Here is a 140,554-nt window from a genome sequence, read left to right on the forward strand (position 1 = left end):
AAAGGTTTAATTAGATCTATTACGCGAAGCATTAGTTCGTTAAGGATTAGCTCCTTTATTACTTAAAAGGCGGTTCTTTCCGCTTTCGTTTATTTAAATAGTTCGTTCTTCTTTATTAAGTTCGTAAAGGGTATCGCTAACTTATTAAACTCGGGGACGAAAATCCGGTAATAATTAACTAGTTTTAAAAAGGATCTAATTTTTATAATACTTATAAGCGTAAACTATTCTTTTATTATTACGATTTTTAATTATTTTATTTAAATTTTTCCGAGGGATATTATATATTTTACGAACGTAACCGTTTATTAATAAAATTCGCTCTTTTTTAAGTTTATTAATAAATTAGCGTTTTATAGCTTTTAAAATATTAACTTTATATACTTTTTATATTATTTATCGTTTTTAAAATAAATAAGGATATTATTAAAATATATAATAACGAACTTATCGAGGTATTTTTATAAAATATAATTAATTATTAATTAAAAACTAATTAATACGTTAATTAAATTAAACGGTATAACTTAATATTTAAAATATTTATATTTTATTTAAAACACGGTCTTTTATTCCTTTCCTTTTTTAATACGAATTAAGTTATATATATTAAAAAGGTTAAGTATTATAAAGATTTTAATATATAATAATTTATCCCGTAAATCGCTAATTAAAAATAAAAGGTACCGGTTTTTAATAATAATTTCGTTAAGCTTCCGGTAATCGATACATATATACCACTTAGGTTTCCCGTCCTTACTCTTTTTTAAAACGAAGAGGATAAAGAAGCCCGCCGGTAATGTGGATAGTCGTATAACTCTTTTTTCGAGGTTCTCCGTAATATACTCTTTTAAGGCTTGTTCGTACTCCTGGTTAAGTTTATATATAAGTATGAATAAAGGTTTTTCTTTATTTTTAAAGGGTATTTTATAATCTTATTATATATAAAATAGTAAACCTATTTTTAATTTCTTATTAAAAAAAGTTTCGAATTACTGATACTTTTTTAATATAATCGTTATAACGTTCGGTTTAAGTTTTTTAATAATAATATATACTTTAAATATTTTAAATTTATTAAGGGATCGCTTTTTAAATTATTACTTATCGATTAAACCTTTTTTAATATATTTTATTAAAATTAACCTATTTTTTAATTAATTTTAAAATTATTTACCCGTAATTAAGATATTTTTAAAATTATATCGTATTTTATAACGTCCGTAATATTATACGAAATTCGTTTATAACGTCCTCCGATATCGATTAAAAAGTTCGTAATTTCTTTTCATACTTCTCTATTTTTATAGGTTATAAATCCTTTATTAACGGTCCTAAGTCGGTATAGGGCGTTTTTCTCTTATTATTCCAGTTTTAGGCGGTTAACGATTTATAGTGAGATATAGTTTCTTTACGTTTCGTTATCGAGTAACGCTTTAATATAAATTTTTTTTACGTTTATTATTAAAGTAATATACTTATAAATTTCTTATTTATCCGTTATTTAATATAAAAACCTCTTTTAATTCGCTTAGTATTATCCCTTTATATTTAACGGCGTTTATTTCTTAACCGATATCTTTTTAAATAAGTAATAAATTCTTACGACTAATTATTTTATCGTTATTATCGTTCCTTCCTTTCTTTATAAAGAGCTTTTTAATACGCCGACGGGGGTGTTTCTATATCCCTCCTCGTATATAATACTATCACTAATACTTAAAATTCGGGTTTTTTAAATAATTCGGAAGTTTATTAAGTTTATTAAAATCTATAAACGCTTTATAAATCTTTAATTATAATAAAGGGGTTTTTTTATTAAACGTATACCTATACGTCCTAAAAGTATTAAGCGTTTTCTTTTAAACGTTTATAAGCTCGCGATTTTTTTTAAACGTATTCGAAATATTAATTCTTAAAATACTCTTTTTAATTCCGTCCTTTTAAATAATATTTTTATAACCACTTTAAATCTTTTTATATTAAAAGGTATACGCGTTATTTATTAAAAATCGATATTTTAATTTTCTTAATTATATAATTAAAGTAAAGGTTTATAATAACTCGTTTATTAATTTATCGGGAAAACTATTTATTTTTAAATTTCTTCGCGAAATATTTTATATAAACGTCGTATACGTATAAAATCTATAAAAACGTAAAGTATACTTCGCTTACTATATAATTACCGCGAACTCTTTAAATAAATCTTACCGTAATAAATACTTAGCGTAAATATTTTAAATCTAAATAAAGAACGCTTAAAATAGCTAGCTATCCGTCGTCCTTAAAATTTCTAAACCCGGTAATCTCGTTTATAAGTTCTTTTATTAATATATTAATTAATCGTTTATAATTAATAAGTTATTCTTTTTAATTAATAATTTTATTACTATTATTAAAACTATTAAAAACGAGATTATAAATTAAAGCAAAATCTTTACTTATTATAACGACGCTTCGCTTAAGGCTCCTCTTCGTTTTTAAAGCCTTAAAAAACTATCCGGTTTCTTTATTATCTACTAAGTAAAAAGTACATCTATCGTCGTAATAAACTATTTAAAATAGGCTACCGTATTTAGTAATAGCGCTACTTCCTTTAATAACTAATATAGGGGCGTCCTCGCTCGTCGTAATATTAACGTGTTATCCGTCTAAAACTTTCCGAAAATCCTTCTTCGGGGCTCGGTATTCTCAAAAATAATGCCCCTTTTTCTAATAATTATAATAAATAATATTTTACTTTTTATCGTTTTTATCGTATTTAATAGCGTTAAGATTTATCGGTTTATTATAATAACTATATACGGTAATATTTCTAAACTATATATTATAATAATAATATAATCGTCTTATATTAACTTAAATTTAATTAGTTTATCGTTATTATCCGCCTTACTTTTCGCGGCGTTATTCGTATATACGAGTATCGATTTTAATCGTGAGCTCTATATACGAAAAGAAATTATCGGGGGTATCGAGCCGGCTAAATTTATTCTTAACGTCCTCCTTTAGTCCTTAATAATATATTATAATTTTAATAGCTTCGGTATAATTTAATCGAGCCGTAATACGTCGGAATTCGGCGGTATAAAAAGCGGCTAATCTTTTCTATTTAAAAGTCTTAAGCTCTTTTTTTACTTATCGTTTTTTATCGAGGTCTTAAAAAAGTGACTTAAAAGCGTCCTCGAAACTATCGTAACTTTTAAAGATACGTTATACCTCCGCGCGGCATAGTTCGATTTACTAGTCGCTTTTTACGAGTTTATTAAGATAGGGTTCGAACTAAGCGAGTATTTTACCTTTAAAGAACGAGGCGGCGTAAATAATTTATTAAGTAGGGTTTTCGAATATTTTTTTATAAAACCGTTAATAAGTTTTAATTTAAACTAGGAACCTTTAAAAGTTTCTATTCGTTCCGTCGAACGGCGTAAATAAACTAATCTTTATTCTTTTTTTTAAAACGATAAGGGTTTAAATAATATTAGCGGCGGTATAAAAGAGATATACTTCTTTATATAATTTATTAATATTAGGTATTTATCCTAGGTTTTTTTTATTAAAAAAGTATTACGTTTTTTTTCAAACTTAGCGTAATAATATTAATAATTAGCGCTTTTTTATTTAAATTTTTTAATTCGCTTAATTAACGCCTAGCGGGTAAAACCGTCGTCGTTATCGTCGCTATCTACCTCTATAGCGGGATCTCGTTAAAAGGTATTTATAATAATAATAACGGCTTTCCCGTAACGAGGGGTATTATTAAGTCTAAATATAAATATAATTCTTATAAGTATTATTATTTAAAAGTTTAAATAATAATTTATAAAAATAAGAATAATTAAAATATAACGAATATTATTAAAAGTTTAAATAAAAACTTAATAAAACGTATTAAAAGGTTTATATTTAATAATACGAGAGCGTATTTAAATATATAATAAAAGTCCGCTTTTATTAATATAATATATAATAACCGTAAAAACGAAAAATAACGGAAATACGTTTAATTTAAAAGTATTTATAATAAAATCGTTAAAGCTATTACTTTATTAATAAATTAAATTAATATTTAAATTAATTATTAAAATAAAAAGTATTTATATAAAATATATAAAAAACGTTCGTCGTTTATATATTTAATCCCTCCTTTATTAATTCCCTAGATCTCGCCGTGATCCTAAGATCCGTCACGTGACCTCCGTCCTTGGCCTTCCTCGTCCGGGTACCCATTCATCTCATAGCCCGTCAGGGAAGTATCGTGTCGGGTAGTAATCGGTCGTGGAGCGTAGGTGAGTTTATATTAATATAACTGGCGGTCCGGTCGGTACTGGTGGTGTCGTAGCCTGGTCGAGGCATAGTATCTCCGCGCCGGTAGCTTCTATGGGTCTAGGCCGTATAATTAAGCTAGGTCGTAATAATTTAGCAATAAATAATTTATTTTTATTAAAAATAATTATTTCGGGTAACCCGTATTAATTAACGATTATTTAGAAAAACGTATATATTAGGTCGTTAATATTACTCGATTCTTTATATAATAAGAAGTAAGTATATTTCGTAAGTTTATCCGTAATTATTAAAATATTATCGTTATCGATCTTAATTAAAAGTTTTTTTAATAAAGATAACTTAATAATAAAATTAAATATAATAATTTTTTATACTTTATTTAATAATAAAATCGGTTATAATTCTTTATATAATTAATATTTAGCGGCCTTAGCTTTACTATAGAGGTCATACTTACTAATCACTTTAACTATAATCGGTTTAAGGTTTTTATAATCGAATTATTTAATAATTTTTCTCCAAGTTTTAAATATTTTTTAATATCTATATATAAAGTATTTATAAAATCTTTAAATAAAATCTTTACGGTACTATTTAAAAATATAAATCTTATTTTAATAAAAAACGAAACTGTTATAGTTTTTAAAATAATCTTTAAAATAATTTATAAGGTCGAGGTTTTAATTAAATTATTAAAACTTAGTAACTTATTTATTATTATATTAAATATAGTTCGTAACGTTTAATTATTTTAAAAATATAAGGTTACCGTTTTAATTATAAATAAGAATTATTCGCGTTTTAAGCGGGACTTCTTTTTAATAGTCCGGTTATCGGTTTAATACGTTAACGCGACCGTTCTTATTACTTTTTTAATAAATAATAATAAGGTTAAATTTTAATAAGAATTTAAACTATTATATTTATTATTTACTTAATTTTTTAATAATAATAAACGTTATAAAGTTTTTATAATTAATATAAACCTTAATTAGCTTTATTATTTCGTTAAAATAATATTTCCATTCTTTATAAGTTTTAATAATAACTATTAATTTTTTATTATAAATTTAATAATTTAATTCTAATTCGTTAAACTTTTTTAAAAAGAATATAATAAGGTACGACTTTCCGTTATTATTTCGTTAATTTAATTACCCTTTAATCATATAATTTAATACGTCGGTTTTAATTTTAAAAAGTTTAAACAGGTTTATTACGCGAAATATTAATTCGTTAAGAATTCGTTCTTTAATATTATAAAAAGCTTCGTTTTTTTTCTTTATTTATTAAAATAGTTCGTCCTTTTTTATCAAGTTTATTAAAAGTATTATTATCCTGTTAAATCCGGGAATAAAAATCGGGTAATAATTAACTAGTTTTAAAAAGGATTTAATTTTTATAACGCTTATAGGCGTAAACTATTCTCTAATTATTAAAATTTTCGAAGGTTCTATTTATATTTTGCCTAAAGATATTACGTATTTTACGAAAGTAACGGATCGTTAATAAAATTCGCTCTTTTTTAAATTAATTAATAAATTAACGTCTTATAGCTTTTAAAATATTAATTTTACATACTTTCGATATTACTCGTTATTTTTAAAATAAATAAGGATATTATTAAGGTATATTATAATAAACTTATCGAGGTATTTTTATAAAATATAATTAATTAATATATTAATTAAACTAAACGGTATAATTTAATACTCGAAATAACCGTACTTAATCCGGAACGTAATCTTCTACTCTTTTTTTTTAATTTAAATTAAGTTATATATATTAAAAAGGTCGAGTATTATAAAAATTTTAACGTATAATAATTTATTCTATAAATTACCGATTAAAAATAAAGGGTACCGGTTTTTAATAATAATTTCGTTAAGTTTCTAATAATCGATATATATATACTATTTAAGTTTTCCGTCTTTACTTTTTTTTAAAACGAAAAGGATGGGGAAGCTTATTAATAATATAGATAGTTAAATAACTCTTTTTTCAAAATTTTCCGTAATATATTCTTTTAAAGCTTATTTATACTTGTTACAACCCGACCTAACCATGCGGCCAAGACCCCACCCGCCGGAACGGAACTACTATACCCCGACTAAGCTATAACGTTATAGCTACCGACCGCACTGCTAGCTATACTAATATAAACTCTCCTATATTATAAAAGCGCGTAAATATAACTATAAAGATATCTTAAATAACGAAAGGATAGACCCGACCCGGGAAAGTAACTAAGAAAGAGCTACGGGACGAAAAGCGACTAGACCACTACTTTAATAAATAAGCTAGGAGCGACGGGATCACGACGCCCCTAAGTGAGCCACTAGAATGGATCACCGTGATCTAAGGGATGGATCACCGTGAGCCAGTAACGGGATCACCGTGAGCTAATAGCGGGATTATTATGAACTAATGGACGTTTTAATAAATTAATAAAAAGGAGATTAAATATATAACGATAAACGTTTCTTATATATTTTATATAAATATTTTTTATTTTAATAATTAATTTAAGTATTAATTTTAAATTATAAATAAAATAAATAACTTTAATAAAATTATTATAAATATTTTTAAATTTATGTACCTTAATTATTATTCGTTCTTATAAATTATTACTTATTATATTAATAAAAGCAACTTTTATTATATGTTCAAATACTTTTTTATATTATTAATATAAACTTTAATACGTCTTATTAAGTTTTTTTTAAAACTTAAATAGCGTTCGTTATATTTTAATTACTTTTATTTTTATAAATTATTACTTAAGCTTTTAAATAATAATATTATAAGAATTATATTTATACCTAGCCTTAATAACACCAACCGATAAAAAAAAGCACTTATTACCACTTTTAATACCTCTTAACGAGACCTTACTATAAACGTTAATAATAACGAAAATAACGACGAGCCTATATAATAAACGTTAATTAAACGAATTAAAAAATTCGAATAAAAGAACGCTAACTATTAATATTATTACGTTAAGCTCGAAAAAGAGCGTAACGAGCTCTTAATTAAAGGTACCTTAGAATAAACGCCCTATAATATTAATAAGTTACGCGAAAAAATACGTCTCCTCTGTATAACTATTAATATTATTTAGACCCCTATCGCGCCAAAAAAGGGTATAAAGATCAGTACGTTAACCCCTTTTAATAAAATAAGCGAAAAACTCTAAAGCTTTTTTATTTAAATTAAAACTTATTAATAATTTTATAAAAAAACGTTTTAAAACTTTACTTAATAAATTATTTACGTTACCTCGTTCTTTAAAAATAAAATACTCGCTTAGTTCGAACCTTATTTAAACGAACTTATAAAAAATAACTAATAAATTAAACTATACCGTATAGAGGTATAACGTATTTTCGAGAATTATGACGGCTTTGAACAAGCCTTTAAATTGTTCTTTTAAAACCCCGACAAAAAGCGATAAGCGGAGAAGGAATTTAAAACCTTTAAATAAAAAAAATTAGCCGCTTTTTATATAGCCGAATTCCGGCGTATTATAACTTGACTAAACTATACCGAAGCTATAAAAGTTATAATATATTATCGAGAATTAAAAAATAATATTAAAAACGAATTTAGCTAACTTAACGCCCCTAATAATTTCTTTTCGTATATAAAACTTATTATTAAAATTAATACTTATATATATAAATAACGCCGCAAAAAATAAAATAAACCTTAGTAATAAATTAATTAAACTTAAATTAATACGGAGTAATTATATTAATATAATTATATACCGCTTAAAAATATTACGGCGTATAGTTATTATAATAAACTTATAAACTTTAATATTATTAAATATAATAAATAAAATAAAAAGCTACGCGGCATTTATTATAATTATTAAAAATTAGGATATTACGCTTAAAAATATTAAATATTAAAAAGAAATTTTTAATAAGTTTTAAAAAAACGATATATTAATATTATTAAAGTAAAAAATACCTTTATAATAGTTATTAAAAATAATAACGTTATTATTAAATACGGTAGTTTATTTTAAATAACTTATTATAATAATAAATATACCTCTTATTTAGTAAATAAAGAAAGTATTGGATAATTCCTTAAAGTCCCGGAAAACGGGGAGAACCACAGCCAAAGCATCGTAATAATGCGAAAGGAATAACCCCTTCTTTACGACCGAAAATAGCGATTTAATAAATAACATTACAAACCAGCTAAAGTAACCAATAAGCCACGAACGCTTAATAAATATATTAATAAATAAGTTAATAAACGAAATCGCTAAATTTAAAAACCTCAAGACCGACAGATAATTAATTATCTCTAATATTCTTTACCCCGACTCGAAATACCTACGCTAAATATTTATTACGGCCGGTTTTAACTAAAGAATCTACGGTAACTACGTAATAAGGGATAACTTATAGATCTCCCTACCTATAAAAAACACTTTACGTTTTTATAAATTTCGTATATATATAACGCTTATATAGAATACCTCGCGGAGAAATTTAAATACGAATAGTTCCCCTAAAAAATTAATAAATAACCTATTACGTAACCATACCCGGATTATATTATCAAAAGAATCCGAACGTTGATCCTAAACGGACGACGGGCGTACCTACTAGTATAAGAAGACCCACGGTAGCTACGATAATACCACTTAGAAGGACGAGATTAAAAGGAATACTTTAAGAACTAATACTTTAAGTACGCTTAAAAAAAATCGCGAATTTATAAACGTTTAAAAAAAAGCGCCTAATACTTTTAAAACGTATAAATATATACCCGATAAAAAAACCCCCTTATTATATTAAAGAATTTATAAAGCGTTTATAAACTATCGCGGACTTAATAAACCTTCGAATTATCAGAAAAACCCGAATTTTAAGCATTAAAAACAGTACTTTATATAAAAAAGAGTATAAAAACACTTCCGCTAACGTATTAAAAAGCACCTTATAAAGAACGAAAAAAATAACGGCAATAATACAAAGATCGATCGTAAAATATTATTAATAACCTATAAACGTAGCGTTTAAAAAATAAACGCCGCTTATTATAAAAAAACGATAATAAACGAACTAAAATAGGTCCTTATATTAAATAATAAATAATCGAGTTATTTATAAATATATTATATTAATACTAAACATAAAAAGAGTTTATATTAAAGCGTTACTTAATAGCAAAGCGTAAAAAAACTATATTTCACCACGAATCATTAATTACCTTAAACTCGAATAATAGGAAAAAAAACGCCCTATACCGACTTAAAACCGTCGATAAAGGATTTATAACTTATAACGATAAAGAAGTATAAAAAGAAGTTACGAACCTTTCGATCGATATCGAAAAACGCTATAAACGAATTACATATAATATTATAAACGTCGCAAAATATAATATAATTTTAAGGATACCTTAATTACGGGTAAATAATTTTAAAATTAATTAAAAAAAAGGCTAACTTTAATAAAATATATTAAAAAAAGGTTTAATTAATAAATAACGGTTTAAAAAACGATCCCCTAATAAACCTATAATTTTTAAAGTATATATTATTACTAAAAAGCCTAAACCGAACGTTATAACGATTATATTAAAAAAGTACCGGTAATTCGAAGCATTTTTTAATAGAAAATTAGAAATAAGCTTACCGTTTTATACACGGTAGAATTATGAAATACCTTTTAAAAATAAGAAAAAACCCTTATTTATACTTATATATAAACTTAACCAGGAGTACGAATAAGCTTTAAAAAAGTATATTACAGAAAACCTTAAAAAAAAAGTTATCCGACTATTTATATTACTAACAGGCTTCTTTATCCTCTTCGTTTTAAAAAAAGAGTAAGGACGGGAAACCTAAATAGCGTATATATATCAATTACTAAAAACTTAACGAAATTATTATTAAAAACCGGTACCTTTTATTTTTAATCGGCGATTTACGAAATAAATTATTATATATTAAAATCTTTATAATACTCGACCTCTTTAATATATATAACCTAATCCGAATTAAAAAAAAGAGTAAATAACCGCGTTCTAAACTAAATACGGCTATTTCGAATATTAAGCTATACCGTTTAACTTAATTAATATACTAACTAACTTTTAATTTATAATTAACCACGTTTTATAAAAATACCTCAATAAATTTATTATAATATACTTTAATAATATCCTTATCTACTTTAAAAATAACGAGCAATACCGAAAGTACGTAAAACTAATACTTTAAAAGCTATAAAACGCTAACCTATTAATTAACCTAAAAAAAAGCGAATTTTGTTAACGATTCGTCATCTTCATAAGATACGTAATATCCCCGGGCGAAATCCGAATAAAACCTTCGAAAATCTTAACAATTAGAAAGTAGCTCACGCCTATAAATATTACAAAAGTTAGATCCTTTTTAAAACTAGCTAACTATTACCGAATTTTTATCCCCGAATTTAACGGGATAACGATACCCTTAACGAACCTAATAAAGAAGGACGAACTATTCCGATAAATAAAGAAAAAAAACGAGGCCTTTTACGATATTAAAAAATAAATCCTTAACGAACTAATATTTCGCGTAATAGACCCGTCTAAACCTTTCGAAATTAAAACCGACGTATTAAACTATACGATCGGAGGATAGCTAAATTAACGAAACAATAACAAAAAGTCGTACCCTGTTACATTCTTTTCGAAAAAGCTTAACGAATTAAAGCTTAACTATTAAATTTATAATAAAAAATTAATAATTATTGTTAAAACTTATAAAAAATAGAGGTATTATTTTAATAAAATAATAAAACTAATTAAAATTTATACCGATTATAAAAACTTTATAACGTTTATTATTATTAAAAAACTAAATAAATAATAAATACGATAATTTAAATTCCTTTTAAAATTTAACCTTATTATTATTTATTAGAAAGGTAACAAAAATAGTTGCGTCGACGCGCTAAGTCGATAACCGGACTATTAAAAAGAGGTTCCGCCCGAGACGCGAATAATTCTTACTTACGATTAAAACGGTAACCTCGTATTTTTAAAATAACTAAACGTTATAAACTACGTCTAATATAATAACGAATAAGTTATTAAGTTTCGGTAATTTAATTAAACCCCCGACCCCGCGAACTACCTTAAGGATTACCTCGAAGACCGCGACGGTCTCGCCTTTTACCGAAATAAAATTTATATCCCCGAGCAGTATCGCGAGGATTTTATTAAAGAATTCTATAAATACCCTATATACGAATATTAAGGGATATTTAAAACCTAAAAAAAAATTACTAAGTAATTCGATTATAAGAACTTCAAACTAATCGTAACTAAGATAATCGGTAAATATAACCTCTATAATAAAGCTAAAGCCACCCGACACCGATTATACGGAGAATTATAGCCGATTCTACCGCTAAACAGAGTATAGAAAATTATCGCACTTAATTTCGTTATTAAGCTACCCTTATTAAAAAAACCCCTAATTAAAATTAATTACAATAGCATCTTAATTATTAAAAATAAACTTACAAAATATACTTACTTCTTACTATATAAAGAATTTAACGATATTAACGACCTAGCGTACACGTTCCTCCGAATAATCGTTAATTAGTACAAATTACTCGAAATAATTATCTCCGATAGAAATAAACTATTTATTACTAAATTTTAAAAGTTACTTATAACATAACTTAGAGTTAAATATAAATTATCTACGGCTTACCACCCCTAAACGAATAGATAAACCGAGCGGATAAATTAAACCTTAAAATAATACCTACGCTGTTATATTAATTACGAATAAAATAATTAAGTATAATTATTATTAATAACTTAATTCGTTTATAATAACGTAAATAACGAAGCTACATATATATTACTATTGCGAATAAATTACGGATATAATTTAAAAATTAATAAAAAAAGAGTTAATACTAATCGCGATTATTTAAATCGAAAAATTAAAAAAACTCTAAATTACGCTATAATAAAACCTTACCTTCCTTTAATAATAAATAAAGGAATACGCCGATTAAATAAAGTTAAAGGGATTAACCTTTAAAAAGGGAGAAAAAATTTACCTCTTATAACGAAATATTAAAATAAAACGATTAAGCGATAAATTAGATTTTAAAAAGATAAAACTATTTAAAATCGTAAAAGTTATTTTAAAAACTAACTACCGATTATTACTATTTAAAATAACGCGGATATACCTTATATTTCATATTTTATTACTCGAACTAGCGGCCGAAGAAACTCTAATTAATACACGGCTAAAAATCGAAACAGATTAACATAAGTACGAAGTTAACGAAATTATTAATAAAAAAAAACGAAGCTTTTAATACCTCGTTTAATAAAAAAGTTATTTATTAAAAGATAATACTTAAGAGCTTAGAAAATATTTAGCGAACGCCGCGGAGAAACTTCAAAAGTTTAAAAAAAAGCTTCCCCGCAAAGACCGACAGCCTAGGATTGAGGAAACCTATTAAACCAAGAAACGATTAATTAATATTCCTAAAAACACCTAAAGAACGTAAATTATTAAAAACGAAGTTCTCTTAATTAATAATTAAAGAAGAAATATTATTTTCTTTATTTAACTCCTATATTCTTTAACGAAACGCCTCCGAACGCTTTTTTGTTACAACCTTCTTTATATAATAAAAACAGGCTAAACGACTTAAGGCGGTAAATAACTACGTTTATAAAAGGAATAAAGTCTTTTTTATATTTAACTTTTCCGCCTTTAACTTTTTTTATTAAGTAGCTAGTTTTATTAAAGCCGACGTAATAAAAGTATTATTATAAGAACGACCAACCCGAATATACTCCGAACAGCGAAACGACTTCTCGTTTATATAATAAGCTAGGTTTTAGTGAAAATAACGAGTATAAAGTATATTAATTAAGTTACCCGTGGATTCCACGTTAGCGGTAAGGGCTAAACGCGCGATAGTTTTCTTAAACCGAGATTTTTCGATACGATTAGTTATAATAAATAAATATTATAATAAAGAATAATAAAAAAAAGAAACCTATTATAACTTAATAATACGAGTAACTAGAATACTTATAAAATTAATACTTTAAGGATAAAGCGGTTAAAAAAAAGGAGGGTAGTATTATAACCCGACCTAACCATACGGTTAAAACCCTACCCGCCGGAACGGAACTATTATACCCCGACCAGGCTACGATATTATAACTACCGACCGTATTACTAATTATATTAATATAAACTTTCTTATATTATAAAAGCGCGTAAACATAACTATAAAGATATCCTAAATAACGAAAGGATAAACCCGACCCAGAAAAGTAACCAAGAAGGAGCCACGGAACGAGGAGCGACTAAACCACCACTTTAATAAATAAGCTAGGAGCGACGGGATTACGACGCCCCTAAATAAGCTACTAAAATAGATTACCGTGATTTAAAGGATGGATTACCGTGAGCTAATAACGGGATCACCGTAAGCCAACAGCGGGATCACCGTGAGCTAGCGGACGTTCTAACGGATTAATAAAAAAAAGATTAAATATATAACGACGGACGTTCCCTATATATTTTATATAAATACTCTCTACTTTAATAATTAATTTAAATATTAATTTTAAATTATTAATAAAATAAACAGCCTTAACGAAATTATTACGAATACCCCTAAACTTACGCACCTTAATTACTATTCGTTCCTATAAACTATTACCTATTATATTAATAAAAGCGACTTTTATCGCACGTTCGGATACTCTCTCGTATTATTAATATAAACCCTAATACGTTTTACTAGGTTTCTTTTAAAACCCAGATAGCGTTCGTTACAATATTCTTAATTAAGTTTATATATAAGTATAAATAAGGGTTCCTTCTTATTTTTAAAAAGTATCTTATAATCCTACCGTATATAAAACGGTAAACCTATTTCTAATTTCTTATTAAAAAGTGTTTCAAATTATCGATACTTTTTTAATATAATCGTTATAACGTTTAGTTTAAGCTTTTTAATAATAATATATATTTTAAAAACCTTAAGTTTATTAAAAGGTTGTTTTTTAAACCGCTAACTATTAATTAAACCTTTTTTTAATATATCTTATTAAAATTAACCTATTTTTTAATTAATTTTAAAATTATTTACCCGTAACTAGGGTATCTTTAAAATTATATCGTATTTTACGACGTCCGTAATATTATACGTAATTCGTTTATAACGTTTTCCGATATTAACCAAAAGGTTCGTAACTTCCTTCCATACTTCTTTATCATTATAAATTATAAATCCTTTATTAACGGTTTTAAATTAATATAAAGCGTTTTTCTCCTATTATTCGAATTTAAAGTAATTAACGATTTATAATAAAATATAGTTTTTTTATACTCCGTTATCGAGTAGCGCTTTAATATAAACTCTTTTTATATTTAATATTAATATAATATACTTATAAATAACTTAATCATCCGTTATTTAATATAGGGACCTATTTTAGTCCGCTTATTATTATCCTTTTATAATAAACGGCGTCTATTTCTCGAATACTACGTTTATAAGTTATTAATAATATTTTATAATCGATCCTCATATTATTATTATTATTCTCTCCATTCTTTATAAAGCGTTTCTTAATATATTAATAAGGGTATTTTTATACTCTTCCCTATATAAAATACTATTCCTAATACTTAAAGTTCAGGTTTTTCTAATAATTTAAAAGTTTATTAAGTTTATAATAATTTATAAACGTTTTATAAGTTTTTTAATATAATAAAGAGGTTTTTTTATTAAGTATATACTTATATATTTTAAAAGTATTAAACGTTTTTTTTTTAAACGTCTATAAGCTCGCGATTTTTTTTAAGTATATTTAAAGTATTAATCTTTAAAGTATTCCTTTTAATCTTATCTTTTTAAATAATATTATTATAATTATTATAAGTTTTTTTATATTAATAAGTATACGCGTTATTTGTTTAGAATTAACGTTCAAATTTTTTTAATAATATAATTTGGGTATAATTACGTAATAGGTCGCTTACTAATCTTTTAAAAAAATTACTCGTATTTGAGCTTCTTTATAAAGTGTTCTGTATAAACGTCATATATATACGAAATTTATAAGAGCGTGAAATATCTTTTATAAATAGGGGAGATTTATAAGTTATTCTTTATTATATAGTTATTATAAATTTTTTAATTAAAACCGGCCGTAATAAGTATTTAACGTAAGTATTTCGAGTTAAGGTAAAAAATATTAAGGATAATTAACCACCCGTCGGTCCTAAAGTCTTTAAATTTAATAATTTTATTTATTAGCTCGTTTATTAATATATTTATTAAATATTCGTAATTTATTAATTATTTTAATTAGTTTATAATATTATTTATTAAATTACTATTTTCGTTATAAAGAAGGGGTTATTTTTTTCGTATTATCGCAACGCTTCGGCTATAATCCTTCCCGCCTTTCGGAACTTTAAAAAACTATCCAATATTTTCTTTATTTATTAAATAAAAGGTATACCTATCGTTATAGCAAGTTATTTAAAATAAGCTACCGTATTTAATAATAACGTTACTATTTTTAATAACTATTATAAAAATATCTTTTACTTTAATAACATTAACGTGTTATTTTTTTAAAACTCGTTAGAAATCCTTCCTCGGTACTTAATATTTTCGAATATAATATCTTAATTTTTAATAATTATAATAGATATTACGTAATTTTTTATTTTATTTATTATATTTAATAATATTAAAGTTTATAAGCTTATTATAATAACTATACGCTGTAATATTTTTAAATAATATATAATTATATTAATATAATCGCCCCGTATTAATTTAAGTTCGATTAATTTATTATTAAGGTCCGCCCTACTTTTTACGGCGTTGTTTGTATATACGAGTATCGATTTTAATAATAAATTTTATACACGAAAAAAAGTTATTAATAGTATTAAGCTGGCTAAGTTTGTTTTTAATGTTATCCTTTAATTCTCGGTAATATATTATAATTTTCGTAGTTTCGATATAATTTAATCGAATTATAATACGTTAGAACTCGGCTATATAAAAAGTGGCTAACCCTTTTTATTTAAAGGTTTTAAGCTCCCTTTCCGCCTATCGCTTTTTGTCGGGGTCTTAAAAAAACGATTTAAAGGCTTATTCGAAGCCGTTATAACTTTTGAAATACGTTATACCTCTATACGGCATAGTTTAACTTATTAATCGTTTTTTATAAGTTTATTTAAATAAGGTTTAAATTAAGCGAGTACCTTATTTTTAAAAAACGAGGCGGCGTAAATAACTCGTTAAGTAACGTTTTAAAACGTCCTTTTATAAAATTATTAATAAACTTTAATTTAAATAAAAAAACCTCGAAAGTTTCCGCTTATTCCGTTAAAAAGGGTTAACGTATTAATCTTTATACCTTTTTTTAATATAATAAAGGTTTAAATAATATTAATAATTATACGAAAAAAACGCACCTTTTCGGGTAACTTATCGATATTATAAGGTGTTTATCTTAGGGTATTTTTAATTAAGAGCTCGTTACGCTCTTTTTTAAATTTAATATAATAATATTAATAATTAGCGCTCTTTTATTTGAATTCCTTAATTCGTTTAATTAATATTTATTATATAGGCTCATTATTATTATTATTATTATTAACGTTTATAACAAAGTTTTATTAAAAAGTATTAAAAGTGGCGATATAAACCTTTTTTTATCGAACGGTATTATTAAAGTTAGGTATAAATATAATTCTTATAATATTATTATTTAAAGGTTTAAATAATAATTTATAAAAATAAAAATAATTAAAATATAACGAATATTATTTAAGTTTTAAAAAAAACTTAATAAAACGTATTAAGATTTATATTAATAATACGAAAAAATATTTAAACGTATAATAAAAATCGTTTTTATTAATATAATAATTAATAAAAATAAATAATAATTAAGATATATAAGTTTAAAAATATTCGTAATAATTTCGTTAAAATTATTTATTTTATTAATAAATTAAAATTAATATTTAAATTAATTATTAAAATAAAAAATATTTATATAAAATATATAAAAAACGTCCGTTATTATATATTTAATTTCCTTTTTTATTAATCGGTTAAATTACTTAGCTCACTTTTATATTTTAATAATCCGGGTAATCCCTTTATAAGTTAAATTACCGACTTACTTCGCCGTTTTTAGTAATCCCCGTAATTTATTACGTAACGTTATCCTTACTGCTTCCTTGGGCCGTGTCTAGCCTACTACGGTTTAAGATACTGTTATTGTGGTTGCCGTACGCTTTTATAATATTAATACGTTTATATTAATATAGTTAGCGGCGCGGTCGGTGGCCGTGACATCGTACCCTGGGCGGGGTATCGTAAATCCGGCCCGGTGGTTTTATAGGTCTTAGCCGCATAATTAGGTCAGGTCGTAATATATACTTTATAATTTAATTAATTATACGGTTAAAATAATAACCTTTAAAAACTTTATTTAATAAAGTATAAATTAATTCCATTATAACGTATTTAATATTTTAAAATTTATCGGAATTTTTATTTTTAAATATTTCTATATTATTTTAATAAGTACGAGTATTATGTCCGGGCTCTCCGTAGATTTTATAACGCTGTGAACGCGTCTTAAACGTTCTCGTACGAATATTCTTTTAACGCGATTCGTTTTATAACTATTTATTATTATTTTTTTTAAAACTATAAATCTTTTTTAGCTTATATATAAAATAATCTTTTATCTTATAGCCGTTTTTTTTTCGTACGGCGGCGCCGGCTAAACATTTTATTCGCCTTTCGTAGTGCGGTTACTTTACTTTTTAATAGAACGAGCCGGTGTGTAACTTATATTATACTTTTCGTAATTTAGTTAAGCTTAATTAAAATTAATATCGGAGAGTTATTTTAATATCGCGTGATTTAATTTCTAACGTACTCGGTTTAAAATTAAGCTTTAATTAAGTTATTTAAAGTTCTTAATTCCTAGGGTATAAATAAATTAAAAGAAGTCGCCGGAGGCGTCGTGTTATAGTGTGTATAGACTAACTACTACGCCATAAAGCAAAAGCTTCGGAAATAACTCTTCGGGTCATTTCTGTCCAATTCTACGCCTTAAGTGCTACCCCGCGGGGGACTAACCCGCCGATCGTAATACGTCGGCGTATATAGCTTTATATTTAATTATAAAATAATATATGCCGGATTATACGATATAAGTCCTACTTTTTAAAAACCTCTTTAAATATTTAAAATAATAAAAGTAGCTTAGAACGCTTTTAAGAACGCTGGTAAGAAGTCCTCCGTTAAGATATAAATAATATACGCTCGTATAAAACGCTCGATTTCTTTTTTATATAAGCTTTTTAATATACGAAAATAACCGATATTAAAAAGTTAAAGCTTATATAATAAATAAATAAATATATAAAATATAATAATCGAGTTCTTTTTATAATAAAGTTTAAAAGTTATTAAATAGTAGCTCTTATAATCGTTAAAGATTAATAAGCGATAAACACATTTTATATAAAACTTCGTATATTTATTAAAATATCGAATTTAATCCTCGCTTTTTTCGTTCGTAATTTAACCGTTTTTAATAATTATAATTATTTAATCCTTTAATAATAAGCTGTTTTCGTAATAAAAAAAGAGGTACGTTTTCCCGGTAAATATAATATACGAAGGGATGGCGTAACTATATAATCCGACGCCTTAAATAATTATAACTTATTCCCGGTTCTTTTACTAAACTACCCTAGGCTTCTCGTACTAATCGAAGGTTATAACGATTATTTCGAACGAGATTTAGCTTATAAAAAAGCCGGTCTCGTCGAAATTATAAATATCCTCTGTTTAGATCTTATATTTATTAATTATATTTTATACGAAGGTAAACTACGCGCAATACGCGTTAAGATTTTTGTAAAAAACTCTTTAATAATCGATTCTTTAATTAAAACGCGTCCGGAGGTCTAATTATTATTATATAAAGTTAGATGCTTAATTAATATCGACGCGTCTCGCGTTACATTAAAGGAATAATTAGTTCGCTATATCTTTAATATTACTTGTTTAAAAAAAACAATTACGTATTTAATTCGATTATATATCGAATTATTATATTTTTTTCGAAAATAATAAACTTTTATATTAATAATTATATATTTTATTATAAAATACCGCCGTAATATTAGAGACGTAAAGTTATATAAAAGATATTATAAACTTATACTATAGATTAAAAACTTAATTTAAGACTATTTTAAAGCGTTTAAAGTATTAATTATAATAAAATAATAAAAAAGAGATAAAATAAACTTAATTATTAAAAATTATAAGAAAATAATTAATTAAATTATATAGTTAATTAAATCGTGGGGTATATTAATATAAAGTTAAACTTAACTTAATTAATAGCTTAATATATTAATTCGGTTTTTACAAGTGGTAATAAAACTTATTAATTCTTATTAAACTCACTTTTAATAAATATATCGACGAGACGGCGTTAGATATACGATCGAGGGGCTAATTATTTACGGGCGGATTCGTAAGTAGCTGCTCGAGCTTTACGTCGCGCACGGTAGCCTGTGCACGTTTTTAAATATCGAATAAAAATATCGTTATAAAGAGTAGAAATAAACGAGAAAAATAAGGGTAATAATTACTTTAAAAGATAAAAAGTAATAATTAAATTAAATAGTCTTCTAATTAAGATACACGGTAAAAGACGCGTTCGTAGGGTAAAACGCGGTGGTCCGTAACGGGGTGGCCCGTGAGGGGGTACTTTAGCTTACCGTTCTGGAAATGGTGCAGTGATTGGGTATCATCGTAGTGAGCGACCCCGGGTAAGGGGTGTTTCATACGTTCCGAAAACTTGTCTACCTGCCCCATCACGTGTATGTAGGCGATCGTGCGGTCGAGAACAAGAACCTTGGCGGTATACTTAACGGAGCCCAAGCTTCGGGAAAGCCCGAGGATGTCGAAACCTGACAGGAAGCAAGGCGATTGGTCTTTCGCAGGCTTAGCTGCATTACTATAGGGCAGCTAGTTCATCTCATTCACTGGCACGGCCACCTGGCCTGGAACTAAAAATGACCTATCGCGGTTGCCACTGACTCGCGACCGCGACCCCTTTACCAGCATGTCCCAGGCTGCCAGGCAGCTGAGGATCATGCATCAAGGCGCAAGAAACACGAAAGTCAGAAACCCATGCCATAGCACTACCACACGTTCGGCATCACCTGGTCAAGAACGTGTCCGAGTGGAACAAGGCTCGCGAGTAGTTCAACAAGGCCACGGTCAAGGGCATGATGGACGCCAACCCGGACCCGACCCACCTAATCGCCGCCGCCTGCTACAACATGCAGTACAAGCTCGAGACGCCCGCCAACGTCGACTCGACGGCCAGCTTGGAGTTCAAGCTGGGTGCCCTCAAAACCAAGTGAGTTTCCTGTTTACTTATCCGTTTGGCAGTGGCTTCTTCTCTCTTCCCCACACGTCCGCCGGAATATCGTTGCTGCTACACTGAGGCCACCCCCCAATTTCAGGTTCAAAGAACAAATTTCTGACCAACTCGTTGCTAGCTTTGACTGCATGTACATCAAGGGCCCCAACAACTTTTACACCGAAGGTGACAACGGATACGTCAACGTAAGTCAAGACGATCAACTCGACCCTATGGGCTCTTGACTAACACGTATAACCAGCTTGCTTACGACTACTAAACCGACTGATGCACTTTCGACAAGGCCACCAGCGATCTGACTTGCAAATAGAAAGGCTCTTCCTTTCTTTCTGGTGAACAAGCTAGTGCGATAAGTGTATTATATGGAGTATAGCAATGGGATCTTTTCGTATCGATATTTATCCATCGTGTTTAAGGGGTTCCTGGTTTTGATGGATTGGGAGTGGTGTTATCATTTGTGTCTTCCGGTTGGTGCGAGATGACTTTCCTAGAAAAAGGGGCGCTATTTCTGTAGCTAGGTTATTCAAGCTTCATCTGAATTCCCACTCCACTCTTTTCATGACCCACGTGCTTATTGTGCTCATGAACATGCCTAAGGGGGCGTTTCAATTGAGCTGGTTGCATCTGGTGAGATGGTGCGTACGGCCCTGACAGCCACCGGGACTAGCCGAGCCGATTTGGCTGGTTTTTGGCTGGTTTTCCCGTTGATCGTCCCGTTAGTTGTTTAAATTCCGCAGCGTGTTTCAAATGGGAACAGCCCGGGGGGGTCCTGGAAGTGGCCTGGGGGAAGGCTTGGAAGAGCCCTAGGGAGAAGCTTAGGGGAGGCCTGGGTGAGGCCTACCCCTTTTTAGCTAGTTAGTAGATTATGGGCACACTATTTGCAATTAGCCGTTCCTAGTGATCTGATTGGATAAAGGCTTAGAGCCCGAGCGTTCTACTGATTTAGAATGTAGCTGATTCCCGAGCGTGGTTTTGAAACGCGTTACTAAAGTCTGTTGCTTATATGCTTTTATATAAAAATCGGCTAAAACTTATGTTAGTCAGCTCGGATGAAACGCACCCTAATAAGGTTTCGGAGTATCCGGGCATCGCCAGGGCTGAATATACTTACCTACCTACCTTATAAAAACTTAAACTTACTCTTTCCTTTTCTGGCCAAAACTTTCTCCCATAATTTAGTCTCCTCTTGTATGCACTGATCCATTACTTACATTTTTATCTTTATCCTGTCTTTTACGAACTTCACAACCGCTAAATAGCTGTCTTGTGCGCCATGGCTACGTCCCTCCCACAAGACCTGATCAGAGATGATCCCCAGCTAGTATGGCTCAACTCCATCTGTCTCCCAAGTTGGAAAGCACGTTCAAAGCAACGTCACATCGCGCGGCCAGAGAGACCCGAGTATACGCGTGGGTCTGGTACATAATCGTCCTATTCATGAACTTCCTTATCCATAAAGGGGCCAACGCGTTCTACGATTCCTAGCGGCAGCTGCACCCTAACGCCAACTATCGTATAACCGCGCCTGGCTATGCTGTGTAACAAACGTAGTCGCGTACGGAATCATACAGGCATCGGTCGGGGCGATTTAAGCCTCTTAGACTTATGATCCATACAGAATCAAAAAGAAAGAGCTGCAATTTTCCACTGCGATTATATCATTAGGCGGGCATGCCTTCGTCGGTCTGTGAACGTCCACACGACCCATACTCGGAGGGCGTATCTATACCCCATCAGGCGTGGGAGGCAAGCCAACTCTGTTTCGGCTGCTGGTGGAAGCGCCAATGCCGCGTTTGCTGTAGGGGAGAACCAACATGGTGTCTGGTGCGGAAGGTAGAGCCAAAGTGATTACCTACAGAATCACCGGGGGGGGGGGGAGGGGGAACTTCTAAACATTGCACCTTCCGAAGGAGCTTGATTTGGTCATCGAATGGCTCTGAGGGTGGCCTATTATGCGATAAATTGAGGCAGGCGTAATCAAGGTGTAAATCCCATTCTTAAGGAAGCAAGCGCAGCAAGTGCACCTAAGTATATAGTAGCGACTTCCCCAATAACACGTCGTTACCACTTTCGAACTACCACGAACCGAAATCAAGCTTTCCCAAAACAACCTTCAATTTTACCAAACTAAATTTGAAAATAACAAAAATACTTACGAACATACCTAGGTATACTGAACCATCAACGAACCTATCTTCGTACTCGACATTAGCACATCAGTTGTCGGATCGATTGGCATGTGGCTCTGAAAATGGAACATGATCCAGTTCCTCTGGTACACAATCTTCCAGTGGGCGGCCCGTCTCTTTCTCTAGATGCTACGGACAACCATTTCCAGACTTGTCAATTACATCTTCCGGTCTTGCTTCCTCGCGGCTTCTGGGTCTGGTTGGGGGAACGCCTCGGGAAGTCCGCTCCAGTGGCGCAAGTCTAGGGAACATCTAGCGGTACCGTTTGTCTGGTTTTAGGCCAACTGGGTCAATGTCTCGCTGGAGGGTACACATCTCTACTCCTCCCGTATAAGGGTGTGTAGTATTCTGGCATAGTCCCCAGTCACCAATGGGCGGCTGGCGGCTGTCCTACCAACCCATGCCAGCAATTTTTTATACAGAACGGTTGCATTATACTGTTGTGTTGGGGTCCAACAGCGCCCAATATCACATGTTTCCAGCAGTGTTTGTTCAATATCAGTAGGGCTGTTACATGCAGGCAGTCGGGCCATTGAACAATCACATTCCTCGGCAGTCAACGGTCAAATGAGGGCTGCCAGAAGCAAATCCAACGCCTGCATGGTAGGACAAGAGTGCCCCCCAACATCGATAGCCCCCACACAGTCGCACCCCAAGAATAGACCTGGCAAGGTGGATTAGGCGCGGCCTGCATATCAGCACGCCGAAAGCATTCACACCATCTCAGACTACACGTGAGATTCGATGCAGTAGGCAAAACATCCCACACATGTAGGTGCTGGTTTAAAGACCAGAGTGAATCCAGCTGCCGTCGGTAGCTGGCATCACGGCAACTTGCAACGACCCCTCACTAGATAGCAAGCACTCCAAACGTTGTTGCCCCCTCTTCGCGTATATGCGCAAACAACAATGGCTTATTCCAATTCCGAACTCACTGCCAGGGACCTTGGCTCATCAGATCCTGAAGCGGTATATGAGATGGCTGAGAAAGCCGACAACGCCTTGGACTGGAAGCCAAACATCCAGCAGCTGCTCACCATCATCACGCTGGCCATTGTCTGTCTCGTAGTCGCACTTGATGCCAGCATCATCGTCACCTCCTTAAGCGTAAGTTATTGTTCTTAGTAGACCTCAAGGGCGACACGACCGAGGGCTTCTGGGTCGGCACGTCGTACCTGCTCGTCAACGCCGTCACCATGCCCGTGATCGCGTCCATCAGCGAGATCTTCGGCCGCCCGCTCTGCCTCGAGTTCTCGCTCGTCATGTTCACTCTGGGCACCATTCTCTGCTGCACCGCGACCGATATCGCCGTCATGCTGGTCGGCCGCTCGATCCAGGGCGTCGGCATCCAGGTCCTCAGCGGCGTCATCATGACTGACATCGTGCTCCTGCGGCACCGGCCAAAGTGGTACGGCGTCGTCCTCGCGGCGTGGGCGCTGGGCACCTGTGTGGGGCCCATCATTGGCGGGGGTATTGCTCAGAACATTACGTGGCGCTGGGTCTTCTATCTGATGTAGGTTGCCAATATCGCTGGCGCATGAGAATCGCTTGGAGGCTGACTCTTGACCCTTCCAGGTTCCCAATTTGCGCATATGGACTTGTTGCCGTCCCCTTACCCCTGAAGTCGAAGCCGAGGACTGAGAGCCTGAGCCAAAAGCTCCGAAGAGTTGACTGGGTGGGCATGATATTATTCATGGGATCTACCACATGTAAGTTGATGAAGACATAATCATTCTCAGGAAACTGTTATGCTAATGAATCCTAGCGTTTCTCATTGGCATCTGCTGAGGTGGGACCCAGCAGCCTTGGGGTAGCGCAGCTACCATAGCCCCGTTGGTCATCGGGTTAACCGGTCTGGTGGTGACAATGCTTTGGGAGATTTACTTTGCCTCCGAACCGATCCTCAAGCCATCCCTTTTTCACAATGCCTCATCCACTGCCACCTACATTTGCGGCGCTGCGCAAGGATTTCTGGTAGGTCATTCCCTTGCACGTCTTAACCCAATTCGAACAACGATGCTGACCGGATTCTAGATATGGTCTTCGTTCTACTACTACCCTTTCTACTTTCTGTCAGTGAAGATGACCAGCCCGGTAATGGCCGGCGTGAACATGCTCCCAGCCGTTCTTGTCTTGGTCCCCGGATTCGTTATCACCGGACGCCTAGTAACCCGCTTCGACAACTACCGGCTCGCCATCTGGCTTGGCTGGGCCTTCGCCGTCGTGTCCGCCGTCGTGTCCGTCGCGTGGCAGTTCCTCGACGTGAGCACGGCGGTCTGGGTGGTCACCTTCATACTCCTCGGCCTCGGCCACGGTGCCGTCCTGAACGCGCAGAACTTCGCCACCCAGGCCATGTGCCAGGAGGGCGACGAAGGGCACGCGGCCGCCATGTACCTGTTCATCCGGCAGATCGGCGCTGCCATCGGTGTCGGCGGCGTATTCCAGGTGTATCTCGGCGTCGCTGTGTTTTCGCTCATCATCAGTCTCGTCTTCATCAAGCACTTCACGCTGAACAAGGCGTTAGTCAGCGAGCATGTTTTGGAAGGAAGTCCCAATGGCGCCGCCTCAACGTCCAAGGTCTCGTGGGATCAGCAGACGCTGGAGAGCCAGGCATACTCCGGGGTATCGACCCCTTTCCAGGGTCACCAGATGCTGCCTGAGACGACTGCTCCGGAATTTGTCTGCGCACCTGTGATCACAGTACAGCAGCACCAATCAGAGCGAACGGTGGAGATCCCGCTCCGAGAAGAGCATACCCAGCCGGAAGCCCGGCAGCCAGATGTCTCACCGATGTCTCAGTACCAGTACCCACCAGAGCACAGTTGCCGGTAGTTGCAGACCGAGCCGTGCATGTGACTAAGGGTCTCGGTAGTTTTCCCAGTATGAATGGGTCTCGTCGGAACAAGCCTATGATATCGCAGTCCGGGATGCAAAAGTTGCGGAGGAGACTAGCGCCACGGCTGAGGTGGTTGAGCGAACGCAGGATGTATGAACAAGGCAAGGCGTAATTATATATGTTCTGGAAGGTTACACAAGCTTGAGTAATTATTACATATGTCTGTCAAGCAGCAGCCTTGGGCTTCTCCGCCGTGTTGAATCCCGGCCACACGCTCTTCTCATCGTTGACCCCCCACGCCGTCGGGCTATCGTCATGCACCGTAGTCCTCCGAAGATCCCTCTTGAACCTGCCCTCAAAGGCGCCGCCCCCGGCCCGGTGCAGCACGCAGCGGTTGTCCCAGATGATCATGTCGCCGACGTTGTGCCACTCGACGGTCGCCTGGTACTTCTTCTGCGTCGCGTGCCGATTGAGCTCCTGCACTAAATCCCAGCTGTCCGGGATCTCGGGCCCGCCGTCGTCTTCGATGTGGTGCAGGTGCGCCCCGATGTAGAGGTTCATGCGCCTGCTGGGCCCGTGCTCCTGCACGATCGGGTGCCGGTGGAGCGGCATGGCCGACACGTCCATGTCCCGGAAGAAGTCCGGGCTCCCGAGCTTGCGGCTGTGCGCCATCGAGTGCGCCCCGACGTACGCATGCGCCCGCAGGTTTTCCTTCTGTCCATCTGGCAGCTCCGCGAAGGCGGTGCGGCTGTCGGCGAAGTCGGTGTTGCCGCCGTGGCCCGGCGGCGGCAGCGCGCAGGCGCGCAGGAGCGAGAAGCTGGCGCGGCGCGGGTTGAAGCTCGAGTCGACGTGGAAGAGACCGTTGCCGCGGTTGCTGTGGGCGCGCGGCGAGGCCGGGTCCAGCACGTGTTCGCCGTCCTCGGTCAGGTTGCCCGCGTCGAACAGCTCGGGCAGGCCGCAGCGCGGCTGGCGGCCCCCGACGAGGTAGCGCCGGATGTTGTCGAGCTCGCCGAAGCGGCGGCTGAAGGCGACGTGCGACTCGTCGGTCAGACCTGTGTTGCGGAACACGCAGACGCCGTACTGCGATTGCGTGGGAAGGAGTGTCAGCATGTCGTCATATGCTCGTGTATATATATTGGGATTCCTTTGGAAGTACGGTTGTGGGAAACACACCTTGGCCATGGCGGCGAGAATCTCGGCGAATTGCTCCTCAGACACATCTGGGAAGTCGACTCCCGTTACTTCAGCGGCAAATGTAGGATGCAGTTCTTTGACCTTGATGGTCTCAAACGAAGGCGTTTCAATAATGCCCGGCATCCTGGTTTCGTGATGATTTCTTGTCTGTAATACAAATTTGAGACCAATCTCCACATGTCATCGGTAGGGAGGGATGAAATTATTATTCCGATGAACACCTCCATCTTAGGTGCTTATATCGCCTTTGCTTAGGGTCAAATGACACACTTGCCTAAGCAAGGTCGTGGGGGTTGTCGTGCGGGGTCTTTGCTGACGTCGGCCTTGTCGACCGACAACATGTTCATGGACGGAAGGGGCGTGCCGTCATCCCGCGTCCAGTGGCGTGCGCAGCTCTCCGCTTCTTCCAGGCTTTGTACCGCCTCAGCTGCAAGCAAGCAGTCAGTGTGACACGCATAGCAGCAGAGGCATGCATATCGGCCCAACGAATAACTGCAGTCCTGAAGGATACGGCGGCTAAGGGGTGAAAGGACGTCTGAAGGGTACCAAACAAGGTGTATATAGGCCTAACGAATCACCCTCCCGAAAGGAAAGAAAGGATAGACAGACCAGAGCCCCTAGAAGTGCCATAGTTAATTATTAGCTGAATCAGAACCAAGCCCTTACTGCCCTTGTCACAGTTATCAACTCGAGCGATGCTTCATTAGGAAGGGGGTGCTAAACCCAGGAGGTGCAACAGTGTGTTCACGACTACATAGGCATCTTTAAGAGAATTTATGTACCCAATCTTGGCGATGGTGAATTATCTACACATTTGTGCCATATACTCTGCAGCACATCAACCCAAAGTAGATAGCTAGAATGGCCGTGTGTGAATATAGCAGCTTATTTGGCCTGAAGGCCCTCCCTGTCTCTCATAATCCGGCGCACAAGTTCGTCTCTCTCGTCACAGGCTTCGGCCGGAACCACTCGTATGGAACCTTGCTTCCGAGCAGCGCTGGTTACCAACCATACATGCGGTTGCTGTTTTTCCGTATATGTCGAAAAAGCATCCTGTAGCTGTGCGTTGTTGAGTCCGGCTGGATCGAATACGGGAAGTTGGTCAACGAGGTAGTAGCAGTCTTCACAAGGGTAAGTTTTTCCAAGTCAGTAATTAGGACTGAACAAAAAGGGGACTTTAGGAGTTCAGTTGTCTTCATCATGCTAAAACGAAAAGCGGAGCTGATCTCAGGGGTAGTGAGACATACCAAGCTTGATTGGCGCCCTGTCCAACATGCACACTCATTGGGTGCACCGCATCCCCTACCATAACGCATCGGGAAGAGTACTACTGCTTGGGTTCCAGAGAGGGCCGGTCGAAGATGCCATACTTGATCAGTCTCTGGGCACTTCCGACCAATTCAACCACGACCTCGTCCCAGCCCTCGCTCCGCAACCGCTCCACCACATGCCCCAGTATAGCCTGGCGTTTGTCGCTGTCAAACAGGCCCCAAGAAGCCTCTTGTCCACTGTCCTCCGGCAGGGTCAATTCCCAGCTGGTGTGTTCGTGCGTGATGGGATAGCAGACAAGATGCATATTGACACCGTACCAATTGCGGAGGCTCGGTCGAGCTCGCAAGCTTACCGGGGTCGGGGATATACCCGACGTCTATGGCGGTGGTCAGCATTATTTCCTAAGGGAACATCACATGGATCAGACGTCACCTGAGCGAGTCCAGTGAAGGATGGCAAGCCGTCGCTTATCCCCTGTTTACCCAACAGCAGCCTCCGCGACGTTGCTCTCAGTAAGTCGCATCCTACCAAGAAGGCACCGGTCTCGGAGCGCCCGCCGGCAAAATGGGCAGTGACATCATGGTCCATCTCGTCGATGCTTTCCAACGACCACCCTTCCCTCAGCTCGATCCCGTTATCTTTGACCATGTCCCTGAGCCAAGAAGCCAGGAGAGTCCGCTTCACGCCCACGGCCGGCTTCTTGTACAGGGTCTTCGAGTTGCTGGGAATGTCGGAGCAGCCGAGCTCCTCGCCGCCCGCTCTGTAGTCGAGCAGCCACTCTATGCTGGGGCCGTTGTCCAGCAAGCGGCGACTAACGCGGCCCACCAGGTCCAGTACTTTGAGGCCGTTGGGGCAGATCAGAAACGAAGCACCAATGTCCCCGAGGGCCTCGGCACGTTCGAAGATGATGGGGTTGTAACCTTTCTTCTTCAGCAACAGTGCCATGACCGGCCCAGCAACCCCGCACCCGATAATCAGGACCTTTGAAGAAGCCATACTCGGAATACCCGATGGATTATGTATCCTATTTGACTTCGTGCTTGAACGATCAATATCAAATAAGAAGCGTTTCCGTGATCCACCTCAGGGATCACGGCTCCCACGTTAATTATGGATGACAACAATTTGCAAAGGAGCACCAATCTTCATTCGTGGCTCGTGAAAATGGGCTTGTTATCTAGATAACGACCATCCTTAGGTAGCGCGTGATGAGCGGGGTACGACATACGACGATCCTGGCGGAAGTGTTTCTCGTTCCGATCAAATAAGGTCACTCCTATTGGTACTGCGTGCATATGCAGAAATCAACCTAGCTTAAACGGAGTATTGAGGTTATTTACCAGAACTGGTCTAGATCGTTTCTATATTAATAGTATTAATAGTTCGGACGAACATATCTGATCCACGAGCATGGTTAGAACTTGGACATGCCCAAGTTCCAAACACTGTCAACCTTTCATCCGAAAGTATATAGATGAATTCATGCATATTATGTCTCAGACAGGGCAGAACTCAAAATTGACGACATCAAGGTTGCTAGGAACGCACGAATACAAGATCCCTACTTAAAGGAGACTCTACTCTACTGCTGGTACCTCAACTAAACCTCGGATTCTTTCTCAGGATCGACGCTCTCAGATTCGAGTATCACTTTTTGCCTTTGACTGACCGATTCTGGTGAGTTCCTTGAATTTAAATGACGGTCAAGCTCTGTTACCGAGCTTGATGAATTTCCATATTGGCGACGAGGTGCAACTCCTAGTAATTTCATATAGCCGCGCCACACTGAGGGCTAAGCGGCAGTAGTGGGTGAACCGGGCCTCATCTGCAAGAGAACCATGGCCATCAGGTTGTCTTATCCCCTGCAGGTTATTATTTCACTAGAGCACAACATGCCGGGATTGGCCCGTTTTGGACGGGGATTCTACTCGCCACAATTAAGGAGGAGAAAAGAGCTATCCAGAATCTCTCAAGGGGATACAGTCCAACACAGATTGAAACTATTTGCAGTAACTGCATTCAACTAATTATTAGGGATGGGGTTTTATTATGGTTTATATAAGCTCGGGTTCCTTGATTTAGCTCACTCTTCAAGCTCGCCTCGACGGATGGTCTACATACCTACCATTAGTGATTTACGATGTTTCTCCGGGTGGCGAAGTTGGCCTAGGAATCTTCGACACAGCCATGTTGATCCATTGCTTTTCGTCACCCACGTATACGCTACCAAACCCTGTATGGTTGACCACAACGCTCCGATCGCTATACAAAGCCATCTTTGCAAAACCGTTCGCGTCGTCACCCCGGTAAGGGTACCAGTGAATCCGAGGCTCGGGGTCGACATCGCTACTAGATCCGACTAGCGCGCGGAGTCTAGTCATCAAGGCTCGCTGGGCCTCGTAAGAATTCGCTGTATCTTCGAGGTTTTCGTCATCCGAGGTCTGAAAATCCGGATGTATGGCTACGATGTGGACTTGCAAGTCGTGCAGACCGATATTCTTGGCGGCCTGAATTAGTCGTTCAAGGTTTCCATAGTTTTCTTCCCGTAATTCTTCGCTCATATGAACCATGAATCTATCATACCGCACAACTGAAGGATCATCGGTTGCGTTTAGTGGCGGGCATAGACCACTGACGGCAATGCCGTTGCAAGTAGCGAGCGAAGTAGTGTATAAGTATCTGACATCTCCCTCAGCAGTTCGAGCAGGTTCATCGGGGTCCATCTCGGCCTCGATATACTCTGCTGCCGGTGGGTACCTCGGGAGTATCCCGTTTGGAGGGGCAGCGGGCGTTGCGGCAGTGAGCACCGAGGCAGCTGGCACCGAGGCAACAGCTACAGGGGCAACGGGTACGGGGGCAACGGGCATTGGGGCAACGTGTACAGGGGCAGCAAGGACCGGGGCGGCGGGGAACGGGGTAGCAGGTGCTTGGTCAATCTGGTTTTGAAGTAGAGGCGCAACAATAATGCTCCATGATGCCTGGTATTCCGCTGTAGGGCGATTGTTGTCACCTACTGGAATGCCCAGTCGCCTTAACTCCCTAGGAATAGGCTTAGTCATGTTGTAGAACGTTGTGAAATGTGTAAACTTGGTCTGTGCAAAGCTAGTCTCTCCTGTGAGTTCCGATCCGAGAATACGTTATTAAGAGGGTCTTGTGAGTGCTGGTTAGAATTTAGGATGGGAGGGTTCGAGGAGAAACCAAGCACATATATAGTTGAAGCTGGCCTTATACTTCATTTCTTTACACATCATGTGTTTTCGACAGGAACAATGGACACGATACAAGACCATGCCAACAAAGATGGTGAAAGAAAAAGCACATGATAGTGAAAAGCTTGCTAAGACCTTGAATACCATTGTCCTCAACACTCAACGGGCTATGATGCTGATGGGGTCTGGGGTACCCGACAAAGGACTCGGAAGACTCGCAATAATCAAGCACTTCGCACTATCGCTTTATTGAGGTGGTCCTACCCAGACCAAAACTAGTCTCGCGCTTGTACTCAGTGGGACCAGCAAGAAACGACAGCGTTATGCCGAAGACTGTTTCTTTCAACTCCTCGGTAGCGCGTGGTTTGCTCCCTTGCCCCCATTACTAGAGAATCGAGCTCCCCGAGGTCGGATAGCATAGAAAATATCCGATGAAGCTGTATAAGCGCCGGGGCTGAGCACGAGTGGAACGGTTTTAGGTGGTGTGCCAATCCGTAGCCACATATGGGAAAGCAGTTAGGTGGCATCCCGACTATCAGATACTGCTCCGTCCGTCACGTGTGGTCGACGGCCCAAGAGCATCGGTAGTAGTAATGCCCCTGAGATAGAGGTAGTGTAAACTCCGAAACAAGGCGAAGAACGCATGACTGTCTTGTGGGATAGGGTCTGCGTTGACTCTACGGTTAGATGTAGCAACATGGGGTGACGAGAAAAGAGTCCTCTGCCGGCTTGTTGGTCGCTCAATATTGGCATTCTTCAACTTAGAGCATTCAGCTGTTGGATAGACATGCTCAAAGCCACACAAATGGCATTTTGATTGCTCAACAGTCGGATTGCGGCGCCGAAGGAAATCAAGCTCTTCGAGCATTGCTGCCAGAGCTCGTGGGTAACGGTACAGGCAGCCGAGGTGGTGCTGGAGTAAAGGGGGCTACCGAAAAGGTAGAGCTATTACCATCCGCTGTTTCCTGAAGTAGGTTGTCGAGACTATGTCCCTCTAGCAGCGTTGGGGTCCGATGTAGTGGCGAGTGGCGGCGTTGTTGCAGACATCTCTGCAAGGCAGACTTTCAACCAGGCATGCGGAACAAATGCTAAGATATAGCATGAACAAAGGCGTCAAAGACGGAATGCCTGACCATGAAATTGATACAAATGGGAATTTTGTACAGTATACTATTTCATTGCAACTGTCTCCTGGACGGTGATGCTTCTCACAGTTGAACCAACAAATTGTCCATTTCCGAGCACTATCAAACTGGGTTTTCAGGATAAGCTTACCACCAGCTCTAGCCCGTTCAAGACAGATTGCGCAAAAGGTTTCCACCATTCTGTAGGACTTGAAAAACCTTCTCTGGGTCGTACTTGTCCGAAGCCTCCTCATTCGTCTCAATTTGTCAGCGCCATGTCCCCCCCAACACTGTTTGCGTCGGGCTGGCATCGTTCATGAAGACGAAGCCGAGATGGTCACCGCTCGACTTGGCGAGCTTCTCAACGCCGATCCGCAGATTGTCGACGTCCCGGATGGCCTGCTTGTCTAGGCTCGGATCTTGCCACGAGCCGGCAGCAACCCACCTGAGAGACAGTAAGTCACGTTAGTTGATGGTGGCTGCTCTGTAATACGAGGAAGCAGGGCCTCGCGCAAAAATGTAAAAACAACATACAGTCTTGGGAGAGTTCCTCTATTCCCATGATGTTTCCTCCCTTTTCCTCTCCCTTCTGTACGGCGCCTGGGGGGACGGGCTGGATTGTGTAAAATACATCTGCAGCCGAAGTCTTGACGGTCTCGTAGAGCTCGTGGGACTTTATGTACGGATCCAACGAAACCTTTGTTGCTGTCATTGACTGTGTGCGTCTTTTTCGGGAGAAGTAGCGATGTCAGATGTGTCCAGAGGAACGAGAGAGGTTGTAGGGCTTGGGTACGCGCCGCGCTCGACATACCTTGCCCTAGGTGCGTTATACTGGATGCTCCCCACCAGCGACTTGATCGTCCCGTCCGTCCACAAAACCGCCATGTTCAAGAGGCTCGTGAGATCGAGGAAGGGCTTGAAAGCCGCCGGGATCTCAGTCGGCGCATCGGCATACAGAAGCCCCACCGCGACGAAAGTAGGGTTGAAGCTGACGAACAGACCAATCTTGGAGTCGGATTCTATGGACTCCTGGACCTGGACGGTGGCCTTGAGGATACTGACGTAGTCGGAAGGGTCGTATATGTGCACTGCATACTTGGTCTTGATCAAGGGGTATGTCTCAAGGTTAAATCTTGTCACGATTCCTGTGAACGGAGTATTACCATGCTGGCGGGAGATGGTGGTAGAAAAGAGAGTTGGGGTGCAGCAAGAAAGGAGTCAAGCTGTAGCATCTGCAGGAACCGAAGTTTGTCCCTCCCCCCTTAAGCGCTTTCCATAGATCGGGGTTCGTGTTCGCGTTGGCATTGACAATGCGAGAGTCATCCAGAACGAACTTCCATTGGCCAAGAAGTACCAGGTGTCAGCATCAGAGGGTAGGTGCGTCTTCGTCAAGAATGGGGGGTCATCCTTACCTCGAAGTTCTTGACGCCATCCGCCGGTAGCCCATGAAGATTAGGGAAAGCCGACATGCCACCTGTCAGAGCCATAATCAATCAGAGTCTATTACTCGATAGAAAACGAGGAAAGGAAAGCGACGGTCCCGACCAGGCATCACATACCGCCGAGATTGAAACCACCCAGCCCGACACCAAAGTTGCGGGCGCCGACGATGGAGCGACCGCGCTCCTGAGGAAGATGTACACGTCGGTCAAAGTACTTCCTCCGCCGGCGCGGAGGATGAACTTCCCGTCCATGTCTTCGTCGAGGGAAAGGGATTTGATGTCGCGCAGGTCAATGACGCCGCCCGACTGGTCTACGCTGCTGAAGTCGGCGTTCGGGTGATGGCCGGTGCTTCGCACGGCAAACTTGGTGTTCGCCTTCTTCGAGGTCGCGAGCACGGCGGCCACCTCGGCAGCGTCTTGGGGCCGTACATAGCCCGCTGCCGGAAGCCAACAGGCTTGGGACCTAGACGACGGCGGAGGCTGGTCAGTAATGCCGGGCCCTCCTGGTGGGGATTGGACGCGAAGCGGCAATCTCCTTTACGATCCCCTTCCTGGTCTATACAGCACTTACCAACGGCGCTCCTGCTCAGCCTCATAGCTCGTGTTCTGGGCAGTCGTGATGGTAATGGCAGCATTTTGTTGCTGCAGAGCCTGGCAAGCAAGGGCAGCGCGCTCCGCCGCCTCGGAATCTACGGTCAATTCCATTGTTCAATCACTGGCTAAAACCGTACCTACTCAGTACAGAGGCTGTCGCACGCGACAGAGAGCAACTGATTGGCTTGGGAATTGTAAAGTAGTCAGGTTATTACCCAATGAATAGAGGCAAGGTGCTGTTCAGCTATATATAAGGAAGGGGGAAAGAGAAACCATCTACAGTGCTAACAGGAGAGAGATGGGTAGACTAGGTAGGTAAGTAGGACACCCCAAGTGAATGCGTCACTTGTTCTATGTACGTGGTGGCCAACTACATGGAGCTTACGTCGTTGCTGTGCATTACATACCTTCGGAAGGATTATCACGGAGGAACTCGGTCGGCGGTCTGGTGATCCATCCTCGAGCATACCTACCTATTTGAGGACCTAATCGTCCTCCCCCCCTGCCACTTCACAATACTCCGGACTAACCGGGTCTGTCAGACAATGACACAACAGTCGAATACACGCTGCAGATGTAATAGCTCGGGTTTGTAGCCGTTATTCAATTAAGGGCTGACTGTTTTGCTTGGGTAGTGAATTTGATTAGCCTGATGGCTTCCTGTCAATGGCCTAACCGTGATGTGTGGACGTCCGCCGGTCGGACCAACGCATCGTCTATCAACAACATACCAGATCTTCACTGAACGAGGAAGCAGCGGCAGCAGCATAATGGCAATCAAGGCAACGATTAGGCTTCCTGCAGAGCACTTATGAGTTTCCTTTTCAATTCCTCTCGGTACATGTCCACGACTTCCCCTAGAGACTCCTGCACTTTGTCGTTGATGTCGTCGATTAACGCGTCTCTTGACATATCGCGTATCTCGGCCAGCTCTAGCCCAATCCTGCTACAGTCCGCGTCCAGTTCACCTTGATGGACATCCAGGTTGGCAACAGTCTCCTCAAGTACCTCATGCTGTTCCCCGAGTTGGTCAACCCGACACTCCAGCCCTTGCAGTTCTCGTACGCAGCCCTCCAGCTCCGCGACACGACGCTCAAGCTCCACATTCCGGCTCTTGCACTGCCTGTTCTCCGCCTCGAGCTTCTCGATTCGCTCGTCCTGCAGTTTCATTCGCGCTTCGATGGCACCCAGTCGGCTTTCCGATTGATCAAGGTTGGCTGATGGTGATGGAGACTCAGTCTCGACGAATGCCTCCGCATCAGGCGACCATAATCGGCCTCGCTTTGATATCGTTCCAAGGTTACTGGAGCCTTCACTACTGCGGCGAAAGTAGCGTTTACGGTTACCTGAGACCAAAAAATCAGTACGAAGTTGGGGTAGGAGCAGGAGAAGAGGATATGGCTGTACCCTTAAAAGTAGACGCGGGATGTTCACTCTCGCTGTCAGGATACCCTGGAAGCTCTTCGTCATCGCCCGGCGGCCCGTAGCCCGATGGCGTAGTGACCGCAACCGTATCATTGTCAGACTCATGTGATTGAGGCGTGCGTCCCTCGTTTTCATTCACATACTTCGGTGGCGAGCTGGTGTGTCCTTCCTGGTTATAGTCCTCGTTATGGATGCGGCAGTTATCTTGTCTGACGGTTGGCAACAGCTCGGGTCGCAGCAGTGCGGCTGCGGAATCGAGATATGGCCGAACGGCCCTGTAGAAGATATTATATGTCGCTTTCTGCAAGGCGTCGTGCGGCATGTACACCGAGAAAACCGAGGTACCGGCGAGCGACGTAATGGCATCAGCGGCGCCCAAGTTTCGCAGCGAAAGTGCAACTCCTTCAACAGGATTGACGAGGTGGCCGTGGGTTCGTAGCTGGAAACGGAGGCGGGTGAGATTTCGCGTGGTGCCGAGCTTTTGGCGCACGAGATCTATGCATGGTGGGGAGCGGGAGTCGATCAGCTGGGTGATATGGTCATGTACCGTTCGGGTCAATGACGAGATACGGTCGGCAGTGATCTGGAGGGAAGGCGCTCGCGCTCTGTCGTCAGGAGTGTCGATGCTGAAGGTGAAGAGAACCGATGCCGTTGGACTACTTGTTGCCTCTACATAAAGAGTAATGGCGTCTCTTGCCATCGAATTGCCGGGGACCTCGCAAACAACGACGACCGGATGTGTGAAACGCGTCTCACCAGACATGTCAGCGGCAGACCTACCTGTACGTACTGACCTATCACACCTGGGTAGAGGATTAGCGTGGTCCATAACCTACTCCGACAGCATCACAGATACCCTTAGACCAATCGTAGCATGACCAGGGCGCCGAGCGACTTCTGTAGTGTGCGATACAGACAAGACAGGCTCGGTTGTGACCACTGGTCCGACTGAATCAAGGAATACTATGAGCTGCCAAGAACAGAGGAATGGAACCACGATTACCTTCGTGCTGATTCCCTCCCAAGTTTCAACGTGGTCCAGATCCTAGCCTCGGAAACATCAGAGATACCCTTAGACGAATCGTAGCATGACCAGGGCGTCGGACCGTAATCTGTGATGTGCGATACAGACAGGTTCCGGCGTGATCCGTTGGTCCGATTCAATCAAGGAGTACTAAGAGCTTTCAAGGAAGGAAGAAATGGAAACAGGAGGAAGGAAAGGAAGAAGGAAATAGAGACGCGATGAAGAATAAGGTGGATGAATGTGTGTGGGGGTGTTTGTGATGCGGATGTTGGGTTGTGGCTGTTGAAAGTGATGTTGATTGCATGGAGGCTGGAGATTGGGAAGGTTGAATTGCCCAGTGACTGTTGATGGGTCTGCCGAACATCGGAAGATTAGTCGGGCCACGGAGGTGGGGCTAATATATTTATTGTCTTTGGTAGATCAGTCCCACTTTCCATTGTCTGATTGTCTTGCTGTGGGGGTGGGGTAGGTATGGGCCGACCCGTCAAAAACCACAAGCCACATTAGTAGAGGGCTCGGATGAAATAGTTCGAGTTGCTAAACCCAAAAATTAGCATAATTGGACGCCACGAACCAGTTTACCGTCTTGGAGGAGGCGTACAGCTCGTTCTGGTTCATCACGCTGTCGGGGTTCTCTAGGAATGTCTTCCGGATCCATGGGGGCGGGCCAGACCACGCGAACGCCAATTCTTCGGGCTCTGCGCTGCCGTCTTCAACAACATAGGCAGTCGCATCAGTGATTGGGCGCAGATCGAGCTGACGCAGAAGTGGTATTCGCATTCTTGCTTGGACTTCGGTGTGTAGGTACTTACCGGACCGGTGTCTGCATTGTTAAGTATATCATCGAGCCGCACTTTGCGGCCCGCGGACTAGTGGGGTGAAACTGCTAAGCGGCTGCTGGAACGGTCGTGAAATCCCGAGCTCTCCAAGATCAACACCACCCCTCTCACCACGCACCCGACAGTCTGGAAACATATCCAACAAACAGCCATCAATGGATTAGTGCCGGAACTACCTTACTCAGGTAGGCAGTGTTGCCCACTTGATGTTGGACGGAGGGTCAGGGTTCCATTCACGTTCAGTAATGTCTTAACGACTACCGCAACTTCTGCCACAAAGTCCTGTCACGCGTGATGAGATAAATGCTTAGGTTAGAGGGGTTGGCGGCACTAACCCCTCGCTGCTACGCTGCTTGAGTTGAGTAGTGTATTGAATTTCGTCATCCCCATCGTCTTTCAGCCTGTCCCCAAAACTGTATGGATCGTTGTATTGAAGGTGCCGCTTGCCGAGAGGCTCTTATCTATGTCTCCATCCTTCCTGTGGATCATGCCAACCAACTCGCGTTGGAAATTGGCATGTAGCGCCATCACAGGTGGATGCACGGGTGGGATGACTTGGCATACCATTGTAGCACACAGCCCAGTTTCGTGATCGATGAACCACTCAACACTTGGCACACCACCCCAGATGCCCATGCCCTTTGCAAATCTCCCCGTCTCGCCTTCCTTGACCACCATACCAGCAAAGCTCCAAATTCGTCGGATTGACAAGGGGATGGCCATGCCGAGGAACGAGGTGTGCATAGGTGATCTGGCAATGTACTTGTTGAACTCCTCCTCTTGGCGCTCGTCGAGCTGCGGGCGGAACAGCTCCTCATACGATCCCGGCTTGAGGAGCCGCGAGTCACGCCGGAGGACGGCGGAGACGAATGTGTGGTATGCTTCCGTGGAGCCGAGGAGGCCACCGCCCCCAAGGCAATCAGTTCCACCGTAGAGGATGTCGAAAGTCGCCGCGTTCACCGCCGGCGGCTCGCCCTTCTCGTTGAGCGTGCTGATGTTGGCGATCCTGTCCGTCATATATTCTCGCGACTTCAGGAAGAGCTCAGGTCGTTCTCAATCCCCAGCGGCTTCCAGATGCGTGCCCGCGCGAAGGCATCAAGAGTATCGCCTGTCGCTACTTCCACCAGCTTGCCGGCCCAATCGTGCCCCGCACCATACGCGAAGCTGGTGCCAGGACGAAAGACCAAATGGAGGACCGATTTGTTCTCGACCGTAGGGCCGGTCCATAGTTCCTCGGCTCGTGAAGCTCGCCACTTGGCCAGTAGCGGGCCAAACCAGTCGTATTCGTGGCCGGAGGTATGAGAGAGAAGCATCCACAGGGTGATGGTCGCGGTGCTCTCCTCCAGAACGGCCGAGTTCTTCTCGTCGTCAAATCCGGTGATGATGTCGTACTTTCCTATTTCGGGGAGTAATGGCTTGACGTCGCTGTCGAGATCTAGCTTCCCGTCCTCCACGCACTGCAAGACGGCGACTGATGTCATGAGCTTGCTCATAGACGCCAGAGCGCAGACGTTGGATGCGGTGAATGGGAGGTCGCGGCCCGCCTTCTGGCTTGCTACACCAATGGATTTGGAGTAGATAATGTTACCTGTGGAAATCGTTAGCCCGTTGAAGGACATTTGACACTCCATCGATGGTACTGGAGGTGCTCATTTGATCACTGGGAGTGCTCAACCAAACAATCAGCACTAGGGAACACTAACCATTCTTGTCTCCTGCCATCACAGATATGCCGGGAAGTAGGCCCGAGTCAACCGCCTCCTGGTATATCTTGTCAATATTGTGTGCCATTGTTGCCGTGGGTAGTTGGTAATCCAGACGTGGCTATCACAGTAAGTAGGTTTAATGTGACTGATGTACTGGTTGGAAGCCAACGGTGTGTCCTTTTATACACGACACAATGCATATATGTAACTAGCACTTGCGGAGTACTGGAATACAGCCAAGAGAGTTGAGGTTGCAACTCGGTGGGATCTTATGCAAGGGACTTATGTACATACGAATGACGTAGACGCGATCCTCCGAGAAACACCCCAAGCAGCCAAGTGCGGAGATATTGGGCACGTACTCGTCCCTATCGTCGTCCAGACAGGACCGGGGCATTCCAAGATAGGTAAGCAATCATGGAGTAGCAGCGAGTTTGGTGGAGAAACAACATGCAGATCAATTGCTTAAGGTAACATTGAACATGCCCAATCCACCAGCAAAGAAGTACACGACGATCAGATTGGCTGGAGATACCTAACTTCCATGCATCTGATTTCCAACAGCGAAGTCCATCAGGCCACCTGGGTACCGCCGGGGAGTTCAGTGATCCCTAGTAGCAGTGTCAGCTGGTTGACTATGCACGTCAATTTCATCCTGTACTCACATTCACCAGAGCCAACGTCTTCCTTGGCTTGCTGCGACTTGGTGCATCCAATGGCGTCCTTACCATCTTGGATCGTAAGGACTTGGTCGCAGTACTCGCTACCACAAGTCTTTCCCATGCTATCCATGGCACGCTGAAGAGCATCGTCTTTCCAGCCGAAAAGATAGTCACCATGGGCGCCATAGCCAGTGCTACAAGAAGAGGGGAGCTTAGCTAAGTCATTCAACACATATAGGGTGGTGTCGGCAGGGGAGGGGTTACGGGTCACCAAAGCTGTACACAAGCGGCTGCTTCCCGTCCTTCCAGTACTTGGCGTCGTTGAACTCCGTCGTGTCGAACATGATCTCGTACATGACCTGCGGAATCCGTACGGGGTGCGTGCTGGGGCACCGGTCGCCTGCGAGCGCCATACCCCCCGGCGCGTACGCCACGTGGCTCTGGTGGTCGGGACTATCGACGTTCTTGCCATCCCAGCAGGACGGGAAAATGATGGTGGCGCGGATGCCCCCCGGGCACGGCGTCGTGGGAAAGGTGGCGGTGTCGCTGCGGTCGCAGGGGGCACCGGCGCCACCCGAGGTACGGTCGGACTTGGCCAGGCAACGGTGGCAGATGCCGGGCGCCATGCCCGTCTTGCTGCGAAGCATCGGGTTGCCTGCGAGCATTCGGAAGCCCTGCAGTTGCATTGTTAGCGGGTATGGCTACGCCACAAGAAGACAAAAAAGGGGGGTTGGAAGGGACTCACCACTGGGAATGCGGTGACTTTCATGTTGCGTCCGCCAAACGGCAGCATATAGTAGATCGTGAGGCCGCCATCTTGCGGCAGGAGGGTCCCGTTCAGGCGGCCGTTCGCCATCTGAGGGACGCGCTTGAAGGTGCCGTTCTCGGGGGACTGGAAATACATCGACGCGGTCCAGTAGTTGCTTGTATCTTCCTTGTAGATGCAAGATGTGCACGTGGACTGAACCGGCGGGTCGATTGTGCTTGGGTCCATCTATTAGAAATGTCGATATCAGCTATTGATCGCGTCCACCTCCTTTTTGATATGACCAGCATACAGTGACGTTAAAGGAGTTGCCTCCAACCACCTGGTGCACGTGGGGAGACGGGTTGAGGCCCGGCGCCACGAGGGGATCAACACGCTCGACGACAAGCTGGGAGCAGCCGAAGCGCAGGAATGATGCGGAACCCAGGCTCTGGCCAAGGGCACCCTCCGCGAGGAGCGCCGTGGCTGCGAGGTACTGCCACATCATCATCAAACTACCGATGTAATGAATCCAAGGGAGATCTACTGGTGTATAAGGAACAAACAGAAGCTTGACTCTTGAAAATCGCAGGAAACAAAGGTGATCTGCAGGCCCTCGACCAGGACCTTGACATTAAGCCCGGGTTCGGTCATTTGTAATATAGCAATCTGGATGCATACACGGCCAGTAGCCTGCTCAATGGTGCATGATGGGAAACATAGACGACCGTTATCAGTTTAGAACTCCCGATATCCGCGGCTCCTTGGCATCTTGGTACCTCCAACAGCAGAGTCCATTGCTGTATATTGCAATATTGACCTTGGATTGCTATTGGCTCAATCCGCTGATGAGGAGACAGCTCCAGTATGGTCCGACCAATGAATCAGCCCTGAAGTGCATTTAGCCAGTCGACTCCAGCATATCTGGAATCTGCACGCTTTTATCAATTTGAATAATACATCTTTTCGGCAGTTGGTCCTGCATCTGAATTGCGCTAGAAGGCCAGTGGACGCTGCAGCAGGGCACCAGTTTGCCGCTAAAGGCATTACAACGTACGGCACCAACTCTAGTAAGTCATGCTGACCCAGGACGTTTTACTGGAAGGGAAGCGTGCGTTTCAAGTTAGTAATTGGATTGTCAAGTAAGGACCCAGGCCGCATGAGTCTGTTCTTAAATTTGGCTCCCGGGACATACATCTAAGGGCATCGACAAGTGATTTATCACAAGTATGAATTCTATAGGATATAAGTATCGCAAAATCGGGCATCTAGAAATATGGCATGTGGCACCAATCATCGCTGTTCATGTTGAATGGGCTCTTGTACGTACGGTGGTTCCGGTTTTAATCGGGGTTCAATCGTTCTTATTCTATTGTTCATATCTATTTTAAGTACGAGCTGCGAGGGGTATCGTATGCCCCTCTTAATAAAACAGGAAAGGGGTTCGTACGCGTAGGCACGTAGCACCCCTTTTAGAGTAATATGGACAGCTTCAGTTCCAGCTGTTCTAACACTGGCAGTTTTCTATTTTGGCGATAGAATCAGCCTGTTTCCCCTTTTGGATACGAGTCTTCCCTCTACGAGGGTCTCGTACGGTTGGGTTGCTCCAATCCGGTATTAGGTACCTGCCTGAACCGTACAGGTGATGCTGTACCTTCTTGACGTCGTTTTGGTCAGGTGGCAGATCTACTCGATTGGTTATTCCAGTCGTTCGTCCGAAAGTAGTAACAGTAGTGGGGGGGACCGTCGTATATCCTGATGCGTCACACCTCGTAAGGGACTAGTAAGAGCAGTCCTATAAGTAAATATTCCTTCGTACGATACCTAATAGATAAAATATATTAGCAGTAACTGTGTAAAGAAGGATTGATAAAAGAAATTTCTCTCTCCTTTTATATCTCTTCTTTTTTAATTACTCGCCGTGCGAGTCTAGCCTCTCGATATACGCTTCCGTACGTACGGTGAGGCTGTTCGTCGAGACTAGCTACTCGAGGGCCTTATTCGGGGATACCTTAGTGAAGGTATCTACCGGATTGTCTCTATTATCGATATAGTAGACCTTTAATATTTCCCTTTTTTCGTACGACTCCCGGAGGGATATAATATCGATTATAAGCCTCTTTTCGTTTATCGTACCTAGCTTAATTAAGTAGTTATAAAATAATTTCGAGTCTATATAAAAGGTTATCGAAATATCTTAAAATCTTAGTATTTATACGATTCTTTTAAACGTAATAATTAATATAATACCGCTATTTATATCGGAGGTTATGTTATATAGTTCGTTAGCTAATATATTCCTAGTAACTCTTTTATATTTAATCGAGCTCTAGTGGATAATATTACCCTAAATTTAGAATTTATTTTTCGTACGATAAATCTCTTAGCTTAATAAGATTAGGTATCCGAGTTAAGAGGTCAAGTCTTCGTTATTTATAAACGAGCCGTCGGTAAAGATATATATCTTTATATAATAAAGGTTAAGCGAGATATTTCTTAAGTTACGTGTCTAATTTTAAATCTATTAATTAATCCGTATATTTAAGTTTTCGATATCTTTATCCTTTAAAGTTTATACTTAAGCGGCGGTAAATAGGTTATACGCTATTTTTAATTAATAAATAAATACGAGATATACCCTTTTCGTACGTTAAAAGACGTACTACTAGCCTTTATCAATAGTTTTTAAGTCGATAAGCTTTAATTAATTAACCTATCCTTTTTATTTAAAAAAAATATCGTACTATTTTAATTAAATCTTATTTCCGTTAAACTCGCTCGGCGTATTTTTAGTTAAAATATTTTTTAGTTTTATACGGAATTATTCCTCTATTAACTTTTTTTCCTCTTTTTAAAAAAAAGGGGTTATAATAAAACTAAACGTATCGTTAATTTATATTACTATAATGCCGAAGGTATCCGGTCCCTTTATAATAATAACAAATAGGCGTTATATATTAATATAATTATTTCTAAATTTTATATATAATAATTATAATACGTTTTAAATTAATAAAATCCTGACTTTATTAATCCGTATAGGGGTAATATAATTTAAAATAATATCCTTTCGAAGTATTAAGTTTTTAATTTTATTAATAAACGTATATAAATTATTATTATTATTATTATTAATAGTACGCCGTAGGCTGAAAGCCTTCGGTATATCTATTTAGTCCCTCGTATAATAAACCGTGCCGAAACTAGACTAAAAATATACGCTGCTGATATCGAAAAATCTACCTCACGTGCTCGACGTTACCGTGCTAGTTCTTACTTATTAGCCTAGTAACCCTTGTTTTAGGGCTTGAAGAGATTATCCGGGTTTAAGTAGTTCCCTGATCTCTATTACTAGCTTATATAGCGGTAGTTAACCGGTCCGTAGGAGCTATTTTATAATTACCCTTATTATATTTTTCTTTATAATAAACGCCGCTAGATCGCGGCGAGTTCGTAATAAACTAGGTGCTAACTATTTAATTAACTATTTTTGCCTTTCCTCGAGGTCTTTATAATATAGAATTAGGTATTTAACTATTTCCCGCCTTTTACTATAATTATATAGCGGCGTTAGGACGTTTAAAACCCGGCAGGTAAACAGGAACGACCTAAGTCCTATTTTTCCGGTACGTGCTTATATTAAAACCGACGCTTCGTGCTTAAGTATATCGTTATAACAACGGCACGCTCCCCAGTCTAGCGGCGACTTTATAGCTAGTTCGCGGCGGCCTCGCGTAAAAGTAACGGCGTGGAACCATCTTTATTTTTATTTTTTTTAAACGTTTATTCGACCGTTTAACCGCCTAGCTAATATTTAATTAACGCCAGTTAAGCGTCGCTTAGCCATAAAGTTTTAAGGGTTTCGCTAGTAGCCCTTTAAGGTCTCTTTTATCTCCTCCTCTTTACGTTACATTCTCTATTAATAATCTTTGCCGCCTTTATATAAGCTCCACGTAAGAGCTGTAGCTTCCCGGTAGCCTCCGTGCGTACCTCGAAGCTAGCTGCCTTCGTACTTAGATAGAGGTCGAGGGGAGGAACCGCCGCTTTAGTCTTTAGGTAGCATTGGGGGGTCGCTTTGTATCCCCTGTCACGGTCCGGAGACAGGAGTTCTGAACTATTGTGAGGTTACGGACTAGCCCCTTTTCTATATCGGCCACTTTGTACCAAGCCGACGCTCCGTATGCGAGTACGCTGCGTATTACCTTCGTATAAAGCTTTTTCGCCCTTCGTACTGAACATCCCACGTTGATATTACGAGCCTGGTAAGAGCTAATGTTTGGGTTACCATTTTCGCTTTAATTTTAAAGATATAATCCTTCTATTATAGTTTCCGATAGAGTTATACGCCGGGGAATCTCGTAGAGCTTACCGGCGAAATAGTAGCGTCCCCGAGTCGTACTTATAGCGTACAAGCTTTTCGCGCTCGAGTAAAATGGATAAGCTCGCTCTTTTTAAGTTCGAACTCCATCCCTCTCGTACGTGCCCAGCGGTTACAGGTCTCCTAGGCTCTTTCTAAGTTGCGGTGTATATAAATTAATCGGTTTAATTTATCGTGTAATTAAGTATACGTTTATATAATATCGCGTAACTCGCCTCGTATATTAAAATCTTAGATTAAGGTCGGTCCGAGGGCTAAAAGGAGTCTTTAGCTCATCCGCTGAATTATTAATAACTAAGTTAAAATAGTCTTTTTTTTTATATCTTTATAGCTTTATATTACGAGCCTAGACTTCTCGTATAGCTTCGTAGTTTTATTTTTAATTTCTCGTATAAGCCGTGTTTTAAAGATTTTCCGGCCGGTATACTTATTCGGGTCGAATCGAATAAATTCGAAAACCTTTTATAAGGCGAGATTATTAATCTCCTCTACGTCGAACTTTTAGAACGGGTATCCGGACGAAGTAATAACCCCGTCTTATTAAAGCTTAATTATTAAATCGTAATTCTTTTATTCTTTTTAAATAAGGAATATAGCGGCTCGAATATTCCGGAGTAGATATTTTTTTAGGTTATTCTCGGCCGCGTCGTACGGGAGTTACCGTAATTTCTTCGGCTATCGGTTCGGTATTTAGGGTATTTGCCGGCTATTCCGAATCTATTTCTAATTCCGGTTAATCGTGTAGTTCTCCGGCTTCCTCCTAGTAGTACGGCTTAATTTACGTTACTTAAAAGGCTTTTAAACCGTTTAAGGTGTCTACCCGGATTGTACGGTCTTTAATAACTGTTATTTTATATAGTCCGGTTTATCTTTCTTTTTCCCGCTAAACCAGGACTTTATTCCGGAGCAGGAGTATTAAAATATTATAAATAGCTGGTATATTTCGGGTATTTAGAGCTCGGTAGATATTAATATTTATACGTATTTTCCGAAGTATCTTTATTATTTTTTATACGGTTTCTCTTCGTACTTAGATTTTTAGTAATAGTGGTGAGTTCCCGTCGATACGAGGGTATATTCCGAATATAAGCAGGGTAGGAATTAAACTATTAGGGCTAGCCGTATCGTTTAAAGCTTTAATTATTATTTAAAGTATTATCTCGGTATTTATATAATAACTATAATTTTTTTATAAAATATTAAAGGCTTTACGTAACGAAATATGCGCTCGTTTAACCTTACTTATTACTTAATAAGTTTCGATAAATATTTATTTATAAGTAATTCTTATTATTTATATATAATTTCGAAATTCTTTTTAAAAATACGTGCCCGGATTATACGAGATATAATTAAAAGGTCTTTAATATATATATATTTAATACTTATAAAGAGTATTTTAAGTATTTTATATATTAAGCGAATATAGGAATATAACCGCTTAAAAAAACGTATTCGAATTAATTATATAAAGTACGTTTTATTCGTTAATATAACGTATCCTATAAGCGAATATCCTATTCTTTTATACCCTTTTTAATAAAATATAAGTTAATTTCACTATAACGTATTTAAAATATTAAAATTAATCGGAATCCTTATCTCTAAATACTTTTATATTATTCTGATAAGTGCGCGTATTATGCCCGGGCTCTCCGCAAATTTTATAGCGTTATAAGCGTGTCCTAAACGTCCTTATATAATTACTCCTTTAACGCGATTCGTTTTATAATTATTTATTAATATCTTTTTAAAACTATAAGTTTTTTTTAGTTTATATATAAAGTGATCCTTTATTTTATAACCGTTTCTTTTTCGTACGGCGGCGCCGGCTAAGTATCTTATTTACTTTTTAAAATATCGCGTTCTTACCTTTTAAAAAAGTAATTCGGTATATAATATATATTATAACCTTTACGATCTAGTTAAAACTAATTAAAATAAACGTTAAAGAATTATTTTAATATTATATAATACGGTTTCGAACGTATTCGGTTTGGGATTAAGCTTTAATCGGGTTATTTAAAGTTTTTAATTCTTAAGGAAGAAGTAGGCCGAAAGATGTCCCCGGAGGTATTAAAGTACGTAGCTTTACATTTAATTATGAAATAATATATTCCGGATTATATAAAACGAGTCCTATCCCTCGAAAGCCTCCTCGTATATTCGAAACGGTAAAAATCGCCTAGAACGTTTTTAAAAACGCTAGTAAGAAGTTTTCCTTTAAGATATAAGTAATATATGCCCGTATAAAACATTTAATTTTTTTCCCGTACACCCTTTTTAATACACGAAAACAGCCGATATTAAGAGGCTGGAGCTTATATAACGAATAAGAAGGTATATAAAGTATAATAATCGAGTTTTTTTTATAATAAAACTCGAAAGCTATCGAGTAGTAACTTTCGTAGCCGTCTAGGACTAAGAGGCGATAACGACCCTTCGTATGAGACCTGGTATATTAATTAAAGTATTAAATCTAGTCCTCGCCTCTTTTATTCGTGGTCTAGCTATTTTTAGTAACTGCGATCACCCAATCCTTCGGCAATAGGCTGTTTTCGTACTAGGAAGAGAGGTACGTTTTCCCGGTAAAGATAATATACGGAGGGATGGCGTAACCGTGTAATCCGACGCCCTAAATAATTATAACCTATTCCCGGTTCCCTTACTATATTACCCTAAGCCTTCCGCGTCGATCGGAGGTGGTTATAACTATTTCGGACGAGATTTAACTTATAAGAAAGCCGGTTTTATTAAAGTTATAGATATCCTCCTTTTAAATCCCGTATTTATAAATTATATTCTATACGAAAGTAAACTACGCGCGATACGCGTCGGGATTTTTATAAAGAACTTTTTAATAATCGATTTTTTAATTAAAACGTGTCCAGAGGTCTAGTTATTATCGTACGAAATTAAAGGCCCAATTAACGCCGACGCGTCCCGCGTCGCGTAAACTAAGTAATCGATTCGCTATATCTTTTATACTACTTAGCCGGGGAAAAAACGATCGCGTATTTAAATTAATAATATATCAAATAATCGCATCTTTTTTAGAATTTAAAAGCTTTTAAGAATTCGTAAATATTTCGCGTCGTATAGGTTAGTTATTTCGTTTACACTATAAGGTTTTCAATAAGACGTAATAGATTAATACAGCCTTTCGTACATTTAAAGTTGAGTCTTTTTAGAGCGCTTAAAACGTTAGAATTATATCACTCTTTTTCTAAAGTTGTAGCATTTTCGGACGTAAAAGAATATAAAAAAAGGTTAAGGCTATAAGGAAATTTATAAAAGTGGGATATTCGCTTATATAGGATATTCGCTTGCGGGATACGTTAAATAATATTTATAATAATTTTATAATTAAAGTCGTATTCGTTTTATAACGAGAATTTAAATCTTTATAGTAATAGATCGTGTATTTAATATTAAGAGCAGAACTTCTAAATCTCGTCGAAAATAGTAAGGTTAATATTATTATAGCCGGCGTTTTTTAAGAGAGTATAAAGCTTCTCCGTGCGAGGGTATTTAAAACGTTAATAGAAGTATTAAAGCTATCTTTCGATAAAATATAACGTCGTTTTTATACGGCCGGTATTAAAGAACGGGTGTCCTTATTTCTTAATTATAAAGAGTATTTCGCCGTATTTTTATATAATAAAATTAAAAATATTATTACAATACGTTTTAAGCCGGTTAATATTATATAATAAAATTAAAAAAAAAGTTATAATATTTAAGATATAATACCTTATTATTTTTAATAAATTTTATATATTAATTATTTTAATTAACGAAATAAGATTTAAGCTTTTAAACTTAATTTTAATACTTTTCGGGCTTTAATTAATTTATACGTCTAAGTTCTTTTATATATAAACCTTTATTTAAAGCTTTCCGATTATTAAAAATAAGGCGGCGCCGGTATTTTAAAGCTCTTTTTAATAAGTCTAGTTATACGGGCTGTTAAGGTTAAATTAGTTAGCTTATACGGTAGTTTTTAAATAAATATCTTTATTAATAAGCCGGTAATAAAACGCAACGTTTATTAAATAAGTAATACCTTATTATATATTTTCTAGATCGAGGTAGTTATACTTTTTTTTATTGTTTTTTAGCTCTTCCTTATCCTTTTCTTAATTTTAATCGAACGTTTTATATTTATTTTAAAAAAGGAGGCCTTGTCTAATATTATTATACGCTTAGAAATATTAATTCTTTGCTCGGGACTACTTTTCGGCTAGGTGGTTTATTAATTAATAGCCTTACTTATGGCAGATTCGGTAAGTTCCTCGTTCGAATTTCCGGTTCTTATATAGTCATCTTAGTCGGAAGGTGCCGGCGGGTCGCTAGATCCTTTCTTATCCTAGTAATTAGCTATTATATAATAATTTATTACCGTAAATTAGTTAGTTTCTTTTCGTATAGTTATTTATAAACCGTTTATTAATTAAGTACGTATTTATAATTAAATTTCGATATAATTCCTTCGTTAAATATCGTTCCGATAATATTTAGTCCGTTATTATATTTAGCGATACGCGAAAGTTCGAAAATAACGCTTCGTATATTAGCTTTTAATTAATAAGGGCCGGTATAAATTCCGGAACTCCTCGATAAGCTCGTATAATTAAGGTATAGAGAGCGATCTCTTTTTCGAATCTTTTTTCGAGAGCTCGTTATACGAGTTAAAGTTTATTTAATAAGATTTTTAAAACCTCGATAAATTATTTCTCGGCGTTTTTATTTTTTATTTATATAAAAGAAATTATTATTTAATTTATAAAATATTATATATAATTTATTATTATATTAAAATACGAGTTTATTAAATAATATATTTCGTTTTATCTCTTTTCGAGTCCGATATAGTTAAGATAGAATGCCTCGTACGGCCGGAAAAAATATTTAGGAAAATTATATAATATTAGTTTTTTAGTATATCTAGCCGTCGGCATATTCTAATAAATATCCGTACTTTATCGTAGAAGATGTCATACAGCTTATCGGTATAGTTTTTTTCCTTCTTCTACACCTTTAAAAAAGTAACGACCTTATTTTGATCGATTTTGCCGTTATAGATAGCTCGGCTTAAAGGGATATTATATTCCGTAACGTACGCTGGACTAGATAATCGTACGGTCTGGTCCGGCAGTACCGGAGTTGAAGAAAGAAAAGGGACGATGTCTTGCGACGTTTAGGTGCTTAGGAATCCAGGGTTAGACGTCGGGCCTGGAGTGTCCTGTTGGTGTACGGGAGCGGCCGGTGGTACTAGTCGTGCGAGCTTGCTTTTAAAGGATCCGCCTATCGGTATATTAACTCCGTTTCTTTCGAGGTAATAATAAAGCTCTTTTTAAAATATACGGTTAATTTAATCGAATTAGTATTCGGTTTATTTTTTAAATTTTATATTAAACGTTTTTTAAAGGAAAGTTCCTTTTATTTTTAATATATAATATTTTAAAAAGTATTATATAAAGTACGTCGTGAATAGTTCGGGTATAGTTTCTTCGAAAAGTATTTTTAAAAGTTCGAGTTCTTAAAAAGCGAGGTTAACGTTCCTTTTCTAAACTATTAAAGGGATTCTAATATTTTAGGATACTTCTTTATATATAAACGGTTCGGGGTTTAAAATCGTCGATCTATCTAGGTTCGGTACGTCCGGGCTCGGTCTCGATTCGCCGACCGTAATTAATTCTATTTTTAATAAGGGTTATTATTTTATAAATTATACGATAAAGTTATTTAAGTATATAATTATATATAGCTTAATTAGTTTCGCGTATAATTCGGAACCTAATCTCTTCCTTATAATATATACTCGGGAAAAAGGGTTCCTCCTCGTATAGTTAATTTAGTTCGGCTCTTCCTCCGAATTTCTAATAGGCGGAAATTTTCGGGGCTCTTTAACACGGTCGTTTTTACATTAATAAAGGCGTAAAACCGTTTCTTTACTCTTATTAATTTATAATCGCTATAAATAATTATTAATTAATATTAAATAAGCTCTCGTATATACGGTAATTCCGGTTTTAATCGGGGTTTAATTATTTTTATTTTATTATTTTTATTTATTTTTAATACGAGCTACGAGGGGTATTATATACCCCTCTTAATAAAATAGAAAAGGAGTTCGTACGCGCAGGTACGTGGCACCCCTTTTAAAGCAATATAGATAGCTTCAGTTCCAGCTGTTCCAACAGTTCATTCTTCTCGTAGACAGAAGAACACTAAATGTGAGTTAAGGATCGATCCTTAAGGCCTTCTGTATTTCCTTCTGTTAGGCGTTGAGCTGCCCGCCAACAGGAGGGAGTTTAGTTGCAATTCCGTGTATAACTTAAGACAGTCTATCCGAATACCATATTACACCCGATCTATGGGTCTGATCGGTTGAAATAAGAAAGTAATGTGATGAAGCTATGACCGGTACACGTGATAGTGAATAGGTAATATTATAGGGAAGTCAAGGGGCAGTGTACCGATCCCCGACTAATAAAAGGAGAACTTCATAGTCAGAGTGTCTAGTTTAGCTGACGATTTGCTATCCTTTCCACGATAATATAAATCGCCGGGATAGAGTGCCAAAGAGAAGTTGATTCTCCTGCACCTCACGACGAATCATTCGCATACGGGGCCCGGGTACCCCTACACTAGAAAAGGGGCTGAGGAGTTTGTGTAAATGACTAAACATGTCCTGGATCACTGGACATCCAAAAATGATGCAAAGATCTACTCTTATGGTTAGCATTAGTTTTTTTTGTTGGGTATCAATCCCAAATCTGGTGGGCGGTAGAGGTCTAGACTTTCAAAGAAATCCCGAGCATTCGGAAGCGAAGACCCTAGATCAAGAACTAAATCATTGTGGCGGCAGTGTGGAAAGCTTGATGCAGCCACTGGGACTGGAAGCTATAGTTCTACACATTGTTCGGTCCCTAACATTGTACCGGTAGATCTCCCAGGTCACGCACGCTACTTGACTTATCAAGCTTAGGGGATTGACCCCTTTACCGCGAGACAAATTCCAAAACAGCTACCAAAGAGGAGGAAGCATGCCAGTCGACCAAACGACGACTACCAGAGAGCCTCCAGTATGTATGGCCGGGTGGCTCATACCTCTAAAAGCCTCCGGTTCCGGATTACATTAAAGGTTAACCTTCGTACTGCCTCCTCCGTCATCCTCTAGGCATTCTAGGCATTCTAGGCGCTCGACGGGATATACGAAGAGGCATGTATCTAGTGTTACTTGGTGCAATCTGATGAATATGCATAATATTTACTTCCTCACCCCGTAGGTTTCTCTTCAACAAGTCCCTTCCTCTCTTTGGCCATCATGATAGAACATCTGCATGCGCATCGTACCAGAAACCGTGATCTATTTGTCTCTCTGCTTACTTCTTCCAGATAGCAATAGCCCATATTGTTTTACTTGGCCCGTTCTAATAGGCCAGAGGACACCTTCTGTCACATTCACCTTCTCAAATCACACCTACGGACCTATCGCCCGGTTTCGGGCGCCACCTATACCAGCGGTCCGCAAGAGCTTTCCAAGATCCCGGGAACCAACGGCTGGCAGGTCCAGAACCCCTCGAGTCCTCCCCCCGGTCGAGAGTAGTGGATATGGTGTTCCTTCGCCACCGCCACCACAAGAGCTTTCGAATATTCCGGGAACGACCGACCATCAAGGAGTAGTGTACGAAATGCATGGTAATAGCAGGTGATTTGCAGGATGTATGCGTGTGATTGGCACATGATAGTTTGTAATATCCCCTTGCACTATGGAATAGTTGACTTGTTCTTGTCTGCAAAACTATACCAATTGTAATGATCAATTAATGTCCCATATTTTTGATCGTTTCAAGATGAGCGTTTTCAGAATATAGCAGCGTATCGCATTTCAACGACCAACTTTTCAAAGTTGTTTCGTGAGCAGCATTGGTGCGACGGAGCAGGCAGGCGCAAGTCCAGGGCAAGCTGTGGTGGTTGATGGATTGGCAGGCGCTGTGCGGGGCATAATTTTAGCGAGAAGTCGCCTAAGGCTAGGTGTTGAGCACCACACTTGTGACGCGCTCTTCCCTAATAGAAACAACACGTCGCGACCGCCAGTTCCACCTCACGGACTGGGGCACGCCACCCAAACCTACATATGTACTTAGGTCTGCGAACAGAATGACCCGGAAACAAAAGAAAGCGAAAAATCTCCCACCGTCCTTCTAAGGAGCAGCACCAGAAAGCCCGACCAGCTTGCTCTTGATACACACCGCTTTGGCCAAGGTCTGGATAGATCCACTGGACAACAGCTCAAGCACTTGCAGCGTCGCCTCAAACTCGCGCGTGATGAAGTTGCGGATCTCGATGGCCACCAGCGAGTCCAGTGGGTAGTACGACAGAGACCGAGTCACGTCAAGATCCTCTTCCTCCATCATCATGACCGCCGCCAGCTTGTATACCAGCCCGTCACACACCACTTGCTCCGCCTCGGCCGCGCTTTGGGCCGACTTCACCGCGGCATTGTACGAGACGATTTTGGAGGACGCGCCCAGCGACGCGTCGGCGGCCGCTGCTGCCTCGGCCGCTTCGCGGAGATGCTTGAACTTGGCGTCCGTCGTCCAGAATGGCTGCGCGCTCGGTGTGATGCGCATGCCCGTTACTGTATGGTTGTTGCATAACGCGGCCATGCGTCCATCAATAGCGGTGCCAAGTAGTGCAAGTACCTCGGCCTCACAGATCGTGTCACCCCCGAGATTCTTGGCGACTTCGGCTGCCTTCTCCGCGTCCTCCGCGAGGTATCCAGTGTCGGAGATGGCAGTCAGATCCATGGACGACGCCGGCAATCCCTGCGACAGTCGGTACTGGACGAATGCGTTCAGGAAGCAATTGGCGGCTGCGTAGGCTGCCTGGCCACGGTTGCCGACCGCGCCGGCGGCTGATGAGATGGCGACAAAGAAGTCCAGCGGTGCGTTACATAGGGCACGGTGGAAGTTCCATGCTCCTTGCACCTTGGACTCGATGACCGTGGTGTACTGGTCGTAAGTCATCTTCTCGAAAAGAACGTCCTGCAGGGGTTTCACATTAGCCTTCTGTCTACCACCTCAGTGTGCAAGCCAATAGACGAAGAACTTACTCGCAAAACCATGGCTCCATGAATCACGCCTCGCACCGGAGGCATCTTGTCCAACTCACAGGCCACCAGGTTCTCCACATCCGCGGGATTCGCAACATCGCACCTTTGCACCACAATTTCGGCTCCAAGATGGGCGACCTCGTCAATCAGTTCCTTGACTTTACCGGTGGCGGAGCCGGTCCTGGACAACAACACGAGGTGTCTAGCACCACGGCTGACCAGCCATCTGCTCATGCTACGGCCCAAACCACCAGTGCCTCCAATGAGGATGTATGTCGCGTCAGAGCGGAGGATTTGCCGCGGCGTCTTGGGCGGCGTTGCCTGGTGCACATTAGCCCAACAATTCATCCAATGCATCTGAGAAGTTACTCACCTTGACATTGTCACTTGGTCCAGGAACCACAACAAGTTTTCCATGCGACTTGGCGCTCTGGAGTGTCTTCAACACCCCTTCGATCTCCATGATTGGATATGTGGTAATAGGGGATACGGCCCGGATCTTATTGTATTTGACGAGCTTTGACACGTCAGTAAGCAGTCGCTGCATGATCTTCGGTCTCTCGGCGGCCAAGGACATCATATCCACCGACGTAAAGCTTGCGTTGTGCTCAAACTGGACCATCTCTAGGCGAGTGCTCGCGTCGGTGTCCCGTGTGCCGATGTCGACAAGCCTCCCAAACTTATTGAGACACTGCCAGCTTTCCTTGAGGGCATCGCCGCCAACGCAGTTCAGTACAACATCTACACCCCGCCCGGCCGTCACCGTTCGCAACGAGTTGCCAAATGCAAGGTTGCGGCTGTAGAAAATGTGATTCGCAGGAATGCCGTACTTGGAAATCAATAACTGCTTCTTCTCAGGGCTTCCCACGGTTGAGTAGATGTCGGCGCCAACCACCTGCGCCAGTGAGATGGCAGCCTGTCCTACCGCACCCGCTGCTGCATGAATCAGCACGCTTTCGTCCTCGCTTAGCCGACCGAGCTCAATCAATGAGTAGTAAGCTGTGCAGTACGCTAGTGGAAGACTTGCACCGGCTTGGAAGTTCATGTCCGTGGGCAACTTGAATGTGAAGCCAGCTTTAGTCCGCAATTTGGTCGCAAAGGCGCCGCCTTCGATGGCGAGAGCGGCTACGCGGTCACCTGTTTGCAGACCTGTCACGTCGCTGCCGACGGCTGTGATGACACCGCTTGCCTCGAACCCGAACTCGGTATTAGCGAGCTTGCCATGAGCCGCTGCAAGATCTCGGTGGTTGACACCAATTGCCCGAACCTGCATCTCGATCTCATCTGATCCCACTGATGCAGCCAGTGTTTCATCATCGGTGAAATGTAAGGTCTCGAGTATGCCAGGGTCGCCAATGGTCAGCTTCAAGGGCCGGTCTGTTTGATCGAATGGGGTTGATCGCAGTGCTGTTGAGTTGATCTCATTGTGCACGATCTCGTTCATATCGGGATCGTTAACAATACGCGGGGTTAACAGCTGGTCGTTTCTCTCCATAAACTCCAGTTCGCCGGTGGAAGCCTTGCTTGCTGCAAAAGCAGTTGAGAACGTCTTGACTATGGTTTTCTGCATCTGGTCCACTGACAATATGACCTGGCCGTCGAGATCCAGAGTCGCGAAGGGCAAGAGAGTCTCGGAACGAATTGTACGGCTAAGTCCTGTGACCATGTTCAGATCGGGCGATGTCGCGTGGTCGTATGCACCGCGTACTACCCACAAGACGCCCTGTACGGCTGTCAAGATCTTCTGCAGGGCCGCAAACTGGTCATCGCGAAGAGTGGAGAGCAGGGGCTTCTCGAGTTCAGCCAGAACGATGCAAAGCTTGTCATCGACGCTAACATTGAATAGGCTACCGGTTGCTGGGCGTCTACCGGTAACACACCGTAGAACATCGGCCAAACTCGTGGCGAGTTCGCGTTGAAGTGGCGTGTCGGCGTGGATAATCACTACGTCAGTTTCCGGTATCTTGGGCTCGCTACCTCCGGCGTTATCAGACTCAGTGACGATTGGCTCCCAGTCAAGCTTGTAGCACAGTTCTCGGTGAGGTTTCAGTGCTTCCGCCTCGCGATCCAGGATAGGTGTCACTGTTAGGCCATCCAATATGATCAGGGATTCGAGCGGATCCATAGGCGACGCAGCGAACATGGTCAATTTCATAGGCTGTGTGCCATGACTCGATTTGGTGCCCTGACAAAATGCCTGGAGTTTATGGCCTACGACATTCGTGGCTTCGGTAATATCTCTCGAGATTGAGATCCGGTCGACAGAGGAAGGCAGATAAACCATGTCGAAACTCGGCCGTGCCTGGCCGACGACGAGCCAGTACATGGATATCAATGACTCGAGGAATGCGGGCTGGACCACAGCGCTGCTTATGTGGTGATTCGGCATTTCCTTGGCCACATCCGGTACGATGAGGTCGCTCTTGCAGCAAGTGTCGGATGCCGACCCGTCAGCGATACCCTGGAAGACTGTGCCATACGAAACACCCAGTTCTGCCAATTGTTCATACATGTGCGCTGAGTCGACAGCTTTCGAGGCACCTTGGTTGACGGCTTTGATGGAAGCCTCCCGCAGTTCGCTAGTGTCCTTGGCCCGCTTGTCGCCATCGACGTCGTTCGTGTCCCGATCAACAACTACCACAAAGCCCTTGCAGTGTTCCTTCCAACCTTGACTGCTGGTCCAGGAATTGATATGGAACTCCCTCCACGTCTCGGAGGCCACGATTGGGGTACGCTCTTGATGCGGCCGTAATGTCGTGATAAGCTCAACATCCTCGTCTGGGATTACCAACGGCGCCGTCACAACTACGTTCTCGAGCTGGTAGTGGTCGAAATTTTCACCGGCCTCCAGCGCCAGCTGCCTAACGGCCTCGATTGCCATAGCGATGTACCCCGACATGGGAAATATGGTGAGGGATTGGATCTTGTGGTGCTCTAACCATGGCAGATCATCAAGTCGCACGATATTGCGCCAGGTCGGCTCAAGGTCGCTGGAGAAGTTGGCCTCAGTACCTAGGATATCATTCCGAGGTACACTTCGGTTCTTGTGCTTAAGCGTCATGCGTGACTCGTGCCAGTACTTGGACGATTTATTCCATGGGTATCGTGGCAGATCCGTCAGCAGCACAGGCGACTTGGTCGGCTTGGGGTAGTTGATGGCCTCGAAGTTTAGTACAGCGCCCTTGGTGAAGAGAGTGGCCGCTACTTCCAGCACTGTCTCGACTGCGTCTTTCTTCCGCGCCAACATGGAAGCGTACGGTATCTTGGCAGCAGGCCCACCTGCGGCTTTCAAGATCTGCTTCAGGGGTCCCTGGAGAGCGGAGTGTGGACCAAGTTCCACCAGCATGTTGACACCGGTTCGATGCTCACCCATTGGTTCAACCATGCTCTGGACCGCCTCGCTGAACTTCACCGGACACGTTAGATTCTGCACCCAGTAAGAAGGCTCCAATTCCACACCATCAATCTGTCGACCAACCAGCGATGAGTGGAAGCGTGTCTCAGTGGACACCGGTGCGTCGACCATGCGGATGGACTGCATGTAGTCTTTTCCAATCAGACCCATGTGGTGTGAATGGTACGCCGTATCGATGAAGAGCTTGCGATTGAACAGTTGCTTCTCCTCGACGATAGCCTTGAGCTCGTCAATACCAGCCTCATCCCCTGAGATGGTGAGGCTGCTCGGGCTGTTGTAGCACGCGATCCTGACGTTCCCGTCCTTGATATCCGACAAAAGCGGCTCAAACTCTTCCTTGGTTCCGCCCACAGCCATCATCGCACCGCGGAGCTCAGGGTGTTGTTCTTTGAGCACCGGAATCAATCGACCCCGGTGGTAAGCTATCGCGACACATGCCTCGAAGGTCAGGACACCAGCGGCATATGCTGCACCAATCTCGCCGCTGGAATGTCCGGTCACAGCCGTAGGTCGGACGCCCCAGGAGAATAGTAGGTCTGTCAGAGCCAGCTGGATTGCAGTGCATGATGGCTGACTGATGTGAGCTGCGCCCACCGCAGTGCTCTTCTCGTCCTTGTGCAGTTCTTCGATCAGAGACCATGTGGCACCTAATGATACTAAACACTGGTCCGCGTAGTCCATCGCTTTCGTGAAGACTGGGTATTGGTCATAAAGTTCGCGGCCCATTCCATACCATTGCGCTCCTTGGCCTGTGAAGATGAAGCCAATGCGCAATGGGTCGCTCTCCTTGCCGGGCACAAACTTCTGGCTGTTGATAGCGTCGATCAAGTCGAAAGAGCGCTTGGCCGGGATGGCTACACGCCACTGTAGGAGAGACCGCCGCTGGCATAGTGTATAAGCCACGTTGCTCATCAAGTCCTTCTGGAACATCTCCGGGCGCTGCTCTAGGTAGATGACCAGCTGCTTCAATACAGACTCAAGTGAGGTCTTGTCATTGGCTGACAGCGCGAATAGCATCCGCCCGGGATCTTCATCCTTCAAGTCCGCGTCGTTCTTCGGCCCCCCTCGCTGCGTGAAGGGAAGGCGTTCCAGGACCACGTGCGCATTGGTGCCCCCGAAGCCAAAGTTGTTGACGCTCACGTATTTCTTATTCCGCGGCCAAGGACGTTGACTGACGGGGACCTTCATGTGCCACTCCTTGAACGGGATCTTCTCGTTCGGGTGCGTGAAGTCGTAATTGGGCAGCACGAAACCCCTCTCCAGCATCATGGCTGCCTTAATGACGGCGACGATTCCCGATGCCCCTTCCAAGTGGCCGATATTGGACTTGACGGATCCCAAGAGTAAGGGGTCTCTTGCTGAACGGTTCGCGCCGAAGACGTTGTGAATGGCTACCAAACACCGGGTTAGCTTGATCTGATTACGAGATGCAGGATTGGGATCTGTACCTGTCGCCTCTATTGGGTCACCAACTCTCGTTCCTGTGCCATGTGCCTCGATGAACCCCGTATCCGAAGGGTTGATGCCCGCATTCTCATATACTTGTCTCATAAGGTTATCTGTCACGATTGGTCAGTGAGCCATTTACAGCTTCTTTGATGTCGGGGAACGCCAACCTTGCGCTGTCCCGCATGGCATTGTAATGCCGGGTGTCTTCCCATCTTGGTTGATGCCACTCCCCACGATGACGGCGCGAATCGAGTCGTTATCCTGTCGCGCCTGCTCGAGGGGCTTCAAAATGATCATACCGCAGCCCTCGCCCCGTCCAAAGCCTGTTCCTCGATTATCGAATGAGTAAGACCTCCCAGAATCTGAGAACAGTCTGGACTTGGCAAACGAGATCCAAAACTCAGGAAGCATGTTCAAATGGCAACCACCGACAACAGCCATGCTGGACTCGCCCGCTCGCAAACTCTGGCAAGCAAGATGCAATGCGACTAGACTGGATGAACAAGCTGTATCTGTGGTGAAGCTGGGTCCTTTCAAGTCAAAGAAATGCGACAGCCTATTGGATTGCATTGCGTATGCGCAACCTGCATGTGTCATTTAAACATCAGCTCTCATTCGACGTATGCTTCTTTCGCCTTCTCCTCCCCGTACTGACCTGTAGCTTGATGCATTGGGATCCGATCCGTGTCCCTAAAGCAGTGGGACTCGTACTCGGGGAACGAGCCACCTACGAAGACACCCACGTCTTTGCCGACTATTGTATGCTTTGGGACACCAGCATTCTCAAGGGCTTCGAACGTGCACTCGAGCAGCAGGCGCTGTTGCGGGTCCATAGAGATAGCCTCCTTCTCTGTCAAACTGAAAAAAGGGGCGTCGAAAGCCGCAAGGTCGACAGACTCGTCACTCAGGAAGTGTCCGCCCACTGGATTGTGGCACCCGGCCTTGCCTGGGTTCGGGTGTTGGAAGCTCGACGTGTCGAACCGAGACTTGGGGATGGTCGTGTAGCCCGACCGTGCCCGAGCGCAGAGCTCCCAGAACTCGGCCGCGCTGGACACGTTCCCCGGAAGGCGGCACGACATGCCAACAATAGCCAGGGGCATTGGTTTCGTCTTCGGCTCGGGAGTCTCCATCTTCACGCCATTGGTCGGAGAGGGTGTCTCTCCTGGAAACGCATCACCAACCCGATGGTGGCCACCGCCGCTGGTGCTGCTCCCATCCATGTTCGTGTCGTGACCATTGGGTGTTCCATTCATGCCATTGGCGCTGACACCATTGCCCAAGCCATTGGTGCGTCCATTGGCTTGTTCAAAGGAGCCATGACCGTTAACGGCTGAAGGCGCCATGGTGCTTGTCCGCTCTTACGTGACGACTTCAGCAAAGATAAGGTCCGCAAATTGGCCAGTGGGTAAAAAGATAAGTATGGGTGGCGGCACCAAAAGACATCACCACCTGCGACTTATATGGTTGCGCGGGTGGACTTGTATCAGATATTGATGATGCCAGGTAAGTGCCCTTTCTCCTTAAGGATTTGAGCTGATTGCCATGTGATGCTGCAACGAATGATGTAGCTATTACATCTAATTAATTTTTCAGAAGCTGGCTTTGATCTACAGCCAAGCGGATGATCATTCCGGCCTCAGAACGGAGTTTCTACGCCTCGGCCCTTTAGGCAGTACTCAGACATTACTTCCATTCTAGTCTATCCGAAACTATTTGGCAACGGATAGAAGGAGAAACTGCTGCTGAAATGGCATGTTCATGATCCCCCAGCACATAAAGACCGTCCCTATATCCTGGATCGCTGCGGGTATCGATAACGCGGGCAGTTGAATTCGGCAACCCGGCCGTTGATCTCTCTGGTCTCATTGGTCAGAGTCACCGTCTTCGTACCTGGGACGCTACATAATCCCAGAGCATATCATATATGTTGTCATGTCTGGCGCGTGGATTGTCGATCCTATAACCCGCATTTTATTACCACTAGGGAAAACTTCCTCGCTGAAACGAGACGATGGCAAGCCTCATCCGGATAAGAGCCTGAACAGAACATCCCCGCCAATCCAAAGTCTTTCCGTAACCAGGCTGTGATACTGCAATGCAGCATTCTAGCCTGGCCTTGATTTCCATTCAGATCGAAGCAGAGAACGCTCGCAGATTGTAATCTCGGAGGGCGGTTCCCAGAGGCCGGAGGCCCTTAATCGGATCTGACTTTTGATTAGTATATGACCCGGTTTCTGCTGTAACTGGGGTATACGCAATCGCCTGGGAGTTATGGGATCTCGCGCCGAATATGAAGTACCGCACATGTAACCACAGGAGTCAAAAATCACAACTGCATGATCATATGGATTTACAGGTTACGCAAATCGTGGCTTGCGCTTTATCAAAAGGTTCCTCTCGGGAATGCTACGTTACGATCTACATGAGAGACGGAGTTTTCCGTTCTTCTCGAATTGCAACACAATGAGCCTGATACGTTAATATCGACGGCCGCGACGGTGGTGACAGACTACGACACTAGAGTGTCGTTTGATTGCGACGTTTGATATGACGGCCTTGGCGCGCGGCACTTGGAGCTCAAGGATGCAGGGCATATTGGTGGGGGTAGACACGCGAAAGGCTTGGCCTAGCTAGCCTAGCAACTTACACTAAACGTCAATCCCATCTATCTCGTGCAGAAATGGCGCACGGGTATCTTTTGGCGGCTTCGGGTGGTACAGCCGGCTGTCTGTCTTGTACTGAAATCGTCACCCTGCAGCGGCTCCCCACCCCCTTTCTCACCTTTATCCGGGACCGAGACCGGGGCGAGGGTGGGGCCCCTTGTGCATGGCTGGATAACGATCTCTGGGCCCTTCACGCTGTATTGCCATCCCAGAGGCTCCGGGGGAGTCCAATTAGGCTCGGCGTCAAGCTCCCAACTACCCTATCCGGATGATAGACAGGCCACTTGCAGGAATCAGGGAACCTTTCCCCATGTAACCAAGTGCCCGATGTTGATTGCATGAATGCCTCACATGAATGGCTTTGCTTATTACCTTACCCTTCAGATCACGGAAGCTCCTAGCTACGGAAGCAGCTGGACATGCAGCATCATACGAATCTCTCAAACCACCCCTTTTTGCCCTTTCTCTCCGCCACCTGTATTATGCGTTTTCGAACGTCTGCGCCTTCGTGAGCTGCATATGTGGCAGCAAACTTCACTGCGTCTCTTCTTGCCAAGCAAAACTTATCACGCAAGACAGATGAATGAGACCGCATTGCAGAGCTTGGCTTGATCGTGGTGGGAGCACAACCGCAGATATACCCTCCCAGTCGTTTCGTTTTCTAGATTCCCTTATTACCAACCACATACAGAGTCGCATCATTCAATCCTAGACCACCATCATCTAGAAATCCCAAGATGAAGTTCCTGTGCCTGCCAGGCGCCTATGGAAGCGCAGATGTGAGTTTTGGTGAGGTTCTGTTCTACTCGATCTTGGCTCTGTTGACTGATTTCCACCTAGAAATTCCAAATTCAGCTCGGTATGATTGTGCACAAGTTTATTAGACGTTCTCGAAGGTGGTGAACTGTATGACTGATTCTTTCTCGCGAACAAGCTCCTCTAGTCAAGGAGCTCATGTCCGATGACACAGCGTCTTTCCGCTTCATCGACGCGCCATGTGAAGCCGTGCCGCCCAAGGGCTTCGCCGACTTCTTCGGCAACCCGCCCTACTACCGCTTCATCGAGCCCGACGACAAGGACACGGCCGAGACGGACGTGCTGTCGCGCATCCGCGACTTCCCCGAGTGCGACACGGCCGAGGACACGATGCGGGAGCTGATGCGGGAGGGTATTGGCAGCAGCGTCCTGAGCACCGACCGCGCTATCCAATTCTTGTTTGACATCATGGAGCGCGAGGGGCCCTTTGAGGGCATCATCGGCTACTCCGAGGGCGCCACCGTCGCGGGCACCCTGCTGCTGCACGAGCAGCGCCGCCGCGAGAAGGCGGGCCGGAAGCCGCAGATCAAGTGCGCCGTCTTCTTTGCGGGGTGGCCGCCGCTGGACCCCGTAGTCTACAAGATGGTGCTCTCGGACGAGTCTGATCTCATGATCGATATTCACACTTGCCATATTAGTGAGTTGATTAACACTCCGCTACTCAATGTCGTTCTCTGTTCCTCCTGCTTACTAACGGGCTGTTATCACCAGTCGGTTCTTTGGATCCTTACGTTTCGGGATCGATGGCGCTCTACAACACGTGCGACCCGGATACAGCCTACATATTCGATCACGGCAAGGGGCATACCTTGCCGCGGGAAAGGGGGTGGTCAAGGAGCTAGGCGATGTCATCCGAAACATGATCGCCGAGGTGTCCTCTTGATTACACGACGAAGATCGTAGCCCGTGTTTGTTCGTTATGCATTACCTCAATAGATTGTTTACTGGCTCTTACCTTGATTCCTTCCTGTAAAATGAGTTCTGGCACGTGTCAGTTGTGAGTACCACCGAATGTGACCACATGATCGCTGAAGAAGAAAAATCTGTCCTTGTCACCAAGTAAATGATGGTGGTACCACCGATGATGAAAGGGTGATATGGTCTGGCCCTCAATCGCCCCCTCGTCCTGCAGATAAGTAATGTTACACGAACATGATACCTGCCTGTTCCCGGTGTATTTGGGAAAAGCGCGTACCCGCCGCAGGTACCCTATCGAACCCCCTTCTCTGGGAGATCTCCCGGGCCCTACCTTCATCGGGCTCAGGTTGCGTGCTATAGCCTTCGTTATACCGTCCAGGGTTCGTTCATTCATTTCGTCAAAGATGCCAGATTCATGCGTCGGTACCCCAAGTGCCGCGGTGCCAACTTGCTTTTGTGCCAGGCTCGGTTTACCCGGAGTTAGGCTCCGAAGTTCCTATCGCATTTCCAGCATATTTAGCCTGCGCCGCACGTAAGGAATATATGGTTGCAGTGCATCCATGCGCGAATCCAACGCCAAAGCCCGGCTTCTTCCGTTGAACAATTCCTGCGCAGGCGATTGGCAAACCACGTTACGCAAGGTTCTAATCATTCCTCAGCACATTGCTCTACGCTCTTCTCTAAGGTTTGCCCATTGTGGAGGTATTGCTGGTGCAGTCTCTGCGCGCCTCTGTAGTTGCATTACTGGGGGTTGCCTCTAAGCATAAACCGTCTCAATGAGAGCTTGTGTGTCCAGCAGGTCTGAGGAATGCCACTTGTATCATACTGATCGCATGTACTGGGAGCTGCAAGTTAGTCTTTGCTAGGCAGATATGGCAAAGTCCAAAGAGAACAGTCGGCTCTACACGCCAAGGCCAACGCGTGTCGGCGGACGTATGTCGGAGAACGGAGCCGGTTACGAGATAGTGACGGTGCCGTCGGTGGTCATACTGTCTGGGGGCAATGGCTCCTCGACGGACCTGGTACACTCTGCCCCGCCGCCCGGACGGGCGGCCTCGGTGGCATCTAAGGTGTCCTCGACCTCATTGTCGGACTCGGGTCGGCACCCCAGCAAAGCCGTCCACGCACCGCCGTAACATATTACTGAAAGCATCGCTGGGCTCCATCTCGGTAGTGGACGAGACAGAGCATGGGGCCTCTTCCTCTCATGGAGCGCCGTTGGCTACCATTGAGTCTGCTTCACACCCTCCGCCACTCGGAGGAGATGGGCTCCCACCACATCTTCCAGGGGCCACCTCCTCTGCCGCCGCCGCTGCCGCCGCCACCGCTGGTGCTGGTGGTTCTGCTGCACCCCCGGGCCGCCCAATGACCCAAGACTGAAACCCCCAAACGTGGCGCGCCGTAAGAAGACACTGTCAAGCTTTCTTGTAAGTCACCATTCCGAAGTCGGGCGGTTCGATATTGTACTGATACCTTACATGAAGCGTATCTTCTCCTATACTACCACGAGCGGTCGGCTTGTTCTGGCCTCGTCGATTGTTGCATCAACTTGTGCCGGGATTGCCTTCCCATCCATGACCATAATCTTCGGTAGGCTTTCCTATCCCCTTTTTGCCAGTCGTGAGAGAGCAGGATTGCTTCACCATTCCTTTTAATACTGGCGTTTCCTGACTTTGCCTACGATAGGTCGGTTGGTCGGCAACTTCGCATCCGCAAGGGCAACATGGGAGGGCGAAACCGCCCAGCAGATCATGAAGCACACCATTGATCAGAACGTGTAAGATTCCCCCCTTCCATCAACATGACCCTGAACGAGTAAGGGTAAGCACTGAATCTTCTTGTAGACTTTATATCGTGTACATCTTCATAGGGCGCTTCGTACTAGGGTACATAGCCACGGTACGTCCCAACAATGTCCCAAGACACATATGAAGCTTTTCTCGAGCCCGTTTTCTTCATTGATATCTAAATAACACACACACGTAGCTCGGGTTCCAAACCATGAGCCTCAGCATCTCCTCGGCGATGCGCCTGGCGTACCTCCAAGCCCTGCTGGGCCAGCGCGTCTCGCTCCTCGACACGCAGCCGCCGGGTCAGATCGCCGCCATCATCACGACGACGGCCAACATGCTGCAGAGCGGCATCTCGGACAAGCTCGCGGCCGTGCTGCAGAGCCTGTCGCTCATCGTGTCGGCCGCCGTCATTGCTTTCTTGCACAGCTGGAAGCTGACCCTCGTCACGGGTAGCGGCCTGCTGCTCATCACGCTGTGCTACTGCATCACCATCCCGTTCATCACGCGCAACATGAAGGAGGTCGAGGACGCCAATATCAAGGCGTCGGCCACGGCCAACGAGGCCCTGGGCTCCATCCGTATGATCGCCGCGTGTGGCGCCGAGTCTAAGATGGTGGTTAGGTATGCGCGCTGGGTGGCTGAGTCGCAGCGCCGGGGTATGAGTCTTTCCAAGGTTATCGCCATTCAGCAAGCCACGAGTGAGTCGCCCTAGTCAATCACTATTACCTACTTCTACATTTGCTAACCAACCACAACAGTCTACTTCAGCGTATTAGCGTGAGTTTCAATTTCTATTAAGCTTATACAGTCACTGGGGAAATGCTGACGTGAAACAAGGACATTCGCTCTGGCTTTCTGGTTTGCGGTGAGGATGCTTCTCAGTCTCGAGATACCTAACGTCGGAACGCTCATCATGTAAGTATGGTAAAGAAGGAACCACCCCACCCAGAACAGTGCCCTTCTCGCTGACCTTTCCTATCAGCGTCTTGATGTGCGTGATGATGACCGTCATGACAGTAGGCAACATCGCGGCGCCCCATTTCGGCCGCGGCCCGGTCTGCAGGGGCCGCCAGCATCTTGTTTAACGGCATCGACGCACCGCTGCCCAAAACCAGTGGGCTGAAGGGTCCCGAGGTGTCAGCGTCCCAAAATATTGTGCTGTGGAATGTGAACTTCGCGTACCCGACCCGGCCGATGAAGGTCCTGGACGAGCTGAAGCTCGTCCTCCCCGCGGGCAAGGTGACGGCCATCGTCGGGCCCTCGGGATCGGGCAGAGTACCATTGTCGGGTTGATCGAGCGGTGGTATGAGCTCGATGGTGACCCTGACAAGAACAAGCTGGTGAGTTGATGTCTGGGCCCCTTAGCCAGTTTAGGACCTACTGTCTTTAACGCTGAATCCCCCCCTTGACAGATTGCGTTCTTTCGCAATGGCAGCATCACAGTCGGCGGCAAGAAACTTCATGACATCGACTTGAAGTGGTGGCGGTCGCAGATAGGCCTTGTGCAACAAGAGCCGTTCCTGTTCAACGACACCATCTACAACAACGTAGCCAATGGTCTCGTAGGCACGGAATGGGAGAATGCCACGGAGGCCAAGAAGAGGCAGCTCGTCGAGGTGGCCTGCCGCGAAGCGTATGCGGACGAGTTCATCTTGCGTTTACCCGAAGTAAGAAACACCGCCTTCGTTACTACTGCCCTTTGATTTTCACTCTCCGTACCCGAGTACCGAACCCTTTAACTACCGACTCGTCTCCCACCTCCATCAGCCATTGCCATTGATTAACAGCGGCTAACCGCATATATGCTACTATCATAGGGCTTCGACACCTCCGTCGGCGACGCAGGCATCAAGCTGAGCGGAGGTCAGCGGCAGCGCATCGCCATCGCGCGCAGCATCGTGAAGCAGCCGGCGATCCTCATCCTGGACGAGGCGACGAGCTCCATCGACGTGCGCGGCGAGAAGGTGGTGCAGGCGGCCCTGGACCGCGTGTCGCGGAACCGCACGACCCTCATGATCGCGCACCGGCTGTCCACCGTCAAGAAGGCCGACCACATCGTCGTCCTCAGCAAAGGGAAAGTGGTCCAGTGGGGGAACCACGAGTCACTCATGGCCCAGCACGGCGGGCCCTATTGGCTGTTGACCAACGCCCAACAGCTGGGCATGGGGCATCATCATGGGGCTGGTGGTAATGGCGAGGAGGTGGAAGAAGGGGCAAGTGCCAGCGCTATGGCTGATGAGTTGTCTGACACGGCTTTCACCGAGGCGGACAAGCGCACAATGGATCTCATGACCCTGGATCCTGGGACGGCGCGGAAACCATGACCGGGGCTAGGAGGGAGAAGGCCTACAAGCCTAAAGGTGCTATGAGGAGCCTTGGAGGCATGCTGTTGGAGCAGAAACCACTCTGGCCATGGTACCTGATGTTGCTGGTCGGAGCCCTCATTGCTGGCGGTGAGTCTGCTCATTCGCTCCTGGTATGATGTCACTAACTCTGGCTGTCAAAGCAAGCACCCCTGTCCAGGCCTACTTATTTGCGACATTGATATCATCCTTCGCGTTCTGGGGTGACACCTTGGTCCAAATCACCAACTTCTGGTGCCTAATGTTTGTCGTGGTTGCCGGTGCGGTGGGCTTGGGATACTTTGCGTTGGGCTTTGCCTCGACAAGAATCGCATTTGTAAGTTGAAGTTTACAGAAAACGTTTGTCAACTTCTGACCACGACGCTTCGCATTACTGACGAGTCTCGGGCAACTCCCACAGCTGATCACCTCGGTCTACCGACGCGAGTACTTCGCCAACATCATCAGCAAGCCCGTCTCCTTCTTCGACGGTGAGGGCCACTCGGCGGGCGCCCTGACGGCCCTGCTGGCGACGGACCCGGCGCAGCTGCAGCAGCTGCTGGGCACCAACATGGCCTTCGTGACCATCTCGCTACTGAGCGTGGCGGGCTGCCTCGCCATCGCCTTCTACTTCGGCTGGAAGCTGACGGCCGTCGCGCTCTCGTGCGCCATGCCGTTGGCTTTGGCCGCGGGCTTCTTCCGGATCCGCTGCGAGAAGGCGCTCGAGCGCGACACGCTGCAGGTCTTCGCCGAGAGCGCTCAGTTCGCGACCGAGTCCGTCGGCGCCATCCGCACGGTCACGGCGCTCACGCTCGAGGACCGCATCGCGCGCAAGTACGAGAGCTTGCTGCAGGAGCACGTGGGGCGGGCTTTCCGGAGGCTGCGCTGGGCGACTATTGTGTTCGCGGCGAGTGACGCGTTGCCGCTGCTGTGTATGGCTTTTGTGCTTTGGTAAGTACTCACACATAAGTCCTCCTGTCCTTACAAACATGTGGTGTCCGTGAGTTTTATTGACTGTTCGCAGGTATGGAGGCCATCTTGTGGTCGATGGAGAGTACTGGACATTCAATTACTGTAAGCTGGACTGTTGGGGTTTCATGACGCACCATATCCTCACAGCTATCACTGACTCAATCCTATCCAGTGGTTGTTTATATCGCCGTAGTTCAAGTAAGTATCATCTTATCTTCGTTATCGTCGATGACCCTCTCGGACTGATGATATTTCCACAGGGGGCAATTGGTGCTGGGCAGTGGCTCAGCTTCGGTCCAAGTAACTCATTTCGGTCTTGCCCAATACCCTGAGCCTTTGCTGACAAGCTCTAGATATTGCGCAAGCAAACGTTGCAGCTAACCGGATCCAAGCAATGCGAGTCCAAGAGAAAGACGACGACAGCGGCGTTACGCTCCACCAAGACAACTACGGGGACGAAGCGGAAGGAGTTCGTCTGGAGTTGCAGAACGTCTGGTTCCGGTACCCAACTCGGGACGTAACGGTCCTCTGCGGACTGGACATGACGGTAAGTAGTCTTACCTCGAAGCCTGCCATGTACTAACTCCACGTAGATAGAAAAGGGACAGTTCGCCGCGATCGTGGGACCTTCAGGTACACTCTCGATCTCTTACCCCCTATCATTTGATTTTCATAATCAAGAAGGCATGGCTAATGCTGGCATCACAGGCTGTGGCAAGACTAGTGTGATATCACTTCTCGAGAGGTACAGTATCTTTGTTCCACTTGACTATCTGTGCAAGTTTGGATGATTGACATCTCCTTACCTACTTAGGTTCTACGATGTCAAGTCCGGCAGCATCCAAATGAACGGTATCGACATCCAAGACATCCGGCTACGGGACTACCGCAAGACCATCTCGCTCGTGGCGCAAGAGCCCTCACTCTTCGAGGGCAGCATCCGCGAGAACGTCCTGCTGGGCGTGCCCGACGAGTCCACCGTCAGCGACGCGGACCTGCAGCGCGCATGTCGCGAGGCTGAGATGCACGACTTCGTCGCGTCGCTGCCCGAGGGCTACGACACCGGCGTCGGGATCAAGGGGGTGCTGCTGTCGGGCGGGCAGAAGCAGCGGCTCTCGATCGCGCGGGCGCTGATTCGCCGGCCCCGGCTGCTGCTGCTGGACGAGGCCACCTCCAACTTGGACTCGGAGACGGAGAAGCTCATCCAGGGCGTCTTCGAGCGCGCGCGCCGGACCCGCACTATGGTCGTCGTCGCGCACCGGCTGGCCACTATCCAGAACGCCGATGTCATTTTCGTGTTGGGCGACGGGGCCGTGCTGGAGAAGGGTACGCACAGCTCGTTGCTGCAGAAACGGGGGGTCTACTACAGCATGGTGAGTAATTCTTCTGTTTGCTATCGCCTTTCTGAGTACTGGGCTGACCCAGCAATCAGTGCCAAGCGCAAGCTTTGGACCGATGATATGGAAGGGTTGAGGATTGGGATCAATCAAAGTGGATATTGAGAGGAGCAATGAACCAATTGGTTATATCGTGGGGAATCGAGAACGGCTTCTCTCTTCTTTCTCCTAATGAAGGCCACAAGCCATTGCTCGTTCTATTACGGTGACCAGATGTTCAATCGGAAACATAATGTGCAATCTTTGGTATCCACAAGTTGCTGAGACTCGACTGGTCTTTAGATTTTCGGGTGTGTTTCAACAGAGCGAGATCTGGGGTAGGTACGATGATGCGAGACCCGAGTAACGCACGACCCGAGTTGGGTTCTATGACGCGAGATCCGGTTCGGCGGAAGCGTCTGTTCTCCTCGTGGTCAGCATGAGCATCGGAGAATATTATTTCTATTTTGCGGCTACATCGTGATTCTCCACCCTGAAACCCGCCGACGGGTATGCACGTGTGTCGTAATTAGGGGAGAGTGCTTCACCACTGCATTTGAATATTGCCAATCAGTCACTGTTTCATTTTCATCCATCGATATTACTGCAATACTAGATCAGGATGGCGTCTCCTTCGATTCCAGATAAGTGCACCGTGCTGGTGATAGGTGCTGGGCCCGGCGGTTCCTACGCTGCCTCGGCGCTGGCCCGGGAAGGCATCGATGTGGTCCAGCTAAGAGGCCGATGCATTCCCCGATACCACATCGGCGAAAGTATGCTGGCGTCGATGCGACATCTGCTCCGATTCATCGACCTAGAGGAAAAGTTCGAGTCATACGGCTTTATCAAGAAGGTGAGAGAGAGAGCGAGCACTAGACGGAATCCTGGGTCTTCCATGGGGATAGTGATAGTAATGCAGCAGTTTTTAGCCCGGTGCCGCCTTCAAGCTTAACAGGCAGAAGCGCGAGGGATGTAAGTGGACACACGCCGACCCCACCATATTAGTCGATAATACTCTCTCTTGTCCTACTTTGGTGTGCTGACTATGGCTTCTAGATACGGACTTCATCGCCGCGGGCGGCCCCAATAACTACGCCTGGAACGTGGTGCGCTCCGAAGCGGACCTGCTGATGTTCCGCCACGCCGCCGAAAGCGGTGCCAAGACCTTTGACGGCGTCAAAGTCAAGTCCGTCGAGTTCCAGGACGCGACGACGGTGCCGGAAGAGAGCCTAACCTCCACCCGGGCGCCCCGTCGCCGCGACGTACGAGGTTAGGTCCACCAAGGAGACGGGCCGCATCGCGTTCGACTACGTCGTGGACGCCAGCGGCCGCGCCGGCATCCTTAGCACGCAGTACATGAAGAACCGTCGCTACAACCAGGGGCTCAAGAACGTAGCCAGCTGGGGCTACTGGAGGGGTGTGGCACATATTCGCCCGGGACGTACAGGGAGAACTCGCCCTTCTTCGAGGCGCTTCGTGGTAAGTACAGCTCCGGGTGACCTTGGGATCGCACCACGATGGAATGCGGAGCTAACCAGCAATTCTGCGCACTAATTAGATCAAAGCGGCTGGGCCTGGTTCATCCCCCCCACAACAAGACCGTCTCGGTGGGCGTGGTCATGAACCAAGAGATCGCCACCCAAAAGAAGAAGGAGGCCCAACTTGACACCACAGGTCACTACCACGAGAGCCTGAAGCTGGCGCCCGCCCTGGGCCAGCTCATCGGCGACAAGGGCAAGCTCGTGAGCACCGTCAAGGCCGCGTCTGACTACTCCTACAGCGCGTCGGCCTACGCGTTCCCCCACGCCCGCATCGTCGGCGACGCGGGCTGCTTCATCGACCCGTACTTCTCGTCGGGCGTGCACCTGGCGCTCACAGGCGGCCTCTCGGCGGCCGCCACCATCGCGGCCGCGCTCCGGGGCGACTGCGACGAGGCCGCGGCGGCCGACTGGCACAGCAAGAAGGTCGCGGACGCGTACACGCGCTTCCTGCTCGTTGTCCTCAGCGCCTACCAGCAGATCCGGCACCAGGAGGAGCCGGTGCTGAGCGACTTCGGCGAGGACAACTTTGACCGCGCCTTCTCGTTCTTCCGACCGAGTGAGCCAACACTTACCGTAATTGCGTACCCCCCGTGGCTAACCATTCAACGTGAAACAGTCATCCAAGGCACCGCCGACGCGGCGGCCAGCAAGCTGACGCAGGCGGAGCTCAACAAGACGCTCGAGTTCTGCGCCAATGCGTTCAAGCCCGTCGCTTCGGACGAGGCGCGCAAGGCCGTCGAGACGCTCAACGCGGCGGGCGACCACGGCGCCGGCGTGGACACGGCCGGCCTGACGCAGGACCAGATCGACGCGCTCGACCACGTGCGTGCGCGCAAGATGATGCGCACCGAGGACACGATGAACATCGACAGCTTCGGGACCGATGCTATCGGCAACTTGGTGCCCCGCTTGGTGCGAGGCAGCTTGGGGCTGAGGCCTCAGGCCGAGAAGAGCGTGAATGGTCATGCAGGAGGGGCGGCTGCTGTCAACGGCGTGGCATAAGCAGGAAGTCGTGGAACGCACGCACGTGGCAGGTTGCTGTGGAGGCACCATTAGTCCGAACTTGTACTAGTCTTTCCCTATCAAACAACAAGTTACAGATTAAGTTCCCTCTCCACAAAGTGGAATCGCACTTCCTTTACCCCCGCGGGCGCGTTCCGCAGGCCACTTTTAGTCATCAGTGACGGCCTGTCATCCTATCTCTACATCGGTGTTCAGTGGGATAAGGTTAAACTCTGCTGAATGAGACGCATACGCTCAGCCTGCATTGAGACGTAAAGTAGCGCAGTACCGCCGAAATGGTTCGTCTTGTCTCAACTTCGTACCATAAAAGAGCAGAAGGTGGAATAACATGACTCGCCCAGCCACGAGGCCCTGAGTCAGCTTTTCAGGGAATCAAGGCCCCTTAGGACACCATGCCCTCCTGCCACAAATGTCAGACAGGCGGTAAGTGCAACATCAGCTAGGTATCCGTACTAGGTATGCCAATCACCATTGTGTGTAAAGACACGACATCAACCACACACGAGACACTCCAAGCCATCTTTATCGTGCTTTTCCGTTGGCTTCCAGCAACGTGGTATGGCCAAGATACATGACTCGATTCAGTCACGGGTAGAGTGTTATCTGACTTCTTATTGGCAAATGCCCAGTTCCTCACTCGGTACAACCCGTTACTCTGGGCCCTACCCGCCCGATAAGGTTTCCGACAGCCAGGTACCTTGATTAACATTTGCCTCGTATGAGGGCCTCGCCTTGCCATTTCTGCTTCGCCGAGAACCAGAAATCCGACGGCAAGTGAGCTGGGCGTGTGATAAGAAGGCTACATACTTGTTTGCGAAAGCTCGTGTGCCCGGCTTGATGAGTCGCCAGTGGGGAAGAGAAGGGGAACATGGCGCAGGCATATTCGTATGGGTGAGCGGCGAGCTCCTTTCAAAGTTTCCTCCCGAAACTCAGTTTCTCCCGTCTTCAAACCACTCTGCATCACTCGGCACGGGCACTGCGGGAGCTGAAATAAGGTATCTACCGAGATGGCAGCAAATGGCGGTGCGGTCAAGGGCCAGCCTTTACGCTATGCTTGCGACCGCTGCCATTTCCACAAGCTCCGGTGCAGTCGGACAGACCAACGGGCCAGCGGGAATCCGGACACGGATGAGCCATGTTCACGATGTCGCAAGGCCCAAGTCACATGCGTCCAGGGAGTTCGCGGCAAGGTTGGCAGGCCTGCCAAGTCTCTGAAGAGGAAGGCGAGCCAGTATGAAGAAACGTACCGGACACCAAGCAACGATGGCTCCGAGGCCAGCCACGAATACCAACAGCGGCGAGAGGGGCAAGATGAGCTCTCAACCTCGCCAATACCGGATGCGATCACCCACACAATCACGGCCACTATGCCCCCGAGGGCCAGCGATGCCGATTCAGAAGAGGACTCCCGACCGACTTCGCGACCCTGCCTTCGATCTCCCTTGCAATACCAGACGCCGGTCATGTCGATGTTTCCACTCAACACGAGCGAAGGCGAAAGTTGGGAGACGCTCATGATGCCCGATGACAGCTTCGAATCCGGCTTCGTCACGAGCTTCGACCTTCCTCCATTCCCCACTCCTGTGAGCGAGACCTGTTTTCAAGAGGGACCTACCACGTCGCCTAACGGAACTGATGGCATCGGTCGCGATATGATGGGTAGTATCTCCGGAGCAACACCAAGTCCGCTTTCTCAGTTCTTTAATACGGAGGCCATCAACGATTATGCGGAAGGCCGAGTTGGTTCGGGTGACCACCCTGGGTCGTCCCCCTCGTCCAGTGGACACGTTCCGACCCCAACCCCCTCAACCTCGTTTGGCGGCGGCGCAAGGACCAGCTATGGGAAGCTATCAGACCTCAACCTTAGAATCAATACGGTGTTGGGGAGCTCGGGAGAGGATATAGAAAGCGGCGGGAGGATCCTAAAAGATGTCTCTAGCCTTGCTAGTGAGCTGATTGATGCTGCACGGCAAATCATGCCTCTATTAGTCACGGACATCTCCGTGCCGGAGGGGACCGAGGTGCCACCACCCCAAGCTGCCAGCGCGGGAGGTCAGGAGACGTCGCTTCAGTCCGAAGCCAGTCCAACAAACGACGCGACAATGCCCAGACGAGCGCACGGCAGCCCTCGACCCAGGCGACGGTGCGGTCCTGACTCCGGTCTCGTTTTCCTGTTTCTTGCCTGTTATTCGGGAATTTTGAACATCTTTGAGCTCATAGTCAGCGACCTCTGGGCGCGGCGCAGCGAGTTTGCCGAGCGGGGAGGCTCTGTGGGTTCCCTGCTGGAGACCTCGCTGGCCGTGCACACCATCAACTACCTGTTCCGGCTTCTCCGTGGATCCTCGCTCTTGTGGGATTCCAGCGGCTTGGAGACTGACCCGGCGCTGGATGATGACAGCGCTGGCTGGTGCGGAGGGGGGCCCGCCGGCGGGAGGGGTCGGGCGCCGGGGTTCGGGTTGTTGAGGGCGACGTGCGCTGGCATGAGGGATCGGGAGCAACAGCTGCTAAGGAGGACGCAGTGCTTACAACAGTTACTGATCAGGTAGCTTCATTTTGCCCTTGCATGCGATGATGATAAGGGATAGCGGACAGCTGGCATATGATAATGACATACACTTATTGAATGATGAGATTGGTGAGTTGTCCATTGCGTTGGTCCGCCAGATTTTCAGATGCATACCTTTCGCAATGTACTGTTCCTCGCCTGAATGCACTTTACGCTAAAATGTTTGGCGGTCCGGCGTTTGGCTGAAGTTGCACCTCGATATCTCTTGGACCTTGTGAGTGCCATTGCTATCTGTGATCTCGGAGGTATGTCTTGTACTGCGAGGTAAGAAGGATAGTTCCAGAGTCTTGTCATTTGATCTCATGTATGGTATCCGTGTCTCATTGCGCGGAACTTGATCTTGGTGTTAGTAGACTCGATAAGCTCCTCCCGGAAATAGACGACTTGCTCCAGTGTCGCCGTCGCATCCCCCCCCCCCGTGGTTCATTCGACGATTCTGAAGTCGCCGACTTGACCTCTTAGCCCAAAGACGCTGCTTAGCATTAACACAATATTCAGCTCAGTGTCTCTAGGGTGCGTACAGTTTCAACGGTCGGCCTTGGATCCCATTTTTGAACCACCGTGATCAAACCAGCCAGCTTGCAGCTGATTCACTGTTGGTTGGTCATCACGATGTGGTTGGCCTTTACGGAGTCTAGCCGAGTCACCCTGAGCGCCTTCCGCATCTTCCAAAATTGATGCTGGATAGCTGGTTGATTTTCTTGTTCCATGTGAAGAGTCTTGGCGTCAGTAATGGCGATGTACCGTTGTCATCAACTCTGTGCGAAGGACTCCCTGGGCCCATAAACATGCTCCAAAAGTGGCAACACCAGCTATTCTAGACTTGAGGCATCCGAAAGCTTTCGCAACGAAACATTCAGTATTGGAGAGCCTGAGTCGGGCAACTGGTGCCCAGAACTTTTATTGGAGCCTCATCTGTCCGTCGTCTTGCGGGTATTGGTCCAGGAGATGCAGCAAGCGGAGCCCGATTACCTGTCTGGCCTGGAATCGGTTGGGGAACAGCAACAGCACCAACCCGTCCTTTGCTCTGGTTTCTGTCAACTACAACGCAACTTTGAATTTAAGGTCATGGATAACCTGCCACTTACAGATTTCGTATGCCAATGTGAGTATTGAGCTCTCGAAAGTGGTCATATGTCTTCTTATTGAAGGAATCTAATCGGCCTTTCGCTGGAAAGAAAAAAGGTTGATGGGTATTACAGGCTCTGGTAAGAGCAATTTCATAAACACGCTGGTGGACAATGACGCTTGTGTAGGGTACAAGCTGATATCCTGTAAGTCCCCTTTGGAGGTCATATCTATGATACTCATCAAGATTGCTCAGGCGCCATCTAGCAATCGAGCGGCAGGAGGGTGTACCTGATAGACACACCCGGTTTTGATGATACAAAAGTCTGTGACACGACGTTCTGAAAAAAGTCGCCGGTTATCTGTTCATGCTGTACAACCAGAAGATCAAGCTTTCCAGACTCGTTTACTTGCACCGCGTCACCGATGTCTGACTGGGAGGCTCAGCGTCGCAGAACCTCCGCATATGCATGAGCTTGTGTGTTGACGGATTTTACTCGAACATCACCGGCGGATCCCAAGATTCAAGGGGGAAGTGGCTGACGACAAGGATGTGGTGGAGACATAAACAGGACAGACTGTCTACGAGTACCTAGAAAACGGGCAAGCGAAGTGACTAGCAGAGCCCGAATCGCTACAAAATTATCAAGCGTAGGCTTTGAAGGATAAAGGCGCCGAGCTGTGTCAGACATTGAAGGAAGAATCGGAGCACACCCAGCAGCGGATCAACGAGACTCTGCCAGGAGCAGCAGGGGCTGCAAACCAGCAGGCGGAACCTAATACAGCAGACCCAGTCCAGGTACACAGCCCAACTCAATATGATGCGAGCCGTGATGAAGAAGGACGCCGAAATGGCTAACGAGAAAGAGAAAAAAAGAAACTCTGGAACGAAAAACGATAGACCGAAAGGGAAAAAAACGAAATGGTGCAGATGGCTCGCGCCCAGCAGGCAATAATACCAAGCTCGTTGCACCACTAACTTGTAGTAGAAAACTTCAAACTTGGATGAACCTTGACAAGCCAGAGTGCTTGCAAGTGCTTGCAGGTACTTGCAGGTACTTGCATAGAAAATGGAAGCGGACTCAAGAAGTTGCCTGAATAGGAGCGTATGAGATATGTGATAGGAGTGGTCATGCCCAGAACTAAGTGACCTCCTCTGGCGCGGCCAGATGTGATGTCGATGATGACTTGTTCGACAGCAACATCACTCCACCCGACTTCTACCAACGGTAAATCAACCCAGACGACTATGATAAGGCGTCCTCTTTGTCGTATTGGGACGATAATGGTATTTGTTCGTCGTCCATTTCCTCGAGGTCGTGAGCTCGCTGCACCTCTTCCCACAGGTCTCGGCCTGTAGTTGTGAGGATACTGGGCGATCCTGAGCGTTGGCTTGCATTCTGTTCAATCGGTGTATGGTATACCCGATAGCGGAGGGTATGGAATGGGTAAAATTGAAGAACAGGTCGTTATATTATGCTAGCGAGAAGGGTGTTGATGGACGGCACTAGGGCGGTGATAAGGGGTGACAGGCCGGGCAGTGGGGTAATTAGGCACCAAGAAGGGCGCTGGAAAGGGAGTTCCATGCTGAACATCAATGGAGCCGTGCGGCGAGTGCCGGTTAGTCGAAACAAGCCTAAGCTACTAGGAGATGACCGACAGTGGGGAAGATCCTGTTATGACGGCTCACGGATCAAGATCGACACTCGTGGCCTTGTCCTTAGCCGTCCCACATGGCGAGGGGAAATTACGACCATGGGGGCCGTGAGTTGACATGGACAGAACAGGTAGGATATGTTGAACTACACAGAACCACTAATAACGCATTTGGCAGATCAGTATCTCAAGATTGAGGAAAGAGAGAGACGGGGGGGGGTCTCCTATGCCGTCATGGCCGTCCAGCACGCACGAAGCAGAGCATAATCTCGTCGCCATTTAACCCTGACCGGGAAGAAAGAAGAATACTAGCATCTATATAATTCAACCACCGTCTGTACGAAAGCCTGACTGGTTTTTCGATTTCTTCACATCCTTCTTGGATAGTATCACCCACATTCATTTTTCTGTCACTCATTCTTGTCACTCATTATTGCATTCTGTCTTTTCGTCGTTAACAACCTAAACGACCACGCCAATCTTTCTTCTTTCTTCTCCACACTTCGATACTACTATCTCCAAGATGCGCTTCTCCGGATTCTCTACGGTCGCACTGGCTGCATTCTCCGCCATCGGCGCGGCAACCCTATTGCTATTGCTGAACAAGACAGCAGCGCCAAGCGCGGTCTCCTTGGCCTCGGTGGTGATGGCAGTGCTAGCGGTTCTGACGGTTCCGGCCTCGGCCTAAACCTTGTCCCAGAGGTGTAAGTGGCATATAGCATAATCCAACATTCCTCCCCGTTCAACGTACGACGATATACTAATCTGCGACGTCTATATAGCACGAGTAAAGTCGAAGGAATCCTTGGTGGTCTCCTCGGAGGCCTGCTTGGTGGTGGTGGCCAGAACCTGTATGTATATCCATTCCCACATCCTCGACTCCCGCTTTAAGGAGGAACCAAGCCGACTGACCCTGCCGCAATAGTGACCTGAACGCCATCCTGAACAGCAAGGAGGCCCTTACCGTTCTCACCCGGGTCGAAGGCATCGTCGGCAATGTCGTTTCTGATGGCCTCGGAGCCGTAGACTGGGCTACCGAGATCACCGACGGCCTTCTGGGCCTGAACGTCACGCTCGGCGGCGAAAATGAACTCGTCTCCGGCGTTCTCGGTGTCGCCGTCGACATTGTCGGCCAGGTCACCCCCTCTTGTCAAGGGCGTCCTTGGCGGTACCGCCAGCGTGACTGGCCTCGTTCAGGATGTCAGCGGAATCCTGGGCAACGTGGGATCTATCGTGTCGAAATTGACCGGCAGTGTTGTTGCCGGCACATCGGACGAGATCGAGGGCGTTCTGACCAAGGTCACCGGCACCGTCCAGAGTCTGTTGTCTCAGGTCCTCGGATCCGGAAACGGCGGGATCCTGGACCTTCTGAGCGGCCTCCTTGGTCAGGTCACGTCGCTCCTGTCCCTCACAGGTCTTACTGGCAAGGGCTCCGCTATCGACCTGAGCAGCCTTCTTAGCCAGGTCCTCAAGTTCCTCCAGAGCTAAACAGTGCCATGTGTTTTTATATTCGGCTTAAGTTAAAAATATATTTTCGGCTCGATTTTATGAGGCAGCACGGGGCGATCAGCGATCATGGATCTGTCTAGAAACGTATTGGTTATAGAGAGCATGGATGTTCGTCTTATTTTATTGTATATACTTCATGATAGCGTTTCCAGGTTAAGAAGGTCAATCCTACTAATCTTGATCTTGTTTTAAACCACTTTTCCCGTGCCCTTTATGACGATGTCTCAACATCTTGAGAAAACGGCTATACACGTCTGTGGATTGCAATACCTGATGAGTCTTATTGTCCCCACTGATTAGTAGTTTGTCCGACCTCCTGGGCTCTACGAGGTATACTTTGAGTATGTTATGAGATTAGATGGCAAGTTAGAAGTGATACAAGTCGGGTTGAGCTGATACCCGCTAAATAATTTGGAAGCCCATCTGGATATATCCCTGCCTGCGCTACTTATCTTATGTTTCGAGTATCACGGGCAGCATATGTCATGAAATTCTGACCACCCTGGAACATCATGCTGACACCACTTAGGCGCGAACCTCCCTCCCAGCATCTCCACTGCCCGAGATGCCACGGCCACTTGTGTAATATGGTCGCAGTCGGCTCTACTCCGCCCGCATATCTCGATTGCCCCTTTTCAAACTCCCATAACTCGGGTGACATACTCCATGCCGAAGCCCGTGACGAGGTTGGCGATGGCGAAAGCGTACATCCAGCCCGACGAGCCGGCCCAGCTGGGAGGAGGTTCCAGCGCGTCATAGCGACCATCGTCGCGAGCGACGCCGCCAGCCCCGCCACCGCGAAGGCGTAGTAGTACCCGCCCATGCCGACAGCGACGCCGAGCACGACCAGCAGCGCGGCGATGCCCGCCGTCAGCGCGGCGAAGAGGCCCTCGATGTTGTGGCGGTAGCGCACCGCCATCCCTTGACACCCGACTTGAGGTCGTCGGCCGTGTCGGCCCCGCGCGTAGATGGTGTCGTAGAAGACGACGAGCAGCACGATGGTGGCCGACAGGCACAGCGTCGGGCCCGCGAAGGCGGAGACAGCGCGGGCAGGCCGACCGAGTACGCGGACAGCGTGATGGTGGAGCCCAGCGTGCAGCCCAGGATCACCTGCGCGAAGTCGGTGAAGCGCTTGCCGAACGGGTAGATCATGGCCAGCGCCACTGACACGAGCGCGGCCCAGGTGCACTCGGGCGCCAGATAGAGGCGGACCGGCGCGAGCGCGGCGAGGACGAGGAACAGGTAGTAGACGTGCCCGCTCGCGGTCGAGATGGCGCCGCGCGCGATCGGCCGGTTCCGGCACCGGGCCGTCTTGCGGTCGAAGTCCTGGTCGATGTTGTCGTTCCACGCGCAGCCCGCGCTGCGCCAGAAGAAGGTCCAGACCATCAAGATTGCGACGCGGTTACCGAGTACTTCCAGTGGCACCGGCTTGTCCAGCACCGATGAGGCGTATATGAGCCCGACCAGGTGGGGAAGGCGATCATGTAGATGCCGTGCGGCTGGTGTAGGCGGATCAGTTCGGCGTATGGAACCCATGATGAAGGCAACGTCGACAATATCCCTCTCGTTGGGGGCACATATTGAACTTCCGTTCCGACCTTGGTATCTTTGCTGGGTGCTGCCCCTGGCCGGGGCTTGCTCGGTTGGGAAGCCATGCCTGAAGTATGGTAGGTAATGCCTCGTGGTTTGGTGTGATGCTGTGTGATGCGACGGCAGCCTACCGCTAATGAGCGTCACAGATTTACAGTTACTCGACGAATAGCCGCAGTATCTTGTCTCAAGGACAGACAACGATCCTTAATACCGCCAAGTTTTCGAGTCGAACCAACAATTCGCCGATACAGGGTATGTTACATCCCGGCCCCCCATCCCCACCTCCACATTCGGGCTATTTTGGCACGCTGCCAAGAAGATTACCCAAATCCACCGAGCACAAGAGATGATGTTCCTTACGGAGCGATACGATACAGGTAGAGCTCGGCTGGTCGAACCGCAACCATACCCATAACCCACATCAGCCATGAATACGTCCGCCGTAGCACACGATAGCGAGGGAATGCCAACAACGGGGAGCGCCTCCCATGAACACACGATAAAACCCTTTGCGAGGGCCAGATTTGACCTCTCGTCTGATCAGCCAATAAGCGATGAGGATAGCAGCCGAGTCCAATCGCTCATCGAGCTGATTGATTTCAATTCTACCCACAATGCTTCGCACACGTTCTGCATCCAGGGGAAGTCGGATGGCTCTCTAAGTCCGGTCACCCATGCCGAGTTCAAGGCGGCCGTATCTCGATGTGCTGCCTGGGCTCAGGAAGTGCTTTTCGAAAACCTTGGCCGCCGATGATAACGCCACGGCGGAGAGGGCTCCTGTGGCTCTTCTCATGGAGAGCGACGTTGGACTGGTGATTCATGAGTTTGCCCTGATAAGCAATGGGGCACCTGTGAGCACTCATTTTCTTTCATCATCTGACAGCGATGAACATCGTAGCGGCCATATCTGACTTACCTTCAATCTACAAGCCGCTGGTCCTGTCTCCTCGCCTCCCTCTCGTGGCGATTGATGGACTTCTGAAAACCGTATCAGCCAGAACCATGATTGTTTCTCGGCGATTCAGCGTCGGTCTCAAATCTACGCTTGACGGTTTGGCCTCTAAGGGCGTCTTCGTGATCGTCAGCAAGCCATACGAGGAGTTCAGCCAGGCCGGAATGGACGAGGGTAATCTGCCACCCTTCCAGAAGCCACAGAAATTGGACGATACTATTCTGCTCCTGCACTCTTCCGGGTCTACAGGCCTGCCCAAGCCGATTCCACTGACACATCGCATGCTCCTGTCGGCTGTCAACTGCCACGAGTTCCACACTGAGGAGCAGGCGCAAGGCCTCAATCTGACCACGCTCCCCATGTTTCACGGGTTCGGTCTCGTGGCTCCGGGCCTGTCCATGTCGATCGGAAAGACAACCCTATTTCCAGCGAGCGACGGCATCCCGAATGCACAATCCATTCTGGAGCTCATCCGGAAAACCACCGCCAAGTCCATGATGACAGTCCCCTTTCTACTCGACGAAATCTGCAACCTCTCCGAACAAGAGGGAATCAAGGCGCTCACACACATGGACTTCGTGGGAACAGGTGGCGCCGCGCTCAGTGCCGGAGTCGGGGATAGGCTGGCGGCGGGAGGCGTTAAGCTCCTCAACTTCTACGGTGTGACCGAGACCGGCCCCCTGTCTCTCACGTTCGTCCCGTCGGACGATTACGACTGGCGCTTCTTCCGGCTGCGAAAGGATGTCGAGTTTAAGATCGCCGAGCTGGAACCCAGGGGTGGCGAACGGAGATTCCGGTTGACCGTCTTCGCTCCTGGCAAGGAGGGGTTCGAGATCGCCGACCAGCTGATCCGAAACGAGAAGCATCCGGAAACGGACTTTGCTGCCGTCGGACGCGATGACGACATCATTGTGCTCGCAACAGGCGAGAAGGCGGACCCCCTCATCCTCGAGAACATGTTGACCGATGCTGCCATGGTGAAGTCCGCCGTGGCCTTTGGCGACAACCGCTTCAGCCTCGGCGTCATTGTTGAGCCTCAACAAGAACTCAATACACCGGAGGCGGTGTCGGCCTTCCGGGGTTCGGTATGGGACATTGTCCAAGCTGCAGGGCGGAAGATGGACAGCTCAGCCGGGTCCCATCCGCGGATGCCATCGTCGTCGTACCTGTCGGCAAGAGTGTCCCGCGAACTGATAAAGGCTCCATCGCGCGCAAGGAAACGCACACACTGTTCGCCAAGGAGATTGAGCAGGTCTACCAGAAGCTGCTCCAGGCTGCCACCGATGCGACTGGGCCCCTGGACCTCGATAATCTGGAGGAATGCCTGTCAACTCTCGTCCGCCAGCATGTTGTCTTTCGAATGAAGACTCCAGATTGGAGGGAGAGAGCAGCCTGTTTGATATGGGCATTGATTCGTTGCAGATACAGCAACTGCGCAGGATCATTCTTGCGTCTGCGTCGAAAACGCCTGCTCTTGATGGGGTCGATCTGGCGAAGTTGATCCCTTCCCAGTTCATTTATCTTAACCCATCGATTCGAGACATGGCGGCGGCCATCACCCGTAAGGCTGTTTCAGAAGGACCATCCGTGGCTGACGCCGTCAAGGAGGTTAACGAGTGTGTTGAGCAATTCGGCCTTTCTCGACCAGCTGGTGCAATTGAACAGCGACAACATTGTTCTTCCAATCAGGCCATCGTCTTATTGACCGGCAGCTCTGGCAGTCTAGGCTCGCACTGCCTGGCGGAACTGGCCCGACGATCGGAGGTGAAGCGAATCATCGGCCTCATCCGAAAGGAAGGCGGCACTAACGCGCAACCCATGCCGGGCGGAGCGCCATTCGACCGCAAGATCCTCAAGTCGAAGGGTCTGGAGCTTCAGGAGACAGAATGGGCCGAGGTGGCGACCATCGAAGTCGATCCGACAGCGCACCACCTCGGTCTCAACCCACTCGCGTATGCGGGTCTGCAGATCATGGTCACGCATATCGTCCACGCCGCCTGGCCCATGAACTACCTGCTACCGCTGCGCTCATTCCATCCCCAGTTTGCCTTCCTGAGGAGCCTGCTCGAGCTTGCCACCAATGGATCTGGAGAAAACGCGACACGGTTCTTGTTTGTTTCCTCGATTGCTGCCGCGGCCCGTATTGGTCTCGCGAGTGGCGGTTCGCTCATCCCGGAAACACCGGCGTCCCCTGACAACACAGCATGTGGCATCGGGTACGCCGATGGCAAGCTGGTCTGCGAGAAGCTCATCGAGCAGGCGGCCCGGGACTACGTTGGGCAGCTGGAGGTGGCCTCGATCCGTTGCGGACAGATGACCGGCGCGAGGCTTTCGGGGGCGTGGAACGAGAAGGAGCAGATTCCCATGCTACTCAAGACTGGCCAAAGCATCGGCTGCCTCCTAGTCTTTCCGGAGTAAGTCGAAATCACACCAAATGTTTCCATTATTTTAGACAAAGACTGACTTGAAAAACTAGAGCCTATCTTGGATCCCGGTCGACGATGCGGCATCGGTGATCGCGGACTTTGCGCTCTGTCCGCATGAGATCCCAACTATTCTCCACCTCGAGAACCCTACCCGGCAGCCATGGAGTGACATGATGGGCTATCTGAGCAAGGAGCTGGGCCAGCCAGTACCAGTCACTCCCTTCGACGAGTGGCTAGAAGAGGTCGCCAACAGAGGCAGTAATGATGCGGATTATCCCGTTCAGCAACTACATCTGTTCTTCAAGAGCTACTTCCAGACCGTTGCATGCGGTCAAGTTGTTTTGGACACGCGAGTTGCTGCGAGGCTTTCGAGCCGATTAAGCAACCTAGGTCCGCTTGATGAAGCCGTGGTTCGTAAATATGTCGAGTACTGGAGGAAGATTGGGTATCTCAAGTAGATATAATCCTTCTTCACTAGCACCTGACACCCCTTTTAGATGGAAAGTAGTCACTCGGAAATTGAACACTCAGCTACCAAAACACAACTGAATGTTGGTTTCAAAGTATAATATGAAAATGCAATTATAAATATGGTTACCACAAGCAAAGATGTCTGGTGTGAGAAATCAAGCCTCGACCATTTCAACTTCTTAGACACGAGATGATACATAGCGCTTAAAGCTGAAGAAAACGTTCCAATGTGTAAGATGAAAACCCTCACACGTCCCCACCATTACTGACATCGTCCAACTCATTCAACAAGAACTCATATGCCGGTTCCATGTAGAGCTTCCAGCCCTCGCTGCCGGGGGCCAGGTCGAGGTCAAAGATGTGCTTCGCGCCCGGCACCGCCAGCAGACTCCCTCTGACACGCTGCCGCTCCATCTCCTGTGCAAATTCCACCGCTTTGTCAAACGGCGCGATCTCGTCGCGGTCGCCAAACACCACGCAGGTGGGCGTGCGGTAACTGCCGCGGCGGAGCTGGACCAGGGGGCTGAACGCGGCGGCCCGCTCGGCGTGGGTAGGGAAGTTCGTTGTCGCTACCGTCGAGAGGATGATCGTTGAATAGGAGCGACATGCCTCGGTTCTCTTTGATGAGAGCGAGGACAAGCTCGGAACGCGGATCGCCTGGCTGCACCCAGCCTGAGTTCGTGGTGTCGTTCTCGTTCTTGACCACGTGCTGTGTGGTCTGGGTTGACGACAGACGGTAGTAGTTAGCAACCTTTATAATGCAGCAGCTTTGTGGGAAACGGGTGGATTCTCGCCACATACCGGTTCTTTCGGGAGAAGATTTCGTATCTCCCTAAGTGTCGTAGTCCGGTTCTCATAATTGTGGCCCATGTTTATCGGCTCTTAGCTCAGTGTCAGCTTCCCGAAGTACCCAGTAGGGGGTTTTGGGGGGCAAATAGGATAGATGATATCCTTTCGGGTCATATTCCACCGGACAATAGAACGCCAGTATCGCTGTTGGAGCACAGAGTCCGGCTTGCTGTGCCGTCCAGGACGTTGTCATAGCGAGTGTGCCACCGGTGGACCACCCAACAACCACATATCTCGACCTGTCAATCGCGATACCTTTCGGCTCCATGATATCTGGCAGTACTTTCTGCGCCCAAATACATGCATCCCGCACGTCTCTCATGGGCCCATCTAAAACGTTGACCTGAGGACATAGCCGATAGTCCAAGCTGACAGGAAGTATTCCATTGGCCAGCAGAAGTTTGGTCTGGCGCGGTCTCACAGCCCTCCGTGAGAGCGTGAGGTGTCCACCGCCGTGTATCATCAAAGCTTGGAGACCTCAAGTATTAGCCAAATCTCCTTTCAACATGCTGCCTAGGCTTCATACGCACCTATACACATTGGGCGCGGGGGCGTTTTGGCCGGAACGTAGACATCGGCCAGAATCTCGAGCCCATCAACCTCCTTGTAGACATGCTGCTCCACACTATAGCGCGAATCGAGCATGGCCTTTGGCCTCGCCCATGTTGTCGCGGCCCCTCGGAGGCTACTAGAGCTCGCGGACCGTCCTTCCAGCATCACACGTATAGTACACTCTTCCTGCTCCCCAGCGTCGCTGCCTGACAAGGGTGTCGTGAAGCTAGTGTTGCATCCGGACTGCAACGAGCTCGAGGTGCCACTACCCGCAGGGGATACATGCCCCGATAAAGACTTGAGAGTCTCCCAGCCCAAGTCGTCCATTTCCATCTTCAGCCCCAGCTTGGCTTCAATCTCGTCAGCCAGCTCTATCGATGCTAAAGAGTCCAAACCCAAGGAGCATAGGTTGCATCAGGATCCATCTCCTCGACAACCACCCCAGTGTACGAAGATATGAGTGACTTTAGTCTTGATTCCACGGTACCTGTGCCCAAAGAACTTTCCAGGCTTGTGCTCAATGCTGTACTGAGGCTTTGCTGAATTGCAGTCAAGGGCACTCCACTGTTTTGCAACTTTTGCACATACGTCTCGGGCATAGGGCTGTCATGAGTCCATGGTATGGAAGGCTTAGGACTTGCCGTTGGGTTTGCGACCTCCAGAAGACGCTCCATTGTAGCAGCTTGAACCCTCACCGAACCGGATGTCTGTCGCCGAGAACACCACTTCCCCCTTCTCAGACAGAACAGTTACATCGCCGCTTGTGGTCTTGCTATCGAGTGCCGAGTAAGACGCATACGCAGTACAAATCTGAGGGTTACCGAAGTCTGCCGGCTCAAGTTCCATCTTACCGATACTGGAAGCAACGTAAATTTCATCGCCCCCAGTTGAGTCGAAACCGTTGCTATGGTTGACAAGCAGACCAAGGACCTGGATGAACGTGTCGAGCGTAATGGCGTCATAGAAGTCCACGACCGTGCTTTCAGATACCGGGAATGCCGTCTTTGGGACTTGAATCTGCGCCACTGCTTCACTCGACCCCAAAGTGATGTTGGCGATGCCCTGCATCAAGCCGGCGTACTCGACAACTCGCGAGAACAAGCGATAGGCCGTGGCCGACTTGAAGGTCTCCGAGTCCTTGTTCCCCCTCAGTGCCGTGATTTTGTCCATGACAAGTCGTCTATCTGGCTGGGGGTCAATGACCATCTCCGCTATGTCCACATCGCCCTCGGCGTGGGTGGAGCGGGACGAAGACTGGACACTGAAATGCCAAACCCCTGGCTTGTCAGCGAGATATACAGGGCTTAACCTCAATCCCACTGTTTGTTCCGAATCGCACCCAAGCGGTCGGCTGAAGACCGTATTCCGAAATGTTATAGTCTTACCCCTGACGCTAGTCCGAAGGAGGTCAAGGGCCATGACTGCGGCCTCCATGTAGACTGATGCAGGGCAAAGTGGCTTTCCGCGCACAGAGTGGCCCTGAACGATTCTGGCGAAGCGTTGGGCAGCCGTGTGCAGACGGAAGCAGTGTAGGTCTGGTTCGCTGGCGTCGGCACCCTCGTACGAGACCAGCTGCGGTGGCTGGCGGTGAGGTTCGGACTTGTCCGAATCTCCACCTCCCAGCACTGTGCCTTTTTATGCTCCTCCACGGCGTGGTCAACATGTTCCAGCCAGTGCTTCGGGCGATCAAAGCTATATGGTGGGAGCCATACAGAATGCAAATCGCTCTCCGCCGATGTCAAGAATCGCCAGCTCGTAGCGGCGACGCCTTCGCGCCATAGCTCTGCAGCTGCTGCTTCGGGTGTGGCCACGGATTGGAAAGTGTGAAGCTCTGGGCTCGCCACGGCTCTCCTGGTCATGGAAGCTACAGGCGTGCCGAGACCAGCTTCTAGCCAGACGCAGGGCCCGACCTGCACCTCTAAACGGCGGACTGCGTCCACGAAATATACGGGGTTTCTAGCATGGTTTGTTAGATACCCCAAGTTCTTCTCATGTCCGAACACGACTGGGATCCTGGTACTTGTCTCTCGGGTGGATGGCCGGCTCTCGAAATGTAATTGAGTCTTCAACCTGGGACAGCCCTTCCAGGAGCGGGTCCGTCAGGCGGGAGTGGAAGCCGTGAGTGACATCGACATGGTGAAAACGAGTGCCTTTATACCGGGTATCCGACCCTAGCGTTTTCAATGTCACTTGTATGTCCGCTACGGAGCCAACTACGACATGGCTTGTGGGACTGTTGTAGCATGCGATTTCGATTCCATCGCCAGTGGGAGATGCAGCCTTGACCGTCTCCATGATATCATTGACCGTTTCGAGGTTTGCGTGGATCGCCACCATCCCGCCCCTCTCGGCGCCAAACTTGTTCTTGATGAGCTCCGCCCGTCTGTAGACAAATCGCAACATATCCTCTAGGGGAAAGCACCCCAGACACGGCCAGCGCCGCTAGCTCGCCTGAGCTGTGCCCGAAAACTCCCACTACGTCCAGCCCGCCTTCGATCCAGCAACGGGCGCAGGCATACTGTACCGCGACGAGGCCGCATTGTAGCACACTGATGTCCGAAATGGGCTCGGGCTGATGTAGGGCTGACATAATGTCTGGGCATCCCATGTCCAGTAGTATGCGGTTGCATGATGTGAGATGGTACGAGAAACGGGGATTATCTCGTAAGGTCGAAGGGTTGAGACCGATCTTGGTGCCACTCTGGCCAGAGAATGCCAAGATAACCTTCTTCTTGACCTTGGGACGTGGGGCGATGTGCTGCTGTACGCTGAGGCCGCGAAGTTGGCCGACGAGGCCAGCCAAATCTTCTGCCACTGTGGACCAGCGGAAGCGGTGGTGTTTCCGCCGCTGGCTAAGCGTGAACGCCACGTCACCCAGGTCAAGTTTAGGTGTTGGTCTCGAAAGGTAATCGGCCATGTCTGCGGCTTGCCTCAATAAGCTCTCTGGTGTGGTCGCGCTGAGGAGTATCGGATACCTAAGACGTTGGCACAGATGCTCTAGACACGCTGGTCGGCCCACTGTCGTCTCCCCCTCGCCACTGAGCGCATAATAGTGCCGAGTTGCTCCCAGAGGCACCATAGCTGCTGACGCACGCCACCCGCCGTCTTCGGGTACTCCACGGGGCCAGCTCCGTAGGTATGACGATCTTGTCGGACTCGAGGGGCGGGATGTTATGATTGAGCTGTTTGAAACCTCCGAGCGGGAGGGATGCCCCCATGGCGCAGCATGGCGAGAACTTTCAACAGACCTGCCGCACCGGCCGCCGTCTCACTGTGCCCAATATTAAGCTTAAGCGAGCCAATGTAGACAGGATCGGTCCGTTGAGGGCCACCGAAAACCTCGCGAATGCTGGCCATTTCGATGGGGTCGCCCACGCGCGTTCCCGTCCCGTGGGCTTCCATGTAGGAGACGTCGTCTGGCGCCAAGCCCGACCTCTCCAGCAGAGTTCTGTATAGCGCTCTCTGGCAGGTTCCGTCGGGGACCGTGATACCCGGCGCATGGAAGCCGCCCTGGTTCGTGGCAACGGCAGGGATCACGCCCATGATATCGTCGCGATCGACGATGGCCTGGTGGAGGGACTTGAGCACCACGAGGCACACGCCGTCCGCGCGGCAGTACCCGTCCGCGGCGTCGTCGAAGGGCTTGCACTGCCCCGTCGGGCTGAGGAAGCCGGCTTGGCGAGGTCGAAGTAGTTGTGCACGCCTGTGATGACGTTGACGCCGCCCGCGAGGGCCATCGTGCACTCGCCGGCCTGCAGGGCGCGGCAGGCGCGGTGGACCGCCACGAGCGACGCCGAGCACGCCGTGTCGATCACCTCGGACGGCCCCGTCCAGCCGAAGTGGTAGCTGATCTTGCCCGCGAGGAAGGCACGGATGGTGGCTGTGGCCGTGAAGGCCGAGGGCGGGTACGCGCTCGTGTTCTCGAGGTACTCCGTGTAGCTCGCACCAACGAAGCAGCCGACGGGGTCCCCGCGCGCGCGCTCGTGGTCGCGCAGGTAGCCGCTCGAGTCCATGGCCTGGAAGGCCGTCTCCAGGAGCAACGCTGCTGGGGTCCATGTAGGTGGCCTCGCGCGGGCTGATGCCGAAGAAAGCGTGGTCGAAGGCATCGGCATCGTCGATGAAGTTGCCGTAGAACTCACGCTGCGCTATCCATGCCGGGTCTTGGATCGCACGATACGCTTGTTTCGGATCACACCTCTCGGGCCGGAGCTTCTCTCATCTGCTTTGCCCCTGTGAGATGATCTCCCAGAGGTCCTCGAGATTGTTGGCTCCAGGCAGCCGGCAACCAGCACCAACAATAGCAATTGCGTCGTCTGGAAAATCATGTTGGGCTCCTGGTTCTGGCGCGCCAGCTAGCTGAGAATCGGAAGCCATTTTTGGCGATCTGGTCGGTGCCATCATGCTAGGCTGATGGTCTCCTGTCACATTCACGCATTGCAACCATGGTACATGGTTCACAAGAAAGCATGGCTGTCTCTGATTACTAAACAATCGGCCGACTCGTCCGATTTGTGGGGGTCCCGATAAATTCGCCGAAAAACATTACGGATTCGGGCAATTAATCAAGACATCGGCCCACCCTTGTCTCCTCCGTGTCAGGGGCTAGATACTCCATAAATGCCGACAAAGGCTACTAATTAGCCGATACGTCACAAAATAGCCAAAGTGAGCTGTCCGGAAGCGCTCTTAGACTCGAACGAAGATTGGCTATAATACAAGTGAGGTAGATTTAATATCATTTTCTCTCAAATTCTCTCGTACACTCGCCAGTTTGGGGCTTCAGACAGCTGGCCCTTGCTGAGCTGGTCCATCCTCTCGTCCTTAGTCTCGTAGACAACCTGAAAAACACTAGTGACGCTCGCCGAGTAGACATTGTGAATATTAATTTATTTTTGGGGGTTTCCCTAGCCAAAAACATTAGCCCGTAGCATGTCGCACAGCACGCCATCCAGGCAGTCTCAGGATGAAGTGCTAGGCAGGTCATAAAGCCGGAGACTCCCCATACAACACTGGGCACTGTCCTGCAGACGGCCTGCTGATTTTTTGCCTAGTACGCCGATATTTTCTCTGCTTTGTGTTGAATCCTGCAGGTCAAGATATAAGCTGAAATAGCCGCATATTTTCAAGCCTGAGGTGCTTGGTGGATTCATCTGGGTATCAGTTCAGAGATAAGAAAATGGCACATAATGCAACTACCAGAAGCCCTCTTTACCTTTGGTAGACCCAAGGTTAGCGACACTTTAAATGCAAGCCTTGAAAAATTCAAATTCATAAACATTTATATATTTCGTCTAAGTTTTCTCCACATGGAGGTTGGTATGATCCCCTTCTTCCTATAGATGGTGCTCTTCATATTCGATATTTCTGACCACACGCATCATTTTCTACCGCCACAATGGATGCAATACTCGATCTCTCAGACGAGTTGCTCTTGGCGATAATCGAGTGGCTTTCATTTGAGTCTTACTTCTGTTTGGTTAGAACCTGCCATACGTTCAGGAGACTGAGCTATGATACCGCTTGCTGCCGACGATTCGATTCCATGTGCAGGCCGGTTTTCTTTCCCGTCGACCAAACTGTCCATCGCCCATTCTTTATAGATACGAGGCATCTCAACCGACCTTTGAGGGATGCATTCAAGACGTCCAGTGGACCTTTTCAACCAACCGATTGAGTACATCCCACCATGGCCTCCCCCAGGCCGCATGAAGGCGGACTACGGCAGGGAACCGCTTTGGGGTGCCACTTGGGGTGTCTTTTGGGGTGCCAACTCAAACGTAGCGGGGCAGGACATGGCGCTGCATAGTCTGTGCTTGAATATACGTTCCTGGGAGAACCGGCATATATCGGACATTGCCGGGCTTTTGTTAAAGGACAGTTTGTGTTCTACGTGTTGGAGCCTCCGGGTACATCGGTATTTGCAGACCGTCTACGGATGCTCATGCGCCCGATATATTGCGAGTGCTGCAGCCTATATCACCCACGTGTTCTCTTTCCCAATCGATAGGTAGAACAATGAATGGAGCCAGGATTGCACTGGAAGGTCGGGTGCCTTGAGCATATGCGCGCACAAGATCCTACACTGGAAGGGCTACCAGAAGTTCTCTTCGTGTGGCAAGTATTGTTGTACTCGATGTACTGCTACCTTCGAGGCATCATCCAGCTCCAGCTCTATTCGGGAGAGATCAAACTGCCCCCAAAAGGTTTGTCAGAACTACCCGGTGGAAAAAAGCTCGCTCGACATTGTGCGGCCATCGCTTGGCCATTGCGGCGGCATTAGTACCTGTCCACACATCGACATCAACGATCCCTCCCTCGTCACCTACCTGCTGCATACCTTACAGAACTACGATATTGTGCCAAATGCTGAGGGTCCCATTGGTAGATTTTTGGGGCAAGCAATGGGAATGTACTGTTTGCAAAGCTGCCTTTTCAGTACTGTATTCGAAAACCAGGGTCTGCGGTTTTCAATCTGAATCGGGAATGAGATTAGTCGTGTCCAGGTCCATTGCCCCGGTCGATTCGCCCACAGATTCACGATGGCTGGCCCAGCTCGAACCGACCTTGACATCTCGCTTGCCTTTTGCCCGCGGAGTACTTTGGTGCGACAATGCTGGCTGTGGAACTTCAAGAGGGCACCGAAAAGAAGCCCTTTTGGTTCGTATGCTCGAGCATGCATTCAAGCCAGTATTCAAGCCGACAGCCTCCTCTGGAGTCCAAGCAAGAGTCAAGAGCTTGTGGCTTCGATTTTTTTTCTTGTGGTTTTGGACAGATCCAATGGTATCAGTCGATGCCAACTCGAACCATCCGTGGACGCATCCGAGGACCCGTCCATGGAGACTGCCGTGTTCGAGGCACTACTTGACCAGTCGCGCGATTGAACAAACAATTCTACCACGACCGACGAGTGGCAACGAGACCGATGGTAAGAAAAGAATACGGAGGAAGATGTTCGCTGCTATAGAACATGCAGTCCTGCTTCAAGACTATATGTGGCCGCATTCACACAACTACTTGGTGGTTGTGCAAAATCTGGATAGGTACGAAGCCTATCTGATGGGTCAACCTCGAAAGCAACAAACTGGACCCTCGAGAACTCTTATCGAGCGGGCTTCAACCCAATTGTAGGGTAATAGCGAACCAACGTTGACTTTGCTAAACACTTGCAAATGTTACCAACTATGTAGTCCGTGTATAGGTGTACTATTGTTGGTTTTCCCAGCAATGGCAACTGAAACCTCCCATAGCCACCTGTTATTTCACCAATTGATCGTCCTATTGCCACCCAATTGTTCCGTTACGGCTGTCTATCTGCATTACTATTATAAAAATGGTCACGGGTGATATATTTCTTCGTATAAAAAGTATATTGTATTGTTAAGTAAGTCTCATTAACATCTTCCGTAAAAACGGGAGTCTATATGCCTACTTATTCATCAGCTCCACTATTCCGCTCGTAACTACTTGCATGCACGTTGCTCAGAGGACACTCCATTATCCATAAGGGGGACAAAAATAGATGACAGCTTAAGAAGCACCGGCAAGCAATTCTGCCCGAGCTAAACAGTAGGAAAATAAAATCAGCTAGGGATGGTAACATATGCAAGGTAGAAACCATAAAACGTACGTCAGCGCGGTCCCCGTAAGCTCGAATGTGATACTTCAGCGCAAAAGGAGGACAGGTCGAAGTTAAAACATATCATGGCTTACTCTTCGGCAAAATAGGTTCGGAAACCATCCCGGGCCTGTCACAAACAACAGTCAAAAAGATTCATAAGCTAAATCGGACAGGAGGTCCTCGTCATGGTAGGCGAACCGAGGCTCATAGTTCTGGCAATTAGCACTATAGTTGTGCTTGGCACCACAAGGATCCCAAGACGACTGCCTGTGGTGCGAGTCCCCAACTTTGCGCTTGCACTGACGGCAGTGGTAGTAGTCGATGATGACTTGACACATGGTCGTGGTGGCTGGATGGTAGAAGTTATTATTAGATAGGTGATGAATGTTGATGATGATGATGGAGGGAGGTAGGTTGGTGAAGAACCGAAGATTGACGAATGAAGTTGAGGTTTTGTTCGTACGGTGGAACTGATGAGGGAGGAAATCCAAAAGTGCTGTAGGAAGGGCTATTTCCTAGGCTTATATACTAATATCCCTTCCTTGATCAATGGAGTTGTTCCAAAACCATCTCCCTGTTGCTGTGTCTGTTTCAGTAACCTTAGCAGTGCGCCTTAGAACAGTCTGTTTGTTCTCCTTTCTGTTACTAGCCGTTGTTTCCTAGTGGAAATAGAAGAAACAAGCATAGAGATACTCGAGGAACTTGCAAAATACATATGATACGTAAAGGCATTGTTGTCTAGCAAGGGTGGCTTGAGCAGTTCTCAAGGGGCAGAAGACATGAACTTCCCTGTCTTTCTTTCTTCTTGACGCCGTTGCTTCCTTGCTAAGGGTCCTTTGCCGCATTTCATTTTTTGGAATGAGGTGTTAGCTCACTTACGAAGCCTATCGATCTATCAGACGTTCCCCGGACTAGCAGTAGTCGTCTCGCAGTAATCAGCCCTGTTCTGTCGCAAAGTTCTACCCATACTCGTTCGCTATAAGAAGACAAAAAGAAATGGGCCAAAGTATGCCCCTAGAGCGCGCTAGTAAGAAACTCCATTCAAAGTCTCGTCCAAGCCCTCCACAAATCATCATTACTATTCTTGTCTATCCCATTGAAGCTGCTGGGAACCGCCTTCTCTACTTCTATGAAAAGACATACGTCAGGAATATGATGTAATCTACAACTGATCCCACCGCCGATCCCCAGTCACCCACATTCCTTTGATCACCCACCAGCAAGTTGTATGCGCCGAGCACAAAGAATATAGCCAATCGAGCTAGTTAGTTTCAATACCGGTGCTTCAGCATCTATCCCTATTACGCCTATACCATTTAGTTTCTAACTGTGCCTTATACTTTCGCTTCGTCGACACCAGGAAATTCCACCCCAAATGCTAATGTAAATAGCACGGGAAACCAGGTGAAGAATACCAATATCTGACCAAATCCAATTTCCGTCTCAGACGTGTGGCCCTGTCCGTCCTCGATGGCCTTTGTTCTAATGAACATCAACATGGTCCACTCCACCAGTGCCAACAGGAGACAAACGACACGGAAACCCAGCCCCACCTGCTTTATGCGTACGCAATGCTGTGTGATACACATTGATAGTATCCCTAAGAATGGCAGGACCGTGGTCAAGCACGCGACTGCTAACGTGTATTGACCTGCCTGCGCATACAAGAAGCCGCTCACCTTGATATTGAATGAGCCCCCAAAAACGAAGCGGACGGGCGACTTGCGGCCTTGCTCGCCGACTAGCCAGATGACACATACCACCACGGCGCATAAGAGGCACACCAGTGCCGTCAATACCCTAGGTAACACTAGGAGCCTTCGGCGGTGGCGACGACCCGAGACTTGGTGGCTCAGCCCTCTCTGCTGCTGCCGTTCATAGTGGGAGGCTGTGAGAGACCATGATCGGCAATACGGCAAAGGCAGGAGCTAAGGCCAGCAGCCGATATTCGTAGATGTTGGGTAAGCGGAAGTCGCTGCGGAAAGAGCTGGGCGCGGTGCTCTTATTGGCGAAGGTGACGACCGAAGCAATTGCGATGGAAAGGGCCATGATCATGGTGGTCGTGTTGAAGGCCGAGAAAGACTTCTAGGCGAGCAGCCGGGGTGAGGAACGCTTCTTACGCCCGGTCCTGCAACATCCGGATTGCCGATTGATGTCAGGTCTGCTTGAACCAAGTCGTGGCACGCTGATCGAGGGCCGTGGATGACGTTATTATAGGGCTGGGCGCGAGTAACCCCTGTCTTGTTTCCTCTGTCCCTTGCAACGGCTATAGCCGTCGCGTTTTGCAAAAGGCTACCCGACTCCCGGGCTGGTGTCCCTCGTACCACCACAGTTCTATCTCGCAATCCGCTGGCATTCTTCTGCCCCTCTCAACGGCCGGACGGTAGCCCTCGCGGATGTACCCGAGAACATGCTGGCGATCAGCCCTGCAAAAGTCAAGCTTTTTGTCAATATTGACGGCCTGCAGAATGAAGTTGAGGTCACCGCAGTTCTGCGTCGCGTCGAAAGATCCTTTCGTTAGCTGTTTGACCCAGTCGCTCTTGAAGTGGCAGGCAGGAGCATCGTGTTGGGCGTTTTGGCTGGAACAGAGAGGAAAGGAGTAGGATGATGTAGAACGTGCAAACTCTGAGGGCGCAAACCCCCATGATGTGGTGTTTGACTTCCGCCAGCTAGTCAAGCAACTATTGCCGAGTAGAACTTTTAGTGATGGAAGACACAAAAGGAAAGTTCCATGGGGCTACTGAAACACAGCATATGATTTTCCGCCTGGTGCAGAATGGGCTTCGCCTCTCGATCATTGCTTTTTCAGCTTACATGCCGTGCCCATGGGGGCGGCCATAAATGCTGACAACCCAATTATTGCGTAAACGCAAATTTAATCTTCGCTTTCTAGGCAAGCTGGTCAGGGGCAGTTACAGAATAAAGCAGATTCCGCCTTATGCCGAGCGAGAAAAGCTCTGGTTGATATACAGGTTCGACAAACTTGAAGCAGACCGTGTGCAAGTCCGTGATAGAGACCCATACTTCCACCCACATACCCGTATTAGGTTACACGTTAAAAAGAGAAAGCGCTGTTCCGGGGCCCAAATTTAGCAAGCGTGGGATTCCATTTTATGATGGCATAACAGCGAGGTAGTAAATGGATAGTGGTTGCTCCCGTGTACTGAGTATATAGCCCTATTTCATGAGGCCTGAGCTAATTGGATAGGCGTAGCCGCTCAACTCGTGCCCCACTTGCCTTGTTAGCAAGTTCGAATAATCCCCTTCCTGTTACTTGCTTTCCCTTAATCGGATTATAAGAACGAGCTGGAAGTACGTATTACAGGCTACTAAGCGTAAACTAGTCACTCACTAATAAACTATTACGTCTAAAGATAACGCCAACTCGTTCTCGACCCGTTTTATAAAGCCCCTACTAAGGTTTTATAAATAAGTTTATCCACCGAAAACAGCAAAATCGAGTTTCGAAAGGCCCGAAGTCCTTAACGGCGACGCAGCATACAATACTTCGGAAATAACTATAAGAAGTCCGTTTTCTAAAGCCGGCATAGGCCGATAAAACTAAGATTAATATAGCAAGAATTTTACGTAAATAGAAAATATAAGACTTATTTTTTTTCTTAATTGGCCATATATCCTTAATTAATAAATATAGCTTCTATTATGATATCGTAAACGGGCTATAGAAAGCCGTTCTTAAATAAGCTAACCGAGCAGCCGTAATAGACTTTCTATTATATATATATGAGACTTACCGAATTAAGTTATAAGGTATATTTTAAAAATATTATTATTAATATAAGTAGCTCTATATAAGTATTAATAGCCGCTATATTAATACGAATAATAATAAGGAAATTCTTAAGGTATATAAGTTATAAATAAGCGATTCTAGCTATTAATAATTTCATAGTAATATAACGCTACCCTAGTACCTCTTTTTAAGCTCCGTCCTCTAAATATTAATAATAAACTAGTCGTGAATTCTAACGGTGTTTCGCTTTTTTAATTTTTAATATCGCTTATAACGACGGTATTTTCGTAAATAAGTATTAACGTATCAATCTCTTTAGTATATACCAAGCTTTAACATATATAGGAGCACGACTTGGTGAGCTCGTGGATAACGAGATACCCAAACCATCGGATAGATCTTGGGAAGATTTATTTGCCTCTAAATACTTAACCAGCTCGAATAAGGACAATAACCATACACTATACGAGTTTTAACTGCTCGATAATATCTTGGCCCGCGAAACTCCTAATCGTGGTCGCCCGAAAGCATTATGCTATGAAGATATTCGACTTGTAGTAGTACGCCACCTAAAGACCGGCCAGACATGTTTTCCATAGCTATAAAATTTATACACCACAAGGGAATAGATAACAACCCGAAGCCGTGAGTATTAATTATACCGATAATATCGGAATTATTACTAATATTTTATTTAATACCATCTTCTAGTTTACTATAACGCGCAGATTAATATTTAATTTTATTAATATAATTATTTACTTAGCCCTTTACAACAACGCCTTTAATACCCCAAGCTTAACAACTATTCGGCGGGTCTTCCAAATTAAGAACGTGGGCCCGGTTAAGTGCACAGCCCTTCGATAGAAGAAAGAGTGGCTAAAGCGGCCGGTTTTCCGTGTAGGAGATGACGTTGTTCGGTATTATAAGCTTCGCGATAACTTAAAACGACAAAGTCTTAATATAGGGAATAAAAAACTTATTATACTAAAGGCCTTCCGAAGAGGCAATACCAACGTTATAAATAATAAGTCCCAGTTTAATATTTATTTATTATTTATACTAAAATTAGTTAAGAAAAGCCCCTAACGTTATACGGGATTAGGCGCTACGCTATAATCTTAAATAAGCTACGTTTAATAATACGTATATTAATAAGAATATCGAATTTAATATATAGAACGCTTTTTTAAACGAGCTAATAAAAGACGCTCTAATCAACCTATTTACTTATATCGGGATAACGCGTAACCTACGGGCTCGAAGAAAATAGTCCCTAAGCAAGTTTAGGAGTCCTTACCGCCGGATCCCGAGATTAAAGTACTAAAGCAACGACGAGATATTCTTAAAGATGGCCGGTATCGATATAAAGGATAAAAAAATAAGGAGGGAAATCCGAGTTCTATTAAAGAGCATTAAAACAAAACAAACGTAACGCGTAAGTAATATCGAGGAGCAGTACCGGCAATACTTCTTTTATAACAAGCCCATATAGGATATCGAAAAATAGGCCGTAAATAAGGAAGAATTAGTAGAACTAGATAAAGCCTAGCAGTTAGAGATCGACCTTTAAATCCCCGAACGCGCAGAGTTAGCTAATACGTTCCTTTTTTAACCGGAAGTGCCTACCTTTAAGGATATATTAAAGCTATATATTCACGCTATCGATATTATATTCCGACTTTGTTAAAAGCGGGAAACGCTTAGATATATTCGTATATATAAACAAGTATAAGTTTAATCGCATATAATCGATATAACCCCTCTCGATCGTTATATTTTCTTATTACTTATACTTAAAACATAATATCTACGGTATATTAGGGATAATCGCTTTTTATATTAAAAGCGAACCTTTATATATAATCGGCTAGCGGTAATAAACGATTATTTCGAGCGCGCATATATTAAAGAGATTAGAGACCTCGAGCACGATAAACTTATCTTCTACGAGCATCCTATATACGTAGAAGAAAGCGTTAAGCTGGACGATCTTAACCACTTTCGAAATTATGTACAAACTATCCACGGTATGTGGCTCAAACTTAGGACTTCGGTGGGATAATTCACGATATAGTATGCCAGGTTAACAAGGGGTAAGAGGAGGCTAACCACACTAGGACGTCACTTGTATGAAGGCTTATATCAAGCTGGCTTAAAACCCGTAATAAGTAAGAGTCCACGAATATATTAATTTCACTCCGGAATCCCTAAACGCATTCCTTTAAATCTAACGGTCCGATCTCTCGTTCTCGCCCATTTTTACTATTTACCTATAGTACATTTGTTATAGTTCCCCCAAGCTCGCCTGGTCGTAGAGGTTGAGGTAGCAATCGACGCATTTCTATCTGCTACTTCTCAATAGCTATTTTGGGAGCCTTGCAATAAATCGCCTCAAGCCAACCAGACGCCATTTATGCTTATCCTGCTTGTTCTGGTTATAAGTAGGCGGCAGGATTGAATCTGTTTCTGGAAATTAACATACTAGGGTCTCAAAGTACAGGAGCAATTGCTTAACTTGCTATCCGATCTTTCTAAATAAGATATAGTATTATAAAGGCATTAAATAGGGATATTCTATAAGCCAAGAAATAGTTCGAGTCCGCCGTAAGCTTTCATATAGAGTTCTCTAGCTGCGGTTCGCTACCCCTAATAGACTCTGAGATCTGCTAGGTTTTGTACGGTATTGAGTGCCGGCCTATATCGAACGGATATATTGGCACCTAAAGCCTTCTCGTGTCCTTGCAGTGCCCGTTAGTAAATCGTCTCGGCCTCGTCCATCCTGCCCTGGTCGGCGTAGAGGTTGGCTAAGTTGTTGACCGTGTCGAGTGTGGATGTGTGGTCTGGACCCCATGCCTTCTCCTTTCCTTGCAGTGCCCGCAGGTTCATCGTCTCGGCCTCGTCCATCCTGCCCTGGGCTTTGTAGAGGACGGCTAAGTTGTTAATCGTGTCGAGTATGGATGTGTAGTCTGGACCCCATGCCTTCTCCTTTCCTTGCAGTGCCCGCAGGTACATCGTCTCGGCCTCGTCCATCCTGCCCTGGTCGGCGTAGAGGTTGGCTAAGTTGTTGACCGTGTCGAGTGTAGATATATGGTCTGGACCCCATGCCTTCTCGTATCCTTGCAGTGCCCGTAAGTACATCGTCTCGGCCTCGTCCATCCTGCCCTGGGCTTTATAGAGGATGGCTAGATTATTAACCGTGTCAAGTGTGGACGTATGGTCTGGACCCCATGCCTTCTCCTTTCCTTGCAATGACCGCTGGTACATCGTCTCGGCCTCGTCCATCCTGCCCTGGACGGCGTAGAAGACGGCTAAGTTATTAACCGTAGAGAGTGTGGATGTGTAGTCTGGACCCCATTCCTTCTCGTATCCTTGCAGTGCCCGCAGGTATATCGTCTCGGCCTCGTCCATCCTGCCCTGGGCTTTGTAGAGGACGGCTAAGTTGTTAATCGTGTCGAGTGTGGATATGTGGTTTGGACCCCATTCCTTCTCCTTTCCTTGCAGTGCCCGCAGGTACATCGTCTCGGCCTCATCCATCCTGCCCTGGTCGGAGTAGAGGTCGCCTAGACTGTGAAAAGCTCATGGTATATCGTGATCGCTATTTCTGATCGTAGCGTGGCATCTGATAGCATGTGATAGAAGCCGTCTCTGAAGTTGCCAGAATTGGGGTTGTTTTCTTGATGGGGCTAGCGAGGCGACGCAGCCTATCGAGAGCCTAGCCAAATTGACATCCCAGTTTTGATTCAAAATGTGGATTGTCCAACTGTGTACGCAGGAATGGATATTATACCCCCCTGACCCGATTGGGCCCGTAGTACCGATGTGTACCTCAACCAGTCCATAATTATGCAGCGTACTTATAGCGGTATTGAAACTCAACTCATCTTTCAGCTCGTATATCCAGGCAGGACCATCTTCTTCGTCCACCTGAAGGAGTTCAAACCAGATGTCTTCGTTATCAAAATACGCCCACCATCGGAGTAGGTGGCCTACGAGTGGATTATGTCTCTATAATTGATCATACGAGAGCTGCCACGTGGAGCATAGTGTGCGGTCTTAGTAGGACCCCAGGCTCGGGGTACTTGTTTAAAGCCTTACCCATAAGTTTTTATATAGGCGAAGGGTAGCGATCGAAGCTGATGGAGACGCGCTTCAAGTAAGCTCCAGCCGTGGCAAGAGCGAGGGTAGCCTATCAAGCTCCATCACGAAACTTGTGGTATTAACGTCTGTAACAGTCATCAGTAATGCTTTAGTTAACGACAAGCTTCTTACCGTTTTATAAATTACCTCTGCCGGAGGTTATTAAAAGGATCCCCAAACTATCTTTTATAAATATAAGTTTTTTTATACGAATTATATAACCAAGATCCACTTGTAACAAACGAGTTATAATAATAATCGAGCCTTAATATACCGTAGGAAGAAATTAATAAATATTAATCCCTACGCCTTCGGCATTATTAATTAATTTCGAATTATCGAGGTTATCATAAATAAAAAGCTACCTCGTATTGTTTAATAAGCTTAGCCAGGTCTTAACGGCTTCGATTATCTCTTTATAACTCTACTATTTACTTATAACACTTAAAAGGCTGGCGTCAGAATACTATTATATTATTTACCTCGTTACTTTAACGAAGCTTTACTAAATCGAGGCTTCGTCCTTAATATTAAACCAGAATATAGCGGAATATTCGTCTCGGTAGCGCTTCGCGTACGTAACGGCAAGTTATGTCTTGCCAATACCACCGAGACCATGGAGAACCACGACACGACGGCTTCCATCCGAATTTAGGTTAATACGCATCTCCGCCAGCTCCCCTTCTCTTACGACGAAGTGTTACGTCTCGGGAACATCCGACAGGCTGAAGGTAACGGAGAAATCGTTAGCTCGAGTCCCTTATTCAGTCAGCCTTTTCCAAGCATCACTGTCCGAAAAGAAATAACTTACCCTTCACGGCTTTCTGGATCTTCTTTCGCAGCCGTTTCTGAGCATTTTCTCGCCCTTCGCCGTAGATCATCGACATATGGACGTCGAATATCCCAAGAGCGTATACGCCAGGTCCTCCGGGTATTTAGTTTCGCGGTTACGGACCCAGGCTTCTCGTTCCGAGACGGGAAAGTCGGGCAAAGGAGTACCGTAAAGTGCACTCGCCGGAATACCTGTAATATCGCGTATTACAAGCCCCAAAGATTGCTTATCGCCGAGCCACACGCCTTCCTTAGAATAGAAGTCTATTAACGTCGGCGCGAGGAGCTCTTAGAGTATCCAACCACGAGTAAACCATCTGCTTTTTCGGAAGGCCCCTTCCCAAGGCGCTACTTTATCCCGCGTATTAGTATCGGTAGCGCTAGAGACGTCGGCAAGATAAACGTAACATCGTTTCGTATCGCGGTACTACCGGAATATACTATTAATTATAATTTATAGCTCGATATTATTAAACTTATCGATATAGCAGGTATCAACCTAAAAATATCGTAACCCGTATTACTCCGCTTAGTCGGTATAAAACTTAATCTTATCATAACTAGCCTTATACTACTAAGCGGCTAATATATTTACTAGATCCGTATAAACGACCTCGTCTAAACCCCACGTATAAGAAAGGATCGCGTAAGGAAGCATATTATCGGGACCGAAATCGTCGGTCAAGCTGTACCGGCCAGCATCGTCGCATTGGAATAGCCGCATCGTAAGGCGCAAGAGCTACGCGACTCGGCGTATCGTTAGAATAAACGAGAACCTAAAGTATAGCAATCTTGCTTCAAGAAGCTAAGCCAATATCAACACCTCCATCATCAGCTGGCCCTGCACCAGGCTGCAGGTACGGGTATAGCTCAGCCGCAAGCCAGGAATAGCAAGTAGACAAAGGATAAAGATTCGTACATACCCGCCGACGTTCCGTTTAATATCACGAAATATCACAGCTAGGCTTACCTCCTAACTAACTTACGGTTCGGCCCGTAAATTAAATAGTACGGAGCGCGTATACGATCTCACAATTAACGTTTTCGCGAAAAAAAACCGAGTTATTACGGGGTTACGAACGATATAAGCTTTTAAAGCGGTACTACTCGCTTTAACCTTCGTAATAAGAAGTAACGCTAACAAACTTATTTATTCGAATCCGATTAAAAAGATTACCCCGATCGTTATAATAGCTCAAAGTAAGCCAAAGCAGCAAGAAGCCTATTAAAGCTCAAAACTTCAATATACGTACAGGGCTTGCATAAAAACTGCTACGCCTATATACCACTCTTTAACATAATAACCGGAACATAAAATTAACTACCCTAAATACTACTAATAAAAACGGACATCCACCCACCCCTATACAACCTAACATATCTTAACTACCGTGTTATACCACCTACAGTACATAATCGTCGCTATAGTAAACAGCGTCCTTATAAACTACGAAATCCGAATCGCGAGCGAAACGCTCAGCATCGGCATCGTTCATAGATTATACGGTATTAAAAGGATTATAAACAGGGGATAAGCTACCGAAACTAAATAAGGCGCAGTATTAACGTATAATACTTTATTAACATAATCGATTCGCGGCTTCCTAGTAATAGAAATCTACCGCGCGTAACTAGAAACCCCGATCCCAAACACGTCGTCGCGTTTTAATATATATACTACGCGTATATACGCTAACCCTAAACGTATAAACTAGCTAAAGCTTTATATCTTTTAAATAGAGACCTTAATTTAATTATTTTTAACAAAGCTTATTAATTCGATTATAACTTTTTATAAAGTTTATAACCCGAGCCTTCCGCCTATACTAATTAGTAAAAAACCAGATCGCCGCTTCGTTACACGGTTTTATATAGCTTAAAATCTTTTAAGACTTTATAACCTATTCCCTCGATAACGCGGTTTTACCATTCCCTTATTTATAGATTACGAATCTTATAGCTACTAACATGGTCTTAACTTAGGAATAACCTGCACTATACTTTACTCGTTACCGTCTATACTACTGCCCTATCCTCCACGCAATAATCCTTATATTAACGCTCATTCTCATAATACTGCTTTATTAAGGCATTAATACCGCGATATATTATATTATATTAACTACACTTTACTTATTATTTTAAAATATATAACGGACTATCTCGGCTAAAAAATTATTACTATTAATATCTACATTTATTTATTTACTCATCCGTATCCATGCCGGAGCTTATCGAAAAATATATACTCCTGTGTGACATAACTTACCTCCTATATTTATTAATCCCTAATTTATATTAATTAAACATAAATCAGCGCTCGCTTCGTCTTCTTAGTTCTTCCTGGGCTTATAGGTTACTCTTATCCTCGTGTGCTACTTCGGCTATTCGTTCTCGTTCTCGGCTCTATATAATTTTCGGGTAGTTAATCCTATAATGAAAATTAAATTATAACTATATTATATAAGGGTACGCGTTATTCCTAAAACGCTCGCTTTTTATATACTAGTCGGACCTATTTATTTATTAGTTAGTAATAAAAATCTTAGCGGTAAGTTACCGATATAAGGGGCAGGTTATATTCCGTTCCTTACGTATAATAATTCGAAAATATATTACTAAACATTTTATATAAAATATATAAAGACTTTTATATATAATAGTATAATTTTAAAAAATATCCCTTAGTAGCTCGAAATAAATAAAGCAGCCTTCCTCGGTATTAATTCGAAGTAATAGGCTTTAAGCCTATTAGCGTTTTAAGGTATATTTTTCTATCCATAGGAGCCCATATTGGTTAAAAGTCTTCGCGGGTATCCGGACATAGTTATATTTTCCGCTATAACGTGTAATAAAAAAGGTGGATCCTTATATCGTCTCTCCTCTATAGTTATCGTTTTAATAAACCATAAAGTTATCCTCCTTACTATTCGTTATATGCCGTATGTATCCGTCGTAATATCTATAACCGCACTATATAACCATAGATGCCGAAGGCTATTTATCTATGGACTCCCTCCTTAATAAATTAGTAATTATATAGTTATAATATCGACCTGCGATATTTTACTTATAAACCGTGTTATATATAGTTAGAAACTATACCTAGTATTAATTAATAATTTATATATTTATATCCGGGGGTGATTTATATCTTCTAGCTCCTAGTCCCTTTAGGTGCTTTACCGCGATATGCCCGTTATCGGTTAAGGCTGTGAGGTATTAATAACAGCTTGCCGGGAAGCCCTTATTAGTCCATAGCTTCTTATAACTTAAGTTCGCGGCCCTATGCCTTACTTCTCAATACTAATCACACCTGCGTGGTCTTAAGCGAACACGGGCACTCCAGACTTCAGATAAATTAATATATAGCCTTAAATCTCGTCGCCTATACGAAACTATTGACCTCGAGGCCTTTCGACCGACGGGAGAGGTTAGCTTCGCGCGGCCTATGCGGAACGTAGTTATCGCCGTGATGTTTATAGCTGGCTAGGACGCCTAGGTGCCGTACCACTGCCGCTTTCCTCCGGCCTTAAGTCCGCGGGCGTCTGGCTCCTGAGCCGTGCACTATCAGCTTAAAGGCTAGCTTTAGTTAAGGGAGGAAAAGGCTCTAGTAAGGGGTTTTGGCCAGCTATTTAGTAGTATTTATTAATACGGTCCTGCCCTTCGTTTTTAATAATGCTATTCTATACGCCACGATTAATAAAGGGTGGGTCAAGCCCGTTAAGCTTTATTTAAATATAGGTATTCCTTTATAAATTATTAGTATGATCGTTATCAAGCAATAGATCGAGATTTATATATAGATATATTTAAAAGATACTAAGTATACCATTTAAACAGATATATTAGGCTAGCCGTTACGAAATTAATATACGGAGGCTTTTAAACTTAAACGACCAGATTCCTAGCTATTCTTTCTTATATATATAATTACGGCGAGGCTGGCCGTAATTAAAAGGTGGTAAGGTAAGAAGTATATAACTCTTTTAAAGCGGCGAGCCTTCGATCCGAGCAGTTTCGTATCCACCAGTTTGCGGGTAGCGAAAGTCCTCGTAAAATTACCTACCGCGTACTATGCGAATATTTGTTAACTAGGTCCTATAAGTATTCGGTCTATCGTCTATAGCGAATATATCTAATTCGTCCTCGGTAAAAAGAGAAGAAGTATTTAGAATAGGATTGGTTTATTTAACTGTTTCGGCATGTCTAAGTAGCTCAGGCTCAGGCTTAGGCTTAGGCTCAAAAGGCGATTCCGCCGTGGCTTGCGTATCGGGTACGGTTTCAGCTTTTGTAATAGTATATAACCTTATAGAAACGTCCTTATCCAACACTTCGATCGTAATTAAGATCTCGCCTTTAAGCGTCTCATCTCTAAGTCTTAGGTTGGTGCCTGCTCTGTTATAGGTAGATCTGGTCGTCCCTACCGTACCTTCTATTATTTTAACTTTAGGATCTGGGTTGTTTCCTACTTTATTACGGGTAGATCGGGTCCTCCCTAGCGCGCGCCTCCCTATTAACCTTTATAACTCTTTTAGTACTCGACGGTTTACGCGATTTATAATAATAACTATATTAATAATAAAGAATAAAAAGATTTAATTAACGATATAAACTAGATGGGCAAGCTATATATATTAGAGGAATAGATTTTAAAAACATATTCGAAACCCGATTCCTAAAGTCTATTATTACGGAACGAGTTCCTATAAATAATATCTCCTTTCTAGTTTTTATAATTAGTCGAGTTTTTAAAAGTTCCCGCCTTTAGCTAGGCAGGTACTTATTCAAAGTAGTATAGAAACCGAGTAATAGCTCGTCCTATATCGTTTTAATATAAACTTTATAAGCCTTCCTTATAAGGCCATCATTATACCGCATATCCACGGTTACCGCAAGCGCACACCTCGACGACCGACGGAGTATAGAAGCCGTTAACCTCCTCGGACATACCGTGGCAATAACGATCCCGACCGACACGTATCGCGGGATCTATTAAAAGATACTTATAATAAAGTAAATAATCTTATTAAAATTAATTAATTAAAGTATACGGGATAATAATACTAGATTATACTTTATAAATTATGATCCCGGCCGCTCACTTTATATTAAACTTTTTACGAATACCGGAGATTATGTATATACTTAAAGGATGGCGTAAATATGACGCTTTATATAATTAATATATAAATGGTACTCTATTTATAGTTACTATTACAGCCTTCAGGTCATCTCGGACTTGCATGATCGTAACGGTACATGGAACGCCGGAATGACTTGTAGGACTCTGGCAGGCATGTGCCCATGCCACATCACTTGCAGCGACCCACTGCATCCAACCTGGAAAGCGAAAGCGAACGCTGAACCGAATTGTACGAATCTATTTTAGTCAGGGTAATAAACTTATATATATTTAACTCTAACTAAAATAATAGGGTAGGCTATTATAAGTAATATGAAAGAATCTTTTTAATTTTATGTACGTACTTCGTAGCTTACCAACGCCTAAACGCTAATATAGCAGGAGTCTCTAAGCATAGGATTTTATTTAAGGGCGAGCCTCTACAGCGGAGAACAAAAAACCCACCTACCATTATTAATATCCCTTTCTTCTACACATATTACATACATTATAACGCGATATTAATCGTTATCCTAAAGATATTACCATCTAAAAGATATTGGCGTAACGCAAATCCTGGTATATTTATGTTTGATCGACGAGGTATTCGTTAGGTCATCTACCGTAAACACTCATAACCCTTATTACTAGCGGTACCGTGTTATTTATTTAACGTGGAGTATGCTATTAAAACAGGTTTTAACGTTGAATTAGTAATAAGCTTAAATATTAGCGTTCTGTGGTTTAGTAGTATAGTCCATATTAAGAACAGTATAAAAATAAGCTAGCTTTTAAACAATATTTCTGCCATATTATTTACGCACGGTATATAAGCCTAATAATATCCCAGCCGAATAATCTAATACTTAAATAAGTAACGCTAAAGCTGGATATTACTAATTACTAGCCGCGCACTCGCCTAGCGCGCTAAAAAAACAGGAGCTTTAAAGACTAATAATAGGCTATAATTAAAACCCCGCCTGGATACTATAACGATCTATCGCTAAAGCCGCAAACCACTGCTTTCGTAAAGACACATACGTACTTATATAAAGATTTAATTCTATTTTAATATATAAAACTTTAATATTAAAAAATAAACGCTAAGCCTTGGACTTTCTTATATTTCTTTCCGTTTTTTAGTATCGTATTTTATTATTCCGAGTTATAACGTTTCGCTTATAGATTATTACTTATTAATTTCGTTATTTCGTTTCTTAAGTTTTTTTTAAGCTTATTTTTCGCTTATTTATTAATATACGATTTTAATATCCCTTTCCTACCGTCGGCTTTATATAATTCTCGGATAATTAATAAGATAATATTTATTAAACTATAACCATATTATATAGAATTCTCGGTCGTTCTTAAAACGCTCGCTTTCTATATACTATTAAGACTGGCTGAACTATTAGCTAGTTATAAAAACTCTCCGTACGGCTACCCGATATAGCGGGCAGGATATAGCCAGGAAGCGACGCGCAGCATTGCGAAAGTGACGCGCTAGGCATGTAGTATGAAATATGTGGACAGACGTACCGATACACGTAATAGAATAGTTTTAAAAGAGGTCCCTTAAGGTGTCATAATAAATAAGGCAGTCTTCCTCGGTATTAACTCGAAGTACTAGGCTTCGCGCCCTTCGCGTTTATTGGGGTTTTAGTATATAATCCTTAGTCTACGGAAATCCAAGTTATTTAAAAGTATATACAGGTATTCGAACCTTGTTATACCGTTTATTAAAGCGTGTAATAAAGAATATCGATAACGATTATTCCTTATAACTACTATTATTTCTGCAGATTATATAGTTAGTTTTATAATTAATTATTAACCGCGTATAGTAATCGTAATATATATAGCCGTATTAAATAACTATAATAGCTATAAACTGTTAATTTATCGATTCGCCCTTTAAAGAACTCGTTTTTATATAGACACGATATCTTTTTATGATATCCCGGTTATCGGGTTTATTATATATAGCCAAAAACTAGACATAGCGTTAGTCTAGGCGTTCCTATAAAGTTTCTAATAGGGTCTTATATCTTCCAGCGGATCAGCGGTACCTGGAGGTCTATTTCGTAACTCCGTAAGATTATCTAATCTAGGTATACTAGTTACAACTAATAATGACTAGGTTAATAGCCTTGGCCTAAAAAGACTTACTAGTTTTAAGCTTTAAGGCCTTTCGATTATTAGCTAAGGCTAACTTCGTAGGGCCTGCATAGGCTACTATTATTCCTCTTAAGTTTCACCCCGCGGAGTCACTAGTACTCTGTCCTGTTGCGGCGCCGATTAGGTTAAAGGGGTTAGGGCCACGACAGATATTATATGCGTCTAGTTCCTAAGCCGTGCACCATCGACTTGGAGGCTCGTTCTAGCCGAGGGTGGATACGGCTCGATAGGTAGGTATTAGCTAGTAATCTCGTAATGCGCATCAATACGGCCTTGCCCTTAATTGCTAAAGACGCTATTCTATACTTTATAACTAATAAATAGAGGTTCGGGGCTATTAAGCTTTATCCAAGTATAAGTATTCTTTTGTGGATAACCGGCACGGCTATTATTAAGTAATAGATCAAGATCGATATATAGGTATATCCAATAGATCCTAAATACGTCGTAGTTACGGATATAGTCCCTTAATTATTATACAATTAATATACGTAGATTAATAAATCGGGACGACCGGATTCCTAGCTATTCTTTCTTATATATATAACCGCGGCGAGGCTAGCCTCGACTAAAAGGTAGAAGAGTAAGAAGTATAAAGCTCTTCCAAAGTAGTAAGCCTTCTATACGAGCCGTCTCGATTATATTAATTTACGAACAGCGGAAATTCTCGTAAAACTACCGGCCGTATATATTAAGAATGTTCGTAGGTTAGGTGCTATAAGTACCTAGGCCATCATTTATAACGAATATATTAACCTCATTTTCGAAGTCCACATAGGAAATAGCCGGAAAGGAATCGGTATGCCTAGCCTCTATTTCGGCATGTCCAAGTGCTTCCGACTCAAAATAGGTTTCTACTGCAGTGGTATATAATCTCAGAGAGGATCCTTATCTAACATTTCAATCGCGATCAGAATCTTATTACGAATAGCTCTGATTTACCCCCCGAGAAGATTCCTCGTGCCTAACAGGCTGCTAGGTTAACAATATCCCAGGAAGTTTAGAAATAAGAAATTAGAAGCGCTTTTCTAAAACAATACGTAGTAAGCAATTTAAAAAAACATTATATATTTACTCTTTTATCTAGTATATTAATAGAATAATATAAAGAAGCCAATATTAACCCGGTATTTTAAATATAGTAGAAGGGAATATACTCTTTTTTATATACGTTATTAGATTAATATTAATCCTAGCCAGCGGCGAATCTGTCTTCCGATTCGATTACTTAAATAGCTAATCACTTAAGGCTATTAACAAGGTGTTCATAAGAATAATTAAATAGGAAAAATTATTTATCAGCGTATTATTCTCGACCAAACCCTAATTAAATATCTATCGTCTTTAGTCGTCTACCAACGGTTAAAATTAATTTACCTTCTTATCGTGAACACTTATAAAATAAGTTCGCGGTATATTAAGCAGCTTATAATATTAAATTTCCTATACCTAATTATAACTCTTACTAAACACGACCTACGAAGAAGTGAATATAATAATTATAATAATATACTAGAATATAACTATAAACAGCCCTAGAATTGTTTTTAACAGATCGCGCAAAATTAATTCGTTATAATAATCCTTAACTAATCACTAGGTCTATCACAGAGGAGCGCTTTCTAATTAATCCAGCTATAATAAGGTCCTTTATTCTTTATTAATAGAACTATATAGGCGCTTTATAAGTAGATAAGATAACATCTCTACATTATTTACTATAAAGCAGCTGCTACAATCTTTAGCAGATCTATGTTCACGGAAACTTTCGATATTCCTCATTATAATACCATTAACTAGAGGCTCCGAGCTTACCTAGGCGTAAGTACTATCATACAAGATCATAACCACACTTTCACTAACTATATCAGGGGTTCCGATTAACCAATCTATTTACTGTCATAAATTCCTAAAAAGGAGAACTATTTCTATAATACTATTCTGAATCATCTACATTATGGCAGAAATACTGCTCGAAACCTTAAAGGTATTCCTCCACAAACGCTAAAATATCGGCATCGTTAAACGTGGCGGTAACAGTGACCCATACGAAGTCCCCAGTATAAGATATGCATAATTCCATCTCCAGCTCGTCGATTGTTTCCTTGGCAGAAGCTTCATCAACAGGTAGGAAGTAGCTCTTGTTCTCCTATACCACATTCTCCAGCTCCTCCCGGGACGGAGCAACACGCTCCGACAATACTATAACTAGAATAAAAGCGCTCACGGGCATAATAAATAGGTTAAAAGAAATAATTACCGTTGCCGTTATTCTCTTATCTTCGAAAAATAATCGACAAAACTCTTCCGTTCTAAGCTTAGAAAGTAGGAGGAATATTAAGGACGAGTTCTACTTAAACTCTTTTAAACTAGAAACTTTTTATTAACCTATTTTTTTAATAATATAATAGTTCTTTTTATATTAAATCGTTAAAATACCCGCTTAATTAAAACAGAGTAGGAGTGGAATAAAATTAAGGTCTCCCTAATCCTCGAATAATCGCCAACGCCACGGTAATAACACGTCGTCCTCTATATAACCTTCCACGTATTCTCGTATAAATCGGATAAAGGTCTCCTAAGTATCGGCAGATCTCTATTCTACTAATACTAGAGTATGGCATAAAAACCAGTCTTCTTTCACCATAGATCGTATTCCAATACTTTAGAAAGAAGCTTTAATAACTCTATACTCTTTAAGTACGAAACTATCTCTATACCTATTATTAAGTAAACTGTAAAGCAGATATATAGAATAGTAGCCTTCGTGTTATTCGAAAAGACCCGATATAGGTTATAAAAAAGTAACGTTAGTTTCGTTTTCCTAGTCCTATAGGTTTAAAATAATCTTGCTATCCGTAAGATATACCTCGCATAATTACTTATTATAAGTATATTTCTAAAAATATAACTTTATATCAGCGGTACCTTTCGCAATTTCGTAAAGTTTACTTATACCGTCACTCGAAATAAAGACCAGGTTGATCTAATCGCTTATATCTCCATCGTAGAACTTTCGCATATCTTAAGGATGACCAATAACAAAGGGGTTAAAGCCGATGGCGGAAGCTGCGTTAAGGAAATCACCACTCCTAAACAGTCTCGCATAAGCAAGTACATATTTAGTCTCAGAGGTAGAGTCCCCTCGCCGATAAGCCTCCGCTCTGTAGACAGGGTTACTCAAATCCATATTTACGTGGTGCTTAAGAATGAAGCTTAACTAGGCATGTCTTTAGGTATATATAAATTCATAGGCATCCTACTTTTCTAGAATTTAAAAACCTAAATTTAGAATCCTAGTCCATATTTCTAGGAAAAACGACTCAAAATACTTGCCGCGCGCTTAATTATTCTATATTCTACAGGTTAATATAAAGCGAGACACCCAGAAGTCGAAATTTAGAACAATATTTAAAAGGACCAAATCCAACTTCCTCGAAGCTGCATAATACCAACCTCGAAGTATTTCCTAACAGCATGAAGGCATTATACGCTCTATTAAAGTCGTAGAAAGGGAGAAAAAGAAATAGGATAAAGAAGATACACGAGCTCTATAAACTTTTCGGAGCTAAAGTCTATATTTATATAGAGAAAGACGGTATACCATACTTATATCAGTCCCATGGCGACTTTCCTAATTATCCAGCTAGCCTAGTATTAACAATTAACAAAATAACCCCTAATAACTTCATCACTGTTGCTAAGAGACGACGACGCGATCAACCCCTTTCGCCCTCACTAATCAGCAATCATAACTTCCAGAAAGAGCCGGTCAATATAAATAATAACTAAAAACCGTAAACTCGAACATACTTCAATATTCCAAAGAATTGAACAACATACATTTTAATTTATATTCTGTAAAGCCTCCTGCAGTAAAGATATCGTAACAATAATAAATCGAATCCCAGATATTTATAATATACCCGTAGCTCCTTCCCGAAAACATTACAAGTTGCCTAAGCGGCAGGGCGAGTTACTTATATTTACCTGCCCCTCTTATCTTATTAAATCGACCATGATCATAATTATAGACGAAGGAGACGATACAGTAACTATTAATAAAGTTAAGAAGTCTTTTCTTTCTTTAACCTCTCTCCAACTTTAATCAGAGCATAAATCTGTTACTACTAACGGATTATCTCCACGATAATAAATTCGAGTTTTCTTCCTTTTGAAGGCCATAAGAAAAGAAGTTAAATACGGCCCAGGCTCGATATAACACTTTATTCGTAGCTCTATCTCGATAAGAGTGTCGCTATAAAAATAGAAGGGCTTAACAATATCGATATAAAATAGAGACTTAATAAGGCTTTTAACTTACTTATCTAAATGGGAGGAAATAGCTAAGGAGTATTAAAGTAAAACATCAATCGACGCTTCAAGCTAAAGGCGTAATATTAAAGCGTTTACTTAAAAACTAGTATCCGCGGGACGCGGACGGAAGCTTTTACGGAGCCATTTTTCCGTTTTAGACGAAGTTAACTTTTTTATTATTATAATAAGGCGGCCTCTGTAGTATAAACATAGTTTTAATCCTTTAATACGGATATCCTTAAATAGAAAGTTTAATCCTAGGTTAAATCGAATTTCGTTCTTATATATTTTAACCCCTTTAAGTCCTCGGAAATAATATATATAGTCTTTAACGCTAGCTCCTTAATAAAAAAGCATAACGGCGAAAAATATTCCGATATTACTTCTAATAATAAGATCGAAATAATTCCCTATTAATGCTATTAATATACTACGGATGCTTTTTAAGTATATTAATATCGACTAGGCGTTCTACACGTTACCTTTTAAAACCAAAACCTTAACTCCCGTATTATATGGTCGAAAGCGATAAACCATATCGTTTAGCTCCCTACAAAATAAATATATAGCTAGAAGAACAGTTCGAGCATTAGTAATAATTGGAGCGTATTTTAATATATATAAATCGTAAAGTTCGTACCTATATAATAAAGTATTTGAAGTTATATAAGCTAGATATACTAAGCAGATTTTAGAGGCTCCAATTCTTTACAATAATGGAGGGATAGACCTGATAATCTTTATATATTTCTTAATATAGCCTTAGCTAATAATAATCTAGCTAGCCAGTTTAATAAAGTAATCTTATAGTATAGCGGTAAGTCTAGGAGCTCTCGACTAATCTTCGATGTTCTTAATCAACGAACGATATATTTTTATAAATATCGGCTCAAGTAGCAACCCTATTTAAAAGTTAGTTATACTATATCTACCTAATTAATAACGAACACTTATAAATTTTACTTCGAAATACGTCGGACATAAGCACGGATGCGATAAAGTGATATATCGATTCTACTAAGGCAGGATCTTAAGAACTTTTCTTAATTAATTCGGCGATATGTATTAAAAGGAGTTCGAATATAAATTATATTACTCGTGATACGCGAACTAAACTTAAAATATCTGTGGTAACTTCTATAAAATAAATACAAGTTACCTATAGCAGAGTCCTGACTTACGACCGCGTAAAAGCTTTATAAAAGCCGGCATTTATATAAACTCCCGTTAAAAAGTTAACCGCTATTTACCCTTCGGTTAGCTTTTCCTGTATCATTAGCTTAGAAAAGTAATCGCGTTATACATTTTTTACTATTTTAAAGTTATATTCTCGTAATACATTACACCTTATTAAAACCTTAGTCGTAAATATCCACTCCAAGTCTTTAAAAGAAATTCTCATACTTCTCTCCCTCTCCGTCAATATAAGAATAACCGGTTTTTAACGTAATACTAGGGGATCGGGATAGACCTAACTTGCTAATTCGGCCAAAATCTCAGCAATACCGCCGTACTTTATTTCTATAAAGATATAAGCATTAATTAATAATAAAAGAGCTCGCGAATAAAATCGGCGTGCAATTTCGGGACCAGTTAAAAACTATGCACGTTGAACTAGATATCGAATAATATTAAAAGGGGCCCAGCCAGCTTTGATCACCGGCATAGAGGCTTAGAGGTGCAGGCTATAGTCTAGAATAACGGAGGAGTTAAAATAAAACATATATACGTAGCCTAGTAGTTCGCGCGTTTAAGGCCCTCTAATAATAATAATCATGTCGACCTCTTTATTAGGCCCTTAATCCAAACGTTAAAATAGGCTAGACATCTCTTCCAAGAAGGGGCCATCAAGTCTAAAAGCCCCGCGGCGGAGATTTAACCATAATAAAGACGGTATAAAGGGCATATATAAACAGTGTGGTTCTTTTATCGCCAATCTGAATTTTATTTATTTATATAGTACGGCCCCTTTCGAGAATTCAGAAACTAGAACAAAATATTAGGGCCCATACTAAAAGCCTACCATAACATGCTTATCGCCGCTACCCTATTCTTAAAACCTCTATCTAAAGCTTATATAATACTGAAAGAAAGCATCGTTAAAAACGTAAATATACTTATTAAAGCTAAAGCGGCCTTCGCTATAATAAACCAGACGCCCCCCTAAATAGTGTACACGTTAATAAGAACTGTGATCAACCTATTTACAGAATTGAACATAGAGGGCCTACTCCGTAGGTTAGTTATAAAACTGAGTTCGGGACTACTCGTACATAAAAACATAGCTTAACAGCTATATATAGTTATGCTTCCACTTATACCAGAGCTATAGAAGTCTAATAATACCTATTATCGTGTACAGAATAACGAAAAGAAGTATCGAATAGCTTAGTAAAACATAATATTACGAATAGATAATAGTCTAATGGAGAGCTATAAATATAACAGGGAAGATAGAGAACCCAGAGAGTAAAAGCTAGGCGCAAATTGTAACAGCTATATTAAAAACTAACGGCACCGTATTAGATTTAAGAACCATTTCTTTATAAAAGATTGCCATAATAATAACGACGTAGACTACGAGACTTTAAAGAATTAAAGAGACGCACCAAGCTTATATTTTATATATCTATAAAGTTATTTCTTACTTCCGGTTTCTAAGCTTTATCTTTCGGATCTTTAAAGCCAGCTCACCCTCTATGTGAAATACCTTACGCTCTATAATAGGATTTCTCATCACATAATTCTCCATATTTCTAGTCTCGTATCGTACGGTTCAACTCGTAATGGCATAGCGTTCATACTCGACTGTTCGTCTAAAATCGCGACGAGTATAAGTAGTGTAATTAGGGTCACTAGTATACCTAAACTTATAGCGGGTATACGACCGTGTAATAATATAGTGGTTACTTTAATAATACCGTTCTCGTATTATAGTATAGTTTAGTTAACGAGGCGGTTAATATATAACTTATAGCGGTTCAGCCAGTTATAAATAAGGGGTTAATAGATAATAACCGTCTCGAATACCATAATTAATAATAATCGGCCGTGGTCTCCGACTTTTAGTATAGGTGGGGAGCTTAAAATGTATAGAGGCCATTATGGTCCACGTCTAGTAATATAGAGTATCAAGTACAGTATATTTCGTTCTAATAAAGAAATAGAAGCTAGAGGCTTCCTCTATTTAGTTTAAATAAAACGGCTCGGGCAGGTGGTAAGAAAACTAGTAACTAGATTTAGTCGCGCGAAAACTAATAGATAGCTAATATAGCCTAAATACGGGCTACTATGGCCCTTAATAGTGGATCCGCTAATAAATAGCGACCTAGGTTAACTACTAAACTAGGTAACGGTAATAGAGTAGTAACAATCAGTATTATACTCGTTAACTAATATCCACTAACAGACTACCTATTCTCTTTACTGCTACACGTGCCAGCCTCTACATCTTAAGCCGAATGCCCCGAACTCGCGCTCTTTCTCCGGTACATTCCTAGGTGTTATTTACAGGCTTCCACTCTCCGCGAGAAGCCTCAGACACCTTCGTTAAATCATAAACTCAACGCGGCGCCCTCTTTTAACACGTTAAAGCGCATCAAGGAGTGTGGGTACGTTCGTCAACCCAGATACGTTCAGGCAGTACGTTTCCATCAAGTACTATTCATAATTATCTTACAGTTTCGTCTGGCCATAAATATTATAGGCGTACCAGTTAAGAATATATAGCGAGTATTTTCGGGCCCGAATCGTGGCGGCGGTAAGACCTGTTTATAGTAGTAGTGTAAGAACTATTAGGACGGTACCTAATTAAGATATTAAAGAGTATAGCAAGGAAATCATATAACAGGAGGTGCACGTATTAGTAACGTTAAGTGTTACCCCTAGTAATGGGCAAAGTACCTAAGTGCATCACTGAAAGCCGACCCCACCCAAAAAGCGCCAACTCTAACTGGTCCGCTAGAAGTTACCCATTTGATGGTGAACTGGTATATGTAATAGGGCCCTACTACCCCTACCTGAAGCTTGACCCCTTTAATTAAATCAGTAGCTCGACGCGACAACGTCCGCCCAAGTATTATCGGGTTATGTTATCAGAGATAATTACACAGGTTAAAAATAAAAAGTAAATAAATATATATATTAATAAATGGTAATATTGCGTCGAAACGGTATTAGAATTAGATATATTAATTTTACCACGAAGGCGAGGTTTTATTACGTCTATAGCGAACCGAGAGTAAACCAAGATATAAAGGTGTATCGCTAGATCTAGCACGAAAGATCTTACCAAGATGCTCGATCTTTAATTAGAGCGTCCGAATCGGTTATTATAGAAACACATCGCTCCTTATTTCTACCTATACTACTGTAACGCAATACTGCTACGGCTTTACATTAGCCAGGCAGATAGTCTTTATTATTAGTTAGCAAGCCTCTGCTTAAATCGGTTTAACGCATCGTTAAGTAATCAATATTAAGAATACCGCAGGTGAATTATAATGACGGCCTAGGTACCCAATCCAATTACTATAGGCAGTGGGAGACATGGCGACATCCGGCCTCGAAATACGCGGGGATTACACAACGGTCAATCGGTTCTCTAGTCTGCCAAAATAGAACGCCTTGTTATATAGAGGTTTTGTAGTAAAAGCATCTTTAAGCCGACTTATCAGGCTATTAGCTGCAGCACCAACTCAGCAGGGGCTTATCATATCGCAAAGACTTAAGATGATAGAAGCCTAAAACTGCCTCACGGCATATATACAGACGGGGGAGATGCTCAATCCCCCGTCAAAACGTGCGAATATACACTTGTACGGCTCTTCGACCCCCTCCCTTCTCAATTTGTTTACTTTTCAACCTCGTAAACCAACAGCAGTCAAGGGATTATGGCTGTAATATAGTAAGTGGCTTGGCCAGATTCTTGTGACGACCCAGCAGGACGGTACCTAATCAGGCGCAATGGGCAGTAGAAGACATGGCAGCTTCCAACCTAGAAATACGTGGGAATTTCACAGCAGCCAACCTGCATGTGGTTTCGACAACTTGTTTGTGTCCTATCAAAATGGAGGGCCTCATGAGAACAGATCAGCGCTCCGAAGCAACTCGTCTATCTCTAGAGCAGGAGCTGGTTGCAATGAAAGCATCTTTGATCCGATTCATCGAACTTTTAGCAGCGGCCACACCAACTCAGCAGGGGATTGCGATGCTGCAAAGTCTTCAGATGATGATGGACGTCCAACATTGCCTCTTGTCACACACACAGACGGGGAACAACAACATAGAGCCAATTGGGGACTTGTTTTCGACTGTAATATCGCAACTGCAAGGGCAACAATTCGCCGAATCATCCGAGGACGAAGAGATGGAAGACGACAGTCCACCTGACTCTCCAGAAAGCAGCACTGGCGGGTGGATGCCAAAGGCGACGCTGCGTCCCGCAGGACTCACGCGAGCGGATGAAGGAATTGTCGAGGTAGATAGCGAAGGCGATACAGGCGATGAGTCTGATGGACACAGCGAGCCTGATGCAGGCTACGACCCTGGCGAGCACAGCGAGCCCGATGCAGATGGCGAGCCCGATAAATCCAACGAACCTGATGCAGACGAGATGAATCCTGAGAACTTTAACGCAGAAAACGACAACTTGTTTGTTGGTGGCGATTCGGAGCCTGACCATGGACCTGGCCTTGGTAGCCTGAGCCTTCAGCTTGACACGAACGGAAGCGCTAGTTCTGATCTCAACGAGACGGTGCGGCAGCTAGCCGACTCACTTCAACGGGAGCGCTTGGATGACCTGGCACGGGCTCTGCAGTCTGCGCAACATACGGGCGCAGCTTCTGCACCTGCACTCCAGCCCGCATTCCGGCCTCAAAGTATCCCTGAGCTGCTCCTGGCGATCAAGTCATTGGAGGTGGAATCATTGAAACAGGGCGTACTGCGCAGATATTTCCTCAAACAGCTTGTTTCCCTGAGAAACAACATCAAAACTCAGATACTACACGAGCATCCGGGTCGCAAAATAGAATCGAAGGTGTTGAGTTCGCTATCACTCAAACGCATGATGGCTTTGGCTTACCCAGACATCCATGGCGAGGAAACAGTGAGCAAGTCGACAAAAGAATACCAATCTAAATACGCGACGTTCAAGCAGCAACTTGTCGCGGGCCGGGTATGGTGCAAGCTTGACAGTGTATTTGGGAATTGGACATTTGCTCTCATACCTACGCGTTGTCAGAGCAAGATCGGAGAGGCTTAAAGGCGAGAAGTTCGTAGCGTTCCTGGAACGTTTATACCAGAGGTTCGGGAGATACAGGAGTTGAGCCTAGAAGCAGCACGATTGCTGGAGGGCAATCTGGTAACGGGATGAGGGGCGGCATTTGCGCCAAGTCGCCAATGCAGGCATATCGTGTATTTTCAATTCCATACAACACGCTCCCTTAGTTCCACTCGTATCATGCACGTCTTTGCTTGAGTAACATGGGCCCCGTCTGCATCAGCAACTAAGTGGACTTGACGATCGTAATGATGAAAACACAGACACTTAGCATATTAATACATATAATACTCCTTGCCGATGTGAGTCAAAGATGAGACTATGTTATGTAAAACCCAGAAGATCTACTGTGCTAACCCATCGTCTTGATAAAATAACCTTATTTGTGCGTCACGCTGGCCCACCGCTGACCTTTGCGCAATTTCAGCATTTCGGTGCGCAACGAGCAGGTTCAATGCGAGTCGCCTTTTGAGACAAATCGCGTTTAGGCTGCACCATTCGCAGCACCTCGTGGCACAGAAAATGTTTGTTGAAGCCATGATCGCTCCGCATACGGGCTTTTTTCACCATGACATACTTATGGCCACGAGTCTGTTGCAGAACGCGTCATTGGGGACTGACGACCACCTGGGTGTAAGTAGCGGACTTGCGGTAATCTGATAGTAGAAACTAGCTTCTGGTAACCAGGAACATGTCACCCCACCTAGCAGTAGCATTGTTTCCTCCCACCATTTCTGCCAATGGCACCGTAGCATGGCCACTCCTGATGCCTCTACCCTGCACGTTAATTTAAGGCTCATGAGCTGAGTACGTGGGATGGGCACCCAACCGAGCCTGTCTTCTCGCGCTCCAAGCTTGGTAACGACGTCGAAATATATTTAATGGGCTATGAACCGTATAAGTTGCATCATGATGCTCGGCCGCCTATTGTCCAACACATTGCCATCGTCCAGAATGGGGTCTACTCCACCATCATGGCAAGTTCAAGGTCGTTACATCCTCGTCCCAGTTGTAGTTACACGCGACATTGTTGTGGTTGTTCGCCCAAGTGATTGTACGCATCGGGATATACAAGTGCCTGCGCAATGTGGGGCCACGGTCAGAGCCATCAGAAAAAAGTCTGAGCACCTGCTCGACCTAGTGGTATGCCATATGCTGCAATGGTTGGCGCTCACTAATACACCATAGCCAAGCTCTCGACTACTGATCATTTACAAAGGGAAACTGCTCTCTGAGTCATCGCCGCTGACATCTCAGGGCTGGGTAAATGGCGACGTTCTGAACGCATTCGTAATCCCGAAGTAAATCGGGATCAAAGCTTTGTCCAGTCCGTGATGCAAGCCTCCGTCCTGAAATCTGGGGATAGTAACTGAGGTGGGGATGCGGGGAATTCGTTTGGCATTTCACAGGCCGTGCTTTGCGGAGGCTGGGAATATGGAAGGGATTCTAGCTCCGGGATGGAGGTGCCAGGCTCTACCATGAAAGCTTTAGTGGGGATACAGTGTCTTCGGGATTAGCAAGTGACCTACCTTGCACTCTTGTATGGGCCGCACCAGGCGCAAGGTCCGGCTTCTGTACCCGACGAACCCGGAGATACTTCCTAATTAGAACCCACATGAGAATGCCCAGTACTTTGCCGATGACCAAAGCTCCGACCGCGAGGCCGACGGCTGTAAGCACAGGCAAACCCGTCGTCTTAACTGGGTCCGGACTCATGGATCTGTCAGGATCCGACGTGGGGAAACACGATGGCTCGAAGAGGTCGTCGTCGAAGAAAGAATGTCCGAGGGTGAGGAAATTTCCAATGTCGTCGTCAATGCAGTCGTTGGACAAGTTTCCTGATCACAGGGGTCGATAGGACAGCAACCGGAGAATTTGTTGTTGGAACACACATACCACCGCGTGCCAGCGGGACAACTTGTGTACCGAAGGTTCCAATTGTGCATGATTAAGTGTGGAACATAGGAGAGTAGTAAAACCACGATAGTAGATGCAGCTTAGAAGAAAGAGTGGCGTGCATAGCGACAGGAGCTACAAGGTTTATAGCCAGATGGGCTGGGGTATGTTTCAGGGCCTTGACGACAGCGCAACTGGTGGAAAGGAATGGTCAAAGAATGTGTGGAAGAGTACGACAGAAGATGAATAACGCCGTTATCGATGTTTCGTAGGCAAAGAAGAGAAGCACGCAGAAGGGATGGGGGAGAACTCAGGGATGTTCGTGCTGCCAAAATATCTGAGGCAATCGAGAAAGAGACTCCAAAGTCGAGGGGTGGGAAAGAAATAATCCATGTCTCCACTTTGCGCAAGGGGTGTACCTAATAAAGCACGCAAGCGCTCGCTTGCCGATCACCGCGCTTGCTTCTTGAATCGGTGATCATATGAGGATTGAGCCCAGCAAGGGTCGCTAAAGATGTCCGTCAACAGAAATGGTCTGCGAAAAGAAACGGCTAGCAGAAGTGAACCGAAGGAACGGTAAGGGCGGGGCATGGACACTGGTTGCAAGCAGAATTGGTTGCAGGCAGAACAGTAACTAGCTAGGAAAGTGATGCGGCCGCTGCGACCTGAGGTGAGTGAATCTAGGACTTTAGTACAGTAGTTTCGCCCCCGGTGAGCAAACAAAAAAGTTGTCCCTACCAAACCAATCACGACAAGTGAATTAACGCGCACATACGAACCACATGATGTGTACTTAGAGCGAATCAAAGGCACTGGCACCCTTCAGCCCATCTTGGCCTGGTTTACTTATTCGTTGGACAACCAAACATGCCCAAAGAGAAAGAGGCAAAGAGCACGATTCGTTGAGACATCGATAACGGCGTTATTCATTCTACTTAGGAGCACAGAAACGGCTCTCACTGGGGCAGCTACAAGATTGGCCCAAGAACAAAGCCCGCAAGACACACCATCGTGCCGATATAGTAGTTTCTTAGGACACATAAAGCCATATATTGAGACAAGTAGATGTTGAGCACAATGGGGACACTTCCGTTTCAGGAGGAAGTGGGTGACAGAGAAGTCGTAGCCTTGCCGATGGGGTTTAACGGCGTCTGGAAACAGCGACTCTGCCAGAAACCGACTGCTTTAGCTGGCGGGACTGCGGCCAAGCATTGAAGTTCTGGGATTGCCAGTCACAACAGCTAAGACTGCCCCGCTTCACCCATTCCCTCTCGTGCCCCTCCTCTCGTCTTGTACATACTCTATATGCGGTAAGTAGGATATCAAGATCAATGCCATCTGATGTAACCCACGTCTTCAGACTAAGAAGGGCTGTGCATTGAAGAAAGACGCCTAATGCGGCTCTATAAGATAATCTATGCCATCCTCGACGCGCCGAAGCTGGCACAGATAGGTTTAACCTCCAGGCACGGTTGGTCTGTGGCAACAAAGCAGCACGAATAATGCTCTGGGATACTGCATTGCGTGCACATCAAGCATTATGTGTGTTATAAAACCTGCTAGATCCAGCGCGTATTTCTGCTGGATTAATTCCAGTCACTTTATGTTCAAGAATCCACATAGATAGTTTGTCTTGCTCCCCACGCTTACATTTTTGTGCATAACTCTACTGTCCAATCACCCCACGATACTTCATGGTAACGGATCTCCAACTCTTCAAATACAACCCAAGAATGTCCGAGCGCGGTGGTCAAGACGTGCGTGGGAGCGCAGATTTATTGGCACTCTACAACCGAAAGCGTGCGCTGAAGTCGAAGTACGAAAAGAAGGATGACCTTGGAAAAGTGGAGACACGATCGTAGAGTGCGTTTTGGGTACTTCTTCGACTTAATAATGTTAGCGCAGTCCAGTTTCGTTCCTTACTGTTTCCTTACACGTATTTCACCACCATCACAACGATCATAAGGATAAGACCGAACTTTAGAGGGCCTTCCATTTTAAGCCTTTTGTTAATTATTATTATTGTATCTTGTTTACCGTAGGTACAGTTATTTATAATATATTTAACGCGATATCTCGCGATCTATATATCAGACACTCGATTTCCCGTTTTCCGAATCCCGGATTCACCTGTAAGAGAAGCTCTTATAAGTAGTGCCTCCGGTCTCCCCTACTACCGGTAGCATTCAATCCCTGCCTACCAGTAGCATCTATCCCTACGTAGCATCCGTAGCAGAACAGAGCAGAACAGAACTGCTGGCAGAAAGGAACTGCGCAGAAAAGAACTACTGGCAGAAAATAACTGCTGGCAGAACAGGGCGGCTGGCAGAAAAGAGCTGGTGGCAGAACAGAACTGCTGGCAGAAAAGGGCTGGTAGCAGAACAGAACTGCTGGCAGAAAAGAACTGGTGGCAGAACAGGGCGGCTGGCAGAACAGAACTGCTGGCAGAAAAGAACTGGTAGCAGAACAGGGCGGTTGGCAGAAAAGAGCTGGTGGCAGAACAGAACTGCTGGCAGAAAAGAACTGCTGGCAGAAAAGAGCTGGTAGCAGAACAGGGCGGCTGGCAGAAAAGAGCTGGTGGCAGAAAAGAACTGCTGGCAGAACAGAACTGCTGGCAGAAAAGAGCTGGTAGCAGAACAGAACTGCTGGCAGAAAAGAACTGGTGGCAGAACAGGGCGGCTGGCAGAAAAGAGCTGGTAGCAGAACAGAACTGCTGGCAGAAAAGAACTGCTGGCAGAACAGGGCGGCTGGCAGAAAGGAACAGAACAGAACTGCTGACAGAAAGGAACTGGTAGCAGAACAGGGCGGCTGGAGAGAGGAGCTGCTAGCAAGAACGGAAATCAGGAAAGAATGTTGGTAAGAACGCTACTAACAGGAAATGAGGAAGAGCTCAATCGCATTCATGGATGGGGTGGGTACAAATGGGACGTACAATTGGGACTAGCCCGTATCGTCATCAGTGAGCAAACACCCTAAGAATAATCATTTCTACCCACTTCGTCAGTAATCAATTATGGCGACCGAATGAAGAAGCCACATGATGCAAGCTCATGTAATTTATTTATTTAGATATAGGCTAACGAAGCATTGCCCGAGGTGGAAGCCGTAAAGGGCATAATGGGGGTGGTAAAGATCGAAAACGCCGTTTTCGATCTTTCGTAAGACAAAGAACCAACTGCTTATTTCTTCACCCCCCCCCCCCTAAATATACACCGTACCAGGTTATAGCTATAAAAGAAGCTCTCTGGTATTATCTACGATAGACTTATAAGTTGGGACTAGTAAAGGTTGATCACGACATCGTACATATCCGTTTGCCACATAGCTTAAGAGGTCGGTATACTAGGTAAATCGTGAGGTAATTCCGAGCAATCACACGTAAGACGTACCTAGCGACGACCATGCCTAATATTAAAGAAGACTCATAATATACTACCAGCCCTACTAATGGGGTAGGGAAAAACTGGTTTAGTTAGCGTCTCTCTAGTAGATAAGCGCCCCACTAAAACTAATCTACCCCGCTTTACTTAGTAACTTAGTTCGCTACTAATTCTATCGTAACTCTTTAATATAAGATAGTTTACTTACACATGCTTTACGTTCTAACCTCTCATTATTACAGGTTATAGAGTTAACCCTATTAGTATGCTATAAAATTATTTCCTCCATATCCGCGATATTTTATTACTATAATATATATATTAATATAGATATTAGTATGGCGTACGGCACCTATTGGTACCTTCAACACTGCCTCGAATACAAGCCAGGTCTTACGGCTATCCTATACTGCACGAATCCAGTTCACCAGCTCACTTCCGTTACATTATACCGATAACCTCACGGAAATGGATAATATTATAGGTCGATATATAGGAACGCGTGATCTACCTTATTATATCGTAGAATTTAAAATTATCACAAGCTATATTTTATTAATAGCCACTGTAAGAAGGTTTACGATCATATATTAATTACGATACTTTTCTTTGAGGTAAACTGAGATTATCGTTTAATAGCGGATAATGTCTCCTCCAGGTATAACTATTCTTTTAATCTAGATTAGCCGGTTCTTAATAAAATATTAATATTACGGTAGGTATTATAAACTATTTATACCTACAAGCGAGAAGATTCGCTTTAAGCCCTACTTAAATAATCGAATAAGCCCACCGCCGAATCGTATTAATGCTCAGAGTCTAGTCGCCAATATAAATCCAGCTTCCGGAGTTTATCGTTATTTAACATAATAAGCGATCTAATACGCTTATTTCTCGTATCGCTATGCTTCCTCTTTAGCAAGGACAGTATCAAGGGTAACACGCTAATAATACCAATCCCTTACGCCGTGAGAAGCACAGTTTCATAACAGCTTAAGTTATGGATATCCCGGTACGGCCCTCGAATAAATACCCGTATCGGCTCTCGTCTTGTCCTCTAGGCTTAGAAAGTGAGTTACTCCGAATAAAATATCCATTTCGGCAGGAGTAGTCCGAATTCGTTCGTTTCCAGCCGACTTTTCTCTTACCATAACATAAGTATTAGTTCAGACCTATAACGCTATTATAATAGCAGATCTCGAAACTTTAAAAAAATATAGCTAGGTCCGGCCTCTTCTTTTTTCCCTATAGCCACGGTTATATAAACTATATATTCTCGCACCTCTATACTAGTAATAGAAGCTAAACGACGAAAGGGGCGTATCTTTATAACTTATAATAAGAATAAAGAGAAGCTATAAAAAAAGACTACGATCTAGGCCGTTAAGGAAAAAGATCTCGAAACCTCCTATATATGCTATAGCATAAACCCTATAACAGCCACGGCCAGAAACCTATATAACTTTTTAGATATATATCGTATATTAGGCCATAACTTCATCTTAATAACTAAGCTTATAAAAAAATAGAATACTGCGAGGCTACTTAATATAATTTACTCTTTATTTATTACCGACGTAAACGAAACTCCGTAAAAAAGTGTCTATATAACTGTACTAATTCCTAGCTAAGTATAAATCTTGCGAAGAATATTAGGAAGTATATAATAGAAGAAGGGAGTACTTACTTCTAAGAATACCGGGAGCAAATGGACCAAGGAAAGCTTGATCGATATAATTACTTAACTCTCGTTAGTTAATCGGGGTAAGAATAAAGTTAGAATAGCGTTTTTTAGTATTAAAATAATAATAATAAATACCTCAGCCACCGTAAGAAATATCTATAATAGTTTTAAGTAATATTCGTATCTTAACACTAATATATAGAGATACTTATAATACTTCGCGTAAGTAATTAGGGAAATTATTAGGAACGTAAAGAAGATTATATATAAAATATACAAATCTATAATAATAATCCCTTTATAATAACAGAATATAATATCCACTATCCTATCCTTATATAAAAAGGAGAAAGCTATATATATCAATTATTAAAATCTTACTTTCTCGTTTTCTATTTCTATATAATAAAAACAGAGCTATTAATCAAGTGCAGTATATACGGTATAATACTAGATAATTATAGTATTACTACTATAATGTGCGTCGATGTGGATTTGCCGCCGTTTTAGGCAGGAAGTGCCTCCTAATCCGGCGGTCATTCCACACGCTCGGACCCACCCGCCTGCCAAACAGCTATCCCGCAAATCGTTCACCGCCTTCCCTAAAGTCAACCCAGTCTGACCGCCTTCCTAACCAGGCTTTTGGCCACCTCTGTTTACCGACTCTTTCATAGACTCACGCCACCTCCGACCGTTGGCCATTTCTGTCTTGACCCCCCTAGCTTGGCTCACTCTTCTGCTCACCTTTTGCGACGCTCGCTGCCTTGGTACATACCAATACTTTCTCCCCTCGATGTAGCATCTACTTCTGGCTCTCTGCGCACTCGTCAACATGCATTTGAATAGTCGCTTGCGTCCCTCCCTACTTGGGGTGCTGCTTTGTCTCTCACCTTTCCTTCTCCCTAGGTCCAACACTGTCGAGCTCCTCCTCGTTGCATCTTTCACACGCATACACACACCCGTTACCCATACTTACTCTTCCTCCTCCGATCTAGCTTCTGAGACTGAGCCGTACCTCCGCCTTCCGCTCTTGAAGTCTTCAATACTCTCCAGCGTGTCGCATGTCGCCTCGATTCTCCAACGTGCCCAGACGGGCGAGACAGCGGAAAGGCGTGCTCCGAAATGCTCGAGCCAGCAACCCACCCCGTGGCAACAAGCCCCCGTCTGCCGAAGGACACGATCCTAACTGCCCGATACCCCGCGAGGTTGACGATGATGTCAATGTGCCCGACCACCCACAGGCCAGCGGGGTTTCATCTGACAGCACTCGACGAGGTCCGCGGGGATGCCAGCGCAATACAAGAACCGTCAGCAGGGCGGTAATGTCTACTGCGATACCGAGAGCTACAGGTTCCGGCTCGGGTTCGATATCCTCCCTCAGTTCAGGCACAGACAGTGATGCCGAACTCGAGGAAGATGGCGCGGGGTCAGACTCGGACTTGGACCCCAGCGCAGCTTCTCTGCCCGACTCTGGCTATGCCTCGGGCGAAGGCGATGCTGATGAACGCAGCCTCTTGCAGCAGTTCATCGACCAATGTCGAATGGGGGGCCCTACTGTGGCCAACCACGACCCCAAGACCACCAGGGTAGTGGATACTGAGAACCAAAAATGGCAGCTGTATGCTATATCGGCCCGTCTTAGATGCGCAGAATGAGCTGACATGTTCCTTCAGGTTCTGCGAGGAAATGAAGGATGAAGAAAGGGCAGCTCTGCTGGGCTGCGAGATATTGCTCTATGAACCTAGAGCTACCTTACAAGCCTGCGATGCTGCTATCTTCAAGGGGTATCTCCATTGGAGGGTCAAATCCTCGAAAGGCGGGATCAAGAAAGAATCGTCCATCATGACCTACTGGAACAATCTCTGCATGTTCTATGCGAGAGAGACGAAACGTTACATGGATGGGGGAGTTCTTTATGACATCAACAATGTGAGTACACCGCTGTTGCCTTGGTCGGCGCCCCGACTTACGTAGCTCAGTGGATACATGCGGTGCTCACGCCCATGTTCGATCTTGACACGTCAAAAAAGGACAAAGCAGGTCTTTTCGTTTCCGACTTGGATTTGATCTTACACCACCACTGGGTCAAAGACGAAGAGGTCTATGCCCATGAGCGGCTCCGTGTCCAACTAGCTCTCATACTCATCGTCGCCGGTGCTACTTCCACCAGGCCCGACGCACTGATCGGGCATTTGCGCTACAGAGATGTACTGTTTCAGCTTTTCCCTCCCGGCGACGGAGGAACGCGGTCGCGCCTGGGGCTAGTCGTGGACCTCGTGAACGTCAAGAAGACAGGAGGCTCGCGCGATCCTAAGAAATTCGGGTTTCACGAGGAAGACACGCTACTGCATGATCCGGTCCTGCACATGCTGTCGTTGGCCTTTGCGGACGATGCGTTCTTCAACCCATTCGGATCTGTGGGGGAGATCTACGACTTGGTCGTTCCGCCAGAGTCCGATCGGCTTAAATTGCGGTGGAAAGAGGAGTGGCTAGACCGTCCCATCTTCCGAGACGTGGAGTTGGCGAACGGCGTCAAAATATCACTCGCAAAGGCTCTTACGTATAAGAAAGTTCGTGACCATCTAGTCCGGCTTGGGCGTGCTCTTGGATATGCCAAGAGGTTGGAGTTCTACGACATTCGACGTGGATCTGGCAAAAAACTGCACAGTAAGACCCTCATTTCGTCAAAACTGAACCGAATATGCTGCTGACCTACTGCAGAGGCGCTCAGCCCCGAAGAGAGGAACAAGGCCATGGGGCACAAGCTTGGAGATTCGTCAACCTACACTCGATATTATATGACTCACTTTATTGATGCAGACACACAAGCTATTGTGTTTGGCGGCGACCTGCAGTCAGATTTCGTGCATCTCATGGGCCGACTCGTCCGGAATAGTCACGCTCCGACAAAGCTCACCGATCAGCAGAAGTATGAAGTCAATATGGATCCACAGCTCGACAAATTACGCTCAGAAAGAGACGGTATCAACAATCGTATCAAGGCCGCCACGGATGTTGAGATACCGGAGTTGCATAACCGCCGGAAAGTACTTCAAAACGGGATTGACAATTTAGCAAAGAAGTTGCGGGACAAGCGATTTGAGACCGCAATCAAGGAGTTCCACGAAACATTCCACTCCGATGAGATTGAGAGACAGCGCCGTGGCATCCGCCCATCCACGTTGCTGGCCCCTCCGTCCATTGAATATGACCTTCCTGAGCGCGCAGAGGTTGCTCGTTTGTTCTCACTGGCCGCCGAAGTGTGTAACAGAGACAGTCTACATCAGCTCCGTATAAGCCTTATTGATGCACTAGCGCGGCTCTCGAAGCGACGAGAGAGCCCCTGCCGAAAAGCGAAATCCAAACCTGGGAGGGGGGAAGGAGCACCAAAGCCTCCCGGAGGTCCTATGATACCTACTCCGCCCGCGGATATGGAGTCCAGCAGGATAAGTTCAAGCCCTAGCCATTCAGCCGCGCGCTCGATGCTATTTTGCCCCTTTTGCAAATGGGCCGATCACGAGGTGGGCAACGCCCAACGGCAGAAGGTATGGCGGATCGACAGCCTGGCCAGGCATATTCGTGGCCAGCACTTGGCTAAGCAGCCTGAATCTTTTGGTTGTCCTTATGATGGCTGCACTGCTATTCTGTGGGGAGCAGAACATTTCACTGCTCACATGGCTCGCGGACATAGCATCAACTTTCCGTTGTCTATCCTCTCGTAAAGGGATTACGATGATTCACGGAGTCACATTGAGGTTTTAGGGCGGGTGTTTGTTGACGATGCGAGTGACCTTTGCTGAGGACAGAAGGACTAGCTAGACTCATCACAATTGCGATATCATAGCACGCAGCCCATCGTTATTTCTTGATGTTTTCAATTAGTGAAGTCGGTAGCTCCAAACACAACACCGTGCTCTGATTGATTTTATCTGGCGCCGGTGATTCGCGGAGTGCATCGCCGACCTACCACTTTGTGATGTCTGAATTCGAAATTTTCTTTTCAGGCAGATTTCCACGTCAAATATGATGCGTGATGACAGGAGCAGTCAGACCCCACGGTCTTCGTTCATAGCGCTCACCGCCTTCTCTATTCGCTTGTGCTTCTGACCGCCTTCCCGATTATTTGACCCTTTTATTCACACCCTTCATGTAAGGGGCGGCCGATTTCGATCTTTGTGCTCACTCCCTCCCCTGTCTGTTCCCGCAAAGCCGATGGAGGACCATTAAACTTTTGCATCCATTGTCTTCCACCTGCATGTTAAACCCCGTCTCAACGCTCAATTTAATCGCCTCTTCTTTCTTTATTGCATGTGAACTTGGACAGTCTCCTCTTTTCTCTGTTGTTGATTACTTGACGCTGGAATCTTATATAAAAAGGAAGAAATAAGAATTGAATCAAGTATATTATCTATACCCTGCTATCTAGCTATTATAGACATGAAGACAGTTGAAGCCATGATGAGGGTATGTAAGCATTGGTAGATATGCCACTGCCCCGACTATAATAATCTTAAGCCATTATCAAGTATCAACATGTTGGGAGTACGTTGGTAGCCTTGGTACACTTTACTGTTTCGTATGCGACGATAATCCTCGTCAAGTCGTTACGTGTTTTATGGATTTCTATAGCGTCCATAGACCATTATATAGCTGTTATCGACTGCCATGAGTCGGGTTGGACCGCGGCAGGATTCGGGCCTACTTGCATTCGTTGGTCACCAAGCTGGTGATTGACTGATGTACTGCCAGACGCTTAACCACTGCACCATGCGGGCAAATTTATTAGCATTATAAACCTAGCGGCGATGTCGAGCCGAGCATCAGAGCCTTGCTGGTTATAGTCCTGACAATAGCGAACAGAAGGGGGAGTGAGATGTTAAGACCAATTACAACTACCATCGTAGTATGGGTGCCAAACAGTCTGAAATTAATGAGGTATCTTCAAATGAGTAGCCGGACGATGTCACCTGAGCTTTACAAGCTTCCTGAGCAACAACTGAGCTACCTGAGCCACGATGGAGCCTGTGACTGAGCTGCCTGAGCTGCCTGAGCCTGTGACGGAGCTGCCTGGGCCTCTACCCAAGAACGACGGTCGGCCCTACGTGGTTCCAAAAGGAGAACACGCATTAGAGCTGCCGACAACGAGCAGCAGGAAGAGGCTTTTCGGCACTTCCAAGTTGTACCGCTTAGCCTGGAGTCCCAAAACGGAGTGGATGATTAGGTCATTGAAGTCAGTCACAAGGCATAAGATGCTCCTTTGTTCCATGGATTGCATGTGTACTATTGGATGATAACTATAGCGAAACCTCTTCTGGTTCCCGTACTGGTTCCACTTTGCAGGAGGTAAGCTAAGCTGTTACCACTATGTACCCCGCCATGCTCGCGGGTACAGAGTCAATTTCTGCCTTTGCTTCTCCTCCCTTGTACATCTATAAATCGATTACAATACTCTGTAATTATATTATGCTCGACAAGAGCTAGAGCTAGAAACTGTTGACAGTCGTATACGCTCTAGTTGGCACTGCAATCGTTCTTGTAAGCGTCTACAAACAGATGTTTTAACCACTAATCCGGCCAACATCGTTTTTGGCGCTGAGTTATTATGGTAACGCTGACCGACTTCTGTCAAAAGATCTGTTTGTAGACGCTTACAGGGGCGATTGCAGTGCCAAGGGCTTTGGGTGACAAGCAAGCGATTCAAGAATGTACTGTAGATTAGCGTCAGTTGCCCTTTCGGCTTCGCCGCGCAGGCGTTATTGAGGGGAGTGGGTGGTAGCCATTAGGGGACTTCTAAGGAGTCCAGTTGCGGCTCAGGACACCACTGGGCGGACGTGCTAGATTGATTCCTACGGGCGGAACTGAACCTTTTCATCACCTTAGTCAAATATTCCTCGACCTATTCACTTTCCTCTCGCATTTCACTATTGTACGGAGCAAGCACTGTCGGGATTACCGTTCCATGAATCTCGCGTAGCATCAATTCGGAATGTTCTTTCTCCAGCCAGTGCGATTATTCATTGCTTTTGTTGGTGTATTTCTTTCCGTTCAGCTCGGACAACACATTGCTGTGACATCTAGCAAGAGAGCGATTGAGAGGAAGTCTTCCGGCATCAACGCCGGTATTTCCAATAACTGTATGTCGCTGAAGCCATTGGAAGTCGAAGTCATCAACAACATCAAAGGGAGCCAACCGTTTGTCTATATAACAGGCATCGACCAAGTTGGCGCCACTATGTTCCTTACGAGATCGGGCACTTGGTTTTATCCCGTCATAGCAGAGGATGCAGGTTCTTCGTCAATCGATCAGGCCTTGATCTCCATTCCGATTGCAGAGCAGACCAATGTCTTCACACTCACAATTCAAGATTGTGTCGTCTCAGGACGAATCTGGATTTCTTTAGGCCAACTTCCCTTTCGTGTGGCGGCTTCGGACAGCGGCTCGCCTTATCTCGTTCCGCCATCCGTCTTAGATGGCGCAATACTTCAAACACGGTGGATTGGGGATTTGTCGAGCTTACGTACACTGATAGAGATGGGCTGTATGCCAACTTATCCTTCGTGGACTTTGTCGGATTGATCCTTAGTCTCACTCTGACCCTCGAGCAAGGAGATGTCCAGAAGGTTGTTGGTCTCGCAAGTGACGGTGTTTATAGTGTCTGCGAGCAGTTGCGACAACAGAGTCGAATGGACGGGCTACCATGGGACCAACTGTGCGTCACAGCACCTAGCGGTCGACCATTGCGTGTTCTTTCGCCGAACCTCTATGAGAGCGCACATCCAGGGGCCACGCAGGGGTACTACGCGCCCTATGTCAATCAAACATGGTCAAAGTATACGTCTTGTGATCTTGTGATAGATACGCAGTCAAGCATGGGTTCCGTTACTTGCCGCGTTGGTCAAGACGGGCTTCTTTCTTGCGGCGGGGACAATCGGGGATACGCACGCCCAAGCGCGTCAGATATATGGAGTTGTAGTACTGGGCCTTTTGCGATCCTCGCCGACGATAATGCCGTACACCGCTCAGTTGTGCCTAGATTTATGTGCTGCATTCACAAGATCCACCCTGCTCATCGAAGGTGGCGAAACCCAGCCTGCAGTTGATCGTAAAAGATATTATCCCGGCAAAATAACCAATCACTACAGCCGAGCCGTACACCAATGCCAACTTGACGGGAAAGGGTATTCGTTTCCTTATGATGATGTGAGTCCAGCTCCGGACAATGTAGCCGGTGTGGTGGCGGGGAAAGATCCTCGTCTGCTGCAAATATTCGTGGGAGGTCAGGGGGTGGCTTGATGGCTATGGGAAAAGCCTTACGATGATTTTAGATAGTGATATGAGGATCCGATCGTGACCATTAATAGGCTATATAGAGAAGGTACAAAGAAGTGCAATAGTGTCTTTTGCAATGAGAGTGCTACAGATCCTCTTTCACCGTGATGTTAACTGGGCGAGTTACATGCATCAGTTGGTCTCTCCTCCTGCTCTTTCACACAAAGGTCCCTTTCCATGCCCTGGGAACAGTGTAGAAGAATCTCCTGGGCCCTGAGAAGGTCATTTCTCTCATCGAGAGCTCTGACCTTTTCGGCAAGGGCGTCTTTGTGTTGGTCAAGCTCTACCTCGGTGATCTCCTGGCGCAATTTCTGGTCTTCTAATTGTTCCTCCCGTTTGAGAAAGGCGAAGTCCCATATCGTCTTTCTCAACCTCCAATCGACAACACAGCTGTCGAAGTCCCTCAATCTCGGCCGCTTGTGCTTGTAGCTGCTTGCAAGTAGAGCACAATAACGGGAATGTAACTTTGGCCCTGTGTTCATTAACTTTAGATATAATGCATGGACAATGGATTGGGTATTCTAACATGGTGAACAGGCCGGCAGGTGCTTTGCATCTATCTAACATAGCAGTTAAACTAAGCGCCAGGTTAAACTGATAGACATATATGACGACCTAATATAGCTACGACTGAGATAATAATGGAACAGGTGAACAGGGAACGGGGATGCGATGTTGAGCTACTGTGTTATTCAGGTCCAGAGGAGGCTCTACCACACGGCAACGTTACTTTAACAGTGGTAGAGTTTAGTATTGGCTCACATGGATATTCTGCTTCCTAATCAAATACCAATTCAGGTACAGTACAATGCTGTACTGCTGCACATATTGCACTATACAGTACAGTACTTGCTTGGATGTGAAGCGGAGGGTATAAAACCATGGTCAAGTTACGTCCCCAGGTGCCGAGGCAGAATCGACGGGAAAAGGATGTCATAATTTAAATACAGCTACAGGGAGATAGAATAGAGGCTGAGTTGCTACTGGCGCAGTATGCCTTTGTAGTCAACACGCCCGACTCCGTCTATTGCGAGGCCAGAGGCTAGATCAATACTATGGACAAGGCTGGCCCTGTACTTTTCATACTCTACTTCAGGCTATTACACGCCGGTAGAGAATCAACCACAATGTATGAAAGTGTCAATTCTGTTACACGTCAGTGTACAGGTTTCACGCATCGGTTGACGCTCGAGACCTGGATATCTGTCTATGTTATTGGGATTGGAAGGGGTGTTCCGTGACTATGCAATTTGAAACTGAAACCTCCATAATTAGTAGTTATGATATGGACGATTTATTTTACCTGGTTCTTAAAAGATGCCTAGAACGCGAAGCCTTCATTAACACACAGCTCTCGCCATAGCCTTTATGTTGATCTATGTTGATTCGATCAATTATCTTTACCCGTTGGGCCTGTCGAGCTGATATCTTTGGTCTGGTGTCAAAAAGATAAATTTAATGGCTGAAATAGTAAACTGGTTCTATGGCCGGTTCACCGAGGTTACAAAATAGTAGATACATGTATTTCGGTGTCAAACACGACCGCAGTCTATCAATATACGAATTTCTAATTCTCTTTTTCGCCATGTTTGAGGGCTTCTTCACCTTCCCACCACAGCATGTTGAGACTTGTGCCATTTCAAATACAAGCTCGGCCCCTCCTTCGGCTCATTCTGCTGAGTTTGCCTCCGACATTCTTAACATGGGTTGAAGAGCGTCATTCGTATTGTTTATAAAATACTCTTGTGTTGGGGAAGTAGACTCCAGCATAGACGAAGCCTGTCGGGGTAGATAAGCACCAGCTGATTTGAGGAACGGGCTTGGACAGATCTGTTCGCTTTCCAGAGCCCGGATAAGTTCTGTCTGGCTCTGCACCATCTGCTCTTGAAGATCGTAAGCTGCTTGCATTTCTTCAATTTCCTTCACAAGCTCCGCTACACTCATTTGCATTTGAGATCTTGTCGGCGCGTAGTCTCTGGACATGGGCTTGGTTGTTCTGAAGGTGCAACGCGAACTCATGGACTGCCGCGCTTAAAACGCTTAAAGGCAGCACAAGCGCTGCTACTTGAGAATGTTGAGTGCAATCCATGATATCCTGGCCACAAATTGATGGTCCAAACTAGTGTAGTGAGAGATTGTAAAACAGGGGCTGCATTATGGGTTGCAGAACCTATTTATCTTAACTGGCATGAAAAGCTGCTTTCACATCTCCAAAGTATGTACGATATAGATCAAATATCTACTCAGTGTCTATCGAAAGAAACTCTAGAACAAACTCTTCGCATTATAGCAAGATCCAGTTTCGCTTACACAAGAACGTTAGCCATTTACCGATCTTCTAAGGCAAGGACTCAGCGATGTCTGACACTCGAGAGCGACCTATAAATAACGCCTTCTTTCCAGTGAAATATCATCACTCTTACCACACTATCCATCATGTTTCAAGCCAGGCACAAGGCTCGGCAACCGATAGCGCCCGTTGTTCGGAGATCTCGCCAGATGCGAGTGCCTCCTCCTGTGCAACGTAACCTTACCTTCCAAGCTGCAGCGAACTTCCAGCCATTGCCCACTGTACAGACACTTCCACAAAGTGACTTCAATCTACCAGAGTATTTCACCACGGCCTGCATGCCTGTCACAGTCAGACTTGTTACTAATTGCCGCATACCCTCAGTACACCCGACCATTCCAAAGCCCTTGCCGATGCTATAGTCCGGCTATCATCCGAGCTTGACCAACAGTCTATCCAAGTGAAACAGCTTGGTCAAAGGTAAAGTTCGCTCATGCTACGCGATACCAAGCCTTTCCTCCTACTAATCAACCATTCAGTATTGACACCCTGTAAGTAGCTTATATCTATTTCTTGTGGCTAGCACTGAGTTTCTGCGACAGCAAGCAGGTAGTCGACAATGGGTAGGCAGTTCTAAATATTCTACGGAAGGCACACACACTGAACCGGTTCATAGATTTGAAGATATCAACAGAAAGATGGATAATTGGTTGAGGAAGCTAGATGATGTTATCGAGCAAGACTGTGTGGGCCAAAATGCGGATGAGTTACTTGAAGAGGAGTTCTTGAGTTTAGAATAGGTATGGTGGGAGTGTTCTTTCGAAACTTTCTGATAGGAATAATTTAAATGCTTATTATATCTCGATATTGGAAGAAGCATGTGCATAGATGTTACTCGTCGCGTTCTAAATTCAACTTGGGACTTCACGTAAATGAAGTATTTATGTGCGGACACTTAAAGTATGAAGGACAGAGCTTTTACCTTCTTTTTATTGCCAGCTAGCGTTGCACGTATGCTAAGGTATGAATTACACTGTTTGTCCTGCCACTCGTTGCTTCGGTTTCACGTTAAAGGGAAGGGAATGATTTTTATGTTGAAATCACGTTAAGCTTCCGACGCCGATTCACCTTGGTAGCCAGAAAACGATTCTGCGTTCATATTGTTCATTGTTGACTCTTGCTTACAGTATGTCGTAGGTGTATATTGCATGCACAGTAATTACTGTACTGTGCAAACCAGGTCAGCGTCCGCATTTCAATCTGAGATTCCCACACCGAGGTAGTGCGGGATATCTGTACAGCGCGTAACGGCCGTTTCTGGAGTACAGCTAGTGTTGGGACAGAATTTGGCCTTTGTCCGTTGTACAGATACCCCGCTTACCTCACTGACAAGAATCCTTGATTGGAACCCGGACGCTGGACCTGGATTCAATAGTACAAGCAATGTGTATGTACGGGAAATTAGAAATTTTCGATATTTGGTTAACTCCATTTATGCTGCGTATGATCAGCGGTGTAGAGATTTGCTGATGACACCGGTCAAATAAGGAGATGGGAATGGACGCTGGACGTACAGCTTGTGGTGTAGCCCATACCTGTTCAGGGCCATAAAGTCTGATATTCCCACCGCTCTGCTTGTACCGTTTCGGCGTAGACGGCCGGGTCATATTGGATTCAGAATAATCCGGCGACATTAGTCTCTTTCTGCTGCATCCGTGGAGAGCTTCTAGATTTCGTGGGCTGAGTTCGGTCCAGGCTTCCATAGTTGTGTAGAGACAGAAGAATAACTATGGCGCACTAGCGCCACTAGCGGGACAGGTCCCCGCGTTATTAGGACCAAAGGCGCCGGGCTCTGTCGTACTGTACTTATGACCATGCCAGACTGATGTTGGTCTAATGCTACTGTGCATGCTTAAGTCTTCCTTGCTCTACTACAGTAAATGCTGATGGAAACTGACGCTTGATACCGTCAAATGTGGAGAAGGCGATTTCCTAATGATCCGAGGCGGCCTACTTTGGATCCTCTATCTGTTCGTTTTTGGGGGAGGGTTCTTTGCGGTGCTGCGGCCCAAGTAACTGTAGACCCACAATGACAGAAGAGCCCTTGTGCATTTCTGGCTGGAAGTCACAATAGCTGGTCGTACTTCAAAAGCTCGTAAGACTTCCGCTGGGTCAACTTCATATTAGGACTCAAGGGCGCGCTGGAATTAGACGAGGCATCGACGCTCCTCATAGCCAAACGTCGAGTCCTAGTACAGCCAATTAGGCGTCGGTTTCCTCTTGGATGAGCAGTAAGTGGATGTTACATCCCGGCCATCAGAGGCCGTGGCTGCAGATGCTAGTTACCGTATAACTGGATTAGGCCATTTGCGCAGCTTTTTGGGTGATGCATTTGGTTGCAGGTGGCGCCACTCATTAACGTACATGTCCAAATGGGGACGGTAGTTGGATCGTACATAGGTCTATCAGCAATAACAAAACGATGACATGAGAATTTGGTACACTTGTAGTGTGTGTGTTAAGGCCAGCAAGTGATTTTTGTCTGGAATCGATTACTCGACAGTCTCAAATCACATTGTGACCTACGCAATGACGACCCTTTATTCTTACCACCGCCAACACCCCAAAAGCTTGCCTAATAGCACAAAGCACCTTCGTTCCGTCTACTACCCCCCGTAGCTATAGTCTTAGATAAAACCACACAACCAGCTATCATATGTCAAAGAATCAAATGGGATAATAGGCAGTATTGAATAGATAAATAATGGCAAGGATGATATCTCAAAGGAGGGAAATAACAAAAGAGACCTGCCAGTACTACGTGTTGGCGAACTAGATTGGCTACGAAGCGGGTGTACTGCTGAACTATGTTCATATGCCGATGAATCAACACTATCGTGGTCATACTTGGAGCAATTGAAGCTCCAACATATTGTTCACGTTGCTGCTATTTCCTTTATTGGGGGATGCCACCCAGGCCAGTATCCAAGCGGTTCCCATGCGCATCCATTAGTATGCCTGCACCCTGGTGCTTACCATTGGAACAATCAACTTGCTGTAGAGAGCGGGGTGTCCAAACCGATCGTCCACACTTTCGTCGTTTCGTTTCTCCATCACTGCATCATCGCTTACCTTTTTACTCCTCTTACTATAGAAACACTGATCATCGTCGAAAGTCTTGATGCA

General features: G+C 44.8%; 30 protein-coding genes across 30 annotated transcripts in view; 12 read left to right on the top strand and 18 right to left on the bottom strand.

Moving 5' to 3' along the window:
* Positions 1 to 20,677: 20,677 nt before the first annotated feature.
* On the top strand, positions 20,678 to 21,091 carry PG994_009805 (uncharacterized protein; the record flags this gene model as incomplete). Its single annotated transcript, XM_066861214.1, has 3 exons — positions 20,678 to 20,808; positions 20,951 to 21,017; positions 21,074 to 21,091. The coding sequence occupies 3 exons, from the start codon at positions 20,678 to 20,680 to the stop codon at positions 21,089 to 21,091; spliced, it is 216 nt and encodes a 71-aa protein (XP_066713384.1).
* Positions 21,092 to 23,930: 2,839 nt separating this feature from the next.
* PG994_009806 (major facilitator superfamily transporter) lies at positions 23,931 to 25,853 on the top strand (the record flags this gene model as incomplete). Its single annotated transcript, XM_066861215.1, has 5 exons — positions 23,931 to 24,113; positions 24,158 to 24,534; positions 24,597 to 24,730; positions 24,841 to 24,995; positions 25,056 to 25,853. The coding sequence occupies 5 exons, from the start codon at positions 23,931 to 23,933 to the stop codon at positions 25,851 to 25,853; spliced, it is 1,647 nt and encodes a 548-aa protein (XP_066713385.1).
* A 229-nt stretch (positions 25,854 to 26,082) lies between these two features.
* Positions 26,083 to 27,174, bottom strand: PG994_009807 (uncharacterized protein; the record flags this gene model as incomplete). Its single annotated transcript, XM_066861216.1, has 1 exon — positions 26,083 to 27,174. One exon carries the CDS (start codon positions 27,172 to 27,174, stop codon positions 26,083 to 26,085), a length of 1,092 nt encoding a protein of 363 aa, XP_066713386.1.
* Positions 27,175 to 28,378: 1,204 nt separating this feature from the next.
* PG994_009808 (uncharacterized protein) lies at positions 28,379 to 29,319 on the bottom strand (the record flags this gene model as incomplete). Its single annotated transcript, XM_066861217.1, has 2 exons — positions 28,379 to 28,699; positions 28,756 to 29,319. The coding sequence occupies 2 exons, from the start codon at positions 29,317 to 29,319 to the stop codon at positions 28,379 to 28,381; spliced, it is 885 nt and encodes a 294-aa protein (XP_066713387.1).
* Positions 29,320 to 30,458: 1,139 nt separating this feature from the next.
* On the bottom strand, positions 30,459 to 31,046 carry PG994_009809 (uncharacterized protein; the record flags this gene model as incomplete). Its single annotated transcript, XM_066861218.1, has 1 exon — positions 30,459 to 31,046. The coding sequence occupies one exon, from the start codon at positions 31,044 to 31,046 to the stop codon at positions 30,459 to 30,461; it is 588 nt and encodes a 195-aa protein (XP_066713388.1).
* Positions 31,047 to 32,923: 1,877 nt separating this feature from the next.
* Positions 32,924 to 34,803, bottom strand: PG994_009810 (FAD-binding domain-containing protein; the record flags this gene model as incomplete). Its single annotated transcript, XM_066861219.1, has 4 exons — positions 32,924 to 33,101; positions 33,468 to 33,757; positions 34,216 to 34,561; positions 34,670 to 34,803. The coding sequence occupies 4 exons, from the start codon at positions 34,801 to 34,803 to the stop codon at positions 32,924 to 32,926; spliced, it is 948 nt and encodes a 315-aa protein (XP_066713389.1).
* A 678-nt stretch (positions 34,804 to 35,481) lies between these two features.
* PG994_009811 (ankyrin) lies at positions 35,482 to 36,880 on the bottom strand (the record flags this gene model as incomplete). The annotated part of the gene is made up of 2 exons (XM_066861220.1): positions 35,482 to 36,010; positions 36,144 to 36,880. 2 exons carry the CDS (start codon positions 36,878 to 36,880, stop codon positions 35,482 to 35,484), a joined length of 1,266 nt encoding a protein of 421 aa, XP_066713390.1.
* Positions 36,881 to 37,644: 764 nt separating this feature from the next.
* PG994_009812 (uncharacterized protein) lies at positions 37,645 to 39,771 on the bottom strand (the record flags this gene model as incomplete). Its single annotated transcript, XM_066861221.1, has 5 exons — positions 37,645 to 37,678; positions 37,716 to 37,897; positions 38,545 to 39,021; positions 39,099 to 39,568; positions 39,684 to 39,771. The coding sequence occupies 5 exons, from the start codon at positions 39,769 to 39,771 to the stop codon at positions 37,645 to 37,647; spliced, it is 1,251 nt and encodes a 416-aa protein (XP_066713391.1).
* Positions 39,772 to 40,259: 488 nt separating this feature from the next.
* PG994_009813 (uncharacterized protein) lies at positions 40,260 to 41,598 on the bottom strand (the record flags this gene model as incomplete). Its single annotated transcript, XM_066861222.1, has 5 exons — positions 40,260 to 40,297; positions 40,352 to 40,542; positions 40,613 to 41,022; positions 41,094 to 41,342; positions 41,407 to 41,598. The coding sequence occupies 5 exons, from the start codon at positions 41,596 to 41,598 to the stop codon at positions 40,260 to 40,262; spliced, it is 1,080 nt and encodes a 359-aa protein (XP_066713392.1).
* Positions 41,599 to 53,684: 12,086 nt separating this feature from the next.
* Positions 53,685 to 60,802, bottom strand: PG994_009814 (polyketide synthase; the record flags this gene model as incomplete). Its single annotated transcript, XM_066861223.1, has 5 exons — positions 53,685 to 54,527; positions 54,596 to 54,916; positions 54,969 to 59,008; positions 59,459 to 59,551; positions 60,115 to 60,802. The coding sequence occupies 5 exons, from the start codon at positions 60,800 to 60,802 to the stop codon at positions 53,685 to 53,687; spliced, it is 5,985 nt and encodes a 1,994-aa protein (XP_066713393.1).
* A 2,057-nt stretch (positions 60,803 to 62,859) lies between these two features.
* Positions 62,860 to 63,821, top strand: PG994_009815 (uncharacterized protein; the record flags this gene model as incomplete). Its single annotated transcript, XM_066861224.1, has 4 exons — positions 62,860 to 62,901; positions 62,963 to 63,008; positions 63,057 to 63,579; positions 63,650 to 63,821. 4 exons carry the CDS (start codon positions 62,860 to 62,862, stop codon positions 63,819 to 63,821), a joined length of 783 nt encoding a protein of 260 aa, XP_066713394.1.
* A 990-nt stretch (positions 63,822 to 64,811) lies between these two features.
* PG994_009816 (uncharacterized protein) lies at positions 64,812 to 65,009 on the bottom strand (the record flags this gene model as incomplete). The annotated part of the gene is made up of 1 exon (XM_066861225.1): positions 64,812 to 65,009. The coding sequence occupies one exon, from the start codon at positions 65,007 to 65,009 to the stop codon at positions 64,812 to 64,814; it is 198 nt and encodes a 65-aa protein (XP_066713395.1).
* A 36-nt stretch (positions 65,010 to 65,045) lies between these two features.
* PG994_009817 (uncharacterized protein) lies at positions 65,046 to 65,225 on the top strand (the record flags this gene model as incomplete). Its single annotated transcript, XM_066861226.1, has 1 exon — positions 65,046 to 65,225. The coding sequence occupies one exon, from the start codon at positions 65,046 to 65,048 to the stop codon at positions 65,223 to 65,225; it is 180 nt and encodes a 59-aa protein (XP_066713396.1).
* A 632-nt stretch (positions 65,226 to 65,857) lies between these two features.
* Positions 65,858 to 70,422, top strand: PG994_009818 (ABC transporter family protein; the record flags this gene model as incomplete). The annotated part of the gene is made up of 19 exons (XM_066861227.1): positions 65,858 to 66,347; positions 66,408 to 66,426; positions 66,487 to 66,564; positions 66,632 to 66,704; positions 66,784 to 66,900; positions 66,924 to 66,989; positions 67,062 to 67,316; positions 67,467 to 67,866; positions 67,914 to 68,102; positions 68,156 to 68,328; positions 68,413 to 68,942; positions 69,016 to 69,065; positions 69,136 to 69,161; positions 69,224 to 69,263; positions 69,317 to 69,510; positions 69,557 to 69,596; positions 69,672 to 69,708; positions 69,778 to 70,336; positions 70,396 to 70,422. The coding sequence occupies 19 exons, from the start codon at positions 65,858 to 65,860 to the stop codon at positions 70,420 to 70,422; spliced, it is 3,363 nt and encodes a 1,120-aa protein (XP_066713397.1).
* Positions 70,423 to 70,961: 539 nt separating this feature from the next.
* On the top strand, positions 70,962 to 72,882 carry PG994_009819 (uncharacterized protein; the record flags this gene model as incomplete). The annotated part of the gene is made up of 5 exons (XM_066861228.1): positions 70,962 to 71,249; positions 71,299 to 71,311; positions 71,396 to 71,525; positions 71,614 to 71,818; positions 71,878 to 72,882. The coding sequence occupies 5 exons, from the start codon at positions 70,962 to 70,964 to the stop codon at positions 72,880 to 72,882; spliced, it is 1,641 nt and encodes a 546-aa protein (XP_066713398.1).
* Positions 72,883 to 73,910: 1,028 nt separating this feature from the next.
* On the top strand, positions 73,911 to 75,449 carry PG994_009820 (uncharacterized protein; the record flags this gene model as incomplete). Its single annotated transcript, XM_066861229.1, has 1 exon — positions 73,911 to 75,449. One exon carries the CDS (start codon positions 73,911 to 73,913, stop codon positions 75,447 to 75,449), a length of 1,539 nt encoding a protein of 512 aa, XP_066713399.1.
* A 2,862-nt stretch (positions 75,450 to 78,311) lies between these two features.
* Positions 78,312 to 79,681, top strand: PG994_009821 (uncharacterized protein; the record flags this gene model as incomplete). Its single annotated transcript, XM_066861230.1, has 5 exons — positions 78,312 to 78,324; positions 78,717 to 78,897; positions 78,976 to 79,044; positions 79,119 to 79,329; positions 79,391 to 79,681. The coding sequence occupies 5 exons, from the start codon at positions 78,312 to 78,314 to the stop codon at positions 79,679 to 79,681; spliced, it is 765 nt and encodes a 254-aa protein (XP_066713400.1).
* An 891-nt stretch (positions 79,682 to 80,572) lies between these two features.
* PG994_009822 (UbiA prenyltransferase) lies at positions 80,573 to 81,238 on the bottom strand (the record flags this gene model as incomplete). Its single annotated transcript, XM_066861231.1, has 1 exon — positions 80,573 to 81,238. One exon carries the CDS (start codon positions 81,236 to 81,238, stop codon positions 80,573 to 80,575), a length of 666 nt encoding a protein of 221 aa, XP_066713401.1.
* Positions 81,239 to 81,722: 484 nt separating this feature from the next.
* PG994_009823 (uncharacterized protein) lies at positions 81,723 to 85,131 on the top strand (the record flags this gene model as incomplete). Its single annotated transcript, XM_066861232.1, has 6 exons — positions 81,723 to 81,989; positions 82,021 to 82,146; positions 82,226 to 83,332; positions 83,374 to 83,598; positions 83,628 to 84,661; positions 84,726 to 85,131. The coding sequence occupies 6 exons, from the start codon at positions 81,723 to 81,725 to the stop codon at positions 85,129 to 85,131; spliced, it is 3,165 nt and encodes a 1,054-aa protein (XP_066713402.1).
* A 452-nt stretch (positions 85,132 to 85,583) lies between these two features.
* On the bottom strand, positions 85,584 to 86,878 carry PG994_009824 (uncharacterized protein; the record flags this gene model as incomplete). The annotated part of the gene is made up of 3 exons (XM_066861233.1): positions 85,584 to 85,976; positions 86,055 to 86,461; positions 86,524 to 86,878. The coding sequence occupies 3 exons, from the start codon at positions 86,876 to 86,878 to the stop codon at positions 85,584 to 85,586; spliced, it is 1,155 nt and encodes a 384-aa protein (XP_066713403.1).
* Positions 86,879 to 87,175: 297 nt separating this feature from the next.
* Positions 87,176 to 88,404, bottom strand: PG994_009825 (uncharacterized protein; the record flags this gene model as incomplete). The annotated part of the gene is made up of 2 exons (XM_066861234.1): positions 87,176 to 87,806; positions 87,938 to 88,404. The coding sequence occupies 2 exons, from the start codon at positions 88,402 to 88,404 to the stop codon at positions 87,176 to 87,178; spliced, it is 1,098 nt and encodes a 365-aa protein (XP_066713404.1).
* Positions 88,405 to 88,844: 440 nt separating this feature from the next.
* PG994_009826 (polyketide synthase) lies at positions 88,845 to 89,462 on the bottom strand (the record flags this gene model as incomplete). The annotated part of the gene is made up of 1 exon (XM_066861235.1): positions 88,845 to 89,462. One exon carries the CDS (start codon positions 89,460 to 89,462, stop codon positions 88,845 to 88,847), a length of 618 nt encoding a protein of 205 aa, XP_066713405.1.
* A 254-nt stretch (positions 89,463 to 89,716) lies between these two features.
* Positions 89,717 to 90,657, bottom strand: PG994_009827 (uncharacterized protein; the record flags this gene model as incomplete). Its single annotated transcript, XM_066861236.1, has 2 exons — positions 89,717 to 90,193; positions 90,247 to 90,657. 2 exons carry the CDS (start codon positions 90,655 to 90,657, stop codon positions 89,717 to 89,719), a joined length of 888 nt encoding a protein of 295 aa, XP_066713406.1.
* Positions 90,658 to 93,084: 2,427 nt separating this feature from the next.
* On the top strand, positions 93,085 to 93,426 carry PG994_009828 (uncharacterized protein; the record flags this gene model as incomplete). Its single annotated transcript, XM_066861237.1, has 1 exon — positions 93,085 to 93,426. The coding sequence occupies one exon, from the start codon at positions 93,085 to 93,087 to the stop codon at positions 93,424 to 93,426; it is 342 nt and encodes a 113-aa protein (XP_066713407.1).
* A 2,612-nt stretch (positions 93,427 to 96,038) lies between these two features.
* On the bottom strand, positions 96,039 to 96,218 carry PG994_009829 (uncharacterized protein; the record flags this gene model as incomplete). Its single annotated transcript, XM_066861238.1, has 1 exon — positions 96,039 to 96,218. One exon carries the CDS (start codon positions 96,216 to 96,218, stop codon positions 96,039 to 96,041), a length of 180 nt encoding a protein of 59 aa, XP_066713408.1.
* Positions 96,219 to 100,671: 4,453 nt separating this feature from the next.
* PG994_009830 (uncharacterized protein) lies at positions 100,672 to 101,454 on the bottom strand (the record flags this gene model as incomplete). Its single annotated transcript, XM_066861239.1, has 1 exon — positions 100,672 to 101,454. The coding sequence occupies one exon, from the start codon at positions 101,452 to 101,454 to the stop codon at positions 100,672 to 100,674; it is 783 nt and encodes a 260-aa protein (XP_066713409.1).
* An 18,122-nt stretch (positions 101,455 to 119,576) lies between these two features.
* Positions 119,577 to 120,770, top strand: PG994_009831 (uncharacterized protein; the record flags this gene model as incomplete). Its single annotated transcript, XM_066861240.1, has 1 exon — positions 119,577 to 120,770. The coding sequence occupies one exon, from the start codon at positions 119,577 to 119,579 to the stop codon at positions 120,768 to 120,770; it is 1,194 nt and encodes a 397-aa protein (XP_066713410.1).
* Positions 120,771 to 122,100: 1,330 nt separating this feature from the next.
* PG994_009832 (uncharacterized protein) lies at positions 122,101 to 122,504 on the bottom strand (the record flags this gene model as incomplete). The annotated part of the gene is made up of 2 exons (XM_066861241.1): positions 122,101 to 122,261; positions 122,318 to 122,504. The coding sequence occupies 2 exons, from the start codon at positions 122,502 to 122,504 to the stop codon at positions 122,101 to 122,103; spliced, it is 348 nt and encodes a 115-aa protein (XP_066713411.1).
* Positions 122,505 to 128,580: 6,076 nt separating this feature from the next.
* Positions 128,581 to 131,470, top strand: PG994_009833 (uncharacterized protein; the record flags this gene model as incomplete). Its single annotated transcript, XM_066861242.1, has 5 exons — positions 128,581 to 128,783; positions 128,839 to 129,366; positions 129,422 to 129,677; positions 129,728 to 130,415; positions 130,470 to 131,470. 5 exons carry the CDS (start codon positions 128,581 to 128,583, stop codon positions 131,468 to 131,470), a joined length of 2,676 nt encoding a protein of 891 aa, XP_066713412.1.
* An 8,907-nt stretch (positions 131,471 to 140,377) lies between these two features.
* The window catches only part of PG994_009834 (uncharacterized protein), a gene marked incomplete at both ends in the record, with an annotated part of 2,454 nt that continues 2,277 nt past the window's right edge, over positions 140,378 to 140,554 (bottom strand). Inside the window, one exon of the mRNA XM_066861243.1 lies at positions 140,378 to 140,554. This exon is cut by the window's right edge and continues 187 nt beyond it. Within this exon, the coding sequence (XP_066713413.1) occupies positions 140,378 to 140,554 (177 nt within the window).

Source organism: Apiospora phragmitis, assembly GCF_038363925.1.
Source record: "Apiospora phragmitis strain CBS 135458 chromosome Unknown utg000009l:1.0-1189150.0:1.0-1190623.0, whole genome shotgun sequence".
NCBI lineage: Eukaryota > Fungi > Ascomycota > Sordariomycetes > Amphisphaeriales > Apiosporaceae > Apiospora > Apiospora phragmitis.